This window comes from Equus asinus, chromosome 10 (assembly GCF_041296235.1).
Source record: "Equus asinus isolate D_3611 breed Donkey chromosome 10, EquAss-T2T_v2, whole genome shotgun sequence".
In the NCBI taxonomy this organism is placed as follows: domain Eukaryota; kingdom Metazoa; phylum Chordata; class Mammalia; order Perissodactyla; family Equidae; genus Equus; species Equus asinus.
In genome coordinates this window covers 32,301,364-32,429,539 of record NC_091799.1, presented here as the reverse complement: position 1 = coordinate 32,429,539, position 128,176 = coordinate 32,301,364, and the positions used below count along the sequence as shown (strand labels likewise).

At 38.3% G+C, this 128,176-nt stretch overlaps 1 protein-coding gene and 1 pseudogene across 13 annotated transcripts; both read right to left on the bottom strand.

Annotated features, from left to right (window-relative positions):
- Positions 1 to 3,616: 3,616 nt before the first annotated feature.
- On the bottom strand, positions 3,617 to 7,774 carry LOC106826866 (large ribosomal subunit protein uL13 pseudogene; annotated as a pseudogene).
- Positions 7,775 to 20,263: 12,489 nt separating this feature from the next.
- PTBP3 (polypyrimidine tract binding protein 3) lies at positions 20,264 to 124,011 on the bottom strand. Of its 13 annotated transcripts, none has more exons than XM_070518985.1 (15): positions 121,687 to 121,922; positions 118,752 to 118,785; positions 84,731 to 84,812; positions 67,013 to 67,182; positions 63,188 to 63,334; positions 54,554 to 54,718; positions 48,743 to 48,853; positions 47,238 to 47,412; positions 34,301 to 34,372; positions 31,733 to 31,872; positions 31,447 to 31,480; positions 28,551 to 28,643; positions 27,572 to 27,788; positions 25,501 to 25,578; positions 20,264 to 25,349 (listed from the first exon to the last, which is right to left on the bottom strand). In XM_070518985.1, the coding sequence occupies exons 1-15, from the start codon at positions 121,692 to 121,694 to the stop codon at positions 25,217 to 25,219; spliced, it is 1,659 nt and encodes a 552-aa protein (XP_070375086.1). In that variant the 5' UTR covers positions 121,695 to 121,922; the 3' UTR covers positions 20,264 to 25,216. The 13 variants fall into 13 exon arrangements, with proteins under 13 accessions (XP_070375086.1, XP_070375087.1, XP_070375085.1 ...); XM_070518986.1 differs by having other exon boundaries at positions 84,740 to 84,812; XM_070518984.1 differs by lacking the exons at positions 118,752 to 118,785; positions 121,687 to 121,922 and adding an exon at positions 122,177 to 124,011 and having other exon boundaries at positions 84,740 to 84,812.
- Between the last annotated feature and the right edge of the window lie 4,165 nt (positions 124,012 to 128,176).

The window sequence follows — 128,176 nt, the reverse complement described above, 5'->3', positions numbered from 1 at the left end:
CTCAAGGTCCATCCATGTTATTGCAAATGGAATGATTTTGTTCTGTTTTGCAGCTGAGTAGTATTCCATTGTATATATGTACCACATCTTCTTTATCCATTCGTCTGTTGCTGGACACTTAGGTTGCTTCCACGTCTTGGCTATTGTAAACAGTGCTGCAATAAACATTGGGGTGCACAGGACTTTTGGGATTGCTGACTTCAAGCTCTTTGGATAAATACCCAGTAGTGGGATGGTTGGATCATATGGTAGTTCTATTTTTAATTTTTTGAGGAATCTCCATACTGTTTTCCATAGTGGCTGCACCAGTTTGCATTCCCACCAGCAGTGTATGAGGGTTCCTTTTTCTCCGCAACCTCTCCAACATTTGTTGCTATTTGTTTTAGAGTTGCGAGAGTTCTTTATATATTATGGATATTAAGCCCTTGTCAGATATATGACTTGCAAATATTTTTTCCCAGTTAGTGGGTTGTTTTTTTGTTTCAATCCTGTTTTCATTTGCCTTGAAGAAGCTCTTTAATCTGATGAAGTCCCATTTGTTTATTCTTTCTATTGTTTCCCTTCTCTGAGAAGGCATGGTGTCCGAAAAGATCCTTTTAATACTGATGTCAAAGAGTGTACTGCCTACATTTTCTTCCAGAAGCCTTATGGTTTCAGGTCTCACCTTTAGGTCTTTGATCCATTTTGAGTTTATTTTGGTGAATGGTGAAAAAGAATGGTCAATTTTCATTCTTTTACATGTGGCTTTCCAGTTTTCCCAGCACCATTTGTTGAAAAGACTTTCTTTTCTCCATTGTACGCCCTCAGCAGAGCTAGCCACTTCTATAGCAGAAAATGAGATGCAGATACTTGCCGCTCATGAATTAGCTACCAGCCCGCCATCACACCAGTTCCTTCTCCCTGTCTCTGCTGTCTCTGCACTTGGGGTTATTCTGGAGTTCTAATTAGAAAGTTCGCTTATTTGGAGAGCCTCTCTTTCTGCTTTCAGGGGGTTGTAGGTGTCTGGCCTCTGTCATGCTTTTATTAATCTGATCACATCTGCTTTATATCTTCCACAAATTATCTCTCTTTTTTTTTTTAGATTTTATTTTTCCTTTTTCTCCCCAAAGCCCCCTGGTACATCGTTGTATATTTTTAGTTGTAGGTCCTTCCAGTTGTGGCATGTGGGACCCACCTCAGCCTGGCCTGATGAGTGGTGCCATGTCTGAGCCCAGGATCCAAACCAGTGAAACCCTGGGCCATCAAAGCAGAGAGTGGGAACTTAACCACTTGGCCGCAGGGCCAGCCCAAATTGTCTCTATTTTGATGCTCTGATAATACCTACCTGGATTTCCAGTACTGCTCCCAAGTGGTTCTATTTTCTTCCCATTTTTGAAAATTGAGGTATAACTTACATACAGTGAAATACACAAATATTAAGTATACATTTCTATTTGCAAAGTCTCTCTCTAAGCCACTTTTAGCACTTACTTGTCTGTCTTTCCCATTAGACTTTAAGTTGCTCAAAGGCATGGCGTTGCTGTATTAACCAGCTATCGCTGTACCTGGCAAAACTCCTGGCACCCAGTAAGTGTTCTACGTATTTGGGGGAAGGAAGGAATGGAGTCAGCCGCTGTCAGTCCTGGGTTGCCAGTGGGTGTTAGTATTCAGCTCAGCTGCGCATCCTTGGAGCAAGCGGGTATAAAAAAGCTTCAGACTTGTCATCTCCCTACTTGTTTCATTTCCTGTTCGTTCGGGGGCTCGGGGGTTCCTAGATGATGTATGCCCAGCTGACTGTCTCCAGCACTGACTGTCTCCAGGACTCTGATGACGCCCCACATTGTACTGACTTGCTCACACAGTTGCTTTAGAAGGGATATGAATGAGAAACTTTGAATCTGTGCCAAAGTGGGTAATGCCACAGGAAGAATGTATTAGCCAGTTCAAAAGATTTCTTGCGCTTTGATTTTCTCTGGCAGGTTAGTGGAATAAACCTTCAGTACTCACCGGTAATTTTTAAGTCAAATTATTGTTTCACATCTTGGTACCTACTTCTTAAATACAATTGGCCAATATCAGCCCCAATATTGGGCTGACAAGCCGCTAACCTTAGATGCTGACATAAAACACAGGTTGTCACGCATCAGCTAAATCAAGCCACCTGCACCTGCACAAACTGGCTCTTCGTATTACCAACTCACCAGCTGCTGTCAAAATTCCTCTTTCCTGGGTCCTTTTCCTGCTTAGGGGACTTTTGGTTCTAGTGACTGAATATGCTCCAAAATGTTGACAACGAAACTGGAATTGATTGGCTCCCATAAGCGAAAATGTTCACTGACAGATCTGACTTCAGGTGCGGCTTGACCCAACTCAAACAATGCCCCTGGAATCCAGTCTCTTCCTCTCAGCCCTGCTTGCTCCATTCTCAGGTTTTCCCCTCACTATGATAACACGGCTGCTATAGTAGCAGTTCTTATATCCTCTCGGCTTCAAATTCAGTGGACAAAGAAAGCTTCTCTCTCCCAAGAGTGGCACACAAGCCTTGAGCCTAATTATCTCTGAGGGCAAGTGCCCATAGCTAAACCAACCACACCACTGTCCTGGCTAACAGGATCAATAATTAGCCAGCAGGGCTCACCCTGACCATGGGGTCAGCCTCGCCCAAGCCCCAGGGACTCAGCTGGGGAGGAGTGGTTCCTGATGGAAACACAGAGTAATGTGTCATCAGAAGGGTCAAGGCATGCTGGGCAGCAAAAACAGTAGGTGTGACTATAGCTTGTGAGCATGCTGGCTGTTCAGAATCTCTCCCTTCTCCACTGAACTAACATGCATTTTCATAAATCATAACTGATTTGAGCTGGAAGTTTTTTAGCTCCCTCTCTGTGTGGCATTCTGGAATGTGGCTTTGAGTCTCTAATCATTCTGGGGAGCTCCTTTTTTGTTGTTCTTTTAAATTACCTCTACCTAAAGAGTTATTTAAACCCCAAAACTGAGCACAATACTCTGGGAATAGTCTGACCAGGGTAGAATCAAGTGGATCTTTGCCCTCAGGTCCTGAGAGTAAACCCCTGTGATACATTCATGTTTTGTATAATTCAAGTGTAGGACCATAAACGCATACCCACTACTGTTTACATTGTTAGATGCAGTCGACCCATCTACCCTCTGGTCTTTTAGAACATGGGGACTCCAGAATCCACTATAAATGGCTTTCTGGAGACCAACTCTGCACCTCATTTAGGAATAATGAGCCTGAAGTCACCTGAGGTTAGTGCCCCGGACCTCTCTAGGGTGGTCTAAAAGGAGAGAGACCGGACAAAGAGATTCCATGGCTTCCTTAAATCACACACTACAATGGTAGCCTTTGCAAAGATGTAGGAAGGCCTATGGGATGCTAAGGGGTGGAAGTGTCTGATTTACCATGGACACCCAGAGAAGAAAGTCAGAGATTAAAAGGAAGCTACAAGGAAAATCCTGCTCGTGTCTGCCCTAAGCCCCTAGGCTCTCAAAGAGCTTCCCCAGGAATGTCTCCAAGCCAGGATGCTCTCTTACTGTCACAAGAGGAACCCCACTGAACCACCCTGAACCCTACGTTTTCAGAGGGCCCTGTACATTACAAACACATTCTTCAAAGATAAATTTATTAATGCACAAAATAGCGCTTTCTGGTTCATCATCTCATTATAAAAGTAATACAGGTGAACTACGGAATATTTTTTTGGTGGCAGGGGGAATAAATGGTCTTTATTGGGCTCAGACCAGGAGTCCGAGGGTCTTGAGGACCTCTGGGGAGTATTAGTCAGTTTTCTTCTGCGCGTTCTTTTTGGCCTGTTTGCGCGGGCTCCTGAGCTGTTCTTCCTGCTGGTAGCGGATCTGGCCTTCTCCTTCCCTTCTCCTCCAGGGTGGCTGTCACCGCCTGGTTCTTCCAGCCAACCTCGTGAGCCAGACGCCCGATTTAGGCAAAATTCGTGTGGATTCAGACGCATAGCCTTGAGGGCAGCAGGAACCACCCTCTGCTTTTTCTTGTCATAGAGCCGCAGCCCCATCAAATGCCTTGAAGCGCTCAGGGTGGCCTGGCTGCTCTTGGTCTTGGGGGCAGCCTGCTGGGCATCGCCCAAGAGATGCGGCTGGGGGTTTGGAAGTGATAACTGCCACAGGACAGGTTGGCAATCATCCACTTTCAGACGAAGGCCAGGTACTTTCATCTGTTTCTGTGGAAATTGACAGAAATGTTGATGCCCTCATAGCGCACGACCACCACCTCCCAGCCCAGCGGAAACTGTTTGGCTATGATGGCCGCCAGGTACCCGGGCAGATGGCCTGGGTCATCCAGCACCAGGACCTGCCCTCTGCCATCTTCAGTGGCCGCCTAGGAACGTGGAACATTTTAATAGAGAAAAATTATAAAGAAGAAAACAAAGACTTCGCATAAACATAAACATTAATTTATTAAAAATCACATATGGGACCAGCCTGGTGGTGCAGTGGTTCAGTGGGCACGTTCCATTTCAGCAGACTGGGGTTCACCAGTTCAGATCCCAGGTGCGGACATGGCACCGTTTGGCAAGCCATGCTGCGGCAGGCATCCCACACATAAAGTGGAGGAAGATGGACATGGATGTTAGCTCAGGGCCAGTCTTCCACAGCAAAAAGAGGAGGATTGGCAGCAGATGTTAGCTCAGGGCTAATCGTCCTCAAAAAAAAAAAAATTGCATGAGAGCCCCCATCACTCAGGATTCTATTCTTGGCATTGGTATGAACACCCTGTGACTTTAAATATCCACCCCCATGACCAACCCCTTCCAGACTCAGGAAATGTTTCTCCACATGTCTTGCCCCACATTCTTGAAACAAGAGTTGGCAGCTTCCAAATGTCCGGAGACTTTCTTATTGTATCGCTGTGGACATCAGAGGTAGATGCTTCAAAGTGTAAGGAGGATTGAGAACTGAAAGCATATAAAAAAAAGAGAAGACAGATTAATTAACCTGCTAAATCCCCTCTGTTTGATAGCACCAAGGTACCAGACTCCTGCTCGATGAAGTGCCATTTTCCAGTACCGTTTAGCGTCCACTTTGTTTTTCTTCATGTTCTATCTAATTTATGACTCTAAAGGTACTCACAAATTTGCACAACTTTTGCAACAATTGCTCATGGCAGCTGAGGAAGATTTTGCAACATTTAGCAATTCATGTGACTTTTAAATTTATGAATATACAGGTCGACATCTAATACATATGAAGCATGATACCAGTTCTTTTTGTTGGCAATTAAATGAATATTAAGGGCTAGGATTATGAATAGTTTTATTTTCACAAAAGTACTTAATAAGATTTAATCAAATCTTTACAAAATTAAATTAAAAGTCAACTTTATTTCAATGATTTTGACTTAAATTGTTGACATTAACCAATCATAATTGGTATTTTACTCTTAATTTTTTCTTTTTCTCCCCAAAGCCCCAGTACATAGCTGTATATCCTAGTTGTAGGTCCTTCTAGTTCTTCTGTGTGGGATGCCACCACAGCATGGCCTGATGAGCGGTGCCATGTCCACACCCAGGATCTGAACTGGCAAACCCTGGGCCACTGAAGCGGAGCATGCAAACCCAACCCCTGTGCCACCAAGCCGGCCCCTTGACTCTTAATTTTAACACGGGATTTTGAACTCTTTAGAAGACAATTTATTGAAAATGTATTAAAATAATTTAAATTTTTCATTTTGATTTTGATTTACTGTTTTTGATAAAACATATTCAAATTTTGTACCCTGTGAGCACCATTACATTTTATTTTTAATCCTGCAGGATTAAATCTGGCCCAACAGCTGTTTTTGTTTTGTAAGTAAAGTTTTATTGGAACACAACTATGCTGTTCATCATTTACATGTTGTCAATGGCAGCTTTCATGTTACAGTGGCAGAATTCAATAGTTTTCACAGAAACCATATGGCCCACAAAACCTAAAATTTTTACTATCTGGCCCTTCACAGGAAAAGTTTGCCAAGCTGTGCTTTGGATGATTACTGCCAAAAGAATACAAATTATGTGAAAATCTTTAATATGTCAACATAATTTTGCTAAAGTGAATTTTTAAAAACCCACATTTTATGGACTACATATACAAATCTTATAAATTATGTATGTCTTTATTTTATTCCTCATCCAAACATCACTGGCTTCTCAACAGAACACCCAGACTTGTGAATAATTAAATTCAGTCATCTTTAATAGCCTGCCAACTTTCAGCCATAGAAAAGTCAGAGCTTTTCCCAGATTTTCAATTTTGTATTTAGGAAGGTGTATTTTTCAATACAAGGTAGGTTTGCTCTTGCCGCAGGCTCTGCAAATACAGGGCAGGCCTGCCAGAGTGCGCTCTGAAACGTGCCCACGTTCTGCTGCGCTGAGGACTGAGGCCGGATGCTGCACCTTGGGAGACGAACCCCTGTGCCACTGATGGTGGCTTGTATGGAGGGAGCAGTCCCAGAACAGTAACACACCCCATCCTGTGCCCTGCTTCAGGTCGGGTGGCTCCGAGGACATTTGGACAGACACACTGTCCGGAAGGACTCCTCTCCCCTTCTGCAACTGACCACGTGGGCCCAGCTTTAACCCTAGAAGCCCATATGAGCCTCCGGGCCAGGTGTGTGGGAGGCTCTGGCTTCTGGAAGAGCTCCTGAGGGATTGTCAGCACAGAGCCGGCTCTCCCACCCACATCGGCAGCCCTGCATTTCCTCCAACAGCTGTGGTCTTCCGGCCACTGCCCGGGCTCTGCTCTGCCTGCCCGCCCCAGCAGAACCTACAGACTAGCCAGAGCTATTGGTGCCTGTGGTGGCTGTGAAGCTCAAAATGTCACACCAACACTCGGGGCCCATCCATCTCCACTGCTGGGCGTGGCAACCATTCACGAAATGTCAGCAGACTTTTCTTTAACTATTGCCAGATTTAGACAATAAAAATGCAGGATGCACGTTTAAACTTGAATTTCAGATAAACAACAAACGCTGTCTCAGTATAAGTAAGTCCTGGGCAATAATATTGCATAATATAGTATCAACGTGTCCCGTGTCTCAGACAAGGCATTTAAGAACTGGAGCATTTAAGAACCATTGCTGTCTCCCTGTGAGGAGACTCTGGAGCTGTGTGTTGTAGATGACACGGCTACAAGATGGAATGGTTGCCTAGCCCATAGGAATGAATTTTTTTTTTTTTTTTTAAAGATTTGATTCCTTTTTCTCCCAAAGCCCCCCAGTATATAGTTGTATACTCTCTTTTAATTGTGGGTCCTTCTAGTTGTGGCATGTGGGATGCCGCCTCAGCATGGGCTGACGAGCAGTGCCATGTCCACGCCCAGGATCCGAACCGGCGAAACCCTGGGCCTCCAAAGTGGAGCACACGAACTTAACCACTCGGCCACAGGGCCGGCCCTGGAATGAACTTTTATTCATTATTGGAAGCTGTGAATTTTTAGGGTTTATCTGTCACCACAGCATCGCTAGACTCTCCTGACTATTATGTCCTTCAAGACCCTGCCCAGACTTCCCTCTGGCCACTTCCCCTTCCATTATGCTCCTCTGGTGTTTTATAAACCCCTCTCTTACAAGGCTTCATAAATGTCTGCTTAGTTATTTGTCTCTTTCTCTAACCAGGGCACAGGAGCTTTGTCTATTTGACTTTGTGACCACAGGACCTCACATAGTAAGTACTTTACTGTGTGCTGAATGAACGAATGGCCAATAATTTCCCAAGTTTAGAGTCAGGAGTTATCTTCAATTTCACCTTGCTCTCACCCAGGACATTACGTCTCCAGGTTTTAACCTCTGTTAGTCCTTAAATAAGGGACTGCAATCTTGGGAAATTCAATTACATGTAGCTTTGTTACTTACATAGTGGCTGGTAATCAGAAGAGCAAGAGAATGTGGGTGATGACATTCATTCTTAGTCACAAATTATCAGAGAAACATGCCAATGACATTCCCACTGTGAGAGAAAAGGTCACCTGGCATTCAGAGGCCCTAATTGCAAGGCTGTGTTTGCATTCTAATAGTCTATACTTCCTGGGGATGTCACTGCCACTGATGCAGAACATCTGGGTCCACAGCCTTCTCAGAAGGAAAAAGGAATTATTATTTCTCTAAATGTTTACTCTCTCTAGATCAGTGATTCTCAATCAGAGGGTCGGAAGGGCACATATCAGAATCTCAGAATGGAGAAAAACAGAAAACCTTTTTATTTTATTTTTTTTATTAAGGTAACATTGGTTTATAACATTATATAAATTTCAGGGGTACGTCACTATATGTTGTTTTCCATGTAGACCATCATGTTCACCACCCAAAGACTAATTACCATCCATCACCATACACGTGTGCCCTACCACTCCTTTCGCCCTCCTCCCTCCCCGCTTCCCCTCTAGTAACCGCCAATCTAAACTCTGTATCTATGTGTTTGTTTGTTGTTGTTATCGTCTACTTATGAGTGAAATCATATGGTATTTGACTTTCTCCCTCTGACTTATTTCGCTTAGCATAATACCCTCAAGGTCCATCCATGTTGTTCCAAATGGCAAGAGGTCATCTTTTTTTTATAACTGAGTAGTAATCAAAAACTCATCTTGCTAATACAAAACAGAGATTGAAGTGTGACATTCTAGGCTGATAGGCATGTGGAGAACGTGGAATGAGACAGCATTCAGAACAAGCTGTAGAACCAAGATGGGGCTCAGCACACATTTGTTAGCCAAAGGGTGTTATTTGTATTGTGTTTGGTGCCATCTGCGCTACAATTCCTACCGCAAACAAAAAGTAAGTGTTCTCTGTTTTAAGGGGAGTGTAGGTTTTTATTTTAAAGCAAGGTCTGGTTTTGAGTTCTTATGACGTGGCAAAAAAGAGGGGGCTTTGATGAGTGTAGGAAGATGAGGAAGCACAGACAATTCCCTTTGGAAGCTTGGCTGGGAAAGGAAGATGAGAAATAGAAGGGTTGGCAAAGGAGTATTGAGGGTTTGGATTCCTTGTTTTAAGATTGGAGAGACTTGAGCACATTTAAAAGGCTGATGGGAAAATCCAGTAGAGCAGCTGAGGCGAAAGAAGCAGGAGAGAATGGGCAATGGATATAGATAATGGCTCGTGGATAGAGCGAGATCTCTGCGGAGGTAGGAGGAGATGAGAACCTGAACACAGGAGGGAAAGAGGAAAAAAGGGGCCAAGACTTGGCTGCAGTGAGTTTGAGAGCCGCTGGGACGTTGCTGGGGACTGAAGGCCATCAAAAGCAATAGCAGGTGGATAGAAAACAACTGGATCTACCTATTTTTGTGACTATCTGAACGCCAATGCCAAATTTGTACAAATTTCTTCAGTTCCACACCGAAGTTTGTGGGTGGCCAGAGAAATATTCACTTGGCTAAATTTAGAAATTATTATCGTACTTTGAGGCAAGGGTAACTTTTTCAGACTTTTCAAAAAAGGCTAACTTGCAATTGAGCTTGTTTTGTTTGGAATAAAAAATTGAAGCCCTGAAGACACTGAATCTGAAATATAAAGGCTCAAATACCAACCTTGTTTGTTCCTTTAAGTATTTATAACAAAAATCCATTTCTAGATTCTTCAAGCTGATATTAAAATGCCATTTCATTTTCTCATCTTGATGATGCTCTCAAGGACAAGGACCTTGAGATTGGTTTCCAAGAAAAACAAATTCCAACCTCATGTAGCCCAGCTGCAGCATAAATTCAGGCTAACTTTCAGGGGTAGACCGAAATTTCCTTTGCGAAACTCTGGGGGAAAATTCTTCCTTCCTGATACTCAGTCTTTGCCAGAAAAAGCCTCGAGAAAGGTTTAAGTGACACAACTTTGAGCCAGTTGCATAAAAAAGCGTTTAGAAAAGCATGTTGGGGAATTTAGGAAGAAAGTAGTTGCCTGTTTATCACAAAGAAGAGAACTGATTTTGTAGGCCATTGTATCATTTCCATCAATGTGCATTTGCTGAACTAATCTCTCTGCTCCTCTGGCTATGGAAATCAAGCCGTGGAAGGCTCCGACTTAGAAAACGCTGTGCCTTCCACACTGCATAAGACGCAAGGCTTATTACGGCAAGCCGTAATTGCTTCTCAGTGTTCACACTGATACCACCTTAGTAAGGTTAAAAAACATGGATCTTTTTAAAGACCTAAGTACATCTGTTCTCAAAAATTGCCGTTGTTTTATTTGTTCGGGGCCATGATGTTTACATTATTATAAATCTTCTAATGACCCTAAAGGGGGGCATAAGATTTGTATGTTTATCAAAGGAGAATAAAGAAGAGTTGAGAAAAACAGCTCTAAATGGAAAAAATAGCGCTGAGAATGAAGACACTGGTAGAGGGATACAGAATAGCTATCTGCAGAGCTTCCCCCAGCCAGCGGAGCTTGATTACAGTACCCAATTTAATTCAAATTCCTGGCCTCGTCGGAGGGCGTATCTGGTCCCTTGCGGAGCGTGACTTTAGGATAGGCAACACTTTAGTATGAAGGCATTTTAGATCTCAGGCTTTGGGTCCGAGATGGATGGGCAGGTTTTCCCTTGTCCACTTAACCCTTTCATGTCCACTGAGATCATTAATACCAGATTACTCCCTGGACCTTTGTGGATTGTCTCATGTCAGAGCAGGAACATGGCAAACCATGAAGCTTCCTCCAGCTTTATGCTAATTTCCATCATTTTTCCAGCCAAATTACTGTTTACCTTACTGACATCGCTCTAAGATGATGGTAGCACATTAGGACCCGCCCTGCTGGTTTAACACATCTTTGACTTTTTCCAAACACCTAGCTAAGACATTTGGCTCTCGAGGCAAAGGCAAAGAAACAAAGCCCTCTTCCTCCGTACTGGATTTTCCAGCTTCGTCCTTGTATCTGGGCTACATCCTTGGGATCTTAGGGAGAGTGGAAATGTCTATTCACTGGAGGGAAATTTATAACTTCTGGATCATTTCCTCATGGGGGATGAAGGTCAAGCATACAACTCAAGGACCTGGACTGTCAAATAACAGACAACTTTTGGATAACATTTATTATGTACAGGCACTATTTTAAGTACTTTATATATAGTAACTCATTATTCCTCAGAATGAGAAAGGTGTTGTCATCACCCTCATTTTATAGAAAGGCAACCAAAGTCCCAAGTGCTATGGACTGAATTGTGTCCCCCAAAATTCATGTTGAAGCCCGAACCCCCAGTGTGACTGTACTTGGAGATAGGGCCTTTAAAGAGGTAATTAAGGTTAAGTGAGGTCATAAGGGTGGGGCCCCAATCCAACAAGACTGGATAAGAGGAAGAGACTCCAAGGATGCATGTGCACAGAGCAAAGGGCAGGTGAGGACACAGCAAGAAGATGGCTGTCTCTAAGCCAAGAGAGGCTTCAGGAGAAAGCACACCTGCTGACAACTTGATCTTGGACTTCACTCTCCAGAACTGTAAACATAAATTTCTGTTGTTTAACCTACCCAGCCTGTAGCATTTTGTCATGGCAGCCCTAGCAAACTAACACACCAAGAAACTAAGAAATGTTCCCAGGATCACACAGCTCTTAAGTGGTAGAGCTGGGATCCGAACCCAAGCAGTCTGGTTTCAGAAAGCATGCTCTTGACCTTCTTCTGTCTTCATCTCTCCTGTCTTCCTCCAACGGGTTAAAGCAGCACATCCCAATAGAAATATAATGAAAGCCGCAAATTTGAGCCTCACGTGTAACTTAAAGTATTCTAGCAGTCACACTTTAAAAACAGATGAGGGGCCAGCCTGGTGGCGCAGCGGTTAAGTGCACACGTTCCACTTCAGCGGCCCGGGGTTCGCCAGTTCGGATCCCAGGTGTGGACATGGCACTGCTTGGCAAGCCATGCTGTGGCAGGCGTCCCACATATAAAGTAGAGGAAGATGGGCATGGATGTTAGCTCAGGGCCAGTCTTCCTCAAAAAAAAAAGAGGAGGATTGGCAGGAGTTAGCTCAGGGCTAATCTTCCTCAAAAAAAATGAAATAAAAAAAATTAATTAAAAAAATAAAAAACAGATGAAATTAATTTGAAATTTAACTTAATTATTATTTAATAATTATTTAATATTATTATTAAATTGGGTTATTTATTTAACTCAATATATCAAAGTATTATTTCAGCATGTAATCAACATGAAAAGTTACTCATGAGATACTGAACATTCTTTCTTTTGTACCAAGTCTTCAAAGTCCAGGGCTTATTTTACACTCACAGCACATCTCAATTTGGACCTGCCGCATTTCAAGCGCCCAACAAGCCACACGTGGCTAGTAGCTAGTGGCTACCATATTTGACAGCCCAAGTCTAAAGCACTTTCATGGCTCTCCACTGCATACAAGACAAAGTCAAGACTCCTTAAACTGCCATATAAAGCCTGTATTAAGGTGGCTCCACCCATGTTTCTAGCTGCATTTCATGTCCTTCCCTGTTTCACATTTTATATCCCTTAAATTCGCAATACTTAGACGGTAGCCTTCTGGTTCACACCATGCTGCTTTTACTTTGGCCTCCTTGCTTCTTTCTCCCATTGTCTGGGTGCGCCTCCTCTCATTCCTCTGGCCTCCTCCTGTCTATTCTGATAAGCAGCTCAGGTTTCCCCTCCTCCAGGAGGCCTTTCCCACAGCCCACGCTGAATGAGATCCCTTGCCCATGTGTGCCCACAACATTTCACCCTAATCCATCCTGACATTTAGCTCATTTTATTATAATTATTTGTATACGTGTCTGCCTCTCCGATTAGACTCTGAGCTCAAAAGCAGAGGATATACTTTATCTCTGTGCCCAGCACAGACTCCGACTCATAACAAGGACAGGTAAGCATGCGTGGAACTCTGCTGAACTCACACATGCTTTGGTGTGCAGGATTCCTCATCCTGGTAAACCAGGATTCTCCTGAATTCGAGGAAACCAGGCACAGGCTTCTTGGAGGGGAAACGTGGGAAGGCAGTAGTTACTGAGAGTGAATTGTTGGGAGTGTGCGCATGGTTTGTGCCTCTAGTCTCTACGAGACTCCTTAAATAAACATACAATTGAAGTAAAAACAACTTTTCTACACAAAAGCAGTGTCAAAAGCTGGCTCTCCAAGTATCACCAACATACTTGTTGTTAAGGCAAAACTAGTTTATTGCTTACCTCAGGAAGCTTTGAAGAAGCTTTGAAAAAGCTTTGGCAGGGTCTCAGATGAGAGGAGTAAGGTCAAAATTTATTAAGAAGTGGAAGTCTAAGGCAGGTCTTTCAAAGGGTGGGGGGAATCTTGGTTAGGATTGGGTCATGGTCATCAACCACAGTCCAGGATTGGTGGAAAGAGCAAGGAGAGGATTTTGAGGGGAGGCGCTCAAAGGATCTATGGCACAAACTATTGATGCTTTCTACTGAAAATTTGATGAGTCTTTCTGGAAGATCCTACATGAAAAATGAAAGTATTTACCCACACAGGAGACTCCTGGAAAAATAAGAGTCAAACTACTGAAGACAGAAGAATGGCAAAGTTGTGCTAATGAAGACAAAGGAACAGCACAAAGACATGTTAATGTAAACAGTAAGGTGTGGTTGGATTCTGTGTCCGGGCTGAGCTCAGGGGTAGATGATTTTAGGGCTCGAAGCATCAAGACTAATACTCTTGTCCCCCTTTTCGATGAGACTGCAACTCCTTGTGGCAGTCACTTTTGGCTCACCAACCCAATAACCATTCCCAATCTCCTTTTCTCTTCTCTATGTCTAAGATGGAGGTTGGAAAAGCTAAGTATGTTCTTGGCCTGCCTTTCAGCTAGATGGTCACACAACATCGTTCTAGCCCATGACCTATAGACGAGGAGCGTATGCTTTCCTCAGGACCACACTCGGGACTGTCTCAGCAATAACGGCTGCGGGCAGGACGGGGAAAGCTGTTGCCCTGTTCGTCCCAGGATAAAAGTCCTCTGGGCGCCGGGGACATTCTCGGCTGCAGCAGTCTGTCTGGGAGCTGAGAGAGGCAAGAGAGGGAGCCATCTTGGTTCAAATGCCACAGACTTTCACCTTTCTTACCAAATTTTTCTAGATGTTCCTGAATAAATGTTTGTTTGTTGTTTGCCCTTAGGACCATTTCCAGAGCCCTTAAATGGTTGTTTTTTGATAGTTTTCACCAGTTTTACTGGGGAGCAGGTCATTAGACCTCCTCATGCTGTCATATCAGAAGTCAATCTTCAGAACTACTTCTTTCAAGGTCAGGGCTGGCAGTTGTTCAAGGAGACTCAGCATGGAGGACAATATGTATTAGGTTCTAAGTGGTGGTTTTATTTATGCAAGAAAAGTATCTAAAACTCTGAAATAAAAGAAAATGATTGTGACCCAATCTTGTAACCTTAGAGGTTAACGTGTAGAAAATAGTTAAGAGTGTGATTTAAAAAAAATATATATATATATCCAGTAGAGAACCCCAAATGTTATGATTTGATTGCCTGCAGAAGATTAACTGGTTTTATATCTAAATTAGAACTCTCATTTTGGAATCCCCTTCCCTACTAATTATATGAAACCTACTCCAGATTCTTTTCTATCCAGCTCTGTCATTCTGCCAACTCCTTCATTAACGAGTTAAATAAAACTTTAACTCGTGCTCACTATCTTTTGCATGAGAATTACATTTTTAACAATTTAAGAATTTGCTTTTCAAACCTCTGGAGTCTCAATCCACTCATTCTTTCCTGGACAAAGAGCACAGACTTATCACTAAGATTAAGGGACAGACAGCTTTTCTGAGTCTGGCTCCTAAGGTCCTGAGGATTCTCTTAGCAGAGTCATGAGTTCCTAAGGGGGAAACGTGTGTTATGGGCTGAATTGTGTTGCCCCAAATTCGTATGTTGAAGTCCAAACCTCCCATACCTCAGAATGTGACTGTATTTGGAGACAGTGCCTTTAAAGAGGTGATTAAGGTGAAATGAGGTCAGATGGGTGGGCCCTAGTGCATTATGACTAGAGTCCTTCTAAGAGATTAGGACACACACACAGACTATGTCAGGACACAGAAGGCAGCCACAGAGAAGGGAAGAAGAAATCAAACCTGCAGGCGCCTTATCCCGACATTTAGCTTCCAGAACCTTAAGGAAATCATTTCTGGGGCCTGCCCAGTGGAGCAGCAGTTAAGTTCGCACGTTCCGCTTTGGAGGCCTGGGGTTTGCAGGTTTGGATCCTGGGTGCGGACGTGGCACTGCTTGGCAAAAGCCATGCTGTAGCAGGTGTCCCACATACATTGTAGAGGAAGATGGGCACGGATGTTAGCTCAGAGCCAGTCTTCCTCAGCAAAAAAAGAGGAAGATTGGCAGTAGTTAGCTCAGGGCTGATCTTCCTCAAAAAAAGAAAAAAAAGGAAATCATTTCTGCTGTTTCAGCCTCTCAGCTTGTGGTTGTTTGTTAGGGCAGCTCTAACAAATACATTGTGTGAGGGAATATATAGTAAGGAATTATTATATAATAAGGACTATAAGGAACAAGGGAAGCAGGGAAGCAGCAGCTCACAATTTACAGAAAACTTGAGGGGCCAGCCCCACGGCATAGTTCAGTTCAGCGCACTCCCGCTTTGGCCGCCTTGGTTCGCCGGTTCGGATCCCAAGCACCAACCTACACCACTTGTCCACCACGCTATGGCAGCAACTCGCAAACAAAATAGAGAAAGACTGGCACAGGTGTTAGCTGAGGGTTAATCTTCCTCAGGAAAAAAAAAAATTGAGGTGGAAAGACATATTAAATAACATCATGGGGACATAATCCACAAAATCCAGACTGTTAGAATTTTTTTTTAAAGATTTTATTTTTCCTTTTTCTCCCCAAAGCCCCCCGGTTCATAGTTGTGTGTGTTTTTTTAGTTGCTGTCCTTCCAGTTGTGGTACGTGGCATGCCACCACTCAGCATGGCCTGATGAGAGGTGCTATGTCCGCGCCCAGGATTTGAACTGGTGAAATCCTGGGCTGCCACAGCTGAGCACACGAACTTAACCACTCGGCCATGGGGCTGGCCCCAAGACTGTTAGAATTTTTACAGAGCAAACAGCTCAGTTTCTTCAACAAATAAGTTGCAAGGGAAAAAAAACACAATGAAAAGGGAAGCTATATATTAAACGGCTTTATCAACAATTGCAGGGGTGGCTGAGTGGTTAAGTTCCTGCACTCCGCTTCGGCGCCCCAGGGTTTCACTGGTTCAGATCCTGGGCGCGGACATGGCACTGCTCATCAGGCCACGCTGAGAGGGTGTCCTACAGGCCACAACTAAAAGGACCCATAACTGCAATATGCAACTATGTACTGGGGGGATTTGGGTAGAAAAAGCAGAAAAAAAAAGATTGGCAACAGTTGTTAGCTCAGATGCCAATCTTGAGAAAAAAAGACAATTGCAATGTATAGACTTACACATACTTAAATGTTTAGAGATGAAATTATACGATCTGGGATTTGTTTCAAAATAACCCAGGGAACGTGGTGAAGAATAGTTGAAACAAGATCGGCCACTCGTTGCAGTTGAGTATTGAGTATTGGGGTTCTTCATACTATACTAATTAGTATGTATTTAAGAATCTTAATGACAAGAAGTTTTGCTAAGCTTGTTGAATCAAGTATCCTCTTAGGATGCTAGAAAGCTAGGTAGGGCTTTCTGGCTTTTCTTGTTGGAAACATGTAAGGGGTTAGACACCAAATAGCCCACAACATCAGGCTTGCAGTTGCAAAAACAAAAAGTAAAATGTATTAATGAAATCTTTCTGAATCTAGTTGGGTGTAAAACTGTCCAAAAATGTAAAATTTACTTGAAAACACAGTTTGTGATTTTTGTTCTGTCAGGGAAACACTTTTCCCTATAGGAATGCCATGGTCAGAGAAATGCAATATAGATATATGTGGGAGAGCGTCACGTGGAACTCAGTCCATGGTTCTGGAGTACTTTATGACAAGGTCTTACTGGGTAGAATAATCAGCTGATTTAAAAAGTAAGGAGAATGGTATTTATAGCTCCTTGCTCAATTACAATCACTTTTCAAAATCCTTTTAATTGACGTATAACACACAGATAATGCACCAATCCTAAGTATACAAGCTCTATGAATTATCAGAAAGTCAACACTCCTAGGTAACTGGTACGAAGGTTAAGAAAGAAAACCACACGCCAGAAACCCCTCCTCACACCCTCAAGTATCTCCTTCCCAAAGGTAACCACTATGTTGTATTTGAACTTGATGTAAATAAAAGTACACATTATGTATTATTCCGTGTATGGCTTCCTTTGTTCAACATCACATCTTCCATTTAGCTTTTATGTAGCTTTATTGTGTTCATTTGCATAAAGTATTCCATTACATAAATACTCTCATGAAATCTCTTTGTCTCTAATAGGGCCCGTTTCCCTAAAGTATACTTTGTCTAACATTAACACAACTAACATCAGTTCCATTTGGTTAAAGACAATCTCTTAACAGGTTAGAATTTGACATTTGTATTCTGCAGGATCAAGGATTTAGCAGATAATTCCATAGCCTTAGGCACAGAACAAAGATTAGAGGTGCTTACTTAATCTGAGGGCAATTGATGGCAATAGAACTGTTGAGTTTTTCCTAATACATTGTCTAAATCCTTAGAAAAAACATAGGAATGAAGTAAATAGAAGAATTTTTATGGAGCATTAGCATCATTAACTTTTCCTGGTTCATTAAACTATCTTTATATTAGCAGAGGTGGGAATTCTACATCCAAATCCAGTGGTTTACAAATGCTGTAATTCCACCGAAATTGCTATTGGAGTTTTATCAGTTCAGCATAAATTGTTTCAATAGAAACACAGTGACAAATTTCCATTAGCAGTTGAAATAGGACAACAGAAAAACATCATTGATGTAGGAACGATCACACAGATTATAAACAGAGTAGGTTTAACGCGTCTAACTATTCTAACCCATCACCGCAGTTCAATTATTGACAAATGTTGGGCATTAAAAATTGGGCGCAGCTTGTTTGACGGTGGCCTCTTACTTGATTATCTCTACAACTGTTCTTCAAGCAATGGCATGTCTCAGAAATGATCATTGCTCTGAAAAGGCTTATTTCTAAGCATGAAGAGTAATTACCACAGGGTGTGTGTTCCTACATATTCACAATTAGCTCTAGGATAGCGTTAGCCATTTGTATTGACAAATTGCCGAGAGAGAAACCTCGTGATCCATTTTTTGTGCTTCCTATTGAAGGCAAAAGTTCAAGACCATCTGGTGTGTGGACTTAGGCTGACACTTCCACTAGATCACACATTTCTAAAAGGTAAGTCACCATGTCCTCAATATTTCTATCTTTCCCAGCACCCAGCTCAATTGGGGGCACAATCAGTACTTGGCCAGCTGAATGAGTAATCTTTGTTAAACAGTGTTATAGGCTGAATTGTGTCCTCTCAAAAATTTTTTCTTTTTTTTGAGGAAGATTAGCCCTGAGCTAACATCTGCTGCCAATCCGCCTCTTTTTGCTGAGGAAGACTGGCCCTGAGCTAACATCCGTGCCCATCTTCCTTTACTTAACATGTGGGATGCCTACCACAGCATGGCTTGCCAAGTGGTGCCATGTCCAGAACCAGGATCCGAACCTGCGAACCCCGGGCCACTGAAGCGGAAGGTGCATGTTAACCGCTGCGCCACGGGGCTGTGTGCCCCACCCCCCTCAAAATTCTTACGTTGAAGTCCTAAACCCCAGTATCTCAGAATGTGACTGTATTTGGAGCCAGGGCCTTTAAAGAGGTGATTAAGGTAAAATGAGGTCAGATCCAATATGACTGGTGTCCTTATAGAGAGAGATCGGGACACAGACACACACAGAGGAAAGACCATGTGAAGGCACAGGGAGAACATGGCCAACCACAACCCAAGGAAAGAAGCCTCAGAAGAAGGCAACCCTGCTGACACCTTGATCTTGGACTTCTAGCCTCCAGAACTATAAGAAAACAAATTTCTGTTGTTTAAGCTACCTAGTCTGTTGGTACTTTCTTTTGTCAGCCCTAGCAAACTAATACAAATACTAACTACATTTCTTAAGAGTTAGTTTTTTCAAACTTACAACTTGAAATTACATTTTTAGTTTAAAATTTTCAAAAGTAGGTAAGCATTTTTACCCTTCAGCAGAAACACCCCCACCATTTATGCATGTCCATAAATTGGTTTTAGTAGTTTCCAGAAGAATACACAAGTACCCCAATACCGTGTAGCAACCTTCAAGATCCTAATCCTCACAGCACTCGGCAGGGCGGAACTACCACACCTGGATGCAATGGGGAGCACTGTAATGTCAAGGACACCTGCGTTCTAGGCCAGACTCCGCAATTAACTGGCATGTGGCCTTGGGCAAGTCATCTCCTTCTCTGTGCTGCTTTAAAAAGTGGAAGTTTAACTAGGGGGTCACTTAGATCCATTTATGCTCAAAACTGCATGACTCTTAATGATGGTGATAAGCCCTCTGCTGTGTAAATCAGCATTTCATGGTCGAGCAAGTCTACAAAGACCTCATCTGGCAATAGTGTTATTTTATCTTTTCCTGATAAAAATGCCTCTTATGCTTAAAAAAAAATCTAGACATAAAACATTTGTTTAAGGAAAAGTAATACAGAAGCAGCTGGTAACTCTGTTACTCCTTAATGACAAAGGACAGAGACTTGGTTGAGATCACCTCATGTCTCAAAATTTACGTATCCTCATCTCACAGGGAAGCCAAAAGGAACTAGAAAAGGGAGCACCACTCTTGTTTGGCAATGCACATATATCAATGTGTCAGAGAGAGAGAGATACACAGAAAGAAAGGGAGGAGGGGGCACTCACACAAGTGTGACCAAGTGTACTTGCACTAAAGGAGGAGTGCCAGAGAAGCTGCATCACAGGACAATTAGAAAAGCACTTTGCCCCTAATGAGAATTGTTCCCTCATTAAAAGAGAGGTAGTTAGTAGACTTAGGAGGTTTTCCGTTTTTAAAGTTGTATGAATATGTGCCTGCCATTCTCTAACTAGGACAAGTTTAGATGGATGGCTATGAAAAAGAAAAGAAAATATGACATCATTAGAATTACAGGTAAGACAAGGGGAAACCCAAAGTACAGACAAGAACACAGAAAAATTTTAAGAGAGTACAGATGTCATGACATTTATTAAAAGGCATGCTACAATGCTATACTTATAGGAAAAGAGATTAGAGATATCAAGTAATAGTCAGCAAATATACAAACTGAATGAAAATGGAATATACTGTAGTGTACAGAAGCTTGAATTAACCATGCACTACTCATTTAGAAAATATGTTTTTTAATATTTTATCTTCTCTTTGCATTTATAACATAATTCACTTCAACAATCACAGAATCCTTTTCTTCCAATGCCACAAACTGTTTACAAATGAAAGCTGGTACTGCTGCTTATCAAAATATACAAGACAATTGATGTTTCATATAAAACCACTTTATATGTTAACTTGTTCCCAAAAACCTTTTTTTTTTTCTTTTTTGGCCTGGTTAAAAAAAATGTTGTTACAAATATTTACAGCATTTTCTTCTGTTAGATGAACATTCTCATAAACTGAAAACGGGAATTTTATGAACAGACCACGTAAAACATAAGACAACGTCCGAGGCTCCTAGCTGTGCTATGTTTTTTTTCCTTAAATACAGTACTGAAAATGCCCATCAACCCCTCGCCATCCTAATCCATTCTATCCACATTTAAACTCCCATTTTCTCTAAGTAGTCTATTCACCAATAGGAAATAGAAAGTAAAGGCCGCTTTGCACTGGGTCTTCTTTCAGAAAGGAGCTTGAGGAAAACACGCTTAACAGAGAGGAGTTCAAACCACAACAGTCAGTCTTTGGTCAGAGCAATGAGGTGACATTTTGATGCAAAACTTTGCTTGGTCAGCAATTTTTATAATTAGTACTTTCTGGATGTGGGATGAATTTTTAAAAGATCTGGGTAACAATGGTAAGAGGGGAAAAAGGCCAGGGGATGATTTTTTTAAAATGACATCAAAAATAGCTATTTAAATATTTATTATTACAACTACTACATAGATTCGAGAACCGAAAATAACACAACAAAAATCTGTTTACAGTGCTGATTTAAGCTTGCCATAAAGAGCTTGCAATCATGACTATCATCACCAAGGTCACGGGACCACACATATCCCTGTTCTCTGGAACATACGCCTCAGGTTACAAAAACTGGGATGACTACCACAAAGCTTCAGGGCAGCTCTGTCCTGGACTTGCACGATGCTATACACTGAATATTATGTGACAAAGGCAAAAGTGTAACCGAGACTTCATGGACACAGTTACAGTTCTTTGCTTCTATGAACAGCCTGTGGGATAACATTCTTCGAAAACTATATAGTACATATTTCCTGAAAACCAGAATACTGACGCTACCTCAGTCTCAAATAGGAAGAAAAGGTCAATTAAGACTACTGAAGAAGGCACATAAACTTTGGTCCTGTTTTGTTTTTCTCCCTCTATAAAACCCCCAAAACTAATATTTTAGTAATTTTCTATTTTTTAAACCATCCACAACTAACTGTTAGAATCTGCTCTGAAAAAAGACTGCAAATAGTCTTGTAGATAACAACACAGCTCTTTTAAAAGACAGCTGAGTTATATTTTCTCTAAAGGAAAAGTTTTGTGCAATCTAAGTTGTATTCCTTTAGCACAACAGTAGAATATTTAAGTCTGGCAGTGTTATTCTTGTTAACTACAGATCAAGACAAAGGAAAGGCTAAGAAAAATGCTTTACGCATAGTCATGCTGTCTTTTTGGTTTTAAAAATAGCAGTACACATTAGGTTTTCTAAGAGATATGCTGATAGTTTGGCAAACTTAGGGTTTTTAAGTGACTCATTGGGGGTAAAAACAGATTATTTCTGAGCTTGTCATCTTTTGTCCAAAAATATTTAGTGGAAAGAGAAGAGAAATCACCTGATAATATACTCAACGAATAAACTCTGCTGCATAATGACACGGAAGCTTTGAAAAGTTTCTATGAAACTGAACAGACATTCACGAGAGTTACTTCCAATCAACTGAAGCAGAACGTATGATCACCATCCTAGGTGGAGCCCAAACAGGCAGTGCTCCCATAAGGAATTAGGCAGGCAGAAACTGCCTCTCTAAAAACGGTGAGATCTGCCACTTTCAACAATGGAATCAGAAACATTACTACAAACAACTGAATACAATATTTAGTCTTAAAGAATTTATGGCATTCTGTAGGAACTACTGGGTAATTCTGATACTCTCCAGCAAGTTATCACTTAAGATGCTGGGTCATTTTTCTATTTGTATTTCACACAAAACACATTTTACTGCTATCAAGTTATTTAAATCTCAAAGCAAAACTTTTTGGCATTAATTGCTACTGTTAAACGTGTACTGCTATTTTTTAAAGTCCTGAATATATATACGTTGTGTAAAAGTCAAGACACCTCCAAAAGTGATAAGACAATACTCCTTAAAATAAAGTAAACAAACTTAAAAATAGGATACTATGATAGTTCCACAGCGAAAATAAACATTGCTTAGAAGATATCAAATAAATGCATGCCAAAACAAAAAAAAATAAAGATCTAGTTTTTCCACTACCCTGATATTTTTAAATCTTTTTTACAGAAACTATGCCAACACAAATACTGTAGACCTCTATAATTCAAACAGCAAGTAACCCAATATGGACACATCTATGTGCTACAGCTAATTTTAGATGGAAATTGATGGTTTCAAACACACTATTTTAAACAGGAATATCTCACTTTTCCAAATCTTGATTTGGTTAATTTTCTTTGTCAATAAATTAAAATGCATATAATGTGCATATGTATGTACAACATTAGAAGAGTGTATGCATGTATATACACTTATCTATACACACACACAAATCCCTGAAAAGGATCCAAATGTTCTCACTCCGATTTAAAGGCCATTCCCTACTTCAAAATTACATTCAACACCATTATGATCTCCATTCTGCTACACTTCTGCTACACTCACACTGAATGCTATGAAAATCATGAATTAAAATCACGCAGGAATTCCTAACTCAAAGCTAATGAAATAATCCAATTTAACATGCTACTGAAAATTCTAACAGTGCCTGTATGGAAGGAAAAAAAAGAAACAAATTTTGGGAGATTTCTCAAAGAAATTTTTTTCCCTCTCCCCATACTCAGTGTTTTGGTAAAAATATACCTCATAGGTGAGAAAAGAAAAACTAGATAAACAATTATACCTACTTATTCAGCCAATGCTAAAATTGATCCATTTGAAAGGTCTCAATTTAGTGTCCTCCTTCCTATTCTACGAACTGTTGCTCAGTGTTGAGTGAATTCTGCTTTTTAACAACCTATATCTTTTGTAGTCTCCAATTTTCCGTAAAATTTCTTTTGTAAAAACCTTCCTGTGTTCAAATTAATGGCTGGAATCTAGCAAAGAGATTGAGATATTCTTTTAAAAGGTGAGATGAGCTACTCTGAGAATCCGAAAAGTGTAAAAGGGGTGAACAAAAATGACACTTGTGACAAATTCTGCTTTTAAAAAATCTGGTCAAGCATTGAAGGAATAATTAACAAAAGCAAAGTTTCTCATTAAAAAGAAACAATTTACATTATACAATCACTGAAGCAAGATTAAAATGTACTCTTACATTCAAACAAAAAGAGAAGGACAGAGTATGAGAAAGCACCCACCTGCTCATCCTGCACATATGTGGGTACTCGGTAACGAAGTTACATTAACAAAGAAAAGCAAGTTCTCACTTGAGTACTGAGAAAAACCAAGTAATCCTGAGACAAATTCTAATGGGTGGTAAAGATTAGACAAGATCCAGAAACTGAGATTGCATTTTATAGCCCCAAATTGGTATGCTATAACTGGCAATGACTGCTATTGGTCACAATGTGAAGAGGCCTACAGGTGTGCACTGTTATTCCCCAAACCATTTACCCTTCCCCACCCCATCTCTGCACCAAAGCACCAAAAATTTGAATAGAAACTATTACTTATTGAAAACCACTTAAAATTGCAATGAAAGAAAACTTTAAAACCTTATCACAACAGGGAAAGAAAAAACAAAACACTCATCAAGACCACAATATAGCTTTCAAGATACTTAGATAAAACTAACCTATCGTATTATAAGCACATAATAAGGCACATAATAAGAAATTAAGTAAATACACAGTAATTCTGAATAAGTATTAGAGATTATAGTGGTACAAAAAACCCTTGAGATTAATTTTTTCTAAAAGAAGACCTTACCAAAAATAACTTTTAAAAAATCTGTCAAACCATATGATAGACCTGAATATTTTCCTTAAGACTGTAAACTTTTTTTTCTGAAAACAATTATAAAAAAGTAGTTTATAAGTAGGACTATTTTTCTTTTTAAATGTTCTAAGATCATATTACACGATTCAGCACATAAGTGTTATTTTGAAATTTAAAACATGATTTTGCCTAACAAAATTATTCATTATTCTGACACCTTAATAATGATTCTGGTTGGATTCCACTTAATTTCCTTGGGGACAGGTGAGACACTTCATTTCTCCAAATAGTCTTAAAAAGTTAGAGATACACATTATTCAAAGGAGTGTCTTACAGTGAAAAACAGAAACCATTGAAAGAAAACATGCAAGTTTATAAATTTGCTTCTAATATACCCAATTTGTTTATGTATAACAACTACCAATACATGTCAAATAATTAATGTAATTTATAAGTGAACTTAATTTCCTATAGGGGTCAAACTTCTGAATCATAAAGTTAAAAACCTGGTTGTAAGTAATTTAAATTACTTACATCAAGTAATTTAAAAAGTCTATTTTAAATTTTGCAAAGTACAAAGGAGTTTAGAAATGTTGTATAAGGCTGATCTGGACCCAACCTAAAAGAAAGTCTGTCCTCTTGAAATCTAATTTAATATAGGGAATTAAATTATTGAAAATTTTTTTTTTCCTGAAGATTATTTTCATAGAAGCTATGGTTCAAAGGAAAAACAAACCTTTGATCACATATTGGCAGGGGAAAAAAGAAAGAGAAAAGAACATCCCTTGATTTTTTTTGAATATACTTGAATATCAAACTCTGAAAGAGTTATTTTTGTGAAAGAGGCAGAATTGGTCTTGAGCTGCTTCAGTCTTATATCTGAAGGTTTTACTGAAATTATGGTCCAGTCTTAGAAGAAAAATTCACAGAAAAGTCAGATTGTAGATTTTGAGAAGGAAACTCTGAGGTGGTGATTTTCTCCAAGGTCATGGTTATGAAGCTCAATGAGGGCCTGGATTGCCTCTTCCACAGATCCCAACTGAATGAGTGCCATTTTGCGATCTTTCCTGGAAATGGTATAAGAGATATAAAAAGTATATACAATTAATTTTGCCTACGAACCTCCCCTCTAACCCTAGAAGACTTTATTGAATTACCTTAAAAATCTACATACCATATTAAAGAATGTTAACGTATTTCTTAAAAGCATGGACTTACTGAAAGAATTTAAAAGCCTTCACTGAACATCCAGCTTCTGTAAAAAGGTTCTTCAGGTCATCCACGGTGACAGAAGGGCTGTGAAAACATTACAGAGAGTCAACTATCTTGGCCCCAATTCTCAAATGAAGCAAAGATTCAACTGTCAATTCAACGGACAAATGCAATAGTCAAATCTCCAGAGTATCTTACATTTCAAAGAAAATAAAGCTATGCAATTAAGGCATGATTTGGATGTTCAAGGTTGACACATATGTGTCCTCAAACAATGGAATTTTGTCTCAAATCTTCTGCATAAAATGCAGGCAGGTATATAAAGAAGAGGACTTTTCTATGTTCTTTTAGAGGGATTACTAGCCATACCACTGGCTTTAGTAATTAACTCCAGTACTTTCAAAGCTACTCCCCTAGTTCTGACTTGTCTGCTAAAGTCCAGAGTTCTACACTTTCAACTGCTTTCAGAGTAATTATGAATATGCGTATGTGATAGCCAGGCTCTAAGATGGCCCCCAATTACCCCTGCCTCCTAGGATCCATGCCCTCGGATATGCCCCTCCCATAATGAATAGGGATGTCAGGTTACCCTCCGTAACCTTTAGGGTATTGCAGAAATGACATGTGTGACTTCCCAGACTGAGAGATACTGCAGTTCCCACCCTGAATCACTAGCTTTGTACGAAACTAGCTGCTATTTCATGAGGACGCTCAAGCAACCCTATGGAGAGGTCCTTGTGGCAAGGAACTGGGGCCTCCTGTCAAGAACAAGGCACATGAGTGAGCCACTTTGGAAGTGATCTTCTGGCACCAGTTAAGCCTTCAGATGCAACCTTATGAAGCACTCTCAGCCAAAACCACCCAGCGAAGCCACTTCTGGATTCCTGACTCACAGGAATGGTATGAGATAATGAACATTTACTATTGTGTTAAGCTGTTAAGTTCGGGGGTGATCTGTTATGCAATACAAGATAACTAATACAGTGGTTTATCACAAGAGAGTTAACTGACTAAAAGTAGACTCTTCCTCATCACAGGATACAACAATAATGGCTCTGCAGGGAGACAGATCTGAGCTCACATCCCATTTCTCATTCGCTTGGTATGTTACATTGAGTAAGTCACTTAACCTGGGCCTCTCAGTGTCATGATGAAATGAAACTAATGACCTTACTTCAAAGGCTATTACGAATAAACTGACAGAAAGAAAGTAGAGTAGTGGTTACTAGGGGCTGGAAATAGAGGGAAATCAAGAGTTACTGATTTAACGGGTACAGAGCTTCAGTTTGGGATGATGACAAGATCTGCGGGCTGGGCCCATGGCCCAGTGGTTAAGTTTGCACGCTCCGCTTTGGCGGCCCAGGGTTTCACCGGTTCAGATCCCGGCTGCGGACATGGCACCGCTCATCAAAGCCATGCTGAGGTGGCGTCCCACAGCACAACCAGCAGCACTCACAACCAGAATATACAACTATGTACTGGGGGCCTTTGGGGAGAAGAAGAAGGGAACAAAATGGATGGATCTGGCCCATGGGCTGTAGTTTGTTGATCCTTGAGGTAGAAGATGACTAAAGAAGAAGTCTGCTACAACACTGGTTAATACAGGTGGTCACAAGAAAATAATTTTTAGCTTTTAAGTAATCAACATGCATATGGCTTTGCAGCTTATAGATTAATGGAGAATTCATTTTTAACAAATTCTTAGATATACAAATCATTTGACTTTGCTCTCTTGGTTACTTGAGTCTTTACTTCTCTGCAAAGGGATGAACAAGTATGTACTGATGTAACATTTCTGCATTAACTTATTTGTATGCCCTTTTATAACCTGAAAGGCAACTAGTTGCTAATTCTCTGTTTGGAGAGAAAATTTTAAAATATTGCTATCTTTTACTTTTGGAGTATATGACTGGAGATATAACCTTCTTAAGACATGATGGCAAATAAATCACCTCACAAAAAATTAGTGAATAGGACAACTGCTATGTTAGAATAATTTCAGAGTTTCTACCTCTGCCAAACAAAATATTGTAGATTATTAATCATCTAAATGAATAATAACTAATTAGGTACATACGGGATGTTGGAAAGATGCAGAGTGGCTGATGGTGGGAAAATGTTCTGGAAGTTTTTAGAGCCAGGCTTTTTAAAGCGATGCAATGGACTATTGCTAAAATCCTTAGTGAGACCTTGGTCCTCCTGTCCCTCTCGAGGAAGCTGAACAGCTTGATGTTTGGACAGTGTAGCGCGAAGCACTTTCCCGTAAAGTCTCTGACCACTGAGGTGGTTCATTGCTGATGCACAGGAAGAAAATAAGGACAGTTTGAGTATTAAGATACAGTCTCTGTAACACTTGTATAAATTATCATAAATTCTTCTTATTCGTTATTTAAAAATATACTGTCAGTTTGAGGGTTAAAATGGTTTTAAATCCAAAAATGCTTACATATGGAAATGTACTAAATTGACTTTGTTTTACTATAATAAAAGAATAGCAATCAAACAAAAAATGACTATCTTCCTAGCAGAGTGCTGGCAACTTAGCAAGTGCTCAGGAAATGTGTTGAATAAATAAGTTTAATCTCAAGCAAAGAATTTTTTACAAAAAAGTCTGAGTAATAAGATGTCAACGTCCACTATATAACAATGAACAGTGAGGCGATGGGACGACATTTTCTTGCACCATCATTATGAAGTGTGCCCAAACTTTTAAGCCATTCAAATTAAGTTCTAGAGAACTTAATTTGGAAACAAACGAACGAAATAAAATGAAATAAACTAAGTCATATTTATTAGTCTAAACTTAATGGAAAAATGCCAAAATCAACCTCGAAACAACAATAATATATTCAAGTATATAAACGAACTTCAGACTTCAAAGAGTAATAAATATTTTTCAATCTTAAAATATAAGCAGGTCCAAATAATAATGAAGACATTAGCATAAAGAGGTACTCTTCAGTAAAATTATATTGCTACCAGCTGTAAGTTAATTTTATAGGAAAATTCAGACTTAAAAGGGGCAGGTTATCAGGACTATGATTACTTATCAGTACCCAGCTGAGCTTGATTTGCATCTGCCATCTGAACCAAGGCATTTTCTTTCTTATTAAACATAATCTTCACTCGATGTACATCACCATATACTCCTAATTAAAAAGACAAAACAGTTTTTAATGCCTGACTGTGTAATGTTTAATTAATTTTACTAAAACATTTAAAGAAGGCTTTTCTCATATTATATTTTATATATTCCCTGAGCACTTTCATACATACGCTCCTAAGTTTGTATCTCTCCTATGTTCCACATCTATTAATCTACTCACCCTTTTTCTCTTGGATGTCCCATAAACACATCAAATTTAGTATGTCCCAAACTGATTCATCTCCCCTTTCTCCCCACTTCCAATGTTGACTAACTCTGTTGATAAATATTACCATCATCCACAGATCTGCTCCAGTGAGACACCTGGGAGTCATCTTTTGGCTTCTCCCTATCCTTCAAACTCTTACATCCAATCAATCGCTGGCACCCATTGATTCTAGGGCCTAAACGCCCCTCACTTTCGTCCACTTCTTCCGTTCCTCACTACTATCAAAGCCATCATTGCCACTTCACCTCTGGCCTATCATAAGAGCCTCCTAACTGATCTCATCACACCCGATTTCTCTGTACTGGAGCTTCCCAAAGTGGGCTCCACATTTCAAAGGACAGGCAAAGAGATTCATTGGGGTGTGGGGGGAAAATAACCAAACTCTTATTGATACTGATTTGTCTATATAAACCAATAGGACAACTAAGTTTTTACTATATAGATGAAATTACAGGCAGATGCTTCTACAATATGAAGGGCATTCTCTCACTTTTTTCATTCCATCTATGAAAATATATTGCAGTTTATGTATTAGAGGGTATCGCCAATATTATAAAAATAAGACCCTTAAATAGTAGCATCATTACCATACTTTGCTATGTGATGACAGAATGACTACAAGAATCTTCAAGGCATACAAAGGAGTGCTGGTTATCCTGTGGGCAAGCATCTAAGAAGAAGTGAACTTAGAGATGAGCGTACTTTTAAAATTTAAAACAAAAAGACAAGTATTCCAAATTAGCTGTCCTTCTCAGAAATGATATGTGGCTGAAATAGATATTCTTTAAAAGATAACACATACAATTTTTTTTCAAGTTGAGGGTGACAATTTTTTAATGAACGAGAAATTAACTACTTTTAGAAAGAAATGTCCTTTGGCTATTAAAGAGACATGAAAATGAATCATTAACACATAATTTTGTTTCTGAAAATTACATAAACGCACCATGAATAAAAACTTTTACAGTAATGGCAAATGAGCATGAGGGATCTCTGTGGGGAGATGAAAGTGTTCTAAAATTGGACTGTGGTAATGGCTGGACAACTCTGTAAATTTACTAAAACTCATTGAGTTGCATACTAGAGGAGATGAATTGTATGGTTATAAAATTATACCTCAAAAACTGCTAAAAAAAATAAACTCTATTACCCACTAAAAAAATTTGAAACGATTTTCTGTTCTATTAAAAATTCTTTCAAATGAAGAGTACCAGTGAGTTTTAATCCCATTTGCTAATAAAACTATTCTAATGCAACAGTTTTCAAGATCAACTAATTTACGAGGAGGAAAAATGGAACTTTTCTAGGTAAAGTACAACAAAAATTAGTGAATTAGACTGGAAAATTGGTATCATAATTAATTAGGTACAGTGACAATGAAACTTCCATTTATATCACGTATCTTTTTCAGTTATGACAACCATGAAAATCAAGTACTAAAATAAGAGTGAATTTAGAATCAGACTTTGGAATAATGAATCAAAATGAAAAAGATTTTTGAAAATAATGAAGCATATTAAATCATATTTATCACTGAATATTAACAGTTTTTTTTGGTGAGGAAGATTTGCTCTGAGCTAACATCCATTGCCAATCTTCCTCTTTATTTTCCTGAGGAAGATTAGCCCTGAGCTAACATCTGTCCCAATCTTCCTCTCTTTTGTATATGGGCTGCCACCAAAGCATGGCTTGACAAGTGAGTGGTGTAGGTCTCTGCCTGGGAACTGAACTTGTGAACCCAGGCCACCAAAGCAGAGCATGCCAGACTTAACTACTACGCCATGGGGCTGGCCCAATATTGATAGGTTTTACAAAAAAAGTTTCATCATTAATAAAAATCTTTAAAATATTAAGTATTGCTTATTTCATTGCTCTTACATTTCTGTTTGTACATAGTATACTACACATAATGAGTATAGTAAAAGATGGATGAAATTTATGAATAATTATTCATACATAAATTAGGAGTACATGCTCAATTTTTTTTTAAACTGAGAGAGGAACACTATTAGAAAGTTTGGAGACTTTTCTAAAAACCTGAATCTCATTATGCCTCTCTCCTGCTTAAAACTATTCAGTGGTTTCTCCCTGTTCTTAGGTCAAAAACCAAGCTCGTTAATTTAGTTTTCAAAGCTCTTCCTGACTTCGCCCCATCCACCTGTCCAGCTTCAACTCCCTTACACTCTCCATCAGGCTTCCTTCACTTCCGAGCTCCAGGAGCTCTCTCTCTCACTGCTAGTATCTGTAAAAGGACATCCCCCTCCCCACCTTTTACCTGGTTATCACTTGCTCATTCTTCACAAGTCAACTTAACCATCAATTCTATTGGTAACTATCATTTCTATCTTTGATTCCCTCAGCTAGGTTAGGCCTCCCAGCTATATGCTCCCATTACAATCTCTAGTTCTGTTTTTATAAAACTTTATTGTAGTTGTAATTACTTACTAAGTCTTATCTGCTACTCTATCTTCAGTGTCGAACACACTACTTGGCACATAGAATCAATAAATATTAGTGAATGATGAAATGTGTTCAATCCACATCACAGATAATATTAAAAAAGCAAAAAAGTACTTACCAAATAGGATAAAAAGCCCATGCGGTGTGACAAGCTGTTTGAAAAGGATAATGCAAGATATAAGCACCTAATTTAAGTAAAAATTTAAAACAAGTTTACTTGTGATAATGACAGCTGACTTTGTTTAAAGCATTGATTCTATACGCTTCTTCTATATATACTAGGGATGAATTTTAATAAAAATCCTTAAAACAAAACGTAACATTTCATTTGAATACAACCGTAGGTCAGAAGTTACTATACCTCCTCCTGAAAGATTATTTACATATAATACTTTTCAACTCACATCAGGATTGAGATTGGTGACAAGTAGAACAGAATTTCCTGGTATACCACTAGCCCCAGGAATGGCCATCCTTCCAGTGACAGCAGAGGAGGTGATTGCGAGAGGACCGAGAGCTCCAGGAACAGTTTGGACTGATAAACCTTTTTAAAACATCAAAAGCATTTCATATTCTTGTTATCTGGATAAGTTATATCTTGATATAACTTAAGTAAACAAATGAAGACAAAAACAAAAATATAGAAGAAAATGTGTCAAAGTACCATAAAGATATCAAAGGCTAGTTTTCTGCCTGTCTGTCTGAAAAACAGGTTCCTTATCCTTTAACATTATCACACTCAGTACTCTATTATTTATATAGTACTTTGAAGAGCAACTGAATTCACTGGTTGTAAAAGCCATTAGGCTCTTTGGAGGGTCTATCAAGTACTAGCACTCCCTCTGTTTCTTGAAATAGACATATTCCAGCACATTTCTATAAAGGTGACATAATTTTCATATTGAAAATCAGATATAGTAAAAAAAAAAAAAGTCCTTCAGCAGAGGTCAAATATGCATGCTAAGTAGTACTGCATGTTCTAAAATTGGACTGTGGTAATGGCTGCGCAATTCTGTACATTTACTAAAAAATCACTGAGTTGTTTACCTAAAACAGGTGACTTGTATACATGCAGAACGCATGACGTTCTGAATGGGAAAAGTGTTTGTAACCTTGTGAAGTGCTATGTAAACATTATTGCCATCAACCATATAGATTTACAGAATTCAGAATTCTTTTGTAACAAGAATTCTCAGAGCTCTCTACTCCTCTAGATATTCCAGAACAACCGAAAATTCTATAATACTGAAATATTGACATTATACACTATACTTAAAACAGCACACTTTCTCACAAGGTCCCACTATTTGTTTTCAGCTTAAAAATTATCTAAAGTAAAATCTCTAGTTTATGTAAAATGAACCAGTTCCTTAATTTATTGATTCTTTAAGATCAAAATTCCTTATTACAGATGGAGCCTGGCCTCTTTACCACAAATTATGTAATAAAATTGCAATAGAGTAGACACTCAGATTATTCTGCCCAACAATCTAAAAAGGTTATTACTACCATCATCCTGCTGAATTTTAAAACTGCACAGACCACCTTCTCAGGCTAGATACTTTCCCAAGAAATCTATACTCGCTAGTCCTTCAAATGACCTCTTCCTACGCCCCTCCACCCAACCCTGCAACTTCTGAATAAATAGGTCTCCTATATACTGCCGACAGAACACCTTAGCTATGCTCTAGGGTGTATACGTGTGCATTATACATACCCCTCTACTAGACCTTAAAAGTCTTATCAACTCAGGAGCCTTCTTTACACAATTTTTCTTTCTTAACTTCTACTACAGTGTTTTATACAGAGTGTGTCAAAAAGAAATATCTAAATATCGAAAATGAGGGAAACCATACATCACTATTTCCAAATGTATATCAATTAAACTTTTGAAGCTTAATTAGATTAAGCTTCAAATACATAAACAAAACGTATAATGCCTTGATTTTAATGGAATAGGTAGAGAATTCATGCAATTAAACATAGGTTAAGTCTTAAAACTAGCAAAAACCTCAAACTTAAACCTCAACCTTCTTACCACTCCATCCTTTTTAGTTAACTTCAACCTCTCCATTGACGAGAGAGTGGCTAAAATTCCCAGAATTAGAAAGGTAGGGTAGAAAGATTATTGCCAGAAAACAGGTATGTCGCAATTGAGTTATATCCATGAATCAGCTGGAAGCTGGAAATGTAACACGCAGACTAGGTTCAACACTCCAGGCTCCTGACCACCAGCCTCAGTGCTTGCTTTAGGCACCAGAGATAAAAACATAAAGTAACATTTTTCTTCTCCTTAAGTCATGACCAAATTCATTTTGTTTACTATCTGGCAAAGAGTGAGAGAGCCATTATCAAAGTACTAACCAACTGCTATTTCTTAATTACCTCTATTAGCGAAAGAAAAAAATGTATACATCGCCTGAAATAAACAGCACGCCTACCCTCTATAGTTATATTCTTAATCCATTAATGGCAAAAAAAAAAAAAAGGATTTACAAAAAAGCTGAATACTAAATGTTTATTAATTCAAATATTTACTGACTGCATAATATGTATTAAATGCCATCAAGGACACAAAAATAAATAAGACACAGGTCTGTTCAACATGTAATTGATACACCTATCAGGAAAGACAGAAGCAGCCCATACATTTTATATAATAACTGAAAAGGCAAACCTAGGATTATTTAATATAGTCAACATACAGTTATCTGGCAAGTACAGCGGCAAAGTACAAATGATGTAGAACATATAATGGAATTTTGGGGTTCAGAATGGAACCTAAGAGAATTATCTGTAAATACAAGAAAGCTGTGCATCACACAATGAGCCACTTTTATGATGGAGAGACATAATGCTGTTATTGTAAATGCTCCAAATATGCTAACATTTTTCATCTTAAGTTCCTAGAAAATACAGAACATCATTAAAAAATCATTTCAAATTCAACTTTTTAAAAGAGTCACCTGTACCTTGAGGAAATCCAATGGCTGGGGCAAATCCAGCAGCCCCTGCATATGGTGAGGAAATTATACCGGGTGCACCTAATGGGGAAGAGAAGCTAAAATAAATATACTACCTTCTATAAATGTTAGCAAAGCAATACAGAATGGTTCTTGGAGGGTGTATTACTGATAAGGAGATTCTGTTATGGAGGAAAGATTTGTTCAACAGGCAATCCTTCGTGTATAAGTAAAGAGCCTCTGCCACTGCCAGAGGCTAACTCCTTTCAACTGGGTTTAAGAGCACAGCTTAGCTGTTATTTGGTTTTGAGTTATTAGTTTATTTAGTTTTAGTTTATCTAGTTTTGTTACCGAGGTTGAGATTCTTGCCCTTATTTAGAGCATTGTTTCTATGTGAAAAGCAACAAATACTTATTACATTGCAGTGTACCTATGGGGTACTGACAAGAAGAAACACGAAATAAAAATCCTTGGCTCTGAGAGGCTCAGAAACTAAAAGTATGAATTATAGGAGATTCATATCTTGAGCGTCTAGTGGTTTAAACACAAATATAAGGCAAGTAGTCTAACACGAAGGGATCACAGAGGATTCACTGTGATTGATGGGAGAAGGTTTCTGACGAGGTAAAACTTGAGCTACACATTACGTAACTGAAAAGCACAGGCTTAGTGTGTACCAGATGCTAAACAAATGCTGGTATTCTTCCTGTTCCTTTCAGAAGCCTGGTGATTGTGGCCCATCAACAAAAACAGAAGTTACGTCCACTGGAGGAGTCGGTACAAGCAGGAAAACATTTTAGTTCTGGAAACTGTGAAGGTTGAGTGATGGTAAGACATTCAAATGGAAATGCCCACAGGTGGAAATGAGGGGGCAAACTCAGAATAACTTTTTTTTTTTTTGAGGAAGGTTAGCCCTGAGCTAACTACTGCCAATCCTCCTCTTTTTGCTGAGGAAGACTGGCCCTGAGCTAACATCCATGCCCATCTTCCTCTACTTTATATGTGGGACGCCTACCACAGCATGGCTTGCCAAGCGGTGCCATGTCCACACCCGGGATTCAAACTGGTGAACCCCGGGCCACTGAAGCAAGAATGCGCGCACTTAACCACTGCGCCACTGGGCCGGCCCCAGAATAACTATTTTAAGACACATCTTTGTAAATCACCTATGTAGAAATAAATGTGAAAGTCATGAAAATGAGAGCTCCAATAAAAAGGGTACAAGACAAGAAATGAAGAGAGCTAAAAACAGAACCTGGGAGAATCAGTACACTTAAGTGGTAGAGGAAGAGGAACATTCTAAAGGAAAGAGAACAGCCTTAGAAAAAACAAAAACAAGTGAATTACATAGTCCCTCAGGATCTAGAAGAACAGAGCTTGGGGGAGGGGGGTTCAACAGAAGTCAAAAATAATGAGAAATGTAAAAGGTAAAGAATAGTTTTAGAGCAATAGCGAGATGTTAGATTTAAGAGTCAAAGGGAGGTGTTCTTTTTTTTAATGATAGTGTAATGAGCATATTTATAGGAAGAAGCATGCAGGCTGGATTTTCCAAAGGAGGTAAAAGCTCATTCCCTTCATTAAAGAGAATTATTTACCAGTATTTGTTAAATAGGCAGCTGTGAATTATTAAAATAATTCAAGACAATATAGTCATTAAGAGACTTCAGGGATAGAGCTAGCAGAGCTAGCTTGAAATAGAAAATAAATGAAGATACAAAAAATGAGAATTACTGATAAAATAAGAAGGGAAAGGGGCTGGCCTGGTGGCACAGTGGTTAAGTTCACATGCTCCACCTCAGCAGCCCAGGGTTTGCATGCTGGGGTCCAGGGCATGGACCTACACACTGCTCATCAAGCCATGCTGTGGTGGTGTCCCACATATAAAATAGAGGAGGACTGGCAACAGATGTTAGCTCAGGGGCAATCCTCCTCACCAAAAAAAAAAAAAAAAAAAAAGAAAAAGAAAGAAAGAGAAATATATTTCTTGTAAGCACATTATGAGCCAAACATCCTTCTAGTGCTGAGGAAGCACTGAACAAAGCAGACAAGAATCTCTATCCTTGCTAAACTTACAGTCAAGTAGGCTCTAGATCATAGGTAAAATAATTTATTTTCAAAACAGACATAACTATATTTAAGGAACAAAAGAAGACTTAATTACTGTTGCCAAGTATTCACTTGTCTCTCTTTTTTTTAAAGATTTTATTTTTCCTTTTTCTCCCCAAAGCCCCCCAGTACATAGTTGTATATTCTTAGTTGTGGCACGTGGGACGCTGCCTCAGTGTGGCTTGATGAGCGGCGCCATGTCTGCACCCAGAATCCAAACCCACGAAACCCTGGGCCGCCAAAGCGGAGCGTGTGAACTTAACCACTCGGCCACAAGGCCGGCCCCTCACTTGCCTCTTCCATGTATCTCTGATGGGTCATGTGACTCGCAGTGCCTCCTATGGGAGGAGCGTATGTTTCTATGCAATTCCCACTACATTCAGTTACGTGAGAGGAATACACACATGGCAGGTACCACCTCTATACAGAAGCTTTAAGAGGCATTGTAGGTTTACACAAGCTCTCTTATTTTTTACTTTCTGCCACAAGAACGCCCTGTCTCAAATGGAGTGACGCCTTCAGCCTAGGTCCTCAATCACAGACATGTGAAGGAGGGTTGCAAAAGCTGATTCACAGCTGCCTAAAGGTCAGTCACGTGTGAGAAATAAATGTTTACTCCTGCAAACCACTGAGATTTAGGGGAAGGGCAAAGGAGGTTCTTTTTAAACACACAAAGAGATTAATACAGATGGCTATGGTGGGGGAGGGGTGAGGGAGAAGACTAGCACTAGGTTTTAGAGAAATGAAAAATTTTGAGATAACTATCAAAGAACATTAAACAGTGATAAACGAAAGAATTGGCAAACAATTACCATGGGCCAAATTTTAAATAATGGTTTCCAAGCAAAATACAATTAATAAGAACATTTGTTAAAATGTTACAAAAGAATCATTTATAAAGTTTTCACAAATCTATACTCCTCAAGTAAGCAGAAACAGAAACATTTTAGCAAAGTAACCTGTTAGAAGGTTAGTATCTTTATGAAAAGATTATACAAACCTCTAAGGAAAAGGTTTAAAATTTGAATGACTAAGAATAGGTATTTTACATTTGGAGAATGTACCACCACAATAGCAATTAAGGCAATATAAATTAATAGATAACATTTTTACCTATGAAATCAGTTTATCAGTGTTATTTATAACAGCAAAACTGCAAATAAGCTTAATGTCCAAATTGGAGAAGGATTAAATAAATTATGAGTCAGATAAAAGAGAGAGACATTTAAAATATCGCCAACAGCATGTACTATGAAAAGACAGCACAATTATGATTTTTAAAAATGTGGGTACAGTAGCAGACTGAATAATACAGACCAATGTTACTGCAGAAAATGCGGAGCGAAAGAGTAAAACGATCTTTAAAAACCTAATGGCTGACAAAATGATATTAGGCCAAAAACCTAACCCTGTGAAACTGACCTTTGGTTTTGTCAGCCTCACGGGGTAGGAGACACGATGCAAATTCCAAGGTTAGCCCAAGGAAGGACGTCAACAGGAGACCCTCATGGCAGTAATCTAGAATTGTAAACCTAAAATAATCCACCCCATTTACACTCCTCCTACACTCACAAGACAGCAAGGAAAGTTGGCCGGCCTTCATGCCTAGCAGAAAAGGGGCTAAAAAGTTCCTGAAAAGTTCTAACCAAAAGCAAGCTGACATGCAAATTTGCAGCCAAAATTCACACCTCTTAGCAGTCCAAAGGAAAATTAATAAAGTTGTGGACTTAGATTGAAATGGTCTCAAACATAGAGCCTTTTATGTCACAGACTAACAAATTCTCTCTGGAGGAACATACAACCTTGACCCTAAGCCTCAAAGAACTCTCACAATTAATCCTCTTAAGTAAAATGAATAACTCAGGCAAAAGAAAAAAGAGAAGTAATATCTAATTGCAGAAAGACAACTGCAAATATTTCACATGCTGGAATTATCAGATGAAGACTTAAACAGTATGTTTAAAGGAATAAAAGACATGCCAAAATACCCGGAGGGCAGGAGACACTTAAAAACAAAAGAACCAAATAAAATTCCTAGACAAATTTAACAACAGAGTAGACAAAAATGAAGACACCATTAGTGAAATGAAAGTTAGTCCCTAAGGAATTATTCAGAATGCAGCTCAGAGAGAGAGAGAAACAGAAAATATAAAAGAAAGTTTGACAGACTCAGAACACAGTAAGAATATGTAACAGGTCTAATCAAAGTTCCAGAAAGTAAGAAAAGAAACAGTGGGAAGAGGAAATATGACAAGATAATATTTAGAAACAATACAAGACAACAATCCACCAAATCAAGAAGCCTAATGAGCTCTACTCAGAATAAGTCCTTTAATAGACACATCACACTGAAACTATCAAAGAAACTATCAAAGGATATCAAAGATGAAGACAATGTCTAAAAAATAGCCAGAGAGAAAAGAGCTGAAGTTTAGTTGACAGTTGACTTTCTAAGAACAGTGAAAATCAGAATATCATAAAATGATGTAATATACTGAAAGAAAAATACCTGTCAACCTAGACTTCTATACGAAGCAAAAATATCTTTCAAAATTGACCAAAAAAAAAAAAAAGACATTTTGGACAAATAAAAACTTCAAATACGTTACCACAGACTTCCTTAAGTGAATGCTAAAAGATGTCCTTCAGGAAAAAGGTAAGTGATCCCAGATGGCATATCTGAGTTGCAAGAAGGAATGAAAAGACCAAAGAGTCATATATGATTTAATGTGAATTAATAGTGACGGTATAAAACAATACTAACACACTGCCAGGTTAAAGTTTAAAAAAATTTAAATAATATCATGAGTTAGGAGGAGGTAAAAGGAGTTAAAGTGTCCTGAAGTTATTGTATTATGCAAGGAAAGGGTACAGTACCATTAAATTTATATTTTGGTAAAATAAATACAGAAGTTAAAAATCCTAGATGAAAAAAAAAATCCTCGATGAGGGGCTTGCCCCGTGGCCAAGTGGTTAAGTTCGAGCGCTCTGCTTTGGGGGCCAGGGTCTCACTGGTTTGGATCCCGAGCGCGGACATGGCCCTGCTCATCGGGTCATGTTGGGGTGGAATTCCATATAGCACAGCCAGAGGCACTCACAACTGGAATATGCAGCTGTGTGCCAGGGGGCCTTAGGGGAGAAGAAGAAGAAGAAAAAAAAAATCCTAGATGAAAATACAAAACAGTGTTAAACTTCAAAAACAGTAGTAGGAAAAACAGAATAATAAACATTAATTCAACAAATATTTTTTGAGTGCCTATTTTGTGCCAGGCACAAAAATCAGTAAACTAAATAGAAAAAAAACCCTACCCTGGTGAATCTTAATTCTAAGTGATAAAAACAGAATAAAAAATAAACACAGTAATTAAGTTAATAAGGTAAGAAAGTGATAAGCACTATAAAAACAACAGAAAGACTCAGGAGTACCGAGGGAGGGCTGGTCAGGGTAGGTCAAAGAAGGCAGCATGAGCAAAATTTGAGGGTCTCTGGGAGAAAAGCACTCCAGGCAGAGGGAATGACCAGTAGAACTATCCAGAGGTGGGAATATACTTAACATGTTTTGAAACAGGAGAGATGTCAGTTTGGTACGCAGAAAGAGCAATGGGGGAGCATCGAAGGAGATACATATGTCAAAAAAGTAAAACTGGAGTAGACGGTATAGGGCCTTGTAATCCAATTTAAGGATATGGGCATTTCCTCTGAAAGAAATGGGAATTTTTGGAGGGTCATCAGGATTTGACTGAAATGATGTCACTTATTTCTCTCTTCTTATTTACATACAATAAACTGTACACATAGAAAAGGTACTTATCTGAAGAGTCCTGATGTATATTTAAAACACGTGAAACCATCATCATAATCAAAATATTTCCATCACCTCAAAAATTTCCTTGTGTCCCTTTGTAATCTATCTCTCTCCAAATCCTGTCCCCGGGCCACCAGAAATCTGCTTTCTATCACTACAGATTACTATGCATTTTATGGAATTATATATAAACAGAACCACATAGTAGGTGCTCTTTTTGTTTGTTTGTTTGTTTTTTTTTGGAGGAAGATTAGCCCTCAGCTAACTACTGCCAGTCCTCCTCTGTTTGCTGAGGAAGCCTGGCTCTGAGCTAACATCCGTGCCCATCTTCCTCCAGTTTATACGTGGGACGCCTACCACAGCATGGCTGCCAAGCAATGCCATGTCCGCACCCGGGATCCGAACCAGCGAACCCCGGGCCGCCGAGAAGCGGAACGTGCGAACTTAACCGCTGCGCCACCGGGCCGGCCCCGAGTAGGTGGTCTTTTTTAATGTGGTTTTTTTCATTCATAATAATGTTTTGTCTGGCTTTTTTCATGTAGCATAACCCTGTTGTTCTTATCAACTTATTCCTTTTTGTTGCTGAAAAATATTTCATCACATCGATAAACTACATCTTGTTTATCCATTCACCTACAGAACATTTCTAGAATTTAGAATAGAATATTTCTAGATTTTGTCATTACAAATAAAATTACTATAAACATTTATTTATGTACAAGTATTTGTGGACACAAACTTTCATTTCTCTTGGGAAAATGACGGGGTAAAATAGCCAGGTCATATTGCAGGTGCTCATTAAAACTCTAAGAAACTGCCAAACTCTTTTCTAAAGTGGTTGGACCTAAATTTTACATTGCCGCCAACACACTATGCTAGAGAAAGATGTTCCACATCCTTGGTACAATAAGCTTTTTAAATTTTAGCTATTCTAATGGGCATGCAGTAAGATCTTAGTGATTTTCATTTCCATTTCTCTGATAACCAGAGATGCTGAGCATCTTTTCATGTGTTTATTGCCATTCATACACCATCTTTTGCCCATTTTCAAAACTGGCTTCTTTGTTTTCTTATTATGGAACTATACGAGTTCTTTATATAACCTGATATAATTAATTTGTCTGATACATGTGTTGCAAATATTTTTCTTCAAGTCTGTAGCTTGCCTTTTGGTTTTCTTTTCCTCTTCTTCTTCTTCTCCCCAAAGCCCCTCAGTACATGCTTGTATATTCTAGTTGTGGGTCCTTCCAGTTCTGCTAATGTGGGACGTGGCCTCAGCATGCCTTGATGAGAGGTGCTAGGTCTGCGCCCAGGATGCAAACAGGCGAAACCCTGGGCAGCTGAAGCAGAGTGCAGGAACTTAACCACTCAGCCACTGGGCCGGTCCCCTTGGTTTTCTTGCATAAATTTCCCTTTATGGTTTGTGCTTTTTTGTGTTCTAAGAAACCTTTGCATGTCCTCAGAGGTTACAAAGATTTTCTATGTTTTCTTCTACAAGTCTTATAGATTTAAATTTTACATATAGGTCTAAGATTCTTTTCAAGTCAATCTGTCAGTATGGTGTGAGATACGGATCAATGTTTTTTTTTCCCAATATAGATAGCCACCTGTACAAAAACTATGTGTTGAAAGATTTTTCTTTCCCTTTTGAATTTTTTTTTAAAGATTTTATTTTTCCTTTTTCTCCACAAAGCCCCCCAGTATGTAGTTATATATATATTTTAGTTGTGAGTCCTTCTAGTTGTGGTATGTGGGATGCTGCCTCAGCATGGCCTGATGAGTGGTGCCATGTCCACACCCAGGATTCGAACCAGTGAAACCCCAGGCGGTCAAAGCTTATCGCACGAACCTAACCACTCGACCACGGGGCTGACCCCTCCCTTTTGAATTTTACATTGGCAATTTTGTGGAAAACCAACTGACTACATAGGTATGGGTCTATTTCTAGACTCTCTATCCTGCTTTACTAATCAATATATCTATTCTTTCAACACTACAAACTGGCTTGATTATTTTCTTTTCCCATTTCTATACAAATTTTACAAGTTCAGTGCATCTTACTAAAGTAAGAAAAAGAAATTATTAAGAGTTTATCAAGATTGCTGAATATGAAATGAAGAAACAACAATGCATTTCTATATTAGCAACAGCTAGAAAACAAAGTAACAATGATAGCTAAAACTTACACTGTACCTTTCCCAGGAACCATTCTAAACTCTTCATTACATTAGCATATTTACGGTTCATCATAAGCCTACCAGTTAGGTACTATTTTTATGCTCATTTCACATATGAAGAAAGAAAAGAGCAGAGCAGTTCAGCAATTTGCCCAAGGTTTCACAGATCATAAATAAGAGGTCTAAAATGAGAATCTAAAAAGTATGGTTCTTAGGAATAAATCTAACAAAACATGCAAATCTTTACAGAGAAAAGTCTCTTTACTTTACTGAAAGTTTACTGAAAGATGTTAAGGAACATTCGAATGAATGGAGAGATGTACAGTGTTCAAAGACTGGAAGAGTCTACTGTAAGAGGGTCAATTATCTTCTAAGTGACTTATAAAGTCAACGTAATCCAATCAAAACCCCAGTAGCTTTATTTTTTTTTGAGGACTTGACAAGCTGACTCTAAAATTCATGTGTAAATGGTCAGGAATTGTCAAGATACTCTTGAAGAATAAGGTAAAAAGACTTCCTCTATCAGATAGTGAGACTTGTAGTAATGACGAAAGGAAAGACAAACAGACCAATGAACAACTCCCAGAAAACTATTTAAGCAAATATTAAGCTGAAGGTTAATGGTATATGTTAGCAATTCTGAAAATACCTTTTGTATATTATATAATTGAGCAAATAAGTAAAATTGAGGCTAATGAAAACTAGATTTCTCATTCCTGAAGAAGGGCGTTACAATATAAAAGGGTGCTGGATTAGAATTGGAGGTATCAGTTAAAACTTGTGGTTTTTTTAAAACAAAAACACAGAGAAATATATTTATGAAGTACATACATATATTTATCTTAGTCATGTCCATTTAAAGTGCTTAGAAACAATGATTCTCTATTAGCAATGAGCACATCTAACGCCTAGACATTGATTTCCAAACGTCATTTCCCACTAAAAGGAACCAGGATTCATTGGAGAAATGGCTGATTGCAGTGTTAAGGCAGGGAAGGTAAAAATCTGAAATTATCTTCTGCCAGAAAGAAGGGAGTGCTCAAACAATGATGGAGACATGGCAAAAGGCCACATAGGCCAAAGTGAAAGAGCTCCTACTGGCCAAATTTGGGATAGTTTGAACATAAAATGAAAAATGATAGTACAAAATTATAACCCATAGAATAAGAATCTACAAGTGCATACTGACACGAAAATATAAATAAATATAACGAGTAGCAAATAAGCCATAGAGATGTAATGCACAGTATAATATAGACAGTAATACACTACTACAATTATGTGATAAATATCACTTAATCAGCAAGTATATTACACTATATTAATGTATAAAGGTAACACATTGTACACCTTAAATTCACCCCATGTTATATGCCAAATTTATGCAAAATAAATGAAGGAAGGAAGGAAGTGGTGGTAAGAAAGAAGTCCTGCATAATAAAATCCCAGCTAATAAATGTAGAAAGCATGATGGTATTAGCAAATCACCAATACGGCAACCATCAGTTAACAATTTCGGACATGGATGCTAAAACTAAAGGATGAAAAGTGATAAGGAACAGTATATTCATATAGTCTCAATGTCGTTTCCCTACAAATAATTACAAAAAGAAAACCGTAACTTTCCTGGGAAGAAACTTGGTACAAGCCACTTTAATAACTGATCAAAGTTAATACCACCAGGAATAGGATAAACTGGCATCATGGGCCTCCTGATGTAATGAACTAAGAAAGACACATAATTTCAGGAAAAAAATTAGACACTCATACTGAGAGACATTCTATAAAATATCCAACCTGAACTCTTAAAAAATGCAAAGGTCATGAAACACAAAGAATGAGGAAATGTTCCAAATTAAAGGATTCTAAAGAGACATGACAGGGGCCAGCCCTGTGGCCGAGTGGTTTAGTTCACACGGCCCACTTCAGCAGCCCGGGGTTCACTGGCTTGGATCCTGGGCATGGACCTAGTACCGCTCATCAAGCCATGCTGTGGTGGCATCCCACACAGAGGAACTAGAAGAACCCACAACTGGGATATACAACTAGGTACTGGGGCTTTGGGGAGGGGAAAAATGGGAGACATGACAAATAAATTAGCCTGATACTGGTTTGGATCTTTACCAGAAAAAATTCCTGTATAGAGAATACGATTTTGCAACTGGCAAAATCTTAAAAAGGTCTATGGCGTAGATAATAGTATTGTATACATGTTAATTTCCTGATTTTGATAACTGAACTGTATTTACATAAGAATGTCCTTGTTCTTAGAAAATACATGATGAGTATTTAGAAGTAAAGGGGCATCATACCTGCAACTTACTCTTCAATGATTCAGGGGGGGAAAAAACTACCTACCAAACCCCCCTCCAACACACACACACACACAAAATCAGGAGATGATAAAGCAAATGGGACATGATATTAACAACTGGGGAATATGAATGAAGGATACAAGGAAATTCTTTGTACTACTCTTGTAACTTAAATTGTTTCAACAAAAATTTACTAAAATACCATGAACTTTAGAATATAAGTATATATCTTTATAATGTCAGGGTAATAAGATTTCTTATAACAAAACACAAAATATAAAGGAAATGACAAAGAAATTTGACTACATAAAAATACCACAAAGAGAATGAACCAATAAGCCAAAAATAGGAGAAACTATTTGCAACACACATAACCAAGAAAGGACTAGTGTCTGGGATATATAAAGAATTCCTACAAATAAACAAGAAAAAACAAGAAACCAAACACAAAAATAGGGAAAAGAGTGGAAGAGAAAATTCATAAGGGAGAATGACCAATACACAAATAAGTTCAACTCATCAGTACATCAGGAAAATTTCATAGCAGCATTGTTCAAACAGCCACAAACTAAAATAACCCAAATGTCTATCAACAGGAGAATGCATAAACAAACTGTGGTGTATTATACAAGAATCTGTATCTCACAGTACTGAGAATAAGCGATAGCTACATATATGGATGTGGATGAATCACAAGTCACACACACACACAAAATAAACAGCACGATTCCATTTACATAAAGTTCTAAATATAAGAGGAAAAGATTTTAAATTAGCACTTAGGGCTGCATAATGAGTGGTTAAAAAAACAAGCAAGACGCAGAAAAATAAAAGAACGATTATGATCAAATTTGAGACTATAGTTATCTTGGGGCTGGGAGAGTAGGAACACAATCAATGAGAGGATTACAAAGAGTGTTTCTTCAGTATGTGTATATATTTTATTTCTCAACCTGGGGGGTAATCACAAGGGTATTAAAAAATGTATTTACATATTCTATAAACTTTTCTATAAGTATAATATATATCACTAAAATCAGGGACTGAGTGTTTACAACTTATCCCTAAGAACTTTAAAAGGCAACTTGTACAGCCAGAAAGGTAAGAAAAAAGGCAGGAAACTGTGGTGTTTCAGAAGCCAAGAGAAAAAAGGAGGGAATAGTGAACTCTGTCAAATACTAGTGAGAGGCAGAGTAAACTTTCACAGGATATATAAAAAAGTATTATTCTTTGTTTGATGAATCACTTATCTTAGGATGTAGACATTACTTTGCAATGACTAAGGATTTACTAATACACTGAAAAAGGATGTTAATATTCTATTTCATATTCAGAAACCCAAATTCTTAATCATATTTTTAAAATGTTCTCCTCCCACAATGCAGAAGATTAATTATACCAGTAGTCTATATTCAATTACTGGGATAAGTGCAGTTCTGCATTTGATAGCCAAGTTTTAGCAAACTTGAGAGCCTTAATTTCCATCACTGTTATTGAAATGGTAATTTCAAAGACTTTTGGGTCTGCCAAATCAGACATATAAGTAGAGGCTGGCAACAAATATAAAACACAAAAATTTGGTCAGACCAAAACAGAAACTTTAAAAATTTTAGGAACATGAACTGAACAATTCACTTGACTTTTTCAGTTACAGACAACAAAAAGCTTTTATCTTAAAGTTACAAACTGTTTCCTAAGAAATTTTGGACAACCATTTGGCCAAAAATTCTTTTTTCTCAATGAAAATGGACTAAATACCACTTAGGGTCTCAATTAGCAATATTTTATGCTGTCATTTGGGAAAGGAAAACAATCACAAAGGGAAATAAAACTTCAATACTTCAAATAATAAACCACACTTTTGAGAACTGCAGAACCACAAAGTACATATGTTAACCTAACGATACACCAACTGGGTCCCCCACTGCTTCTTCCTTTACAGAAAGGTTCACTTTGAAAGTATAAATATATTGAGAACTAATTTTAAATAAAAAAGGAAGCGCTTCAATGTGACGTTTACAGAGACAATTCAGAAGGCTGTATTTTTATTAATGCAAAAATGCAACTTCACATAAGCTTATGGTAAAGATGGATGCTCTGATGTTTAAAAAACAAAGCAAAATAAAATATATCTTCTTCTTTGAATAAAGGAAGAACATACCACTAATTTAGGCCCTTGTTTTAAAATATTACTACTTAAAAAGGGAAAATTATTTCTCCCAAGAGCACTTATGCCAATGTTCTGTTGACTATAAACCAACATATTTAAACAAACGTTAATACGTAACACTATTAACTTGAAGCAAATGGTTGTACAGCTTATAAAGAACGAGTAATATTAATATTAGAAAATAAATTTGCGACTCAATTTCAGAAATTCACTTGTTTTGCCAACTAATAGAATCTACTAACATTGAGACTCTTGCTTTCCTTTAGAAATCCTGACAGAATCCAAGAAAAAGGCTAACTGACATATATGGATTAATAACTGAAACTTGCAACTTCAGAAAACTTGCTTCGTGACTCAAAACAGAACTACTCACCAAAAGCAGCAGCCATAGGCGGCTCAAGGGATGGCTGGCCATCACCAGTAGGAAGGTCTAAGCGGGTGAAGTCTCTGCTTTTGTCATTATTATATTTCACATTAAGGCTGGTGAGCTTGGAGAAGTCAATACGCAGAGTGCAGCATGCATTATAGATATTCTGGCCATCCAGAGCCTAAAGCATGTAAGAAAGGAACTCATGTTTTGCAAGACAACAACAATGATAAATCAAGTAGCCTCTACTTTGACACAGAGTAGCAATCAGGTGTAAAGCAGAGAGCACTGGACTAAAAGCCAAAGATCTGTTTATCTTCCACCTCTGTCACTAACTGTGTGAGCCTAAGAGAGAAAAAGAGAATCTCTAACTCAGTTTTTTCACCTGTAAAATAAGGATAATCTCTATCTTGTTAGTAGTAAAATCAAATGAAAGAGGAGAAATGCAAAAGCACGGAAGACTATTATACATTACCGTACACTGTACTAGCTGTTATTATGGTTATTTTGTCCATAGCAAATATTTAAAGATATTTTAATTTTACATTTCATCTTAATTCTTTTTAGTCTGGTTTATATAGGTTAAGATAAAGCCTTTATAAACGGTATTTGTCAGAACCACAATAGATGAAATATTATAGGCTACTTATTTTTTCTCTTGTAAATTTATTTTGAACATTGAATATCTGAATAATAGGCCAAGGAAAATTTGGAGTCAGTTCTGATACAAGACTAAAGATCAATAACCCCTCCCTTCACAATAATACCAGTTTACCAAAAGGATATTTGTAGCCACTTATGGCTTCAACGAATGCTCAAATTTATAAAAATAGATACCAGAAGCTAAAACACATAAAAATACAACCAAAAAATACACAAAAACCCCTGACTTATAGTAATAGTTATCGACAAGTATGCCATCATAAAGGTACAAAATCATACGCACAAGAAGAAGGTACAATAAATATAAAGGCTATCTTCCTAATCAAGAGCCAGACACTGTATGGCACACAAAAGTAATATAAACCTTAGTCCCTATCTTTGAAAAGAAATTAGAAATACATCAGATACCGATGCAAGACAGAATTAGGGTTAGGGAGAGATCTCAACAGGAGATGGGTCAAATATAACCAAATTGAAGGTGAAGTTCTAAAATCCTGTCAAAAGTCAAGCAACTCATGTACTAAAAAAAAAAAAGACACTGAATTGCCAGCAGCTTATTTCCTAAGATTTAATGTCTTCACCAATTCAGAGCTCAACAAGATTCAACACCGAATATGGGTGCAAAAATAGTGAAATCAATTAATCTTTAGCTGATTTAATAGAAGTAAATGAAGGCACAAGGGCAAGATAATTCTATTTTATTAGTCAGATTATGTCAGGAGTACTGTGCTCAACTCTAGACTTTAAATATGACAAACAGAAATGAGTCCCAGAGATTTGAGAAACGATAGGTGATTTGAAACCATTTCATACGGAGAAAGAAGTAATTTTTAGCTCACTATAATTACCATTTTGGCATAATGCGCATTCAGTGGGTCAGCATACTGAAGCAAGGCTTGAAACTGATTATTCTTTGTAAAGGTGATAATCTTCAAGACTGTGCCAAATTTAGAAAATATCTGGAAAAAAGTTCACATTAGGTCAAATCTAAGGAAAAAAATCAAGTTAGTGTTCCTTTGTAAATACAATTTGATTCATGAACCCCATTTTTAAATGAAAATAATTTCCTCTATTAAAACTATTGGTACCAAAATGACATAAATCAAGCCTAAGATGTTAATGTTTCAACATCCATGTGTGACTTAAAACTGCGCCTGACACACAATAAACACTCATATTTAACCTATTTTATAGCATGTCATAAACGGCAAAATGCTAACAGGAGGCTACAGCAAGAATTAATGCTGTAAGATAATGGTCTTACAAAGCATACGGATGGACGTAGAACACTCACACGGATCAACCACTTCACCTTGAGAATCAGCATTTACTTTTTAAGCATTTTTTTTTTAAAGATTGGCACCTGAGCTACCATCTGTCACCAGTCTTCTATTTCTTCTTCTTCTTCTTCTTCTCCCCAAAGCCCCCCAGCACATAGTTACATGTTTTAGTTGTGGGTCCTTCTAGTCCTACTATGTGGGACGCGGTCTCAGCATGGCTTCATGAGTGGTGCCATGACTGTGCCCAGGATCCAAACCGGCAAAACCCTGGGCCACTGAAGTGGAGTGCTTGAACTTAACCACTTGACAATGGGGCTGGCCTTCCTACTTTTTTGAGATTTTATAGACAGAGAAACCACAAAATTAGAGGCTGCTGTAGTAATTCATCAAATACGCACAGAGCATGGTTCTAGGCACTGGGAAATAAGCAGTGAACAAAACAGAGATTAGCCTAAGTCTCTGCTCTTATGAAGATGATAAACAAGCAAATAAATAACAAATGTTTGGTCATAAAAAAGTGCTATAAATAAAAATAAAGGAAAAGGATGAGAGTGAACCGCAATGCAAGTTGGGAAGGTACAAGAGTGGTGAAGAAAGGCCTCTCTGGGGGCCAGTCCTGTGGCTGAGTGGTTAAGTTCGTGCGCTCCGCTTTGGCGGCCCAGGGTTTTGCCGGTTCGGATCTTGGGCACAGACATGGCACCACTCATCAGGCCACAGTGAGGTGGCACATGTCACAACTAGAAGGACTCATAAATAAAACATACAACCATGTACTGGGGGGATTTGGGGAGGAAAAGCAGGGGAGAAAGAAAAAGATTGGCAACAGTTGTTAGCTCAGGTGCCAATCTTAAAAAAAAAAAAAAAAAGAAAGAAAGAAAGGCTCTTTGGAGAAGAGGAATTAAGAGAGGGCGGGGAAGGTTTCCTGACAGATCCCTGTCTACCAGCGCTCTTACAATACTTATTCTACTTTACCACCACAAAGGTTCACGGCCACGTTTACTACAATGCATTTTGTTTTCCTCTAACATCCCATTTTAATTTTGGATCTTAATAAGCCAGAAACTTGACCTTCTGCTCCTAAGAATAAAAGATTTAAGTACTCCCTATGCTGGTAAAAAGTGGCTGTTATCAGGGCTGGCCCACGGCCAAGTGGTTAAGTTTGTGCGCTCCACTTTGGCAGCCTGCGGTTTGCCAGTTTGGATCCTGGGCAGGGACCTACACACCGCTAATCAAGCTGTGCCATGGTGGCATCCCACATAGAAGAACTAGAATGACTTACAACTAGGATGTGCAACTACGTACTGGGGCGTTGGGTAGAAAAAATGAAGAAAAAGAAAAAAGAGGAAGACTGGCTCAGGGCCAATCTTCCTCAGTAAAAAACCATAAAAAAAAAAAAAGGCTGTTATCAAATACTATGTATGAGTGTCCTTAATAGGCAAATGGTCCTGCTTTCTAATTATCAAAAAAGAATGATCAAAACATACAGATAGCCAACAGACACATGAAAAGATGCTCAACATCACTAACCAACAGGGAAATGCAAATCACAACCACAATGAGATACCACCTCACACCTGTCAGAGTGGCTATTACCAAAAAGACAAAAAATAAGTGTTGGCGAGGATGTGGAGAAAAGGGAAACCTTGTACACTGTTGCTGGGAACGTAAATTGGTGCAGCCATTATGGAAAACAGTATGGAGGTTCCTCAAAAAATTAAAAAATAGAACTACTATATGATCCAGCAATTCCACTTCCAGATATTTATCTGAAGAAAACTAAAACATTAACTGGAAGAGATACATGCACCCTTACGTTCATGGCAGCATTATTTACAATAGCCAAGATATAGAAGCAATCTAAGTGTCTATCAATAGATGACTGGATAAAAAAGAGGTGGTGTACACACACACACACACACACGACAATACCACTCAGCCATAAAAAACAATGAAATCTTGCCATTTGGGACAACATGGATGGACCGAGAGGGGATTACGCTAAATGAAATAAGTAAGAGAAAGGCAAAAACTGTATGACTTCACTTCGGTGTGAAATCTAAAAAACAAAACAAACAAAGATAAAACAGAAACAAACTCATAGATACAAAAAACAAACTGGTGATCAGCAGAGGGGAGGGAGATGGGAAGATGGGCAAAACAGGTAAAGGGGATTAAGAGGTACAAATTTCCAGTTATAAAAAAAAGTAAGTCATGGGGATGTAATGTACATCCCTTTATCTACAAACACTCCCTAGGTGAGGCCATCCAATCCAATGGCATTAATTACCACCCATATGCTGATGATCACCAAACCTTCAGCCCTGAATTCCTTATGCCCAATCCAGATTTCCCAATTGTCTATTCAACATCTCCCACCTGAATGTCTAATAGATATCTCAAACTTAACATGTCCAAAACACACTCTTGATTCCTGCTATACCTCCCATCCCTGCCCCAAATCTTTTTCTCTCCCTAGTCTTTACTAACTTAGAATAAGAACTCTATTTTACCAGAGGCTCGCATCCAAAATCTGAAAGGCATTCTTGATTACTCTTTCTCTTCATAACCCACATCTATTCAACCCATCAGCAAATCCTTTCAAATACATGCATTTATGGCTTCCCTACTTTTCACACTCCAATGACATAGCTTATCTCTGACACTTGAACACATTAAGTATGCTTCCATTTCAGGGACTTTGCACTTGCTGTTCTTTCTGAATGGGTCACTATTCTACCACATATACAGGTAACTTACAACCTCATATCCTTCAAGTTTCTATTCAAATGTCATCATATTGGAAACACCTCCCCTAACTTGCCTCATCTGAAATAGCACCACTTCTCAGTCACCCTCAATCCGCCTTCCATGAGCTAAAGGAAAAATACTAGCTTCTACAGACGTTAGAAACCAGTTTAGCTAATGCCAACTCTTCAGCAAAGAATATAAAATAATCCGCTAATTAATTATAACAGGTGTAACCTACTCCACACTTCCAGAAATTATATCTTACTCACAAAACTACAAGGGCAAGAATCAATTTCTTACAATGCAATTTACTAGCATTTGATAATAACAGTTAACATTTCTTGAATACTTAATATGTCCCAGGCACTGCTCTAAGTGCTTTAAATGCATTAATTTGTGTAATCCTCACAATGAAAGTACAAAACAGACACCATCTTCATCCCCGTTATACAAATAAGACAAAGATGGAGAAGGGGTAAGTTACTTGCCCAAAGCTATAGAGGCATTAAGTGGTAAAGGCAGGATTCAAACCCGCTCAAACCCTGTATCCTTAACCATTATGCTATACTACACTTTAGTTGGCTAATGGGATAGAGTGCCGGGGGGAGAGGGCTTAGTTAATGTAATTAGAGAAAGACTCTCTAAGGAGGGGAATTTGAGCTGAAAACTGAATGATGCAGATTCAGCTAAGTGACTCTCTCAGTGAAGAACGTTCTAGGCCTAAGAAACAGAAAACAAAAATGGACTAAGACAGGAACGAGCTCGGGGAAGGATGCGGGGTCAAAGTGCCAGAACAGCCAGAGTGCTAAATGAGCAGAAGAGCATTAGGAAATGAGGTTAGAGATGGAGAGAGGTCTGCGTGTGGGGACCTTAAGGGCCTTGGTAAGGAGTCTGGTTTTACTCCAACAGAAATGGGAAGGAGGATTAAACAAGGGAGTGTTACACCTGAAAGGCTGGGAGTCCTATCCCCGTGGTCACTGTGGAGGACTCTCAGAATTACTGCTCTTCACCTCAAGGACCTTATGATCTTTTGGGAAAAAAACTAGGTTTCTTACTGCTCTCAGGGAGATGATAAATGGAATGACAGGACAGGACCATATGACCCTGGCTAAGCTCACTGCTGACTGAAGGCGGTGAGCCACAGGTGCAAGAACATCTTTTGTAAATCAGTATAAGTCAACAGTAGTACAGTGTTACAGTAGCAAAGCCAAACACACACTGCTGACGGATCACAGAGTGTTCAATGTCACTTTGTGGGACAAACAGAAAAGAAGAAAATCCACCAAGAACAAAGCCAATCACTTAAGTAACTGCTGAACCCTTTTAGGGAACAAAAGGTGGCTATGGATACCACTGTCAAAGCCCTCCCTAGCATGCTTCACAAATGCACATATTCAGAAAATGGTACTCAGGAAACCATCATAGGGAACACAGTAGGTTTTTTTTTAAACATTTTCATTTATTTATTTTTTGAGGAAGATTAGCCCTGAGCTAACATCTGCCACCAATCCTCCTCTTTTTGCTGAGGAAGACTGGCCCTGAGCTAACATCTGTGCCCATCTTCCTCTACTTCATATGTGGGATGTCTGCCACAGCATGGCTCAACGAGCAGTGCATAGGTGCACACCCAGGATCTGAACCAGTAAACCCTAGGCCACAGAAACAGAACGTGCAAACTTAACTGCTGTGCCACGGGGCCGGCCCCCACAGAAGGCTTTAATAAATTTTATATTTTGAAATTTACAGGCATGGCACAGAAACTGTATTGGGAAATGTACCTGGGCTCTACTGCCAATTGGTACAATGACTATGGCAAATTAACTTTACTTCTAAGGGTCTCATTTTCCTTATGTGTAAATGTGGTAATAGGGTAAGATGCATTTCAGTTCTTAAATACACATGCACACACACACTCCTATGACTCTTCACTTAGTAGTAAAAATCCAAAGGTTTGGAAAACAGTTAAATGATTCTGGACTGGCATGGCATCATGCTGTTCAAAGTACATTGATATATAAATATGAAAATAACCATATAATATGTTTTAGTGTTTTAATATTTTAACATATGAGACGACAAGTATAGCGAAATGGAATCAGTAAGTAGTTAAAGGGGACAAAAACTAAATGAAGCTTTTGGGCTGGACGTCAAATGTTTATGTAAACAGTAGCAAATAACTGCATGTTCCATTTTGAGAGTATGTATACATGAAGTATTAGTTAAAAATATAACAAGCATACAAAACAAAACACTGGACTTCACATTAGGAGGCTTGAGTTCTCATCAGTTTTTAAATTAGTTGTTCTCTACACTGATGGTACTTTATCAGGGAGAACTACTACCAGTGCTTTTTACAGGATTCTATGCTTTGTTCACTTTCATGCTTAGGTATAAAAAATATATAGAGAATTTCTCACACTCCTTTTTAAATCAGGGATTTTAAGTCAGAAAAAAGAGGCTGTCAAAAAATTATCGCTGATACTATTTCTTGCATAAAACAGGATGTTGAAGATTTTTTCATTATTTAAACAAATGTATCAACCAAAATCAACAACCTAAAAAACTACAGATATGAAACATCCAAAGTTACAAAGGTTCCATTTGACTGCTGTCACGAGCGCTCCTCCTTACCTGATGGAGAACTTCCAGAGTGACAGGGTAAAAGAGGTTTTCAATAATGATTCGGAGCACAGGGCTCTGCCCAGGCAGGACTGTGCCTTCATTGGTAGGAGCTCCAGGAAGGGCCAGACTTCCCGACTGGACAGCACTGACAGCCTGCAGCGCAGCTTGGACTCTCTATATAACAATCCAAGATGAGTACTTTTAGTTAAAAAGAAGCATTATATAAGAATCCTCAATATTAGCTGATGTAAAGTAATAAGTAATATAGTTAAATAAAAATACACATATCTACTCTCTTCCGGATGCACATATCCTCCATTTATAATCAGCTCAGTCAAAAGATTTGCTTTCTTATCACAATGTTTAAATCAAATAATTTAAGAAAAGTGCTTAAATTTACTTGAAGAAATGAAAAAAACACATGGCAAAAAAGATGGAAAATTTGGATATGGTTTTAATTTCCTAATTTTTTTTCCTAAAGATTGGCGTCTGAGCTAACATCTGTTGCCAATCTTCTTTTTTTTCCTTCTACTTCTCCTCCTCCTGAAAGTCCCCCAGTACATAGTTGTATATTCTAGTTGTGAGCGCCTCTAGTTGTGCTATGTAGGAGGCCACCTCAGCATGGCCTGATGAGCGGTGCCATGTCTGCGCCCCAGATCTGAACCAGCAAAACCCGGGGCCGCCAAAGCAGAATACATGAACTTAACCACTGGGCCAAGCCAGCCCCTATTTCCTAATTTTTAAACGACAATAGGAAAAAAGACAATGTGAAAGTAACATTAAAGACCACTTAAAAACCAATCAAGTCTCTTTTCTTTTTCCCTCCCTAAACAATTGCATTCTAAAGCCTTTGGGTGGCATATGAGAGGTGTAAATATGGAGAAGAGGAGCTGCGGTGGATCAGAGTCCAGGTGAGAAGGACATCCTGGCATGGAGCATGAGAGCCCGAGGAATGTAAGGAAAGCATCCATGTGGTAGGGCTGTCTGGCTAGCAGAACTGGAGTCCAAACAAGGTAAGGAAGGTATCTACCCACGTGTGGGGGTGGCTCACTGCTGGATATCAGAATCTGAGAAGCATGAGAAGGGTAAGAAAGGCATCCAGAGGAAAGAAGCCTGGCCAGGAGAGTCAGAGCCCAAGGACCAGCAGGAAGGGGTCCACATGGTGTAGGTAGCCAATGTGGTAAAGACAGTCTGAGCAGGGTGAAGAGGTCATCCCTGAGGGCCTGAATGAGGTAAGAAGGTAATTCAACAGAGGGGTAGGTTCGCATGGAACATTAGAGCCCAAACAGCGGAAGGCTGACAAGTTTCTAAATATCATATTCCACTAAAAGCAACCAGGGTGCCCTAAAAAATGTCTAGTTCCAGAGCTGCAGCAAGAAAAGCACAAGATGAGTGTATATCTTTTTTGTTGTTATTGTCGTTGTTTTTACCAGACTTCAAAGAAGTGTTCAAAGAATGACAGGAACATGCCAAAAGAACAAAGAAGACAGGTTGAGGGGGCTCCGTCGGCCAAATATAGGACAATTTGAGAATCAAAATAATGATAACCAATAATAACTCATCAAATAATACAGAAAAAACCTTAAGTCCATACTGATATAAACAGACAGCTGATAAGGAACAGTATACTTGCATTGCCTTAAAGTACCTTCCCCCAAAATACTCTTATTTCCCCCTTTGTAAGTCCTAACTTGACAGTGGAGAAGCCAGGCAAACACCAGCCAAATCAAGTGATTGAGGAGCACATGACCAGTAAAGCAACATACTGAAATTATGTACCACCTGATATGATGCAATGAGGGAAAAAAAGAATGTTACTTCTGTGATGTTCCCGTCAAAGCTACATACACTGAATGTAATAACAAGGAAACATCAGACCAACTCAAATCGAGGGACATCCTAGAAGATTTACTGCCTTTAATTTTCAGAAGTGTCAAGGTCATGAAAGTCAAAGAACTGTTTCAGACTAAAGGAGACTAGGAAGCCGGGACTTTCAAAGAGAACATGTGATTCTGAATAATGCTTGTTTTGCTCTAACAAACATTATTGGGACAATTGGCAAAACTTGAATGCGGTCTGAGCACTGGAAGGAAGTAATGTACCAATGTTAATTTCCTGATTTTCATCGCTGTATTCTGGTTGTGTAGGAGTGTCCTTGTTTGTAGGAAATGCACACTAAAAGTACTGAACAATGAAGACAGACCAGATTAACACCTTATTTACAAATGCCTCAAGAAATCAAAAGTTGTTTGTATTGTATCTACAACTCTTTTCTAATTTTGTGACTGTCTCAAAATTTAAAACATTTAAAGGGGCTGGCCCCATGGCTGAGTGGTTAAGTTCGTGCGCTCCGCTGTGGCAGCCCAGGGTTTCGCTGGGGACATGGCACTGCTCATCAGGCCACGTTGAGGCGGCGTCCCATATGCCGCAACTGGAAGGACCTGCAACTAAGACATACAACTATGTACCAGGCGGGATTTGGGGAGCTAAAGCAGGAAAAAAAAAAAAGATTGGCCACAGTTGCTAGCTCAGGTGCCAATCTTGAAAAAAAAAAAAACATTTAAAAAAGTAGTTGAAAGAAGGAAAAACTGAAAGGACAAAAGCATGATTAATGATTATTGAATTTAAACGCAAGTTTTCATCAATCTTTTGTTCTACACTTATCATTTCTCAAGAATGGTGATAATCAGTAAAATGTGCCACAAAATGAAAGATACCACCACTTTAACGTAGCTTTCATTTTTTACATAGTGATTACTTGCAATTTTAAAGATCACACTACTTTGTATGTTATTTTAAATTAACATTTCTTGCGTTTTGTTTTCATGACTTTAATTTTTAGTTTACTATTATACTATCTCTCTAATGTGAGATATGAACAGTTTTCCAACATTTTGCTATGATAAGTAACACTGAGTCTCTTTCTGAAAATTGGCAATATTTTACTTTCTGTATGCTTAACAGTTGAACAAATTCCACTTTTATACCTATATACAACTCTTTCTTCACACTTTTTAGCAGCATTTTTATGCCACATACAGATTTTTATGCATCAGGCAATACACACACTGTCCAATATTCAGTTTCCAAGGCATCATCATCTTTGAGAGAAATATATGAATAATTTCCTGAATATTTTATGTCACTGGTTTTCAAAACTATGCTCTTATGGAAGTCAAGTGTGTGGAACAGTGAGCACCCCAATCCCGCTTCAAATATGTCAATTTATCTATTTTACACTGGTCTCCCCAGTAATATTTTATCTGGGAAAAGGGGTTCTACTGCTTTCAAGTTTGAAAACTAATCCAGACTTTCCATTTTGAGCCTAGAGTTACGGGGGGCGGGGGGGGGGGGGTGTCAATCAATCAAAACAAGAGCCAAAACTAACACAGGGGTTGGAATTAGCAGAGGACATTAAGGTAGTTAGCATAACTGCAGTGCATGCACACACACAAAGGTAAGTAGAGACATAGAATATAAAAAACAGTGCTGTCCAACAGAATTTTCTGTGATGATGGAACTGCTCACTATCTACACTGTCTAATATATGGCCACCCTGAAATGTGCCTAGTACAAATGAGGAAATTAATATTTTATTTTTTAATTTATTTAAGTGTAGCTAGTGGCTACCATATTGGACATCACAACTCTAGAATGTCTAGGAAAAGACATCATCATAGTGAGGTTCTAAGTAGAATAATGTTTCCTTTTCCTCTTAGATTAGGATGACTCAATCTTATCAAAACTAAGCCTGTATGGGGCCAGACCCGTGCCAAGTGGTCAAGTTCCTGCGCTCCACTTCAGCGGCCCAGGGTTTCGCTGGTTTGGATCCTGGGCACGGACATGGCACCGCTCGTCAGGCCACGTTGAGGCAGCATCCCACATCCCACAACTGGAAGGACGTGCAACTAAGATATACAACCGTGTACAGGGGGTTTTGGGGAGATAAAGCAAGGAAAAAAAAAAATATTGGCAAGAGTTGTTAGCCCAGGTGCCAATCTTTGGAAACAAAAACAAAAAGAAATGAGAAATGGCTTCTTAATATAAAGAGATATTTTAGATACACAGGAGACGTATATTCTGTGTATCCGATGCTAAAAATTATAAGGCAGCAGAATTCCTACTATGGGAGATAATTTTTAAATTTTTCAGCAACAAACTCTGAAATGGTTACATTAACTATTAATAAAGGAAATAGTATGATCAGAAAACCAACAAATATTTTATTGAGGTGAGAGAAGGAAATATATTGCATGTAAAATTTAAACATGCCTAGGGGCTGGCCCCGTGGCGGAGTGGTTATGTTCGCGCGCTCCGCTGCAGGCGGCCCAGTGTTTCGTTGGTTCAAATCCTGGGCGCGGACATGGCACTGCTCGTCAAACCACGCTGAGGTAGCGTCCCACATGCCACAACTAGAAGGACCCACAACGAAGAATATACAACTATGTACTGGGGGGCTTTGGGGAAAAAATAAAATCTTTAAAAAAAAAAAAAAAATTTAAACATGCCTAATGTGAAGAAGACATTTAAAATTGAGATATAAACGAATATACAATAAAATGCAGAGATTCTAAGTTTCATTTTGGTATTTTTTTAAGGAAAATACTTCCATGGTCATATCTGCAGATTTATAAACTTCCACCCACAAGGTCAAGGAAAATTGTCTATATAATAATGACTGTTATTAATACAACTATTTTTCAAATGCTATACCCACAAAATATGATCTAAAATTTTTAACTATAACTTTAGTTTAAATCAAGGGACAAAAATAATTGATATTCACCTGACCCTCTGGCAGGTAAGTTTATAAATTAGAAAAGAAGTTATGGGCATGTTTTGGGATATCTTGCTATCCAGAGAAGAAAAGAGAATCAACAGTAATTTATCAGCTTCCCAGGGCTCTCAGAATAAAAAGACATCTGGGACATTTTATATATGCAAACAGGTACCTTCAATTTTGACTTCAGCTTTGGTGTAGGACTTTAAATAAAAGAAAAACTATTATATTTTATCAACCATCAATGCATAAAAATTGCACAAAAGTAACAAAATGGAAAGGGTACAGGGAAGAAATCAAGCTATCTAAGAATAAACTGGGTCATTTGGGCTGACTTTGGTTGCCAAGTAACTGGGATTTCTCACTGTTTCTCTTTAGAATAATGCAATCTTTAAGAGTTTTATTAAATTGTTTATTTCTTCTTCAAGACTTATACTAACATATTTAGGAATCAAACTAATGAGAAAAATGCAGGACTTGAAAGAAAGTTAAAAACACTACTGAAAGACAGAAAACAAAATACAACTTCCTCTTCAAAAGGATCAGCGAGTGATATAAATATATTAATTATCTTCAAATTCATCTATAAAATCAACCCAATTCCAATTGTGTTGGGGGAGGTTATCAGAAGAGATTCTAGTATATCTGGAGAAATAAACTAAATATATCAATCAAGCAATTTCGGAAAAGACAGTAAAGAGGGTCTTAATATATTCCCTTCCAATATATTAAGCCATAGGGACAATGAAATAGGAATGGAACAGAATGGAACCCAAAAGGTAGTCCAGATTAGACACAGAGTGCTAACCATGTGTATATATGTGTGTTGTAAGCAGGCACAGCATGTGCATAGAAAACTAGAATACGACAAAGGACAAGTTTCACATGAGTAGATAATAAATGGGTTATTCAAGGGGCCGGCCCCGTGGCCGAGTGGTTAAGTTCTCGCACTGTGCTTCGGCAGCCCAGGGTTTCGCTGGTACCGATCCTGGGCATGGACATGGCACCGCTCGTCAGGCCATGTTGAGGCAGGATCCCACATGCTACAACTAGAAGGACCCACAACTAAAATATACAACTATGTACTAGGGAGATTTCGGGAGAAAAAGCAAAAAAAAAGAAAAAGAAGAAGAAGAAGAAGATTGGCAATAGTTGTTAGCTCAGGTGCCAATCTTTAAATAAATAAAATAAATAAGTGGGTTATTCAAAAGATGACACAGGAGAAACTGATCACTAGGAATAAACATAAGACCAAAGCTCTACCCTCACTCCCCATTCTCAAAATATTCTTAATAAAACAAAGACCTAAACATTAAAATAAAAACAACTGAAACATAAAAAAAGGAAAGAAAACACAGGTAAAACATTTTTTTTAAAATCTTACCATACTAGGTCTTTATGAGCATGGTACCAAAGTCAGAAAGCATAATACGATCTTAAGAGATTGGACTACTGTATAAAAATATCTTAAAAACTGCAGCAGCAGACAAAACTCAGAGAGAGAGAAAGTAGAATGGTGATTGCCAGGGGCTAGAGGGGAGAAGGAAATGGAGAGTTACTGTTCAAGGGGTAGAGGAGTTTCAGTTCGGGAAGATAAACTTCCGGAGATAGGTGGGGGTGACAGGTTGCACGTGTGAATGTACGTAACGCCACTGAACTATACAATTAAAAGTGGATAATGGGGGCCGGCCCCGTGGTCGAGTGGTTGAGTTCGCATGCACCGCTTCGGCGGCCCAGGATTTCGCCAGTTCAGATCCTGGGCGCAGACATGGCACCGCTGATCAGGCCATGCTTCGGCGGCTTCCCACATGCCCCAACTAGAAGGACCCACAAATAAAAATACACAACTATGTACTGGGGAGCTTTGGGGAGAAAAAGGAAAAATAAAATCTTAAAAAAAGAAAAGAAGTGGTTAAAATGGTAAATTTCACATTATATATATATTACCACAATTTTAAAAATGGGGAAAAAACAATAGGAATCACCGTAAGTACTTCATAAATTATCAAAGAAAAGTAAGTAAACAGTATGATATAATTTCTCACCAATCATATTAACAAAGACAGACAGAAGAAGTACTTGCTCATCCTTTGTCAGTGGCACCCTAAATTGGCACATAATCTCTACAGAAAGAAATTAGACAACATATGCCAAAATATAAAATACCCATATGCTTGGTCCCAGCAATTTCCTTGCCAGAAATGTAAACCAAATAAGATAATGCTGCAAGTGTGCCAAGATATCTACTATAAAAACAATCCTAAAGTACTATTTGTAAAAGTATAAAACTGGAAACAACCTCAATGTCTATTAACAAGAAACTGGATAAATTATGGCTGTCCCATAGAAGGGAGTATTAAGCAGTCATTTAAAAATTGAGAAGGAGTTCTGTATTTGTTGTCATGAAAACAACATCCATGATATATTATAGAGAAAAAATAATAGCTTTCAAAACGTTAGGTTTCCATTGGTGTAAAATCATATAATAGACAATATACGTGAACAGAGAACGGGTACGCACCAAAATATTAGCAAAATGTTAATCAGTTATCTTGGGGTAACTAGATTGTTTTTTGGTTTTTTTCTTTCACTTTTCTGGAACTTTTGAATGTTTTGCCATAAGTATGGATCCTAATTTATAAGGTAATTTTTCATTTAAAAAAGTCTATATTTTAAAATATCTAGGGGGCCGGCCTGGTGGCGCAGGAGTTAAGTTTGCACATTCTGCTTCGGCGGCCTGGGGTTTGCTGGTTCGGATCCCAGGTGTGGACATGGCATGGCTTGGCACGCCATGCTGTGGTAGGCGTCCCACACATCAAGTGGAGGAAGATGGGCATGGATGTTAGCTCAGGGCCAGTCTTCCTCAGCGAAAAGAGGAGGATTGGCAGCCATTAGCTCAGGGCTAATCTTCCTCAAAAAAAAAAACAACAACAACAACAACAACTTTATGTTTCATTTACTGTTAAGTTTGTATATTATATGCCACTAATTTCTCTTAGAACAAGTTAAGGATTATGTGTAGGAAATGTCACTTTTTAAAAATGTAGAAAACTACAATTTAAATCCAGCAGCTTACATTATAATGATTTTCAACACAGAATCAAAGAGCTGGGGGCGTTCTTTTGCCTAGAGCAAGAGTACAGGGGTCAAATATGCTCTTCACATAATAAAAAACCTCTTTCTTAAATTGCACTTGCTTTGTGGATAAATTTTTCTACCCTTAAGAAACTTCAAATTACTATTTTAACTACTTAAAAATCAACCTGGAGAGACATAAAAGATTCAACATGAACTATATCAAAATAAAAACTGGAAAATGAGGTGAGAAATGCTGACATTCTACATTCCTCATTCCACATCGCTAGAAGAGTCAAAAATCATTTAATGAACATATCTATACAAACTATTATTAACGTCTTAAGTCCAGTTACTTAACATTACAATAGAAGCATCACTCAACTTAATGTCTTTGTTATATATCTTGTAAAAAGAAGGGACTGACTTCTAAATATATAAATGTTATATATTCTGTAAAAAGAAAGGATTCACTTCTGAAGTTCCTTTTAGATCTGAGATTTTAAGAAATTTATAACGCAAGTTTTTTCTTTTTTCTCATGGAATCAGTTTCAAGGAAAAACTAAGTATCTGCCATTTCTAACACCATAACTTCAAACATATTTCTAAATGGCACTATTTTCTCATTCTTAAACCTTCAGCTAAGAAACACACAATCTTTACTAACACAGCATCTCAAGATGAAGAAAAATACATGATTTTTTCCCTTCTGAAAAATACAAAATTAATTTTACGTTATTATACCATGCGTTCTTATAACTATTTTTAAAAATGCCTTGAATACTTACAGCTTGATTAGGTAGATTGTCAGTCTTAAGTTCTCTGTGATTGGAATACTGAATAAAAACAGGCTGGCTTCGGAGGTGAGGAGTAACGGGCGTGTAATAATTCACCATAGTAACAGCAGCTTCCTCAGAAGCCATTTCTAAGAAAGCCTGCAATAAACACAAGAAGGTAAAGTGAAAGCTCATGTTTTTGAAAGACAGTTAAGAACCGTTTTGTCATTCTAGCTTGCTCTAAACTCACGCATTCTCAACAGAAATAATATTGCCCCCAAGGGGATGAAAAGACTTTTGCTTCAAAGTGTATCACTGATGTTAACTGGAAACATTTGAAAAGCTGGGTTCAATACAGGCTTTGGGGCTGGGAAATTGCCAACTGATTAAATGATTTCACATAATTTTTTTGTCTTCCTCTTATTTCTGTTTTTTCTAAAATCTACAAATAAGTAAAAAGGCAAAAATAAATGTGTGCATCAACACCGTAAATGGATGCTCTCAGGGATTTAACAGTGCCTTCCTAAAAAGTTCTCAAAGAAAGATGGGGCAGAACGATTTGCTCTCCTTTACCTTCTTATAAAACAGCTATTTATGAATACAGTTAAGTACACCATTCAAGTGCAAAGCCTCAGATGCTCAAATGAGGGAAATGGGAGAACTTCCCACATGAAGTCAACACTGATTTGAGTCAATCGAGTGATCTTTGTTTGCTATCTGTAATCACTGTACTAATCCTAGATATCTGAGGAATAACACAGGAAGAGCTGAGATGGAGGAAGCTCCTTGGTATCTGTCTTCTTTTCAATACGGCTGCATCTAGCTGTCAGGACTCCTGGAACTTCTGTGACGGAACAGGCTACTTACAGAGCTTTAAGGTAGCAGGTTTTGCCACCCTATCTTAAAGGTTAGTTAGGAAGATAAAATATAGACATATACTAATCATTCTGAGCTCTCAGAACTACCTATAAGAACATCTCAAATTTAAAATGCAGGAAGAACCTCTGATCCAAATCAACACAAATTTCTAGTTAGACAAGTCATTCTTTTTTTTTTTACTACAACAGAGCATTTAACTTGCAAGCATATAGTAACCACTTCAAATTACATATAAAACATCTATGATTCATTTATAAAATATTATTGAACACAGGACATTCACTGAACACAAGAAAAGTCAAACTATTTCTTTGTTTATAGTTACTTTACTTGCCAAGTGTTTCCATTTGGCAAATATTCGAGTAACCCTTGACAAATGTTTAAATATGATGCTTAACTGTAGCAATTAAATATCACAGCTGACTCAATTAAATGCTTCAATTGAGAGGCCAGCCTGGTGGCGTAGTGGTTAGGTTTGTGTGCTCTGCTTCAGTGGCCCGGGTTCGCCAGTTTGGATCCTGGGCCTGGACCCAGCACCGCTTATCAAGCCATGCTGTGACAGGCGTCCCACATATAAAATAGAGGAAGATGGGTACAGATGTTAGCTCAGGGCCAGTCTTCCTCAATAACTAAAACAAATAAATAAATAAATGCTTTAACTGACTAACAATAGTCTATGAAGTAGTAATGTAAGCCACATGATAGTGGATCAAATACCATTAATTAATTGATCCACAGTAAACAAATGAAACTCTACCATCTTCAAAAGACAAAATAGATTTTGAGTCATTTATACTATCTAAAAGGTATAAATGTCCATGACATGCTTTAAAGCCATTACCCAATTTTATCAGTAATATACATTTTGTAATTTTTCTTAAAAAAAGAGGATGAAAATGATCAAGGTAACAAAAATAGCTATGGCAGTACTTCCTAACTATATGGTGGTTAATCATCTTTTCAACAAATAATTTGTAAACCACATTCTAATAATACTCACTACATGGGGAGAAAGTATATTTCTGTAAACTCCTTGCTAAATGTTAAGAACTCATTCAGGGTGTAGTGGTTAAGTTCAGCGTGCTCTGCTTCAGTGGCCCAGTGGTTCACAGGTTCAGATCCTGGGCATGGACCCACACCATTTGTCAGCCATGCTGTGGTGGTGATCCACATATAAAAGTGGAGGAAGACTGGCACAGATGCTAGCTCAGGGCTAATCTTCCTCAAGCAAAAAAAAGAATAAGATTGGCAACAGATATTAGCTCAGGGCTAATCCTCCTCAGCAAAAAAAAGAAAATTTTTTTAAAGAACTCATTCAATGTCTAACATCAGTCACAAAAAGGAAAAGCTAAACAATGTCTTTGGAATACACAATTCTTGTTGTAAGAAGTTTTCCCTGAAAGGATATATAACCCAAAAATTCACATGTAGAAACAAAATTTTCCACTTGGAGCCTGATAAAGGAATTATTTACGTTTTTCCAAAGTATCTGTCAAAGGGATCAATTTTCAAACTGTGAGGTGGAGAGAAAACCAAAAGTCACTACTCACAAAAAGGCTGGTGAAAATAACCCCTACTCTGCCCTCAACACTCCGCCTACAAGTACCACAGGTAAGATTAGGCCTTAAAGTGGTTCTAGTGACTCATATAAGAATCTCTTGCTGAAGTGTGTTATTAACAAGATACTTTCTAAACAGGATTTATGATCAAAAGACAAGCAATTAACATTAACAAGTCAATTAGTACTGCACATAAATAGAAACCCAGAACCAATAGTAGAAACAAAGGAAACTGTCACTTTGCCTCCTGCCTCTCACAGCCATTTGACATAACGTACAGGATATGCTACATGAAGCATGATAATGTACATGATACATGGTTAGCCATTAGACATCTCACAGCCATCAGACATGGCCATTCTGGCTCTTTTCAAACCACGCCAATCATATTATTCAATAGTGGTAACTGTGCTCAAATACACAGCAAGTGCATGCACCTCTCCAAAAGATGTGAGATAAATGTGTAAACACAACAAGAGCCAAATACTAAGACATGTTATTTAACTTCTCCAGATCTTAATAACCTTATCTGAACTAAACAGGGATATTAATTAATTTACTAAAGTCAGGTGTTTAAATCAGACATCATCATCCAATCTCTTTCATGCCCAACATTAATCAATCTACTTATTTATAAAAATATACTTATAATGTGTTTCTTAAACTTGTTTACGAAAAGCATAAGAAACACAGTGACTTATCACGATGTACTACAAATTACTAGGGCCTAGATTTGTTGTCCTCTTCTTGTCAGCAATGCTCTGTGTAAAAGATTTTTAGGACAATCAAAAACTAGGAAAGAACTAAAGAATTCATCTCAGTGGAGTCTGAGTCCGAACAAGAAAGTACTGGATTAGTACTGTGACAAGTACTATATTTTTGTCATGGTCACCACAAAAGCAAGTTTCCTTATTCATCTTAAGTTGAAAAACCTATTAACTTCTGAACTAAAGAATCTCTTACAGTCTCTTTCAAATTATTAAAGAAGCTACATATTAATTCTACAACTAAAGGATACTAAACATTTCTACTTAGATTTTGGAAAACTCAAATGTTCTTTAATTTGCCAAATAAGGTATTATTTACATCCTCTCTCTTTCTCTGTGAGGGGCTTATGATCATCATAGGATATTTTCATAAACCATTTTGTAACTAAGAATATAAAATATACTTTTTGTTAAGGAGGAAAAAGACAAGTTAATGAAAACAGAATCTTGTATCCTGTGTCAATCTTTTTGTTTGCTGCTTCCTGTCATACAAAAAAGAAAAATTCTGTCCTAGAAACTTTATGTAAATAGAGAGAAATTTAGAAAATACAGAAAAATTCAAGGAAAAAAATCATCTTTACCACTAACACCCAGAGATAAGCACTGTGGGTCAACCTTTAAATATTACATACCTGGCTTTTTCCTTTCAACATCAAAAGATTAGTTACTTTGCCAAATGGTAGACCTAATGATATGACCTCTGCTTCGGTGACATCACTGGGAATTTTGCGAAGATGCAGAACCCGGGAAGGCGAACAGGGAGGTCTATCTCCTTTAAATTTCTTGTGGTCATTCCCATTCGCTAAAAAATATAAGATTTTTTTTTTAATTACTGACACTAATTTGGGTTGACAAACTACATTAACCAAATTGTCAAATCTGATCTTCCAAGAATTTTAGGTTTTGAAATTCAGGAAAACTATGGGGCTGATATGGAGAGAAGGGAGGACAGTGGAAAACAAAATCATCCACCTGTCAACGAATGTGTTTTTCTGTTTTTCACTGCAGGTATTAAGTTTTTTAAAAATCAAAGTCTGATTTTTAACCTCAAGGAAAAGTACTAGGTAAACGAATTACATGTTTAGAGGTATCAAATACCTCTAAATAGTCAACTATGTGTTGTGGATAGAGAATATTTATAAAGTCTTTAACGTATTTTTAAAGATATTTTTCTAAGTTGTTCTATCATTAAATAAATAAGAACAATAACTTTTAGAAAAGACTATAATAGAAATTTTATATTTATCACATTCTATGGGAATTTGGATTTATTTGAGCTGTGTTTATGTAAATACAGTTTATTTCTTACGCATTATTTATTTTCTACTAATTTATTTTTAAGTGTATTAAAAAGATAAATTATGGTTTCCGAGGATAATCTTAACCTTTATTATGTAACAGTAGCTCTTAACATAATCGTCACCTTGAATGGGAATTTTCAGCCCTACCCAGATGTACTGAATCAAAAACTAAGGGTGGATCCAGCAAGCTGTGTTTTTTAGCAAGTCCTCCAGATGATTCTGATGCAACCTGAAGTTTGAGAGCCACTGCTATAAAATAAAGACATCTATTATCCCAGTTCACAGCTAAATTTTATTTAAGTCTATTGTTTTGAACTAACATGTGTAAGGAACACTCAAATTTATGTACATAAGATTCAGAAATTTTTTCTTCCCAGGAATAGCACCATGTAAGACTGAATGAAAATTAGCTGAAAGCCAAAAGTTTCATTCAAAAATTTTTCCTTCTCCCCAAAGGCCCCAGTACATAGATTTTAGTTGTGGGTCTTTCTAGTTGTGGCATGTGAGACGCCGCATCAGTGCGGCCTGATGAGCGGTGCTAGGTCCACGCCCAGGATCCAAACCGGTGAAACCCTGGGCCGCTGAAGTGGAGCGTGCGAACTTAACCACTCAGCCACAGGGCCAGCCCCAACAGTACCCTTTTTTTTTTAATACCAAATACCATACTTAGCATTATTAAAAGGAAAATTTCCAAATGGCAAAAATTCTCATTTTTCTAAACACTAGAGGAACTTTACAGTCAGACGTATGTGATCCTAAAGAAATTTCATGAGAACCTCATAAAAATTATATGACAATATTTTGTACCATACCTGTGGCATAAAACTCAACTTGCTTACAGGTGACTAGGCTGACTTAATAAGCACCTGCTCCCAAATTCTCTTATGTTCGTGAATGCAGGCAGTATCCTACGGAGACCCAAAAGACGTTATTAATTCTTAGGTGTCCTTTGAGGTCTGCGCCTGTATAGAGCAAATGCCTGCGCCACACTGAGGAAATTAATAGGCAGTCAAATATTTACTGGAAATTAATCTGGGAGGCAAGATATTCCTCTCCTCCTCTTTTCTCACCAATCATCACGAAATACTGATTTTTCCCTCCAAAATGACTGATTACATCTTCATCTCCATTCTCAATGTCACTAGCCTCACTTAGGACCTGTCCCCTTCTGCACTTCCTTGCTCCAGGTCTCACTCCCCCTCTAGCCCTACACTGATCCAACATCATATCAACCTAACCAAAACAGTGTATGATGTCATCATCCTGCTCTAAAAACCCTGACAGGCTTCTAACTACCTAAAATGTCTGCTAGTTTCTAGTTTTCACACTTTTTTCACTTACACTGCCTCATTTGAGTTGACACAAAAATATGAGTTAAATCTTACTAATTTTAACAGATTAAGAGACAGGTTCAGAGATTAAATGATTCACTTTTGTACACAGCTAGCAAGGGAAAAGTTTTATTCAAACTAAAGTTTAAAAGTAATATTTTTTAATCACAAAAATCTCAGTGTCTTACCATCCCTAGGAAAAAATAAGCAACTTGACACTGACACAAATTTTCAAAGTGCATGCAGATTTATGTGGATTATAACAACACTGTCACTAGATTAGAACACCAAACATCAGGTCCTGGGTAGGAGTGAAAGCCAAGCATGGAGTGCCTTTCTGCGCCCTCCGGGTAGGCCTAGAGCTAGCCACCACCACCACCACCTTGTGCTTTCTTAACCAGCACAAGGTGTTCAAGGCTGGAAAAAGATCCTAAGGGCAAAGGCTTTTATCAGTTTACCCAGAATATTCCAAAATGAATGGACGAATATTAAGGTTGTTTCTTTAACAGAGATAGTCATAATCTCTGTGAAACTATGTATGTAGTAGGCTATACAATCTAGGTTTGTCTAAGCATAGTCTATGACGTTGACATAACAATGAAATTGCCTAAGGACAAATATCTCAGAAGGTATCTCTGTTGTTAAGTGACATGTGACTGTATCTATACCAGCTATTTGAGCTTTTGTTGCACTATCAAATAAAGACCTATGGTGACAAACTTGTATCAAGAAATGCTGAAGTACAAATCACTACTTTAGGTTGTTAATTGTTCTGCACTATAAACGTGCCTGAGCTATATGTTAAGAGCATGAAACCAGACATTCCCTTCTGGGCAAGTTATCTGACATAACCCAGCCTCAGAGTCGTCTCCTGTAAAAAGAATATAAGAAAGAGGCTATTTTTTAAATTAAATTAGATAACATATTTAAATATCAGGTGTAATGCCTCATACATAGTGATGAATAATATACATCTAGATTTTCTTAAGGAGGACTGTTTTACCTGGTAATTATGTTCATTTTACTTTTTTGGTTTAAAATGATGATTGTATGTGATAGTGACTTTTCTCTCTTGATGTCCTCTTTGCGAAATTAACAAGTGATCAAACTTAATTGAAAATTTTATTACTCTATGATATCTAAAAATCTAAGCACTACTCATCCAGATGACTCAAAAAAGGTTCTATCTAAAGACTTAATAAATATAATAATCTGAAAATGGAAAATGTATATGTTATCATATGGCCATAATTTAATAAAAGTCAACAGGAAACAAAATTCTAATGCACTGAATACATAACTTTGAAGAATTATTCTCTGTATAAAAGGATACACTACAGACTTCCCAAAAGTTTTATTATGAAAATTAGCATTTAAATACTTAGCTTATATAAATCTTGTATTTTATTAAACAATATATTGAAAACCACTGGATGCCTACTACATATTAATCATGTTCCCAAGAGATAAGTGGAAGCTTTTCCAAAGTCATATATTCCCCTCTCAAAACTGGAGGAATCTAGGGCCAGCCCCGTGGTCCAGTGGTTCAGTTTGGCACGCTGCACTTCAGCAGCCCAGGTTTTGTTCCCCAGCATGGAGCTACACCACTTGTCAGTGGTGATGCTGTAGTGGCAGCTCACATACAAAAATGGAAGACTGGCAACAGATGTTAGCTCAGGGCAAATCTTCCTCAGGAAAAAAACAGTAAAAAAACAAAAAACAAAAAACCTAGAGGAATCTTACTGGGAAAACTATCCTAGAAATATGGATCTTTTTAAAAGTCCAACTTTATTAGGGTATACTTTAGATACAATAAAAGCCATCCACATTTGAAACTCAGAATTTGACATCTGACAAATGTATATACCCAAATGACCACAAAAATCAAGATAAAGAACATTTCCATCATCCCTAAATGTTCCCTAGCACCCCTTTGTAGTCAGTCCTGCCTCCAGCTCCTCAATTAATATGGCCAGCATTTGTCACTAACAGTCTTGATTACTATAGTTTCATAGCAGTTTTCAAAATAAAGTACTTATCTGAAGAGAATCCATATCCTAATAATTTTGAATCATCCAAACCATACATATCATGATATCTCTCTGCATTCCATTTAGGCGTTCTTTAATTTTTATCAGCAATGTTCTGTGGTTTTCAGTGTAATGGTCTTCTTGCACAAACTTTGACGCATTTACCCCTAAGTACTTCATAATTATTAATCAATTTACAAGTAACACTTTTAAATTTTTATGTTCCGGGGCCGGCCCCATGGCTGAGTGGTTAAGTTCATGCGCTCCGCTGTGATGGCCCAGGGTTTCACCAGTTCGAATCATGGGCGAGGACATGGCACTGCTCATCAGGCCACGCTGAGGCGGCATCCCACATGCCACAACTAGACGGACTCACAACTAAAAATACACATCTATGTACCGCGGGGCTTTGGGGAGAAAAAAGGAAAAATAAAATCTTTAAAAGAAATTTTTTTAAATAAATAAAAAGTAAGTAATTTTTTATATTCCAACTAATCATTCATAGTATACAAGAAATACAATTGATTTTGGTATACTGACCAACCGTATTCTGCAACCTTGTTATTCTTAAGCATTTTCTACATACAGTTTTATTTCTTACTTTCCAATCTTTTCTTATTCTAGTTTTATTGAATTGGCTAGGCCTTCTTGCACAAAGTTCAACAGAAATAATGAGATTGTACACCCTTGCATCATTCCTGGTTTCAGAGAGAAAGCACCGTCCTACACCATTAAGTATAATATTTTTTGTAGTTTCACACCTTTACCAGGTTGAAAAGGTTCCCTTCTATTCCTAGTTGGTTGAGGGCTTTGTTTATCACGCATAGGAATTGAACTTTTTCAAATGCCTTCTCTGGGTATATTAAGATGACCATAAGGTTTTTCTCTTTTGTTCTGCTAATACAGTATATTATATTGACTAATTTTCAAAAGTTAAACCACTTTGTATTCCTGGAATATAGCCTACTTGGTCATGATATATTATCTCCTCTCTCTTCATATGTGTGTGTGTGTATACAGCTGAATCTGATATAATACCTTCCTAAACATTTTTGTGTCCATATTCATGAAGGATATTAATCTGTAGTCTCCTCCTCCTCCCTACTGTGTCAGGGTAATACTAACCTCATAAAATGAACTGGAAAGTGTCTTCTCTTCTTCTATATTATGAAAGAGTTTGTGTAGAATTGGTATTATTTCTTCCTTAAATGTTTGACAGAATTCACAAATAAAGCCACTGAGCCTGGACTTTTTAATTATCAATTTGATTTTTAAAACAGGTATAGGGCTATTTGGATTTTCTACTTCTTTTGCACCAGTTATGTTGTAATTTGTTTTTCAAGGAATTTGCCTACTTGATCTAAATTGTCAAATTTATTGGCTTAAAATTGTTCATAACATTCGCTTGATATCTGTCTTAGCCTGCTCGGGATTACTGTAACAAAATATGACAGATAGGGTAGCTTAAACAATAAAAATTTATTCTCACAGGGACTGGCCCCGTGGCCGAGTGGTTAAGTTCGCGCGCTCCGCTGCAGGCGGCCCAGTGTTTCGTCAGTTCGACTCCTGGGCGCGGACATGGCACTGCTCATCAGACCACGCTGAGGCAGCGTCCCACATGCCACAACTAGAAGGACCCACAACGAAGAATACACAGCTATGTACCGGGGGGCTTTGGGGAGAAAAGGGAAAAAATAAAATCTTTAAAAAAAAAATTAATTCTCACAGCTCTGGAGACTAGAAGTCCAACATCAAGGTGCCAGTATGGTCGCTTTCTAGTGAGGGCTCTTTTCTTGGCTTAGAGACAGCCACCTTTTCAAAGTATCCTCACATGACAGGGGTGGAGGGAAAAGTAGTTCTCCATATCTCTTCTTATAAGGACACTAATCCGACTGTGAGGGCCCCACCCGAAAGGCCCCATCTCCAAATATCATCACATTGGGGATTAGGGCTTAAATATATGAATTTGGGGTGTACAAACATTCAGTCCATAAAAATATCTTTTAATGTCTATAAGATCACTCTTGATATTGGTAATTTCTATCTTCTCTTTTCTGCCTACCCAGAAGTTTATTAATTTTATTGGTTTATTAAAAAAAACAGCTATTTGTTTCATTAATTTTTCTCTGCTGTTTGTTTTCTATGTCATTAATTTTTGCTCTCATATTGAATATTTTCTTCTATTTTCTTGAGGTTTAACTTGCTCTGCCTATGCAATGCTTAGAAGCTTAGATAATTCATTTTGGACTTTTTTATTTTCTAATATGAACATTTAAAGCTGTAAATTTCCTTCTAAGAACAATTCTAGCTGAACCCTATGAACTTTAATAAGCTGTGTTTTCATTTTAATTCACTTCAAAATATTTTCTAATCTCCCTTGTGGCTTCTTATTTGATCCATGGGTTAAGTGTTACTCTTTTTCTAATTAATTGGAGATTTTTCCCAAATATTGGAGAATCATGCTTTTTTGATTTCTAATATAATTCGAATAAAGTGAGAGAACTAACGCTACATAGTTTTACTGCATTTATATTTATTGAGACTTGTTTTAGGATCCAGCATATAGCCTATCTTGAAGACTACTTCATGTGAACTCAAAAAGAATATGTATTCTGCGGGTTTTGGGGAGATTGTTCCACAGGTCATTTAGGTCAAGCTGGTTGATAGTGGGGAAAACTTTGATGTTAAGGGATCTACAAACTTTTTCTTAAAAAGTCACTTAAATACGTTAGACGTTGTGTGTCATACAAGCTTTGTACCAACTATTCACCTCTGTAGTCATAGTATGAAAGCAGCCACAGGTAATATGTCAACAAGTGAGACTGTGTTCAAACAAAATTTTATGTATGGACACTGATTTGTGAATTTCATCTAAGTTCCACATATCACAAAATATTGTCATCTTTTTCACTATTTAAAAATGTAAAAATCAGTCTTAGTCCATGAGCAATGGGATAGGAGTTTGCCAACCCCTATTCTGTATCCTTATTGATTTTCTATCTACTATGCTGTCAACTACTGAGAGAGAAGTGTTGAAATCTCCAGTCATAATTGTAGATTTGTCTCTTTCTCTGTTTAGTTCTAATAGTTTTCACTTTATGTATTTTGAAGATCTGTAATTAGGTAAATATATATTCAAGATATATATATTTATCAAGAAACACAAATAAATAAAATGAAATATAAAATCATAAATAAATGATGAATAAAATGGAATACAAAAAGATAATCTAAAGAAAGCCAGGAAACAAAGGAAAAAGAACAAAGAATAAACAGGACAAGTAGAAAACAAACAGCAAGACGGTAGACTTAAATCCACCCACGTCAATAACTACATTAAATGGAAACGACAAAGATTCCAATTAAAAGGCAGAGATTATCAGTCTGGATAAAAGCAAGACTCAATTATATGATGTGAATAAGAAACGCATTTTAAAGATTTTTTTCTTTTTTTCTCCCCAAAGCTCCCCAGTACATTGTTGTACATTTTTAATTTGTGCGTCCTTCTAGTTGTGGCATGTGGGACATCGTCTCAGCATGGCTTGATGAGTGGTGCCCAGGATCAGAACCGGTGAAACTGTCGGCCACCAAAGCAGAGTGCACAAACTTAACCACTCGGCCACGGGGTCAGCCCGAAGAAACTCATTTTAAATATAAAATCTCAGTTAAAAGTAAAAGGATGGAAAAAATAAATATGTAAACACTAATCATAAGAAAGCTGGAGTAGCTGTACTAATATCAGACAAAGCAGACTTCAGGAACAGGAATATTACCAGCAATAGAGACATTTCATAGTGATAAAGGGATCAGTTTATCAAGAAAATATAATATGTCATGCATAAAAGGCACATATAACATGCACATAAAAGGCAGATAATTTCTGCTTTTTAATTGGAATCTTTGCCTTTTTTTGTAAGTGACTGCTCTGGGGTTAAATCAGCAATGCATCTTTAACTTTGCACAGTCTACCTTCAAATCATATTATACCATCCAGGTATAACATAAGAACTTCTCAAAGAAATATGTCTATTTCCCTCATCATACCCTGTGTTATTGTCCTATATTTTAACTTTTTCACATATGCTATAACCCTCGAAATATATTAATACTATCTTGCTTTAAATATCCAACTCTATTTTCTTTTTCTATCTCATTTTACTCAATGTACCTTGTAAAGCTTTCCACAGGGAGCACTCTATATTTTCTTTTCAATTGTTTTTAATGTGGTGAAATACACATAACATTAAACTCACTATATCTTAACCATTTTGAAATGCAGAATTCAGTGGTGTTAAATACATTCATAATGTTGTACAATTATCACCAAAATCCATCTCCATAACTCTTCTCATCTTGTAAAACTGAAACTCTGTACTCATTAAACAGTAACTTCCCATTCTCCCCTTTTCCAGCCCCTGGCAACTACCGTTCAAATCTCTGTCTCTATGATTTTGACTAAGTATCCTTTCTCATTTTCTTTTGTGCATATTCCATAGCTATTTCTAATTACCTTAGGGATTAGATTTAACATGCTAAATTTATAACATTCTAATTTGAATTTATACCAGCTTAACTTCAATAACATACAAAAACTCTGCTCCCTTACAGCTCTGTCCCCACCCTCTTTGGTTGTTCATGTCACAAAATTACATCTTTATACACTGTGTGCCCATAAACACAAACTAATAATTCTTTTAAATGCATTAGTCTCCTAAATTACATAGAAAACAAAATGTGGACTTATAAACCAAGTGACTCAGCAGCTTTCAGATTAATTTTTTTGAAAACATTATTAGTCTCTTAAATCACACAAAAAATAAAAGTGAAGTTATAAACCAACATTAGAATAACACTGGCTTTTATAACTGCTCATGTATTTGCCTTCATTGAGATCTTTATTTCTTTATATGACTTTGAGTTATTGCCTAGTGTCCTTTCATTTCACCCTAAAGGACTCCCCTGAGTATTCCTTGAAGGGCAGGTCTAGTGGGAACAAACTCTTTCAGCTTTTGAAGGACAGTTTTGCCAAATATATGATTCTTGGTTGACAGTTTTACTCTTTCAGCATTTTGAATATATTGGCCCACCGTCTTCTGGCCTCCAAAGTTCCTGATGAGAAATCTACTCATATTCTTATTGAGGATTCCTTGTATGGAATGAGTCGACTCTCTTATTGCTTTCAAGATTCTTTGTCTTTGGCTTTCAAAACTTTGATTATAATACGTCTCACTGTGGGTCTTGCTGAGTTCATCATTACTGGGAGCTCATTAAGCTTCTTGGATGTTTATATTCACGTTTTTTATTACATTTGAGAATGCAGTAACTCTAGAAATCAGATTCTTCCCTTTCACCAGGGTTTTCCAGTTTCTGTTTATCATTTTTCCTTTTTTGATTGTCTTAGGCTGTCTCTGTGCCAAGGATGAGCCTGCTACGTAAACTTAAGGTCTCCTCAGGTTTCTTCTGAGCCTTTTCCTGGGCATGCACAACCACTTTCTAATTTTCCCTAGAGGTGCAGGGGGAGTAGAGAGGCTTGCAACAGTAGGAGAAGATGCAAGCACAATGGCTGCATGTCTCTTTGTCTGCAGCTGTGTGATCAGAAGCAGCAGCAACTAGCAATCAGAACACAGATCCGCAAAAGTTGGAGAACAAGGTCCTATTTGCCTCTGGCTCCTGCAAACTGTTGAAAGCTGCTCCTGGAACAGGTACACAGCTGCCTGCCATGTGACTGAGGGTCGGGGATGGGTAGCTGCTACTGTGCTAAGAGCTAAAAATGGCCAAAATTAACCACAATTTACCATCTAAGTCTTCCCCTGGAACTTGCAGGCCCTCAATAGCTCCAGAATTCCAAATTACTTGCAGACAAGATTCTGCCAGTGCAATTGTTGTGTAGGTAGGGAGACGGATTCCTGGTACTCCTTACTCCTTCATATTCCCAGAATCCTCCCTCAATTATCTTAAATTAATTCAAAAAATGAGGGAGAAAAGTTACATATCGACAAATTTACCACTTTGCGGAGACCCAAGTTTCCACCTGGCATCATTTTCTTCAAGCCTGAAGAATTTCCTTTACCCCGTTGTGAAATAACTCTGTTACTAACAAATGCTCTCAGCTCTTAGTGCTGTAAAGAAGGCTTTAACTTCATTTTTGAAAAATATTTTAAGCTGGATTTAGAATTCCAGTTTGATAGCATTTATTTTCAGCACTTTAAAGATGTTGCTCCATTGTCTTGTGGCTTGAAACAGCTTCAGGCAAGAAATCTCTCATCATTCTTATCATTGTTCCTCTGAATACAATGTAACTATTTTCCTCTGGCTACTTTTAATATTTGTTCTGCATTCCTGGCTTTCAGCAATTTGATTGTGATGAGGCTTGGTGTGGTTTTTCTTGTGTTTATCCTGCTTCTGGTTCACTGAACTTCTTGGATATTTGGGTTTATAGTTTCTACCATGTTTGAAATATTTTCGGTCATTATTTCTTCAGATATATGTTTCCCCATTCCCATCTTTTTTTCTGGGACTTCAATTATATGTATGTTTAGACTGAAGCCAGGTACCTGAAGGTTACTGTAAATATTCAATAAGAACATGATTACCCTTTGACCTTGTTCCCAACAAAGACACAGATGAAAAGAAGTTAATTTTGTTAATTTGTTGTTTTCTTGTATAACCTGAGGGTGACTAAAGGGTCACAAGGATTTATGAGCTTGTTTTGCAAGAAAAGAATGCCTTTAAGGAAGATCCAATCACCAACCACCCCCTCACCCTTCCCAGCTACAGTTGAAATTCAGAAAAGTCTGATTGCCCAAGGGCTCATCCGGAGTAAAAGAAACACATTTCCCCTTTGTTTCTCTGCAACTCCTCCTCCCAAACCCCTTAGCTCTATTACACCACCTGCTGTCTTCTTTCTTAAGGCAGATTTGAGAGAACTTATCCTCCAGTCTTCTCATTTTGTCCAATTCAAATAAACCTTTCTCCATCTTCAAGCACCAGTGTCTCAATGATTGGCTTACTGCACATCAGGCACTCGAACTTGAGATTAAGAGTTTCGGTATCAAGACCACTTGACTTTGTTCTACAGGGTATGAAGACTGTTCATTTATTTTTCGGTCCTTTTTTTGTCTGCGTACTGTAGTTTCTATCGCTGTCTTCAAATTCACTGACCATTTCTTCCGCAAAATATAATGTGCCGTTAATGCCATGCCATGTATTTTCTTCAGACATTATATTTTTATCTCTAAAGTTCCATTTGATTTTTATCTTGTGTTCTTCTCTTTGTTAGGCTATTTTCCTGTAAACCCCTGAACACACTTTAAATTACTGTTTCAAAGTCCAAAATCTGCTAATTTCATCATCTGTCATTTTCTAGATCTGTTTCTGTTGACTGATTTTTCTCCTGGTTATGGGTCACAATGTTGTGGATCTTTGTATGTTTGGCAATTCTTGATTGAACACTTAACATTGTGAGCACTAGAATTTGTTTCATTCCTTTAAAGTGCCAGATTCTTTTCTGGAAAAAAGTTAAGTTACTTTCAGATCAGGTAATTGTCTTGGAGCTTGTTTCTAAGCCTTGTTGGGGTGGGATTAGAGAAGCCTTATGCTAGAGCTGGTGTACCCTGACTGGTACTGTCTGTACGGCTTAATATTCAGCCATACATTCAAAAGAAGATTTCTAGAGCACTTTTCTCACACAGCTCCCTACTCTCCCATATTCTGCCCCTATAATTCCCAGCTGCCTTAGCTATCCCAAACGTAGATCTCCAACTCAGCAATTCTGTGAGGTTTCCTTCAGTTCCCCCCTCTTTACACGCAGTTTGGGTGCTTATAGAGCTCACTTCATTTGTTCGCTTCTCCCTGAGATCACAGCCCTGGATATAAGAATAATATATTTGAAATAATACCTGCTTAATAAAAAAGATTAATTTCTTGATCATGTAAAATGGCTAAATGTAGAAATTCCAGATCTGGAATGGTGACATACAGTTATCCCTCCATATCTATAGGGGATTGCTTCCAGGACCCTCTGTGGATACCAAAATTCAGAGATGCTCAAGTCCCTTATATAAAATAGGGTAGTATTTGCAGATAACCTACACACGTGCTCATGTATATTTTAAACCAACTCTGGATTACTTACAATACCTAATACACCATAAACACCATGTAAATAGCTGTTATACTGTATTGTTTAGGGAATAATGACAAGAAAAAAAAGTCTGTATATGTTCAGTATAGAGGCAACCATCATCGGCCTTTCCATCCATGGTTAGTTTAATCCATGGATGTGGAACCTGTGGCTACAGAGGGCTGACTGTACAAAGTCATCGGTAACTCAGTATCTAACTGTATCTCTGTTAAGGTGTAGCTCTCATCCTCATCATCCAAGATGGAAGCTGACACTCCTACAGGAAGCAGGATAAAAAAGGAAAAACCGAATCCATGTAGAGATACTCCAGAAGTAACACTTCTACTTATTTCTCATTAGCTAGGGCTTAACCACATGACCACACCTAGCTATAAGGAAGACTGGAAAAACAGTCATTTAATCTGGGTACCAATGTATCCAGATAGAAATTAGGGTTCTGTTACTTAAAGAAGACAGAAAGAAAAGTATTAGTGTACACAATAAACAGACTCTGCCATAATTCCTAAGATTAAATTTAAAAGGAAAAGCGTATGATTTATGAAGAAAAGTGTAAGACATTTTCATAATTATCAAAGGACACAAAATAAACCTAAAAACATGGAATCACATGTCAGGTTCCTACATGGAAAGACAATATCACAAAAAAAATCAACATTCACATTAGCATATAAATTTAATATAATTCTAATAAGAATCCCAAAAAATGTGTGGGTTAAGATTGAGGGATGAGGGATTATTTGTTTTAGAACTAGACAAAATAATTTAAAGTTCATATGGAAGAAGATATGTCCACAATAAGCTAAGAGATATTTTTAAAGGAATATTAATAACTAATATCTAAGTAGAATGGCCGTATGTCTCAGTTTGCCCAGGACAGTCACAATTTGGCACCGTTGTTCCAGCATCCTGTACAGTTTAACATCTTCACTTAAAAAAAAAAAAAATTCATTAATAGTTGCATTGAAATGAGCCCAAACAGGCTTAGTAAATCCTTTTTTTTTTTTTTTAAACTTCTAGTTTTGCCATGGTCTCGTCTAGTAGTAGTTCATAAACCATATGTACGGTGGTTAAATCTGAAAGTCAATCAGTGACACTGAATCTTTTCACTCACGACCTGTTCAGAGACAACATACAGAGTCTTTGATTAGAAAAAAAGATTCAGTGCAATGGCACACGGGTAGCTAAGGATAGCTCTTAACTCCTTCCACCAGTATTCAACATGCTACCTATGCTGCTGACTTGCCTGCAGGCTGCCCATCAGTGGAAAACGTGAGAATTACACGCCAATGCACATGAAATACAACTTTGTTTACTGCCATTCCATTTTATATCTTGCAGTAAATCCATAAATCCGTAATTCTGAATTAACTGAACTTGCAAAGTTTCTTTTCCATGTGTAAACAGTAAAGTGACATGTCTTAATACGTTGACTCCATTAATAGAACTTTGCAAACAGTTAAATTATATCAGTTTTATCATTATCTGCTAAGATTAGAAAATCAATTATTACCCCAAAATGGTTTAATATTGAATCCTTTCAATGGAATCAAAATAAAGCTTTTGGGAAGTCATTCTATCAAAAGTGAAATATCTGACACTAATAAAAATTCAGTTTACCAAGTTCAACATTAAAGATAAAACATTTTTTGAGGTAATAATACAAATACGAACTGTAGTACAGCACAGTCTCATGATAAAAACACTGGTCTGACAGTCCTGGGGGGCACATGTACTTGCAATTGGTTTGGTGCATACAGAACTCCTATTACCAAACAAGGAATACTCTACAAAGAGAAAAACGACAGTTGTCAAATTTTATAGATATTTTTAAATCCATACTTAGATTAACTGAACTACAAAATTTTTGTGATGAGGATTACAATGAATATAAAAAAGGTCCTTCAGCACAGTGCTACACATGGCTCTCCTTTATTTGGAGATTTAATCAATCTCCAATGTGATTTTTTAAATCTTTGTGTCTTTGACGAACTACTTAAGTATCTTAACAAACAGATTCAACTCTTTTGTAAATGAGCCCTAAAACCTTCCTGTCACAATTTGTCCAACATCAATTAGAAATCTTTACTCAAAGTAGTCAAGGAATGGAGTACCAAAATCTTCAGCTTTTGAAGCTTTTAGAGAATTGCAAATATTGGATCAAACATTACAAAAATATTTTTAATGTATGGATGACTTCAATAAAAAAAGTGAAATATCCAGGTGTCAAGAGCCAAGCCCCTCAACAGGCTTCCCCCTCAGTGAAAGGCAAACCAAAATTAGAAATTTTCCATCTACCAGAGTTATTTAACAAGGAAGCCTATCTCTGTTTAGGGATTTTGATGGGGGAAATGAGAATGTTTGCATTTTGAATTTTCTCTTCTCTTCTGGTATAGGAATCCCCAAGGCAACAAATTAACATATATGTTATAACATGTCAGGGGCTGGCGACATCCTAGAAAGTCTAGTCTAGCAGAGCAAACACAAAACTACCCTGGAGATTCTCACAGAAGAAAAAACAATTTATCCAAAGATTACCTCACAACCAAAAGTTATGAATTGCACAAGGAAAAATAATATACCATAAGCAAATATCAGCAGATACAAAAAACAAGAACATTAGCATCCCCAAGAACTCCACAATTATAAAATCTGAGGCTATAAAAATTTTATTTTAAATGATTAAAGAACTGGAAAAGAAAAGTAATAGAAACCATAAGAACAGGATACTATTTTTTAAAAAATAACAAAACTAGGTAGACTTTAAAAATTAATCAAATAGAACATAGAGAAATGAAAAACATAAGCCCTAAAATCAAATACTCAATATGCAGGATTAAACAGCACATTAGACAAAGCTGAACAGATAAAGAACAAATCAGAAACTATTTTAAGGAAATCATCTAAAATACAGGACTTTAAGGAGAAAGAGACGACAATAAATGTAAGAGGTTAAAGCAAACGCAGGACTGGGGCCGGCCCAGTGGGATATTGATTAAGTCTGCACGCTCCACTTTGGCGGCATCCCACATAAAACAGAGGAAGATTGGCACAGATGTTAGCTCAGGGACAAACTGCCTCACAAAAAAACCAAACCAAACCAAACCAAACCAAAGCAGGAGTGAATGAGGTGGTCCCATACATGTCTAACTGGAGTTTCAGAAGGAGGTAATCCTATGGAGAGCTGGATTACTCCTAAGCAGGATAAATGAAAGTAAGTCTCCAGCAATGGTCGTCAACCCTGACTGCACCTTAGATGTATCACCTAAGAAGCTTTAAATACAAAACAGTGCCTGCTGGATGTTACCTCAGACCAATCTTCCTCCAAAAGAAAAAAAAACAAAACAGTGCCTAGACACCATACCTCCCTCCCCCAATCCCAGAGATTTTGAGATTGGTGTGGGGTAGGTCAAGGCATGAGTATTTTCTTCAACGCTTCCCAAGCTATTTTAGTGAACATCCAGGCTTGAGAACCTGTGATCCATACCTAGACATAGCTAGTGAAACCACAGAACTAAAATAAAGAGAAAAGTGTTAAAAATAACTATATAGAAGTAATACTATCCTCAAAGTAACAACCTAGATGACAGACTTGTCAACAACAGAAGCCAAAAGAACAACAGAATAGTACCTTCAAAGTGCTGTGAGAAAATAACTTTCAACCTAGAATTCTAAGCAGCTATCAATCAATAGCGATAATGAAATAGACATTTTTAGTCAAAGTCTGAGAAGTTACTACTATTTACTGAAATAGCTACTAAGAGGATGTGCTCAGGAAGAGAAACACTGAACCTAGAACAGAACAAGATACAAGAAGAAATTCAAAACGTTAAGAAAAAAAAAAACAAAAAAAAACCCCAACAAACTGAAGCTGCCAGGTAAACTCACATTTCATACTTCTTTCTTTTCCTAAACAATCAACCAACCAGGATATAATTCTTTCTGGTCACCCATCCCAGTAGTTCGTAAACATGACAAAACAAACGAACTGACCTGAGTTTTTAAAATGAGAACACACACATGGGCCCCACCCTGATGAACTGTAACTCTGGGGAGTAAGGGCGGAACTTTTTTAAAGCCACCAGACCAAGATGATAATCAGGTTCAGGAACTTTAGATTCTAGCATTTCCTTCATCCATTACTCAGTGTGTGGTTTGTTTCTCAAATGGCAGCATCACTATTACCTGGGAACTTGTGGAAATGCAAATTCTCACGACCCACCCCAGATACCGAATTAGAATTTCTGGGGATGGACTCAGGAATCCGGCTTTAAGAGGCCCTCCAGGTGATTCTGACGCTGGCTCGAGTTTGAGAAAGCTGCTTTAGTCTCATGCCCATGACTGTTCACACTTCCACATGAACAAATCCCCTGCTGCCGCTCTGTCTACAAACTCTTTCCATTTTCCCCTGGAGCAATGTACCATGGTCAACCAATTCCCATACATTCTTAACTTGGTCATTGACTTTTCTTTTCATCTTTTTGCCTTAACTAAAGCCGGTCCACTTCTCTTATAGAGTCCACATATAAAGGCTGTTCACTCTCCCAAACACCATGTAGCTCAGGGTCTGAAGTGAGGTCCACTCATTTCCTAACTCCCCTTAACTCTAAAAGCAGTTGGGTAAAAATCTCACCTTTTCTGAGACTGCGCATTCTCATGGCTTCAGTTATCAACTACGTATGATATTGACTTCCAAATTTCTCTTGTGATGTTGAGACCAGAAGAACCCAATGCCTACCTGACTCTTCTACTTGGATGTTCCAAAGGAACCTCAAACTTAACACATAAAAATCTTAACCTGCTGTGTTGTCCAATTCCGTTCTTCCTATGTTTTCTACTATAAATGAACGGTACCACCATTCATCTATCCAATTATCCAAGTTCAAAACCTGGAAATCATCGACAGAATCTCTTATTTAAACATTCAATTAATCAGCCATTACTATCAATTCCACCTTCTGTAAGTTCTGCAGTTCTGTCCATCACAACTGCTACTGCTATAGTACAAATTATCATCCCTTGCTCAGATATCCTATACAGCAAGAGCCTCTTAACTGCTCACTCTCTCTCCAGAATGAATTCCTCCAATTCATTTTACAGTCCCCAAATTTCCAGAACATTTATTGGTACCTTATGGGATGTGAATTATATTTCAATTTTTAAAAATCATGGGATCTTATAGTTTTAATACTTCTACTATTCTAAAATCCATCATCACTCAACAAAAGTTTTTAAATCTAGCTCTGTTACTCAATTGTTCTGGTTCACTTACTTATTGACAGTTTTATCACAACTATGTAACACAAAGAACATCAATCAAAAAATGAATTATTGAATTACATCCAAATTAATCCTTAAAGTTTAAGACAGCTTTAACTAGTAACTTCATCTGTATGAACTTTACTGAAATAAATTTTAGTTTGTGTTATAAATAGCGGCACTTCACCATGTTTATAAGATGAGAAAAATAAGAACATTGTAAAAAGAAAAAAAATCTTGAAACTCATGGAAAGAAAATATTCCAGATTTTGAAAACAATAAAACTCACCATACACACCTGTAGGAGTAGAACTGTTCATGGTACAAGGTCCGTTAATGACGTCAGAAGAAAGAAGCTCATCAGATCCCCGCTGAAAAGCAAGAACGATATTCTATTAGTAAAACAAGTTTTGGATAATGGTCTATATTACTACTGAAAATGTTAAAATCTAGTAATATTACTTTATCTGAATATCAAGACATTTAAGGGGAAGTTCTCTAGAATCACAAAATCTAAATGTTGGAAGTAAATTTTACAGTAAAAAAAAATTACTGAACATCCACATGATTGTTAGTTATGAAAAACAGAACTGCCATCACATAACTGGCATAATCCTGCAACCCTTTTTGATCAAACTTAATCCTCTGAGATGCTACATGTGAATACCAGAAACCCTATTAGGGGTTGCATTGTCACGTTGTTTTTGTAGTATGTATTTTAGCATATTAAGCATGTTAACTTTTCATAGTATTTCTTAAGTATTTGCATGCAAATAATTTGTGCAGCACTCCTTCAGAATCTTGACTTTTCAATACCTACATTTTTTTTTAAGTTGAACTCAAAGATGCAATTTATTTCTATACTGGTAAAATTCTTCCTAACAAAGTGATTTTTTATCCATTAATCTTCAAAATGATCTTTAATGTGTACTATTTCTTAAACAACTACTATTTAAGTAATTTACTCTTTTGTTCAGGTAAAAGTTTTGACCAATTCCAACACTGAACTCTCAGTGCTAAAAGACAAGTCAGACAGGCCTTTTCATTGGAACCCTAAGATGTATTACCAAGGTTAAAAACTTGACGTTTGGGGCTGGCCCTGTGGCTAAGTGGTTAAGTTCTCGCGCTCGGCTTCGGTGGCCCAGGGTTTCATCGGCCCAGGGTTTCGCCGGTTCGGATCCTGGGCGCAGACATGGCACCACTCTTCAGACCATGCTGAGGTGGCGTCCCACATGCCACAACTAGAAGGAGCCACAACTAAGAATACACAACTATGTACCAGGTGGATTTGGGGAGAAAAAGGAAATATAAATTTTTAAAAATCCATTAAAAAAAAAAGAGTTTACGTTTAAAGACAACAAACACCGTGTACAAACTTAAAACCAACCTATTTCAAATGTTATTGTTTGTTTAACTTGGTCAATTTTTAAGAACAAATATTTTGGTCTACTGGATGATAAAACTTAATCCCCAAACTATCTTAGAAATATCAGAATAGCAATAGTGCCCCAACAGATATTTAACGTTCAGGGGTCAGGAGCAGTTCTGGAAAGAACCACTTTAGCCTCTGCTAAAGAAACACAAACCACCAATGTGTTTGCACAACAGAAATACAATGATTTAAGCAATTCTTGTATTAAACAGCCAGAAACTATTCCCTTTGGTTCTTTCACCAGAAGTTTACAGAGAGGGCTTGGGACAAGAGGAAGGAATTAAGTAAGCACGTAACGAAATAAAATTCAAAGTTTCAACTTCTAGAAAAACCAAGGTTATGGCCTCACCTAAAGCAGAGGCCTTCCTGATAACACCCGAAATACAGACACTGGTAGCCAAAGACAGACTTTGTAGTTCACTGTCTTGCTGCAGACATGGAAAGGTGAATTTCTGCGGTTTTAAATGTAGTAAAAATTTTAATGTGCCCAACACGTTTTTATATATGAGGAATTTGGTAAAATATGTTTTACTAATAGATATATCTTCTACATATATGTGAGTTTATATCAATATGTAAGTTGGTTAATTTGATCTTAGACACCACTTAGAGGTGACTTTAGTTCTTTTCTAGTGTGTTAAAATGCCAACTATGGGGCTGGCCCCATGGCCAAGTGGTTAAGTTCGCGCACTCCGCTTCAGCAGCCCAGGGTTTCTCTGCTTCAGATCCTGGGCACGTACATGGCACCACTCATTAGGCCATGCTGAGGTGGCATCCCACATGCCACAACTAGAAGGACCCACAACTAGAAAACACAACTATGTAATGGGGGAATTGGGGGCGAAAAAGCAGGAAAAAAAAAAAGTCAACTGAAGATTACTTCTAGGTGGATTGCAGACTGAAATGTAAAAGGCAGGCGCTGGCCCAGTGGCACAGCAGTTAAGTGTGCACGTTCCACTTCGGCAGCCCAGAGTTCACCAGTTCGGATCCCAGGTGAGGACACGGCACCGCTTGGCACGTCATGTTGTGGTGGGCGTCCCACATATAAAGTAGAGGAAGATGGGCACAGATGTTAGCTCAGGGCAGTCTTCCTCAGCAAAAAGAGGAGGATTGGCAGCAGTTAGCTCAGGGCTAATCTTACTCAAAAAAAAAAAAAGGTGACTATATCAAGTGTTGATAAGAATGTGGAGCAACAGAACAACAGAACTCTTATATGTCGCTAGTGGGAGTGCAAATTGGTACAACTTAATGAAAGTGACTCAATATACTACAGTTGAATATATGAATATCCTAGGATACCTATGTATTCTACTCCTATGGATATACTCAAGAGATTGCCTGCTTATGTGCACCTAAACATATGAGAATGTTCTCAGCAGCATTATCTCTACTAGCCAAACTGAAAGCAACCAAATGTCATCAATTATAGAATGGATGAAGAAACTTTTGTAAATGCATTCAACGATTTATAGCAATGAGAATGAACTATTACTCCACACAATAACACAGATAAATCTCACAAACATAGGAAGTCACAAAAGAATGCACACTATATTACTGCATTTATATAGAGTTCAAAAATAGTCAAAACTAAATTATACATCTAAACTATGTATCTACATGCAGAAGATGAATGTTGGACCCCTTCCTCACACCATATACAAAAATTAACTCAAAAAGGGTGTATATCTAAATGTAAAACTATAAAACTCTTAGAAAGAAACACAGGAGTAAATCTTCATGGCTTTGGGTTAAAAAATGGTTTTCTGACACCAAAAGCACAAGTGACAAAAGAAAAGAAAAGATAAATAGATAAATTGGACTTCATCAAAAATAAACACTTTTGTACTTCACCATCAAGCAAATGAAAAGACAAGCCAGAGAATGGGAGAAAATATTTGCAAACCATATATCTGACAAGGGACTGGTATCTAGAACATATAAACTCTTATAACTCAATAATGAAAAGACAAATAACTCAATTAAAATAATAGGCAAAGGATTTGAATAGATATTTCTCCAAAGAAGATATACAAATGGTCAATACGCATATGAAAAGATGCAGGGCCGGCCCCGTGGCCAAGCGGTTAAGTTCGCGCACTCCCACTTCAGTGGCCCAGGGTTCTGCCGGTTTTGGATCCTGGGAAAGGACATGGTACCACTCATAGGGTCATGCTGAGGAGGCATCCTACATGCCACAACTAGAAGGACCCACAACTAACAATACACAACTATGTACCGGGGGACTTTGGAAAGAAAAAGGAAAAATAAAATCTTAAAAAAAAGAAAAAGTCCACCAGAAAACTATTAGAAATAATTAACAACTACAGTAAAGATGCAGGGTACAAAATCAGCTTAGAAATATTAGCTGCATTTCTATACTCTAATAACTTACAGAAAGGCAACTCAAGAATTCCATTTACAATTGCAACAAAAAGAATAAAGTATCTAAGAATAAATTTAGGTATACTAAGAATACTATTAGGAATAATACTAAGAATATTACTCAGTCATAAAGAGAGACAAAGTCATCCCATTCACAACAACATGGATGGACCTGGAGGGAATTATGCTTAGTGAAATAAGCCAGACTGAGAAAGACAAACACCGTATGATTTCACTCATTTGTGGAATATAAACAAACACATGGACAAAGAAAACAGTGGGATGGTTACCAGGGGAAGGCGGGTAGGGTACACAGGGGGTGAGGGGGAGCACTTATGTGGTGACAGACAAGAAATAAAGTACAACTGATATTTCACAATGATGTAAACTATTATGAACTCAGTAAAAAAAAAGAGGAAAAAAAAAAAGAGGAAAAAAACCCCATGTGAGTTCCTCATGGGAATCTATCTATACGGGAAAGGAAGGAAAGAATCAAAGGGAGACAACATACACGAGAAAAATCACACAACCTGAAATTACGAGCAAGTAATTCCTAAGACTTAAAAAAATTAAGAAAATATAATAAGCTCTCCTAAATAAAATACTAAAGGATATAACAGTTTAAGAGAGAGGTAAGTGGGAAATCTACCAAAGGACTTAGAAGACAGATTAGTAAAACACAAGAATAAAGCGGTATCACAAAAGTCAACATTTCAAAGAGAAGGATGAGAGAACCCAAAGTGCAAAACACCTTTCCATCACCCAAAGAAGTTACCTACTGGGAGGAACCAACTCTTAGCCCGTAATTTTGATGTCAAAAAGCTGGAAAGAACAAATTTTCAGGAAAGCACTCGCTTGGAAGCACATGAGATTACCTAAAAGGCATCTAGAGAAAGTGCTCAACTGTTAACACAGGCCCCAGGTAACGCTTGCCAGCTAAGAATCCAAAAAGTTGAACATAGTCGTCTTAATGCACACAAACCATTTCAGTTTCAGTTTGGGGAGAGAAACGAGTTTGCTCATGGTTCTTTCTATTTCTATCTCAACTCAATAAACTGTGTTACCTAGTTTCCTAACAAATAAATCTCCAAGCAACCATCAACGTAAAATTATTCCTTGCTTACCAATTCGAGTCTAAACATACTGCGATGGCCACTAAAAGCTCTAATCTAGACTCCTACTTACAATAACACCTGTGAGTCTTGTAATTTTCCCCCAAATACATCATATTTATTCTTGCCTCTTTTTACGCTTTTCTCCTGCCTTAAACACTATCCCTTCACTACATATCCAGTCCTACGTACTGCTGACAGAAAAATAATACCACACCCTTGAAAATTTTTCTATCCCAAAAGTGAAGAGGTTGAAATTAATTCTGATTGTCTTTCAACATTAAGATGTGTACATTTCTAGGACTGTAATATACTTCACATAATATAGTCTATCTGATAACTATCAATAGCACATATTTTATCAAATACGTACACAAAGTTTTTTATCAGCCACTGTGATGTCTATTGTTGTGCCTTATACTTGATAATATTCCCTCATATCCTATAGCAGAGTTTCAGGTGCCATATAATGGCTCTCTGCCTTGGGTACGCATTACAATCATATATCCAGTTTAAAACCAATACTACACACTAGGTCCTATCCCAGAGATTCCTAACCAGTAGATCTAGGCTGAGGCCTGGGCACCTGTACATTTCCAAAGCTCTGATGTGTAGCCAGTTGAAAACTACTATAAACAGATGCTGTAATGAAAATAGAAGCATCATGGTTTAAAAAGGTAGTTTTCCAGAGTAGTTCAGATCTAGGTTTTAAGAGGCTCCTCAAACTTAATTTACCTTTGTATGATGCTACATATTATTTAACCTCTCCAAGGCTCAGTTTGCTCATTTTAAAATGAGCATCACAATGGTACACATTATAGGCTGCTTTAAGGATTACTAATTCTAATACATAGGTCTCATTAAATACTGGCCAATAAATGCTAATGATTAATTACTTAGTCCTTTTCAAAAGCTATATATATGCCAAGTCACATGTATTCAATGTAATTAGTATTGGACAGTAATCTCCTAGAGGTGAAAGACACCATTCTTTTTTTTTTTTTTTTTTTGCTTTTTCTCCCCAAATCGCCCCAGTACATAGTTGTATATTTTAGTTGTGAGTCCTTCTAGTTGTGGCATGTGCGACGCCAACTCAACACGGCCTGATGATCGGTGCCATGTCCATGCCTAGGATCCAACCAGGGAAACCCTGGGCCACCAAAGTGGAGCCCGCGAACTTAACCACTCGACCACAGGGCCGGCCCTGATCACCAGTATTTCAATAAAGGAAACCTTTCAAAGTTTTAAAAAGAAATGCCACCTCCCAATCCTAACAAAAATTTCCTTCTCTCAGGTGAAGTGATGAAAGACTTGATTTCAATAAAACATGTTTAAAAACAGAAAGCAACAACTTTCACATTTTATGTAACAAACTCAAAATACATATTCAATTCTAATAACTAGAGTTGAAACTCCCTTTGTATATGATTGCACAGGAGATTTAATAACGTCCCATTTGAGAATGAGAAAGGATAAAGCATGCATCTGCCCGGGCATTAGGATTTTTCCTGCAGAACACTGATGAGAGTCACTTAGAGAAAACAGAATTAAAAATTTTCACTGTAACCATCCTTATTTAAGCATCTTTGCATACTCATCCAATTATCTCACAATAAATCAGTAGATGTTAAAGAACTAGATCGTTTTTCATTTTGATAATTCACTTTTATCTCAATATGCATTTTACAAAGTTATAATATGAATCTATGCCCCCTCTCTAATCCTTTTAACTGATAAGCTTTTGCATCACGTTGTTACAGACTCTTCATCATAATTATTTTTAAGGGATTCTTAAAGTTGTATGGTGGCATAATGGACTATTCTATTATTAAATATTGATGTTACTTGCATTTTATTTATACCATAAATTATGCTGCATTAATTCAGAATACAGCATTTTCTGTATTTTGTATTCTATCCAGAGAATATTCAGAAGTGAATTAGACAATTCTTCCCTTTTTAAGTGGAGGTAAAACTGCAAGAAATCTCAAATTCCTAATTAACAGTGGAGAGTAACTTCAAGTTACAACTACAGTACAAATGATTACTAAGAAGCATTTTTATTTCTACAGGGGTCTCTCAAACATTATTAGAATTGGCACATGACCACCTCATCTTAATGTTACTCAAGAGTTTGGCTCACAGTGTGAGTAAAGAATTTACCCCCTGCCCAAAGAGAGGTCTGACTTTTGATCTCTCCTGGGACGTAATCTCCAACCCACGGGGAAGGTCATGCCTGAGAGAGGTGTCTGTTTTTTACCTAGAGGCTTTGGGTAAGTCTTTGGGCAGTCTTAGGGTGGGGGATGGCCACACCAAAAAGACTAACATGATTTAGGTGGGTGCTTTTAGCCACACCTGGAGAGGCGGAGACCGAAGTCTCTGATCAGCCTCAAGGGCAATCAATTATGCCTACATAAAGGAGCCGTCAATAAAAAATGTAATCACCAAAGCACAGACAGCCTCGCTGTTTGACAATACTCCAAGAGTACTGTCACACATTGATGCTGGGAAAGTAATGTGTCCTAACTCCACCGTGGGGAGGACAAAGGAAGCTCTGTACTTCCCAGACTCTGCCCTATGTGTTTCTTCCCTGGGCTGATTTAAATCTATATCCTTTCCCTGTAACAATTAGTAACCACGTGTATAACAGCTTTTGGTGAGTTCTGCAAGTCCTTCTAGCAAATTACAGGACAACCTGAGAGCGGTTTTGGAAACTCACAAGACTTACATTTGGTGTCAGAAGCGAGGGTAGTCTTTTGTGGACTGTGTCCCCTAACTTTACAGTTGGCCCAATTCCTCTCATGGTTAAACGAAGAATCAATAGAGGAAAGATAAAACTATTCCTTTAACAGATTTTTTACAACTTTATTCTTGGGGCCAGCCCCGTGGCAGAGTGGTTAAGTTTGCACACTCTGCTTCGGCGGCCCAGGGTTTCCCAGGAGCGGACATGGCACCACTCATTAGGCCACGCTGAGGCAGCCTCCCACATGCCACAACTAGAAGGACTCACAACTAAAATATACAACTATGTGCTGGGGGCATTTGGGGAGAAAAAAGCAGGAAAAAAAAATCGGCAACAGTTGTTAGCTCAGGTGCCAATCTCCAAAAAAAAAAAACTTTATTCTTAACCTCTGAATTACCATTTGGACTTCTAACTGTAAAAGAAAAACTTAGTCTAAAAATGTGATCAAATATTCAAGTATAGAAAAAAATGGGAAAACTACCTTAATTTATATTGTATCTTAAATTAATGCAACATCAGTTAAGTCATGTTCAATGTATTCACACCACATATAAACTATCATAATAAGGAAATGGTTGAGAATTGCAGTCTTCAAAATAAAACCACTTAAGTTTGGTAATTCTACTAGATCTTTCTACAGTAACAGGAAGAGCTTGTAAAAAGGAAGATGCCTAAAATAATGCATAAGTGAAGGAAACCCTACAGTATTAGAGTAAAGTGTTGGAGTGGCTAATTTTGTTTTTATCGTCTTATTATACAAGAAAAACTAAAATATTTGATCCTAAAGGTTCATATCTGGAAATTGTCTTACATGAGAGATGGGGCGTGCTATTCATTATATAGAATAAACAACACATCTCTCAAATAATTATACTTTAAAAAACTGGTAAGTTTTTTACCCTACTAATTCCAGGATATGATACACAAAAGACAAAGAGAGTAAAAGCAGTTTACATGTGAAAATGCAGTGATAAAAAAAAGTATTCTGCTAATTGCAATTTACCGGCCAAGTTTTCTCCCCCTCCCCCAAGAATTCAAATTCAAATCACAGAAAACAAAGGTTTTTTAAAGCTTAAATCTCAAGAGTCATATTACTCTGTAAAGCTTTGTAAAAAGATGAGAAAAACACAATTAGTTCTGTATTAAATATGCCCCTTTTAAAAACAAAACTTTTCTTTCCTTGACATAATTTTTTTCTCCTGAAAACACATCACTACCTATAATTACAGACTACTTCAGTGCAAAACAAAAGTATTTCTGAAAATTATATTTAGTATTTAATATACATCCTAAGTGTCTGAAAAGCAATTTTCCATTATAGTAAAGGAAGAGCAGGGCAGATCCAGGTACAAATGAGTACCTCTCTCAAAAGGTCTGACTGCTATGATGAGAGATTATGGTTGAAGAGATGGATGGAAGATAAGCAAAATGAAGACCAAAAAAATGATGGAAAGCTTATCTGGATGAGTGACTACAGACGATCAACAGAAGGAAACTGTTAAAAAGGGAGAGAAAAAAGACTGTACCACAGGGAAACAAATTAACATACACAAGAAGGCTTTAACAAGCTAAATAATGAAGATATCATGGCGGGGAGGGGGTTGACAACACTGGATCAACAGTCTCCTTTGAAACATGCAGTAAATTTACATAAGTGTAGCAGTCGTTCTGAGGACTTGTTGGCTCTCTGGCTAAGTCAACACACCAGTCAGCTTCATAGCCTCAAGTATCCATTGTCAAAGCTCTCTCCAAATGAAGAATAAATACAAAGGGCCAACAAAGCAATGGAAATCTGTAATTAAGCAGCACAAATAAAGTGTTTCATTACCAAATATGATGGGAAGTAGTTTTATTTAGCATTAAAGTGAGATTATTAATATGATAAAAGGGAATCCACACAACTGAGAAACAGCCACTAAAGTAACATGTAAGGAAGATTCTGCATGGTTAAACTTCAGATCATACCTAAAATCCATATGAAATTCAGGAACAAGACATCATTTGTTTTAGTCTATCAAGACACTATAATCATAAAAAAAGGCTATCAAAAAATTGCAGAGGGCCAGTCCCATGGCCAAGTGGTCAAGTTCGTGTGCTCCACTTCGGTGGCCCGGGGTTCGTTGGTTTGGATCCCGGGGGCAGGGGGGTGTGGGGAGAGAACCTACACACCACTTGTCAGGCCATCCTATGGGAGCATCCCACATAGAAGAACTATAATGACTTACAACAAGGATATACAACTATGTACTGAGCCTTTGGGGAGAAAAAAAGAAAAACAGGAAGATTGGCAACAGATGTTGGCTCAGGGCCAATCTTCCTCACCAAAAAGCATACCTTCAAAAAAAAAAAAAAGGAGAGAGGAAAACAAATTCACAATTTTTCATGATCCTAGAACTATCTATATTATATATTTTTTTGGAAACTATTATGTTATTATTAAGGAATCCACTTCTATGAGTGTCATAAAGCCCAGGTTGTGTTAACAGTGACAAGTTCTGGAGGTATCTACATCCAACTCTGGACTGTCCGGTTATAACCACTGTCCTCTCTCTATCTCAGCTGAAAACCCAGACCTGTGAGGCTTCAATCCCTGCCCTCCCATTCCTGGAAGATGCCAAAGCCAACTACGGAGGAGGATTTTTCAGAGAAGATGACTGTGTCTTCCCAGAAGACAAATCCTCTACCCTGCTTTATGAGGTAAATAGCACCCCCAAACTACGGACAGGGTGGGACCTGTGCAGTATTTTTTTTTAAATAAAAGAATCCTAAATACCAAAAGTAATATCCAAGTCCTACCTTGAAGCCAACGTAGCCCCCTCTATAAAATTTCCAGCAGATGGTCTAGTGACCCTTTGTGAACACTTCCCAGAACAGACAGCTCACATTAATCCTGCTGTTTCTGTTTTTCCATAAACAGAAATAAAAGTGATATTATGTAGAGTCTCACCATACTATATACACTTTTTTCTTTTTCGTTTTTTTTTTCTTTTGCTGAGAAAGATTTGCCCTGAGATAACATCTATGCTAATCTTACACTATTTTGTATGTGGGTTGCCACCACAGCATGGCTGACAAGTGGTGTAGGTCCATGCCTGGGATCTGAACCTGTGAACCTGGGCCACCAAAGAGGAGCACACCAAACTTCACCACCACACCATGGGGCTGGCCCCACTATATAAACTTATTGATTATATTCTCCTGAATACTCACTCACATATCCTACTCCACAGAACCTACTATAATGTTTTGCATGTAATCTATGTTCAAAACTTTTTTTGCTTAAAAATAAATAATAACTATAAGGATAAGGGAATAAACTGAACATTCAGTGAAGGTTTCAGAATAATTGTGAGGCAGTTCGTGGTAACTCCAAATTTTTTTTGACATTTAGTCTTTTGTTAACATTTACCCTTTCACAGCCTCCTGTTACTCTAAACACATCCCAAACTCAAAGGCACTAGCTATGGGTAACTGTACCCTTACAAATGATTTGGAGATCTTATCCCCACAAACACTGTAACCCATCAACACTCTTCATCTGCTAAACGAGTGTGATTATCCCTAAGCATATTTCCTAAACAACAGTTACTCCCTCCCCCCAAAAAAGAATAGTCACCAAATTGTTCACTTGCAACATTTTCGGGTCCAAGACTGCTACTGTTGAGATTTTAGAACAATGAGAATAAAAAAGGTGGTAATTAAAGACGGGGCACACTCTTCAAATGTAGAGCTGTGGCACTGTTTAAAATCTCCTGTTTATGATACAGTTTCAATAAAATGACTTTGATTGCCTTAATTTTATATGGACATCTTAGCAATAAAATATTAACACTTTTTTAATGGCGAGCAAATTATTCCTCCAAAAGCCTTCTAATTCATGACATGCAACCAAAATGCCATTCATGTGAATATTTATTTAGTTCCTACCATACAGGAATAGCTCTTACATATTAAATTCAATGTGTATAATTGTCTTAGCAATAATATTCATTCAACAAATCCAACAAGCAATTAAGGAGTACCAAACTACGAGCCAGGTCTTTAACTCCTGGGGAAAATCCCAGTGAACAAACAAAAAACAAAGATCCCTGACCATATCTTATGCAGTTTACCATCTTGCATAGGAAACAGATAATAATTAAACTTAAAAAATTATGTAACATGTTTTAAAAGTTATACCGGCTTTTTCAAAAATAAGATAACAAGCAGCCAGGGGTGAAGAGGAGAACTGTGATTTTTAAGTGGTCACGGAAAGAATTTAAGAGAAAGTGACATTTAAGCAAAGTCTTAAAGCAGGTAAGGAGTAAGCTATGTAGCTATCTGAGAGAAGAACGTTACAGGCAGAGAAAACTGAGATAGTAAGCCTTGCACGTTCTAGAAAACAGGGAGGAACGGTTTTTTTCCTCCCCAAAGCCCCCCAGTACACAGTTGTGTATCCTAGTTGTAGGTCCTTCTAGTTCTGCTATGTGGGATGCTGCCACAGCATGGCCTGATGAGCAGTGCTAGGTCCATCCCCAGGATATGAACCTGCAAACCCCAGGCCACCAAAGCGGAACATGTGAACTTAACCACTCCGCCACCGGGTGGGCCCCTACATGATCTGATTTACTTTTTTTTTTTTTTTTTGAGGAAGATCAGCCCTGAGCTAACTACTGCCAGTCCTCCTCCTTTTGCTGAGGAAGCCTGGTCCTGAGCTAACATCTGTGCCCATCTTCCTCTACTTTATATATGGGACGCCTACCACAGCATGGCCTGCCAAGCAGTGCCATGTCCGCACCCGGGATCCGAACCTGTGAACCCCGGGCCGCCAAGAAGCAGAACGTGTGCACTTAACCGCTGCACCACCGGGCCGGCCCCCTGATTTACATTTTAAAAGATCACTCTGGCTGCTGTGTTGAGAAGAGTCTGTAATAACGCAAGGAGGGAATTAGAGACTCCAGGCAGGAAACCATCACGATAATCCAGGTGAGGGGCCAAGGGAGTGGCAGTTACTGTGGAGAGTGGTTGGATTCTGAATCTACTTAGAAAGATCTGCTAATGAATTAGACACAGGGTGGGACAAAACGAAATCAAAGATGTCCCAGTTGTCCCAAATAGGCCTTAAGGTAAAATATTCTTGTTCTGTGGTCAGTCCACAGACATTTTTAAGATTATACACATATTCTGTAATTCTCACAACTCTGCAAAGTAGGTATTACTATCCTTTAAAGAAAGTAAGAATTAGAGAGGGTAAAAGGTACAATTAAAATCTAGGCTCGGTTTATTTTTCTGGGCCCCTACATACCTGTTTCTCTTCTTCTAATAAACAAATCTTCCCTCAATATGTTATGCCAATCCTTTAATCCCTTTATTCCACATCAAGACATCATTCTGTATTAGATATATACACTGTATATAAAGATATATTTATGTAACCATCCCTTACAAGAGCAAAGCAAACAAAATAAAGGATAGTCAATACACATTTGAGGCACAAATGAGTTAAGTAACTTACACAATCACACTACAAATAAAGAGTTGGGGTCAGGATTCAAATCCACATGGGCCAATTTCAGAGTCCACGCTTTTAATGGCTACACTAAAATGCCAAAACATTTTATTGATTGCTTAGTATGTGCCAGGTACTGTTCTACTATGTGCTTTATCATACATATTTCATGTACTCTAAGAAGCCCTCAATTGTAAGACCCATAACTTTATGGAACGTCTGGAAAGAAAAACTGCTGTCAATTACATTATAATACACTATGAACTTTAAGATGCACTCTGATGTCAGAAATGTTAATATAAAAAAAGTATGCCTCAGGGGCTGGCCCAGAGGCATAGTGCTTAAGTTTGCACACTCCACTTTGGTGGCCCAGGGTTCACAGGTTCAGATCCTGGGCATGGACCTACACAGTGCTCATCAAGCCATGCTGTGGCGGCGTCCCATATACAAAGTAGGGGAAGAATGGCACAGATCTTAGCTCAGGGACCATCTTCCTCAAGCAAAACCAGGAGGACTGGTAACAGATGTTAGCTCAGGGCCAATCTTCCTCTCACACACACACACACACACACAAAGTATGCCTTAGAATCAATGAAATATCAAATCCTCAAAAAATTCTGAGGATTGAGTACTATTATGGTGGCCAATGTTGGTTCAAAATATTACGTCTCATATCCCATTCATTAAAAATTACTAGTTTTATCCTTTTCCTTTCTGCATTTAGGTTTTGAGCCTCTTTCAACTGCCTTTCTTTCCTCAAGGTGACAACTAATGAAATATTAGTGCGTAACTTTGAAACCACAGGCTCTTATAAACTATTTGTGAAAGAAGTATCTGTGAGACAAGAGGATAATGTTCTCTCCTCCACTATCGTTGCAGAAAGACACAATTCTGGTCATAAAACTGCTTACAAATGCTATTTCTAACAAAGGAGTCTTGTGATCACCTAAACTCTGGAAAGCACAGCTACGATCTGTAAAAGTAACAAAGGTCTGGGTTTTGGTTAGTCGTCCTACTTAATACTTTACTGCCCTAGTAGTAATACTTAAATTGACAGCTAGTTTCTGAAATATATATACACCTGTAAGTTTTGTTTTATTAAGCCAATCATTGAAACTTCCTTCTTCTCACACATTCATTAACAAAACCTAACAATTTTTCAATTTCTCATAACAAAGAGCTGGAAAGCCTAGTATCATTTCACGAATGAGGAAACTAAGGCACAAATGAGTTAAGCAACATACACAAATCACACTACAAATAAAGAGTTGGAGCCAGGATTAAAACCCATGTAAACCAATTTCAGAGTCTATACTTTTAACTGCTACACTAAAATGGCGAAATAGGAAACCATCACTATGCTCATAATAATAATTAGTTAAATGAGTTACAGTATACCCATGCAATGAAATACTAGGTGGTTACTGGAATGATGAAGCACCATACCTAACGAGCTGGATATAAATTCACAAAAACAATGTTCATTCTGAAAACAACATATATTCGTCATAACATGTATTATATTTCCTATTTTTGTAAAAATAAAATAATAAAGATGCACATATACTGTAAGCATATATGTAAAGGTCTAAAAAGCAAATTCACCTAAATGTTAGCAGGGATTAATATCTGGCTTTCATTTTCTCTTTTATATTTGCCATGTTTAAATATTAATCAATCAGAGACAAAGGGGCTATTTTCATTTTGAAAAATAATGAACTTTAAAAACTTTGCCAACATTTTTCTCATGGTCCGTAGCTCGGTCTTTTTTTTAAAAAAAGATTTTATTTTTCCTTTTTCTCCCTAAAGCCCCCCGGTACATAGTTGTATATTTTTAGTTGTGGGTCCTTCTAGTTGTGGTGTGTGGGACGCCACCTCAGCATGGCCAGATGAGTGGTGCGATGTCCACACCCAGGATCCGAACCGGCGAAACCCCAGGCCGCCAAAGCCAAGCACGCAAACTTAACCACTCAGCCAAGAGGCCAGCCCCGGAGCTGAGTCTTTCAATTAAATACATTTCACGAAGACTTTTGGTCAATTCTACCAGTGACTATTTTATTGAGCATATTATCATCTCCAAAATGTTAACAAAATGTTTTTTTAATTTAATATTTATTTTTGCATCTTTGAGTGATTTGCAAGCACCTCTGAATTTTATAATAGTCACACCGTATAAACTTAGGCTAATTGTCACGCTTCTTTAGTTCAAGAAAGAGCATTAGGCAATGAGAGTAAATGGTAATGAGCCCCAACAGATGGAATTCCAACGCATCACAAAAATAGGGTTGTATTCTAACCTCCTTTTCATCTTAGTGAAACTACAAATATACTTTACTGCTTTAGCTGACCGAAAGCTATGCTTCTATCTCTAATTCCAATAAAATGGTATACTATTTGTACTAGAACAGACCCAACTTCCAAAAATAATGGAGCTTATTAACCAAATACTGTCTGGAATATTAATTTTCCTAAAGCCAGCAGAGACACCATAGTGTAAAAACAAAACGTGTGCTTTGGGAACAAACCTTTGTTTGAATCCAGCCCCTGTCACTTATCAACCATTTGACCCAGGATGTTAGGTTACAGTAACATCCTAGGTTTGGTATCATCTTCTGTAAAATTGGTCTAACATTATAAAGATACACAAAGTGCCCTTTTAAAAGGAATTTTTGGATACTAATACCTAGCAGGACAGGGATAAAATGCATTTTTAATCTGAGACAGGGGGCGCAGAAGCAGTACCGGTGAAGAGAAGGTTAACGTTCTGTCTACTTACTCTATCAATAATTAAGAGAGGTGCTGGAATCTACGACTAACGACGGATTTGGCTATTTCTTCTTTCACCCAAAACTGCCGTACGACTTCTCAAAAAAATGTCTTATTTTCCTGAGCAGGAGTCCTTTCCTAAATGACCAAGTCTAAAATGTCAGGAGCACGAGGAGCTCAGCCTACAAGGTTGATTCTCTTCAGCTACTTGGTTGGTGATGCTATTGTTGCAACGTGTCATCACCAGCAGCACAGCTGCTGAATGAGGCTCCTGTCTGCAACAGCGACTGAGCACAAACCACTGTTAATCTGCCAACATTCCCTCTGCGTGTAAAGAAAGGAACTCTCCTCTGGTGTTACTCTCAGCCACTGTTGCTCCCAACCTCCCAAAGGTGCAGAGCTCTCCAATTTCAGACACATTCATCCCCTCCCTCCCTCTCTCCCACCCCTCACATACACACACTCCCCTCTTGCCTAAACCACAACAAACATTTTAGTGTCAGTGTCTAGAATTAGCCTCAAGACCACCCCAGGCCCAAGAGTTCTCTAGAGAAGACTCACAGACTTGGCAGATAGTTGTGTTCACGGCTAAGACTTACTGCAGTGGAAGAATACAAAGCAAAGTCAGCAAAAGAGAAAGGTGTACAGGGCAAAAGCTGGAGGAAACCAAATGTAAGCTTCCAAGAGTTCTCTCCCAGGGGAGCCGCACGGAACACACTTAATTACTCCAGCAATGAATTGTGATTAACACATGTGGAATGCTGTCTACCAGGGAAGGTCATTAGAGACTCATTGCCCAGGGTGTTTTCATTGGGGGCTGGTCACACAGACATCCTCTGCCTACCATGCACCAAAATTCCAGACTCTGAGAAAGAAAGTACAAACCTTATCATTTACGCAAACAGTCTAGGCACAATCAGCCAGTCTTATCATTTAAGCACAGGTCATATCAATATAGGAAGCTGTTTACCAGCCAAGATACCAGCCAAGGGTCAGCCTTATAAGCAGCCTTTCTAAGGACAGCAGTCTGCAGCCTGCTACATTAACTATTTTCTGCACACTTCCCCAGCCCAAATGGCCAAGCAAGCCTTAACTTTTCTTGCAGCTGTCTGGCAAGGCTGGGACCTAGACATACTTCTTTAGTTGAGGTTTTATTTCCACAGTCTTTGCTGCTGCTGCTGCTGCAGCTCCTGCTGCATTGGCAACTGATTTGAAAGTGGGGGGAACTGGAGGCTCTCTGCTGCCTCCATAAGATCAGAGACAGAGAGGCCGACCCCGTGGCCAAGTGGTTAAGTTCGCGCGCTCCGCTGCAGGCGGCCCAGTATTTCGTTGGTTCGAATCCTGGGTGCGGACATGGCACTGCTCATCAAACCACGCTGAGGCAGCGTCCCACATGCCACAACTAGAAGGACCCACAACGAAGAATATACAACTATGTACCAGAGGGGCTTTGGGGAGAAAAAGGAAAAAAAATAAAATCGTTAAAAAAAAAAAAGATCAGAGACAGAATATTGTGTTGGGTTAAATAGCACAGGCTATGGAGTCACGCACTCTGGATTCAAATCCTGGCTCCACTACTTACTATGTGATGGATAAGTTATTTGATCTCTTTGTACCTCAGTTTCCACATCTGAAATGGGGAAAATACAACATCTTCCTCATGGTGTTGTAGTGAAGATTACATGCAAAAATACACATAAAGGACTTAGTACTTATTATTATTTAAAAAGAAGTTTCCCTCCACCTCTGCCTATCATTCTATCTCAGGTTAACTAATTAAAATAACCAGGGTCTTATACCCAAGGTCATGACACTACATTAGCAACAGCTAAAGTACCAAAGTATATCATCAATTTACAGTAGAGGAAATGGACTTTATAATCAATGGTATTTGGACAACTGGGTAGCCATTTGGAAAAGATAAAATTGACTCCAAACCTCACACCACACAACAGATAAACCCCAGATGAATCACTATCTAAATGTGAAAAATATTCATACAAGTATTAGAAGAAATCATGAGTGAATTCCATTACAACCCTAATGGGGAAAGCCTATCTATGCCTCAAAATCCAGAGCTAGGGGCCGGCCCGGTGATGCAGTGGTTAACTGCGCACATTCTGCTTCGGCGGCCCAGGGTTCACCAGTTCGGATCCCAGGTGCGGACATGGCACCGTTTGGCAAGCCATGCTGTGGTAGGCGTCTCACGTACAAAGCAGAGGAAGATGGGTATGGATGTTAGCTCAGGGCCAGTCTTCCTCAGCAAAAAGAGGAGGATTGGCAGCAGTTAGCTCAGAACTAATCTTCCTCAAAAAAAAAAAAAAGAACAAAATCCAGAGCTATACTAAAAAATAATAATAACAAATTCAATTATCTAAATATCAAAAGCCTCCACATGGCAGTAAGTTTCAAAACTAAGTCAAAGGACATACTGGGGAAAATAGTCGCAATTCATTGTAGACAAAGGATTTACCTCTCTAATTTATAAAGAGCTTCTAGAAGTTGAGAAGGAGAAGATTGAGCCAATAGAAAAATAAAGTTAAAGACCAACATCCCAAAGAAAAGGGAACAAAAATGACCCTTAAAGACATAAAAATATGCTCTATCTCAGTCATAAAAGAAATGCAACTAAACTGGTAACATTTCTCACCAATAAGACTGGCAAAAATCCAAAAGTTCAACAGCACTATCTTGGCAAGAACTGGGTGGTGCAAAATACTACTACCCTAGTAGAGGTGAATTGGGCCTATTTATCTAGAGACACATCTAACCTTTGATCTAGCAATCCCATGTCTGGACTCTATTTCATAGATACACCTGTATCACATAAAATGACGAACTTACAAGATTACTCATGAGGAACTGTTTATTAGAGCACAGTATTGGAAATAAATTAAGAGTCCATCAACAGAGGACCTAACGAGTAACTTTCTATACCCACAAAATAAAATATTGTTGTGTAGCTGTTAAAAAATTGGGGGGGACTTTGAGGAAGGTTCTCTATGTTTTGATGATAACATCAAAGTGCCGAACAGTGCACATAAATATGCTGCCTTTTGTATTAGAAGAGTAAGAAAAAACATATATATTCGCTTTATTTGCATTAAAAAGATACTAGAAGAGTAAAGAAAAAACTAGTAACCTTTGTGGGAAAGATGTGAAGGCAGACAACACCGCAAATAAGAGTTCTCCACAGATACACAGTTGAATTTATTTTTTGTTGAATTACTTCTGTTCTTTTTACTTTTACTCATAAATTTAATTTTTATCAAATACATGTACTACAACAAATCAAATATTACAAGAAAGTTTATATGCTAAAAGCAAATCTCTCTACCCTAATGCCAATCTTTAGTGGGTTCTTAGCTATTCTAACGGCTGTCCCCATAACCTTGGAGAGTATGCTTATACTACTACTTATGAGTTATCAACTTACAAAATAAACTGACTGACCTATAAGACGAAAACTTAAGAATTTACGTCTTACACTTCCTTTTTCTGTCCTCTGAATATGCGAAATATATGCTACTAATTTTAATTCTTATATAAGTATCTCTGAACTTTAAATACTACATTTATATCTTTATTGCTTATTTTGTCAATCTGACATTACCTCGTGATTCTCCATTTTGAAAGACAAAGCTATTGAGTGCTCTGTAATCCGTCTCTGCCTTCCTCCGTCTGCCACATTCACTTTTACTTTTTTATTGTTATGATTGTTACATTCTGCTCTGCAACAACGGCATTCTGAGCTTTATCCATTCATGTCCTGGCCAAAGGTTGACTCAAAGCTGAAAATCAATAAACAGCATTTATACTTTTATGACTATGCAAATATTGTTCAAGGAAATAGAATCCTGGCACACTTCACTTTTTTACTCTATGGTCTAATGTCACAACCTCAGGACCACTTGAACAAGACCGTTCCTAGATTCAAGGTCGAATGAACTCTTTATTATACTTTACATCAACTTCCTAACATCATGCCACATTCTAATTTGGTTCAGTTAGACCACGATTTTTTTTTTCTTTACATGACAGTTTTAAGTGCCTTTATTTTCCTCACATTACTATCCTTTATGATATCATCAAATTTTTCCCAAACTCTTTGTGACAGCATTCATTCTATCTAGCCCCATTTTTCTTCCCAAGATCTTCCTAAAACTCATTCTTCCTGCTTCAATCTAGAATGACTGCTTTCTACGCCTCTGAACAGCTGGTAACCTCAAGCTTCTTTTCACTTTTCTTCCGGGTTGGCTCAACTTTTTCTTGAACTTCCGTCCTCCTTGTCCTTAGTTTACTTTATCATTTCACTGGAATACATCTTTAAATCACTACCTAAATGAATGGTAAAGAGAAGGTAAACTTTCTGGGTCCAGGCATGTCTGAAAAGTCTATCCTCATAATTGTACCCTCATAATTAATCATTTGACTTAGTGAAGAATTCTGGGTTAAAAATTATTATAAACACTGTCCTATTTTTATCTAGCACATAGCGCGGCCGGTAAGGTGCCAGTCTAACATTCATTTCCTTGAAGTTGACTGGTTTTCTCCCCCCCTGGAAACTTTCAGAATCATCTCTTCACCCATGGAATTCTAAAATTTCACAATAACATATCTAGGTGATGGTCCTTTGTACTCACTGTACTAGGTAATAAACAGATTGATCTGAAGCTTGAAAGTAACAGGAGTTAACTCCCATCTGCAAAATCAAGCCTGGAGAAACTGTAGCTGCTAGACGGATGTGCGGATTTCAGGAACTAAAATAATGAGAGAAAAACTGTGAGAAAGTTGAAGGCTAATCTCTGAACTGTGATGGAGGTGACAGAGATGAGTGGCTACAAACTGCAGTTAAGGAAAAGTATCAGTGAGGGGACAAGCTGGAAGAAAGCATTTAAAATTCCATTCTTGCCTAAACATATTCTCAGAAATACAAAGCCTCACCAGATTTGCCACACAAAGATACAAGTTATAAACTTTTGGGAAAAAATACTCAAATCAATTGAAAAACAAAGCTAAGAGATGACATAAAAGATATAAAAAATAAAAATGATCATATATCTAGGTCAAGTTTATATTGCTATAAAAAAGAAAAAGATGAGGTCTAGAGAAAATGAGAAACTTTGTCTATTACAATCCAGAACTAAAATTCTGGATCGTCACCATTATGATGAAATATAAGGAAAAAAGATAAACAGTTGAGTGGAAATTTTAATATACCCCTCTTAGAAACCAATAGACCAAACATATAAAACATGACCAGAAAAAACAAATAATACGTATCAGTAACTTGAGCTAATAGATATACTGAACGCAGAAGTGACATCCAGCTAAGAACACACATTTACAAAAAGAGACATTGTATCAGATTGGCAAACTCTATCTGTAAAGGGCCAAATAATCTCAAAATTAGTGGGAGAGGAAATACAGAACTTGAGTTAACCATAAGAATTAAAAATAATGAAATAATAGACAAAGACCTCCCATACCCTTCTCCCAAACCAGGCCCAGATGGCTTTACAGGTGAGATCAACCAAACTTTCAAGAAAAAAACTGTTCCACAAAACAGCAAAAGAATGAGAGTTATCTGGTTCATTTTAAGAGGCTAGTGTAATCTTGATTCCAAAAATAAAATTAGAAAATCACCACTCTGCAACTATCATAAGAACTAATTCAGGCAAGAACCATCAATGGATGCTAAAACTAATAGGTAAAAGTTTGAGAATTAAAATAATATTAACATCTCAAAGTATCACTCCACAAAATACTTATTAGTTACAAAGAGAAAAATGGTAAATCTACAGTGGAAAGAAAACCTGGCAAATACAACCTTAACCAAGTGATCACAATTAACATTACAAAAAATAGGATAAATCAGTCTCCTTTGTCTTCTGATAGAATACACTGAGAAGAACAGAACATCATTTCTGTGGTATTCCTACCAAAAATACACAACCTAAATCTAGTTAGGAAGGAATAGATAAACTCAGAGTGAGGGACATCCTACATAGTAACATGCCTGTATTCTTCTAAAATGTCAATGTCACAAATCAAAAAGACTGAGAGACCATTTCAGATTATCAAAATTATCAAAATTTCCTGATTTTGATAATTATACTACAGTAATTTAAGGAAACGTCTTTTTTTTTTTTTTTTTTTTTTTTTTTAGGCAATACACTCCCAAGTATTTAGGGGTTAAAGAATAAAGTAAAATATATCAATGAAGTTTCAAAAAAATCTCCTCACAAATTATTTAATGATTAATTATGAAAGGAAAAGTAGTAACTTAATAGTGGAGAAGCCTGGCTTACTATTCCATTAACCAAGTGATGATTCAAAAGGAAAAAAAGCAAAAGGATAGGGGCCAGCCCCATGGGGTAGTGGTTAAGTTCGGCATGCTCCACTTCAGCAGCCTGGGTTCGTGGGTTCAGATCCCAGGCAGAGACCTACACCACTCGTTAGGCATGCTGTGGTGGCAACCCACATATAAAGCAGAGGAAGACTGGCACAGATGTTAGCTTAGGGCTAATCTTCCTCAAGGAAAAAAAGAGGAAGACTAGCAACAGATGTTAGGTTAGGGCTAATCTTCCTCAGCAAAACAAAAAAAGGGGGGAAACACTGAGAGAGAGAGATGTATATGTATCTACAGAAAGTTATATATATATTATACACACACACATAAAGTGAGAGAGAGACTGAATGAATATGAATGATAAAAAAGAAAATGGGGCAAAATGTGAACTACCTGGGTAATGGTTACGTAAGTTTTTTGTACCATTCTACAACCTTTCTATAAACTTGTATTAAAATAGAAAGTTAAGATATCAATGAAATTCACTACACTAGTACACTAAGAAAAAAGAAAACCTTTAAAAAAGGAAAATCAAAGTATATATGAAGTACAGTAAGCTAGTTAGAGAGAAAGAATGTGGTCATTCAAAAAAGTTATATGCATAATGATTTACAACCACAAAACATTTTCACTTATATGATCTTACTTTGATATTAATAAGCTATATTATTATTCATTGTTTCAATATTTATTCACCACTTTGAGTTAGGTAGTCTGTTATCTATGTATGCATAACAAATCATCCTAAAATTCAGCAGCCAAAAAAAACCCAAGTACTTTTTAACTCGGCTTCTGTGAGTCAGGCATCTGGGCATGGCTTAGCTTGGTCCTCTGGCTCAGACTCTGTCACAGGCTGCAATCATCTCAAGGCTCAACAGAGGAAATGGAGGATCCACTTGCAAGCTCACTAAAGTGGTTGCTGGCAGGATCCAGTCTGTATATGAGCCTCTCCATAAGGCAGCTCACAGCGCGGCAGCTCACTTTTATCAGTGAGCAAAGAGAAAGCAAGAAAAGCCAGTCTTTTGGAAGCTGATCCTTAAAGGAGATTTAAGCCCGCCATCTTGCTCTTTGTTGTCTCTTTGGCTCATCTGTTCTTTAACCTATCTTAAACACAGACAGATTAAAAGAAGAGAAACAGATACCACACAAATACTAAATCGTAAGAAAACTGGAATGACTACATTAGAATCAAGACTTCACGAGGAACTATTACCGGAGATAAAGATCTGTATTTCAAATGATAAAAAGGTTAATTCATCAAGAAAAATAACATTCCTAAATGTGAATGCACCTAATAACTGAGCTTCAAAATACATAAAGCAAAAACTGACAGAACTACAAAAAGAAACAACAAATCCACAATTATGGGTGGAAATTCCAATATTCCTCCCCTCTTTCAGTAATTAACAGAACAAATAGGAAGAAAATCAGCAAGGATATAGAAAACTTGAATTTTCAACTAGCTTATCCTATTGACATTTATAAGGCATTATACCCAATAAAAGTAAACCATACATTCTTTTCAAGTGTATACAGAACGTTCATAAAGATAGATCATATCCTTGACATTAAAACAAGTCTCAGGATATGTAAAAGGACTGAAAGAGCACACTGAATTTAACCACAAGGCCATAGGACAGCCCCAAACAATACCATTCTTATACAAATTCTTTCTAAAAAGGAGGAGGGAGGGGCTGGCCCAGTGGTATATTTGTTAAGTTCATGTGCTCTGCTTCAGTAGGCCAGGATTAGCAGGTTTGGATCCTAGGCACAGATCTAGCACCACTTGTCAAGCTGCACTGTGGCAGCATCCCACATAAAATAGAAGATTGACACAGACGTTAGGTCAGGAACAATCTTCCTCAAGCAAAAAGGAGAAGATTGGCAACAGATGTCAGCTCAGGGCCAATCTTCCTCACAAAAAGATAAATAAAAATAAAAAGGAGGAAGGAACACTTTCCAACTCATGTCAGTTTGGGTCATCTGACAGTTTCTGTCTTTCAAGGAATTTGTACATTTCATCTAAGCTACTTATTATTATTTCCTTCCTTCTATTTTCTCAGGGTTTGATTTACTCTGAATAAAAATGACAACAGGACATAGCAAATTTTTGGGATGCAGCTACAGCTGTGTTTAGAGGGAAATCTGCAGCATTAAATGATTAAACATTAAAAATATCTCAAGTGTTGGTGAGAATTTGTAATGATGGTAGCTTTCACACAGTGCTAGATAGTAATCTGGAACTATCCTAGTAATGCTGAACATGTGCATTACTCCAGCTACCCAGCAATTTCTCTTCTGGTGTGGTAAGCAGACTTCTAAGATGGTCCCCAATGATCTCCACTGCCTAGTATTCACACCCAGATGTAACTCCAGATCCTTAAGTGTGGGCTTCACCTAATGAGCCGCTTCTAAGAGAATATAGCAAAAGTAATGTGATGCCACCTCTGAGATCAGCTTTCAAAAGACTGACGTCTCCCTAACTTTTACTCTGTCTCTTCCAGGTTACTTGAGAGAAGCAAGTTGCTGAAGCAATCTGCCCTATGGGAGAGCAATCTCTCCATGACAAGGAAATGAGGGCAGCCAACAACCAGTGAGGAAGTGAGGCCCTCAACTCAACAGCCCAGGAGGAACTGACTCCTCTCAACAAACACGTGAGTGACCTTGGAAGCAGATTCCTCCTCAGATGCCTGGGGCACCTACCAACATCTTGCAGCAGCTGTGTGAGAGCTCCAGAGCCAGAAGACCCAGCAATCCACGCCCAGATTCCTGATCCACAGAAAATGTGAGACAGTAAATCTTAGTAATAATAAATAAATGTTGTTTTAGGCTACTACCAAAAAAAAAAAGTCAAGAAAAATTAAACTCAACATAAATAGAAAAAAGGAAATAATAGCGAAACTGAAAAACTAGAAGAATCAACAATACAAAAAACAGATGAAACTCAAAACTAGCTTTTGAAGAAGATCGGTAATATTGAAAGCCTCTAGCTAGACAAATCAGGAAAAAAACAAAACATAAATTACCAATATCAGGACTGAAAAGATGGAAATCATTACAGATCCTAGACAGATCAGAATAATAATAAGAAATATTATAAACTTTTTGCCCATATATTCAACAACTTAGCTGAAATGTACAAATTCCTTCGGAGATCCAAATTCAACATCCACTCATGTTATCAAAAAACAGCAAACAAGAAACAGAAAGGAATTTTCTCAACCTGAAAAAAGGCATTCAAGAAAAACCTACAGCTAACAAAGACTGACTGCTTTTCCTTAAGAGCAGGAAAAAGGCAAGGACGTTGTCCCCTCTATTCAGCATTATACTGTAGGTCCTAAATTTTGCACTATGGCAAGAAAAAAATTAAAGTCATCCAGATTAGAAAGGAAGAAATAACACTATATTCACAGACGACATGATCATGAGAATTTAAAAATCCTAAGGAATTAAAAAAAATTAATACAATCATAGCAATGTCATAAGTTACAAAATCAACATTCAAAGTATTTCTATATATTGTTAAGAAAACATCATTTACATTAGCAAAGAAGAATGGGACACATTTAAAATATACATGCAAAACCTATAAACTAAAAACTACAAAAGAGCACTAAAAGAAATAAAAGATCTAAAAAATAGAGATATTCTATTTCATAGATTAGAAGACAATGTAGGGGCTGGTCCCATGGCCGAGTGGTTAAGTTCACGTGCTCCGCTGCAGGCGGCCCAGTGTTTCTTTGGTTCGAATCCTGGGCGCAGACATGGCACTGCTCATCAGACCACGCTGAGGCAGCATCCCACACGCCACTACTAGAAGGACCCACAACGAAGAGTATACAACTATGTACCGGGGGGCTTTGGGGAGAAAAAGGAAAAAAATAAAATAAAATAAAATCTTAAAAAAAAAAACACACGACAATGTAGTTGAAATGTTAATTTCCCCCTAAATGATTTATATATTCTATACAATCTCAGTCATAATCCCAGTTTCTTTTGTAGAAACTGATAAGTGAGTTTAAATTTTTAAACAAAATTCAAATGACTTAGCATAGCTAAAACAATTTTGATAAAGAACAAAGTTGGAGGACCTATACTATTTGATTTTAAGACATTATAAACCCACTGTTATCAAGACAGTGTGACCTTAACATAAGAATAAACAAATAGATCAACAAATAAGAATACAGCGTTCAGAAACAGACCCACTCACATATGGTGAACTGATTTTCAAATAATGGCACCAACACAATTCAGTACGGAAAAGAAAATCTTCTCAACAAATTGTGCCGAACTAACTGGATACCTATACGGAAACAAGTGAATCTCCACCTTTACCACACACTATATAAAAAAAAAAAATCTGAGATCCATCTTAGACCTAACCTTTTACAAACGCTAAAAGTACAAGGCTTCTTAAAGCAAATAAAAGAGTATCTTCACATCCTTGGGATAAGCAGATTTCTCAGATAAGAAACCAAAAAGAAAAAAGGAAAAGAAAAAAATTTAACAAAATTAAATTCTTCTGTTTATCAAAAGACACCATTAAGAAATGAATAGACAAGCCACAGACTGAGAGAAAATATTCACAATACATAAAACTGAGAAAGGACTTATTTCAAGGATATATAAAGCACCCTTACAACTCAATAACAAACACATGAACCCTATTTCAAAGAACAGGTAAGACTTCCAGGTCAGTAAAGAGCTTGGAAGTTGTCACTTCTATCCTCACAAAACAAAAACACTGAACAAACTAAAAGACAATGGCTATTCTTGGACCCATCAGAGAACCGAGGTCATGGAGCAAACTCATTCTCCCTTTAAACTCGTTCTCCCTTTAAAATGCCCAGTTAGCTCTACAAACCAAAGTAGAGTTCAATTCATGATGTACTCTTTTCCCTACTGCAATAGTTATTACCGATTAAAATCTGTTCTTAGCACTTTAACAGTGTCTGGCTTTGTTTATCTTTGACACCACCACATCAAAGGTCTCCAGTATAAGCAACGGATTACAGCTGAAAAAAAGCTGCAAGGCTCAGTCTCTGAGGAGACACACACAAAAAAGGACAATAGTTGATTTTGAAACCTCTGGCACCAACAGCTACAGCAAACATTAAACACAGCCCAGCTCCAAACAAGAATAACATAAAACCTCACACTTAAAGGCCTCTTTCCTCAGTTCCTACTCTCTGATACGTCATGTCAGGCTTTCAACAGAAAATTAGAAGGCGTGTTAAAAGGGAAGGGAAAACATAGACTAACAAGACACAACGAACATCAGAACCAGACTCAGATAAGACACAGATTTTGAAATTATCAGACAGTGGTTTAAAACAACTATGATTGGGGGCTGGCCCAGTGGCACAACGGTTAAGTGCGCACGTTCTGCTTCTCGGCAGCCCAGGGTTCGCTGGTTCGGATCCCGGGTTCGGACATGGCACCACTTGGCAAAAGCCATGCTGTGGTAGGCGTCCCACATATAAAGTAGAGGAAGATGGGCACAGATGTTAGCTCAGGGCCAGTCTTCCTCAGCAAAAAGAGGAGGATTGGCAGTAGTTAGCTCTGGGCTAATCTTCCTCAAAAAATAATAATAATAATTATTATTATTATTATGATCTATATGTTAAAGGTTCCAATGGGAAAAGTACATCACATGCAAGAAAGATGGATAATGTAAGCAAAGAGATGGAAACTCTAAAAAATAATCAAAAGGATATGATAGAAATCAAAAGCACTGTTAGAAAAACAAAGAATGCTTTTGATAGGTTCATTAGCAGACTGCAGACAGCTGAGGAAAGAATTAACGAGTTTGAAGATATTTCAGTAGAAACTTCCCAAACTAAAATGCAAAGAGAAAAATGGGGGGGGGGGGGGGGGGGCTGGAGAGAAAAAGAGAAAATGGAACAGAAGAAACATTTGAAAGTAATAATTGCCAAGAAATTTCCATGATTAATGATAGAGATCAAACCTAGATCCAGGAAGATCAGAGGACAACAAGCAGGGTAATACCAAAAAATGTACAACTCAGCTTATCATTCAAACTGCAGAAAACCAAAGACAAAGAGAAAAAGTTGAAAAAACCAGAGGGAAAAAACACCTTACCTACAGAGGACTAAGGGTAAGAATTGCAGATGTTTCTTTCTCATGAGAAACCACGCAAGCAAGGAGAAAGTAGAGTGAAATATTTAAAATGTTAAGGGGAAAAAACCCACCAACTTAAAATTCTTTTTTTTTCCTTCTCCCCAAAGCCCCCCAATACATAGTTGTATATCCTAATTGTGAGTGCTTCTGGTTGTGCCATGTGGGATGCCGCCGCAGCATGGCCTCATGAGCGGTGCCATGTCTGCACCTGGGATCCAAACTGGTGAAAGCCCAGGTCACTGAAGTGGAGCATGCAAACTTAACCACTCAGCCAGCGCCAACCTAGAATTCTATATGAAAAGTATCCTCCAAAAGTAAAGGAGGAGCCAGTCCCATGGCATAGTGGTTAAGTTCAGAATGCTCTGCTGTGGCGGCCCAGGTTCATGGTTTTGGATCCTAGGCGGAGTCCTACACCACTCATCAGGCCATGTTGTGGCAGTGACCCACATACAAAAATCAGAGGAAGATTGGCAGCAGATGTTACTTCAGGGCTAATCTTCCTCAAAAAAAGTAAAGGAGAAATAAAGACTTTCTCAGATAAAAACCAAGGGAATTTATTGTCAGTACACCTGCCCTACAAGAAATGTTAAAAGAAGTTCTTTGGGGAAAAGGGAAATTATATAGATCAGAAACTTGGATCCACATAAGGAAAGGAAGACCGTTGGAGAAGGAATAAATGAAAGCAAAATAAAGTATTTTATAGTTCTAATTCTTAATTGATCTAAAAAACAACTGTTTACTTAAAGAATTCTAACAATGTATGGGGTTATTATTGCATATGGTTAAGTGAAATGAAAGGTGACAATGTCATAAGGCAGGAAGGAAAAATTGGGAATGCTCTGTTAGAAGGTGCCTGCACTACACATGAAACAGTATAGTGTAATTTGAAGGTGGACTGAGATGAACTGTAAATGTGTACAGTTGGCCCTCTGTATCCACAGGTTCTGCACCTGAAAATTCAAGCAACTGCAGATCAAAAGGCCTATGAAGGTTCCATCTGTACTGAACGGGTACAGACTTTCTTTTCTTCTCATTATTCCCTAAACAATACAGTATAACAACTACCTACACAGCATTTACAGTGTATTTGGTATTATAAGTAATCCAGAGATGATTTAAAGTATGTGAGAGGATCTGCACAGGTTATAGGTAGTAAATACTACACTATTTTATATGAGACTTGAGCATCTGCAGATTTTGGTATCCTTGGGGGTCTTGGAACCAATCCCCTCACTCCCTTATAGGTCAACCAATAAAAAATGTTTAAGGGAAGGACAATTAATATTCTAAGAGAGGAGATAAATGGAATCATACAAAATGCACAATTAAAACCAGAGAAGTAAAAAAATGAGAGCAAGAAAATAAAAACAACGAACAAGCCAATGAATAAAAAACAGTTATGAACAAGGTAGATATTAATCCAACTAAATTAATCATCCCTTAAAGTGTGAATGGTCTACGTACCAATTAAAAGACAGAGATTGTCAGAGTGGATTAAAAAAAAGACCTAACTATATGTTGTCTACAAGTAACCCACTATAAGAGAATAGGCAAAAGACTCAATAGATATTCACAAAAGGTGAGTGAATGGCTAATAAGCACATGAAAAGGTACCCACCACCACCAGTCATCACATCAATGCAAATTAAAACAACGAGATACTACTAGCCATTCTAATCACAACCACTAGAATGGCTAAAAGTAAAAACCCGCAATACCAGGTGTTGACAAGGATGTGGGACAACCTGAACTCTAATACAAAGCTTGCCAGAGAGCAAAGTGGTACAACATTTTGCAAAACAATGTGATAGTTTCTTACAAAGTTAAACATACAAATATCCAATTCTACTCCTAGGTATAGTGTAGAATAAAACATACATCTACTCAAAGATACATACAAATGTTTATAGTAGCTTTACTCATAACAGCCCAGATCTGGAAAGAATCCAAATGTCCATCAACACGACAAGGGATTTTTAAATACTGTGATATAGTCACACAATGGAGTACTCTCAGAAATAAAAAAAACGAATGACTGATACATGCAACACAGATGAATCTAAAAATCATTTTGCTGAGTAAAAGAAGCTAGACATCAAAGAGTTTACATTGTATATATTAAGTATGAATATTCTACTCCATTTATATGAAGTTAAGAAACAGGGAAAATTAATCTATGGTGACAGAAATCAGAACAGTTGCCTAGATTGGGTCTAGAAAAAGGCAACGGGGAACATTTTGGATGGATGTACTACTGTCTTGACTTGGGAGTAGGAAACACAGGTGGACACATCTGTCAAAATTTATTGTACTATAAGACCTGTGCATTTTACTCCATGTAAATTACAGCTCAGTTTAAAAGAGAAAAGATTTCCCACAAAGGCCTTCTATATTTTCTATAGTTCAAGCACAGCAGCAGGCAAACTTTTTCTGCAAAGGGCCAGAAAGTAAATATTTTAGGCTTTGTAGCATATGGTCTCTGCTAAACTTACTCAATCCCGCCACTGTCCCGTGAAAGCAGCCAGACAATATGGAAATGAATGAGCGTGGCTGTGTTCCAACAGAACTATTTACAAAAACAAGTGGCAAGTTGGATTTGGTCCACAGGCTGTAGTTTGCTAACCCTCGGTCAAACAAATAGAAAATCTATCTTCAAAATTAATTTAAATATGCTGTATTGTTCTTTCCTATATAGTCGCACGCTGTAATTACTAGAAGCCAATTATAGTCCTTCCTAAACATGTGGCTTTTTCTACGTTCATCTAATCACGTAAAATAGGAAAATAACCCAAAAAAGACTTAAGCATATTTAATATAGATTATCATTTTTAAAAATCTTTGGTTTTAATAGCTACTGTAATATTTTGAAAAAAAATAACTAGGAAAATTCCAGTTTAAGATAAACTAGCTAGTAATAATTAAAGCATAAGCTGGAAATTTAAAATACACTTAGGTACACACTTAAAAAGCTATGTTACCCACAATGCTGACACTTTATCTGGTATAACAAAGTTCTTGAAACATGCCCAGTATCACTCATAATCACCTGGTTGGTTCTTCATCTAAAAGAATTGAAAATTAAGGATAGCAATCACTTTTCACTGTTTTTAAAGGCATTTCAAAATACGAAATAACATGAGGAAATAAAACAAGTATTTCAGGAAAAGTACCAAAAGCTAATTTTCTTGCCTAACTTAGGCAAGGCTCGAAAACTGATATCCTACATGGAACATCCAGGGTATATGACCAGGTATAAGTAAATCTCAAACATGATATAGCCCCAACTGCCTGAAAATGTTTACCTGTCTTGAAGAAAATTCCAATCTAAAAAATGAATTTAATTCTCTCTCACCATGGTATATACCTAATAGAAGAAACACTAGCAAAATTAGAAGGCTTGGGTTCCAGTACCAGTTTGCCACCTAACCAGTTGTGTGACCATTTGGCATACATCCATTCATCAGGTATTTCTGAGAGTTTATGTGCCAGACGCTGGAAACACACTAGTGAAGCAAAGATCAAAATCCCTGCCCTCATGACACGTTCTAGTGAGTCACTTAATCTCTAAAAACAATTCAGGGGCCATCCCAGTGGCACAGCGGTGGAAGTGCACACATTCCGCTTCTCAGCAGCCCAGGGTTCGCCAGTTCAGATCCCGGCTTGGCCATGCTGTGGTAGGTGTCCCACATATAAAGGAGAGGTTCGCCAGTTCAGATCCCGGCTTGGCCATGCTGTGGTAGGTGTCCCACATATAAAGGAGAGGAAGATGGGCATGGATGTTAGCTCAGGGCCAGTCTTCCTCAGCAAAAAGAGGATTGGCAGCAGTTAGCTCAGGGCTAATCTTCCTCAAAAAAAAAAAAAAATTCAGCTTTCTTTCTCTAAAATAATGGATTTCATACTTAAGGGTATTTTTAATTCTTTAAAAATGAAATCCATACTTTCTGAATCCAGGAAAGCAACTTACGGAGCATAACTTGAAATCCATTCTTGCCACTGGCTAAAACTATTTGTTGTGTCATCACATTCAGACAGCAAACCGAGGAAGATAAGTAACTGACATTCTTGACTTTTTTAAATTTGCTAATTTTGGTTTACACAATCTAGACAAAACATGGGCCTTACTGGCCTATTACTTGGTAACTAAACTTCCTTGGATGGGATCCAAGGAAGAAGCAGAAAAATCTTACGAGAAATTTCTACACATAATGAGTAATTTTACAGACATTTCTAGTATTTAGATCTATAAAAACATAGATTACCTCGTGAATCAACTAATCAGCTTATCCTTTCTTCAAAGTAGAATCTGATCTTTGTTTTCAAAGTGCTTGCTGCAAACAGGTAGTCAGAAATCCAAATCGTGTATTCAAATCTGGTTCCTGTGCCTAACATTTAAATTTTTCTTGTATTTATCACCAAGATATGTTTTTCCCCACAATAAAACAGGCATAACAGTCCTTCAAGCATAATTCCTCAACTCCAAAACGGTAAGTTTTTTAAATGTCTCACATATTCATTTTTCCCAGATAAACTGTAGAATCACAAATTACATTTCTGCTAAGACCAAATCAACATTCACTTTAAATTCCCTTCCCTCATGGGCACCTACAGAGACACCAAAGTGACCCTACCTGTGAGCCTGCAGTTTCTAATCTGAGTATCATTCTCAAATGAGAAATTGATTTAAGTCTCTCCAAAAAAAAAAGCCTATCTCACAAGAGGCTCCTCCATTTATTTTAAGCTCATAAAGTATGTTCAAAGTTTGCCAAAGCAAGCTAACTCCACCCAACTTCAAAAAGTAGTAGTTCCCAATTATGCTAATCTAGAACATAGACTATTCTCCTAGCCTCAAATGCTGTTTGCTGTATTTATGCTTATTTGTTTAAGAATCTTACGGATATGAGCAACAGTAAGTGCAGATACACAAAAGTGCTGAAAGCGCTAGCAAGAAGAGCCAATGGACAGAAAGTGGTGGTAACTTTACATAAAATACATATAAACATGAATTATTTCTTTTCATTTCCCACAGTAATCTGAACTGTTAAGTGGCCTCTAGAACTAGGTTCTCACTTCAGCTCTATCAAATACCAAATTGCTAAAGGAAATTTTAAAACACCCATTTATATTTTAAAAGCCTCATATTGATGAACACTGTTAACTTGATTTTAGAATCCAATAAATGAGAAGATTTTGATAAAACTGAAATGACATAACTTAGAAGAATCGCTACTGTAAAATATTAATTATCCAGCTCGCCTACTGTTCACCTTTTGGACAGAACCCTCATTTACTGGCAGCTAGGTATAATGAAAAGAAGAGTCAGGCTCTGCAACCAAGAAGACATGGGTTTGAACTCTGGTGCACGACGCCTTGAACACAAACTTTCTGAACCTATTTTTTCATCTCTAAAATGGGAATATTAATACCTACCTTGAAGGACTGTTATAATAATTAGTGAAAATAATGGAAAGCAGAAGGCACACACTAGGAATGAAGAAAATTTAGCTGCTGTTATTTTATTACTCATAATCACATCCAAGAGAAGATGTACGAAAGGACATGATAGAAAAGTAAATCTGAGCCTAGGTTACATTTAAATACTAAAACAAAACAAAACAAAACCACACACCCTGACAGTTCAAGTAAAACTCTGGGCTAAACTTTTCGTTCACATTTTAAATACAAGATACTACTGTAGCCCCTCCTTACAAATATATAAAATCCCAAATTAGCTACACGTCTACTTATTTCGGAGCTAAATAAAAATGAAAGATTATTGTCACACAGTAAAACATAACTTTATGAACAGGTGAGATGATTTCACCATTGGAAAAAAACCGCCAAAACTAAGATTTAAAAATGCTTATGAAAGGAGAGTAAAAGATTCCTACCTTTAAACCGACTGCTATAAGATCTGTAACAACACTGTATGGAAAAAGTAAAAAGAGAAAATGGAAAACAAAGTTAGAGAACAAGTTTTTAACAGACAGGATAATAAGATTAAAGAAAAAAGAAAAAGCATTATAATAACAAATAATAAAAATAAGAATGTGATGAGTTGTGACACGTTTACACAAAGAAAGGTGACGGGACAGTCTAGCAACAGCAGAGCGTAGAAGCAAAGCTTTGACAGCAATGTAAGAAACAAATCAAATTCTCTTTCGGTATCTAGAAAAATACAGTTGTGTTTCAATAAAATGAGTAGCTACGTGTTTATCCATTACATCTATTTAACAAATCTAAACCAAAACTTAAATCACTCAAGTTCATTCTTTTAAATCACTGGTACAAATTATCATGTTTAAAGTTTAAATGAAATAAAACCAGCAAGTGGATTTTACAGAAATAGAAGGTCTCTTGCAAATTTGCAACTACCCCCCAAAACAGCTCACCAAAATATAGCTAAGATAGTCTCTCAGAACTAAAATAAATACAAACATCAAATTTCGGATATCAAAATTTTCAAAGATTTTCTTTTTAAACAAATTCTACCACATCAAAACTGTGTTTAAGTATAAACTATCTCAGGAGGAATGAACACACATACACACACAAAAGACAGCTGGTAGTTGAGGAGGAACTAGAAAGATGTGTTGACTGGGGATTTGTTGTTTGTTTTTTAACTATTCAAAATAACGAAAGAGGACCTTTCTCAAGCCGTGGGAAAATGGAGAAATTTAATTAGCCTCCTGAAAGGAAATATTCACCGTGTTCAAAACCACATCCCTTAACGCCAAGGTGTAAAAACCCCTATAAAGTTCTGCCAAACAAAAATCCATCTCTAACCCCAAAGAAATTGTCTTTAATTAAGTTTGTCTCCATATCTCCTAAAAGAACGCTATAACTAAATTCTACATATTGTTAATAAACTATAATGTCACCATTACTTAAGAAAAATCAACAAATTTATTACTCTGAATTGTTTGAGGCAATTTTAACTGTTTTAAACAATAAACACGTAGATTTTTTATTTTTCCTTATAGACTTTTGAAATTTGAAATTTAAATATGACAAATAACTGTGCATAAAAAAACAAGATTGTGTAATATACTATAGTATTGGTCCTGTTGCAAAGAGCAAACAGTGCTCCTATCTGAACTCCCAAATGAACTTACCTTCCAGTATCTGTCTTACTGACCCACACATTTAAACCAATAAACTCATTCTTAGCTTTAAAGCCACATACGGAGTGAAGACTTAACTTCTTAAACACTATCCAAGATTAAATCCGCACTTCACAGTTGTCCAAGAGTTCAAACCCAAGACCCATGACCCAAGAACCCTCTTTATCATCACTATCAATTTTCCAATATAAAAAGCTAGCCTGCTTCCGCATCTCCAGTCAAACCATCTAATGACAATTCACAACACATAATGAAACACTAATTTCACAGCCTTCCTGAACTGAAATATTGGCATAATTACACAAATAATTAAAATAGTAAAATTTCCCACACACACACACACACAGTGTAATTGAAGAAAGAGATATGAAATGAGTTCTCAACAATGCTCTCAGAGAAGCTTCAATTAAACAATAAAAATAGCTTCAGTTAAATAAAAAAAATACTTTAAAGAACATCACAACCATAAATGAAATCTAAAGTTGCACTTTGTCTAATGTCTGGAGCAGTGTGCAATCTGCATTCAAATGAGTTAAACCAATATATCACACAGACTTATGATGAAACCAGGAAAATGAAATCCAAGGGAGGCAAAATTGCTGGAAGAGTCCATCGTCTTTCCACAGCATGACAACAAACATCAACTATAGGGCACCATGTACACGGCTTCTACTGTTCAAGCAAATCCCATATATTCTACAACCAAGAGGTTTACACAAATCTTGTCATCAAAAGCAAGTAAAAGGCCAAATGCCTAATTAAAATAAATGAGTGGATCTGCGGGCTCTACCAGAGTTGGAGATTTTGTAAAAAAAAAAAAAAAACAACTTGAATGTACACACACCACGACCTTCCATTAACTCCTGAAGATTCTAACCTAGTAGCTTCCTTTATCATTTAAATATCTGTCAGGTCCCACCCCATATCCCTGGGTCCCCAGAGAAATATTTACACCGGTGATTCCAAATCTCTTTACTTTGCTCACGGACCTCATCAACTTTTAGAACGTTTGAGAATTGCACTTATACAATATTTTACGTACACGGCGGGGAATTCACCAAGTTTCTTTGGGGGGGGTGCAAGGGGGTAGCGGCGTCCAGGGTCACCGAGTCCAGACGCCTGGCGCACACACATCGTTAACACGGCTCACAGCACACACATCCGGACCTGGCTGCGGGACCAGGTCGCCGCCCAGACGTGTCCAGGCGCGTGCACCCGCCACTCGGCGGCCGCTCGCCTCCCCGCCAGGGGAAGCTCCAGCGCTCGCCCCACCTCGCCGGTAAACAGCAACTCCCCGAGCGGGAGGACGCCCGCCCCGAGCGCCGCCTCCGCCCCCGCCTCCCCCAGCGCCGCGCACCATTTTCTGAGAGGAAGTGTCGGGAGGCCGGGCCGGCTTCCCCCGACTCTCGGCGCGGAGGGCGGCCCCGGGAGCTGCACCCTCCGCTGCCCCGGGCGAGAGTGCGAAGGGGCGGACGGCACCGGGGCGCCCCGTGGGGGCAGGAGACGCTGCGGCGGGCCGCCCCTCCGCGACTCGGAGCTCCCCGAGGAGGCTCCCGGAAGCCCCGCCGTCGGGCCCGACCGGGGCCGCTCCTCGGGCCGCCGGCGCCGCGCCCGGCTCCCCGGCCTCGGCGGGTCGGGCCGAGAGCGAAAGGAAGCGGGGCCAGCGCAGCCCGGCGCGGCTGCTGCGCCGCCGAACACTTACCCATCCATGGCCCAGACGGAGGAGCGCACGGTGCAGGGACTGACGGGCTCCCCGCAAGCGGAGGGAGGGGGCGGCGGCAGCAGGGCGGCTCCGGGGACCGGCAAGCGGCGCCTCTCCGGAGCCCCGGCCGGTAGGAGGTGGAAGGAGAGTGGGAAGCAGGGGCGGAGACCAGGGACGCTCCCGCCACCGCCGCGCCCCCGCCTTCCCCACCCCGCGAGCGCGTCCCCGCCTCGCCGCGCCCCGCCCCTCGGCGTCGCCGCCCTCCCTCGGCCCCGCCCCCCGCCGCCCTCCGGCTCGGCTCCAGGGCGCCCTCTTCCTGCGGGCGCCCCGAGACTCCGCCCCCGCCTCCGCCTGCCTTCGCGGGAGCGCGCGCCTTGTGCTTCCCGCTTCGCCGCCCCGCCCGCCCTCCCTCCCTCCCTCCCTCCCGCGGGCTCCGCGGGCCTTCCGGCTCCTCCGCCCCGGGCGGCCTAGCTTGGACACCTCCCCCTACCGGCGGGAAAGGCGTGGGGAACCCGACTCGGGAGAGTAGGCAGGAGCGTCCCGGGAGGACCGCAGCGCGGCGGCGGGATTGCCCGGCGTGGACGAGGCTGTCGGTGGCTCGGCCCCGAGCGCGGAGGCCAGAGGCGGGCTGTGCACAGTCTTCGGAGCTCCGCGTCCTGCAGCGCAAGGAAGTCCGGACTCGGGACTCTCGGGCGGCGGCCAGCTCCAGCCGGCGCGGGACCCGCCGGTCGCCCGCCCGGGGGCTGGGAGGCATCCTCCGGGACGCGCACGGGCCCGATAGGTGTGGTTGGGATGACGACGAGTGAGGTCAAAGAGATTGCCCCGAACTTGAGGGCAGTGAAATTTTTAGACAGTTTTAGTCTCTGCGTGCTTTTCGACCCGACAGTCTGGAATTGAATTTACATGAAGCATTCATTGCGTAGTATGGAGTGGCCGCTATATTTTATAAAAGTTTCCACTTTCCTCCGTGTAAAAACACAAAACCAGAAACCTACAGGGACTGATTCCCGTTTTTCAGGTGAAAATTTAGACACGAATAGAGTGATTTGCCGACAATTTCACAGCCTCTAGAGCCATTTCCTCTGGTCTGAGCAAAATTTTAACTAGTGGCAACTCGCTTGCTTTTTTCCCTTTTATATTCTGTCTGGTTTTGAAATTGATTTTCAATTCGCAGATCACCAAAGCGTGAGCCACTAAACAACCGAATTCTTAATCTCCTGAGTAGAAAGAGGGGCTGCACCTCCTCAGGCCCTCTTTTGAAAAGCGAGTAGCAAGAACTTAGTCATCTATCCTTGCTAATACCCTGCTTTTAAATAAGTGAGTGCTTCTGAAAAGATTTAAACTGTCAGTTCATCCGTCATGCAATCAGTATCTGTTGAGTGTTTACTATGTGCCAAGTGCTCTCCCGGATACACAAGAAAATCAGGTTCCAGCCTTCATGGATGAATGGATTCCTCGGTCAGTTTATTTATTATTTATTTATTGGCAAAAAACAATTTTCAAATAGCTCTGATATCCTACTCAAGGAGGCCATTTTTAAAGTACTGTGTCTAACCTCAATCCCTCTTTCCAAAAGGTCAAATATATTTTGGGTTTTTTTTTTTTTGAGGAAGATTAGCCCTGAGCTAACATCTGCTGCCAATCCTCCTCTTGTTTTTTTGCTGAGGAATACTGGCCCTGAGCTAACATCCGTGCCCATCTTCCTCTACTTTATATGTGGGATGCCTACCACAGCATGGCTTGCCAAGCGGTGCCATGTCCGCACCTGGGATCTGAACCTGTGAACCCTGGGCCGCCAAAGCGGAACGTGTGCACTTAACTGCTGCACCACCCGGCCGGCCCCTAGGACCATTTTTAAAATCTTAGGTATTCCCATAGTCGATAAGCATGGGGAAAACCATGGCCTTCTATAATTTCAGCAAAAGTTTCTGAGTTTCTGGAATGATCAGATGTCACCCATGCGACCTGGCTTGTTATGAGAACTTTATATTCTGTACACTGGCTTCTTAATGGTGAAGACGGTAACACATTCTCGATTTGCTAATTGCTGTATACTTTTGAAAAGTAAGACAGAATAATTTGGTTTGTGAATTTTCCAACATTTTACCTTCCTTGTGTTAGAAAATTGGTCTTAGAAATTCCCCTGAAACATTTTCATCTGATAAGAGACACCCCCCCACCTGCTATTATTATGTTTGGAGAAAATGTAACCTTTGAACATTAGCCCTAAGGAGTTCTATTATGCGCTGATAGTTAACATTTAACCAACATTACCCTTTGTGTTCACAGGTAAGACTTCTTAAGATATAAAAGGAATACACATGTACATCCAAAAATAAACAAATTAAAGGAAAAAAAAGTAATACAAAGATGCCAATATAGGTCAGAAATAAGACCAGCCATTAGGTGAATCTGGGAGGTGGATGGTTTAATATCATTTTATCCCTTGACAAATACAAAATCATAATCATTAACAACATTCCCTAAAATGGAAACATCTGAAATTATACTGAGCGAAAAAAGCTAAACTCAAAAGTTTAGATACTGTGTGATTCCATTTATATAACATTCTCAAAATGACAAAATTATAGAGACGGAGAACAGATTAGTGGTTGCCAGGGGTTAGGAACCGGGTGGGAGGGTATGGAGAGAGAAGGCCATGGGTGTGACTAAAACAGAGTTGCAAGAGGGATGTTTGTGGTGATGGAACAGTTCTCTATCTTGATTATGGGGTTGGTTATACAAATCCACACATGATAAAACTGCATAGAACTTTAGACACAACTACATATGAAACTGACAAAATCTGAATAAGATTTGTGGATTGTACTAATATTAATGTCCATTTCCTGGTTTTCTTATAGTTATTAAGATGTTACCATTGGGGGAAACTGGGTGAAGAGTACACAAGACTTCTTTGTACTACTTTTTAAACTTACTGTGAATCTATAATTACTTCAAAATAAAACACTAATTAAAAAAAAGAAATCTTACAGAGTGTTCCCTTAATACTCGTTGCTATTTGTTCAATAGTTAAGCAATATCAAACTTCAAAGGCTTAAGAAAAGTGTGTGGGAGTATAATTCCTATTTTTCAGGCTGTATCACCTTAGTAGTCAGACTAGGTTATAATAGCTGACACATACTGGGTCTGACACACTCTGCCCAATTTGTTGAATTATGAGCCTTCGAAGTCCTTTCCAACTATTTGAAGAGGAGGCTTGAAAGTGTCTCCTACATACTCATGACCTCTCTGCCACCATGAGTCATGTGCATTTTCCTCATCCTGTGCCTGACCCTGATGTAATAATCATGTCCCTGTGAAGCTCCTGACAAGATCAGTGCCTGGTTCAGAGGACTCCAAAGTTTGCGCTGCACATGCTGTCTCCTGTCACTGTCCTACAGAAGGTGTCCACGCAAAATAACCAATAACCGTTCTGTAGATGAGAGAGATAAATTGAATTTTACTTGAGCCAGGGTGAGGATTATGACCCTGGAAGGCAATTTCCACAAAGGAAAAAAGCGTTCGGAAAGGCATGGTTTTCAGTACAATCTTATACCTTTTTAGGACAAAGAACATACATTAAACATGCCCAGGATACATATTCATCTAAGTTTCAAAGAGGTATTCAGTTGCAAATCAACAGGTCAACGTGACCCTGACCTTAGGAAAGGGACTAATAAGGGCATTACCAAATTACCAGTTGGGCGTAGGAGGGGAAGTATGCATTCTTATCTTGAGTGCATTCTTTACTTTAATGGTTAAAATGGATGTATGATGTATGTCTGATAGGCGTAAGTCAGGCTGCTTTAGTTCAAGCCAAATCAGAATGGTTACCCCATATACCTCAATGGGTGAAAATCTCTTGTCCTCAGAGTTGCCAGCTCAAGTCAAAGTTGCATTGGCTTTTCTGGAGCACTTTTCTGAACCGGGAAGAATTCGTTTCCCCTGTCTTTTTGTCATACTTCGGCATACCTAAGTCCCAGTGTCTCCAAAAGTTTTTAATGAGACCGCCCTTTCCATTTGTATTCACAGAAAATCCTTAAGGCTTTAGGCAGAAGTCTGTGGGGCTAGGCCAGAGAGCAAACCGAGTGATAATCAGTACACTCTTGTGACCAAATCAGGTTTGTTTTGCCGGCTGCACAAATATACCAATCACCAAGATGATGAATTTGCAATGAGAAAGGATTTAATCACAAGGCATCCAAGCAAGGAGACAAGAGAAGCAATCTCAAATCCACCTCCCCCAAAATTGAGGATTAGGGAGATTTACGAGATAAATGGCAGGGCCGTCTGAAGTGTGGGAATACATGATTGGAGGTAAGGAGAAGTGAGGTAATTGATGATCTTTGCGAGCGTAGTCAAGCTTCATGGCTCTTCGCAGGGCACCTGTTCACAAAATGGCAATGTCACCAGGATCTGAGGGTGGAGTTTTTGGCTGTTTGATGTCAAAGGATCACCGAGTGGTCATCTGCACAGGGCCAGCTGGTGAATAGGTCATCTTAACCAGCCTGAACTGAACAGGGAGTTGAATCTTGGTTCCTGAAAAATGCAAGCACCCATTAGCATAGTGACCCAAGTGTCAGAGATGTTATTTATAGGGTGGGTTTTAGTAACGCGTTATCTAACTGCTTTTGCAAATAGAAAACTGAGTATAGTTAAAGCAAGTTGCCCTCCCTGCCTTTTCACTATTCTAAGAACCATCATCCCGCTTAAGCACTGACCTTTTGTCCTTAAGACTGGTGCACCCCACTCTCTACCCTGAGGGTAGGTTCTTACCTAGGAGTTTCCTTGGCCCCACTTAGAAGTAGATCTCTAGGAAACAGAGGTCGTCACACTTCTTCAGATATGCTTAAGTATATTTGATCCTGCTTAATTTCAAGCTGAGACTCCCACACCCACAAAAAGAGAGCCAGTTCTCTTCACTGACCTTATTTATCAAAGAACTATAAAAAGGGCACTATTTGAGTTAAGTAGTGGAACACCTCTGCCTAGGGAATAAAATGAATAGTACTGTATAGTAGTTAAGATTGTGATCTAGAGCCAGACTAGCTAGTTTAGAATCTTAAATCTTTGTGAAGTCTGCGCAGCGTTGCATTGCCCTGGCTCAGCTCCTGCTGGAGCAGAACTTCCCAGCCCTTGCCATCCACTGTCAGACGCCCCAGGAGGGAAGGCTTACCTCCGTATCAGCAGTTTAAAGATTTTCAACAATGAATTCTTGTGGCTCCCAACTTATTCAGCTGAGGCATAAACATCTCGAGGGTGAACATTGCCTTTAACTACGACATGCCCGAGGATCCTGACACCTACCTGCATCGTGTGGCTAGAGCAGACAGGTTTGGCATGAATGGCTTGGCCATCATTTGTGTCAGATGACAATGATGCCAAGATCCTCAGTAATGTGACCTCTTTGAGGTCAATATTAGTGAGTTTCCGATAAGATAGACATTTCCTCTTAACAGTAAACAGACACGGTAGAGGACTCACCCACTTGTTCTAGAATGTTCCAGTCTGTCCCTCTTCAGGAGACGACACCAGGTGTGGGAGTGAAGGAGGCACTACTGCCACATCCCCCTAACAACCCTCAATCCCCACCCCATGAGTTCCCTCGTTTGCATCACCGCCACTCCTAAACCCCTATTTCCTGATTTGTCAGAATGTTTCTATGGACCATCACTTGCTAAATGTGTGAATTGGGACAAGATATTTAACCTTTCTGTGCTTCAACTTCCTGAACTGGAAAGAGGGGCTGATAACTACTTATCTAATAGCTTTTGGGGAGGTTTAAATGAATCAATAAATGAAAAGTACTTAAAATGGTGTTTAGCACATGGTAAGTGCTCAATATGCTTATGCTTATTACTAATTATTATTTTGTATTACAATTTTTAGCTTACAAAGCAGTAGAATTCCTTAAGAACATAATTTGAGAATCATTTATTTAGTTTGGACCGTGGAATGGTGCTGGTTTACAAACACTACTAGTCCCTAACAAGAAAAGAATGGAATATGAGAATAAGTGTCTAGAAACTTTCAGAGCAATTTGACAGAGAAATATTATTTCTATTGAATCTAATAGTGAAAAATTTGAATTCATATTCTGTATTTGTTTTTTATTTCAATTTTTTTTTTCCCAGGAAGATTAGCCCTGAGCTAACATCCACCACCAATCCTCCTCTTTTTGCTGAGGAAGACTGGCCCTGAGTGAACTTCAGTGCCTGTCTTCCTCTAATTTATATGTGGGATGCCTACCACAGCATGACTTGCCAAGCGGTGCCATGTTCACACCCGGGATCTGAACTAGTAAACCCCGGGCTGCCGAAGTGGAATGTGCACACTTAACCGCTGCACCACCAGGCCAGCCCCAGCGTTTGCATTTCTATCAGATTCCCAGGTGATGCTGACGCTGCTGATAGTATGGGAGCCAAACTTTGAGAATCATAGATGTAGCCGGTTAAGATTTTTCTGCAACCCTTACACCAAGAGTTGG

Excerpts from the sequence above, each read along its gene's own strand:
- PTBP3 (XM_070518984.1), bottom strand. The coding sequence starts at position 122,440 with ATGCCTCCCAGCCCCCGGGCGGGCGACCGGCGGGTCCCGCGCCGGCTG. Across the intron at positions 48,854-54,553 it reads CTCTGGAAGTTCTCCATCAG|ATATTTTCTAAATTTGGCAC; the intron begins GTAAGGAGGAGC and ends ACTTTTTTCCAG. Across the intron at positions 31,873-34,300 it reads AGCCATTGGATTTCCTCAAG|GTTTATCAGTCCAAACTGTT; the intron begins GTACAGGTGACT and ends TGTTTTAAAAAG.